This window comes from Thunnus maccoyii, chromosome 3 (genome assembly GCF_910596095.1).
Source record: "Thunnus maccoyii chromosome 3, fThuMac1.1, whole genome shotgun sequence".
NCBI classification, from domain to species: domain Eukaryota; kingdom Metazoa; phylum Chordata; class Actinopteri; order Scombriformes; family Scombridae; genus Thunnus; species Thunnus maccoyii.
In genome coordinates, this window is record NC_056535.1 from 15,941,945 (window position 1) to 16,062,876 (window position 120,932).

At 39.1% G+C, this 120,932-nt stretch overlaps 9 protein-coding genes across 24 annotated transcripts; 4 read left to right on the forward strand and 5 right to left on the reverse strand.

The window, feature by feature from the left end:
* Positions 1 to 11,031: 11,031 nt before the first annotated feature.
* c1galt1b (core 1 synthase, glycoprotein-N-acetylgalactosamine 3-beta-galactosyltransferase, 1b) lies at positions 11,032 to 18,427 on the reverse strand. The gene is made up of 4 exons (XM_042406918.1): positions 17,560 to 18,427; positions 17,119 to 17,392; positions 14,574 to 15,238; positions 11,032 to 14,180 (listed from the first exon to the last, which is right to left on the reverse strand). The coding sequence occupies exons 2-4, from the start codon at positions 17,342 to 17,344 to the stop codon at positions 13,869 to 13,871; spliced, it is 1,203 nt and encodes a 400-aa protein (XP_042262852.1). The 5' UTR covers positions 17,345 to 17,392; positions 17,560 to 18,427; the 3' UTR covers positions 11,032 to 13,868.
* A 649-nt stretch (positions 18,428 to 19,076) lies between these two features.
* Positions 19,077 to 33,899, reverse strand: os9 (OS9 endoplasmic reticulum lectin). The gene is made up of 15 exons (XM_042407340.1): positions 33,706 to 33,899; positions 32,903 to 33,085; positions 29,479 to 29,542; positions 29,313 to 29,389; positions 25,262 to 25,360; positions 24,896 to 25,097; positions 24,528 to 24,683; positions 24,258 to 24,373; positions 23,756 to 23,813; positions 23,428 to 23,480; positions 23,113 to 23,316; positions 22,811 to 23,012; positions 22,210 to 22,377; positions 21,410 to 21,519; positions 19,077 to 21,141 (listed from the first exon to the last, which is right to left on the reverse strand). The coding sequence occupies exons 1-15, from the start codon at positions 33,853 to 33,855 to the stop codon at positions 21,004 to 21,006; spliced, it is 1,980 nt and encodes a 659-aa protein (XP_042263274.1). The 5' UTR covers positions 33,856 to 33,899; the 3' UTR covers positions 19,077 to 21,003.
* Positions 33,900 to 37,998: 4,099 nt separating this feature from the next.
* On the forward strand, positions 37,999 to 47,784 carry b4galnt1b (beta-1,4-N-acetyl-galactosaminyl transferase 1b). The gene is made up of 11 exons (XM_042402188.1): positions 37,999 to 38,189; positions 38,887 to 39,109; positions 39,232 to 39,408; positions 39,940 to 40,046; positions 40,559 to 40,596; positions 40,695 to 40,875; positions 41,415 to 41,507; positions 41,631 to 41,818; positions 41,904 to 42,044; positions 42,154 to 42,391; positions 44,529 to 47,784. The coding sequence occupies exons 1-11, from the start codon at positions 38,165 to 38,167 to the stop codon at positions 44,744 to 44,746; spliced, it is 1,629 nt and encodes a 542-aa protein (XP_042258122.1). The 5' UTR covers positions 37,999 to 38,164; the 3' UTR covers positions 44,747 to 47,784.
* Positions 47,785 to 49,879: 2,095 nt separating this feature from the next.
* Positions 49,880 to 80,065, reverse strand: arhgef25b (Rho guanine nucleotide exchange factor (GEF) 25b). Of its 10 annotated transcripts, none has more exons than XM_042401555.1 (18): positions 79,975 to 80,065; positions 79,598 to 79,811; positions 76,013 to 76,118; positions 61,447 to 61,775; positions 61,243 to 61,344; positions 57,957 to 58,084; positions 57,629 to 57,695; positions 57,352 to 57,455; positions 57,027 to 57,096; positions 56,127 to 56,216; positions 55,924 to 56,016; positions 55,173 to 55,223; positions 54,967 to 55,044; positions 54,532 to 54,723; positions 54,264 to 54,444; positions 53,975 to 54,168; positions 53,682 to 53,874; positions 49,880 to 50,795 (listed from the first exon to the last, which is right to left on the reverse strand). In XM_042401555.1, exons 2-17 carry the CDS (start codon positions 79,694 to 79,696, stop codon positions 53,704 to 53,706), a joined length of 2,055 nt encoding a protein of 684 aa, XP_042257489.1. In that variant the 5' UTR covers positions 79,697 to 79,811; positions 79,975 to 80,065; the 3' UTR covers positions 49,880 to 50,795; positions 53,682 to 53,703. The 10 variants fall into 10 exon arrangements, with proteins under 10 accessions (XP_042257489.1, XP_042257524.1, XP_042257500.1 ...); XM_042401590.1 differs by having other exon boundaries at positions 53,794 to 53,874; positions 61,441 to 61,775; XM_042401566.1 differs by having other exon boundaries at positions 53,734 to 53,874; positions 61,441 to 61,775.
* Positions 79,842 to 83,063, forward strand: ankrd33ab (ankyrin repeat domain 33Ab). Its single transcript, XM_042404090.1, has 4 exons — positions 79,842 to 79,865; positions 79,994 to 80,123; positions 80,496 to 80,636; positions 82,219 to 83,063. The coding sequence occupies exons 1-4, from the start codon at positions 79,842 to 79,844 to the stop codon at positions 83,061 to 83,063; spliced, it is 1,140 nt and encodes a 379-aa protein (XP_042260024.1).
* A 2,216-nt stretch (positions 83,064 to 85,279) lies between these two features.
* Positions 85,280 to 94,716, forward strand: LOC121889574 (activin receptor type-1B-like). The gene is made up of 9 exons (XM_042401624.1): positions 85,280 to 85,493; positions 88,576 to 88,821; positions 90,161 to 90,427; positions 90,542 to 90,772; positions 90,939 to 91,106; positions 92,133 to 92,289; positions 92,412 to 92,536; positions 92,651 to 92,781; positions 93,666 to 94,716. The coding sequence occupies exons 1-9, from the start codon at positions 85,385 to 85,387 to the stop codon at positions 93,789 to 93,791; spliced, it is 1,560 nt and encodes a 519-aa protein (XP_042257558.1). The 5' UTR covers positions 85,280 to 85,384; the 3' UTR covers positions 93,792 to 94,716.
* Positions 94,717 to 96,364: 1,648 nt separating this feature from the next.
* On the reverse strand, positions 96,365 to 103,289 carry prkag1 (protein kinase, AMP-activated, gamma 1 non-catalytic subunit). 2 transcript variants are annotated; one of them, XM_042401636.1, is made up of 13 exons: positions 103,150 to 103,289; positions 102,044 to 102,095; positions 101,845 to 101,945; positions 101,675 to 101,756; positions 101,525 to 101,583; positions 101,277 to 101,322; positions 101,129 to 101,183; positions 100,453 to 100,579; positions 100,087 to 100,252; positions 99,932 to 99,969; positions 98,689 to 98,835; positions 98,191 to 98,290; positions 96,365 to 98,044 (listed from the first exon to the last, which is right to left on the reverse strand). In XM_042401636.1, exons 1-13 carry the CDS (start codon positions 103,156 to 103,158, stop codon positions 98,034 to 98,036), a joined length of 993 nt encoding a protein of 330 aa, XP_042257570.1. In that variant the 5' UTR covers positions 103,159 to 103,289; the 3' UTR covers positions 96,365 to 98,033. The 2 variants fall into 2 exon arrangements, with proteins under 2 accessions (XP_042257570.1, XP_042257579.1); XM_042401645.1 differs by lacking the exon at positions 103,150 to 103,289 and adding an exon at positions 102,817 to 102,947.
* A 947-nt stretch (positions 103,290 to 104,236) lies between these two features.
* On the reverse strand, positions 104,237 to 110,134 carry rhebl1 (Ras homolog, mTORC1 binding like 1). Its single transcript, XM_042407543.1, has 8 exons — positions 109,588 to 110,134; positions 108,360 to 108,431; positions 108,180 to 108,247; positions 107,927 to 108,009; positions 107,020 to 107,076; positions 106,871 to 106,918; positions 106,080 to 106,161; positions 104,237 to 105,977 (listed from the first exon to the last, which is right to left on the reverse strand). The coding sequence occupies exons 1-8, from the start codon at positions 109,637 to 109,639 to the stop codon at positions 105,885 to 105,887; spliced, it is 555 nt and encodes a 184-aa protein (XP_042263477.1). The 5' UTR covers positions 109,640 to 110,134; the 3' UTR covers positions 104,237 to 105,884.
* A 1,987-nt stretch (positions 110,135 to 112,121) lies between these two features.
* Positions 112,122 to 119,758, forward strand: LOC121893781 (zinc finger protein Eos-like). 6 transcript variants are annotated; one of them, XM_042405839.1, is made up of 9 exons: positions 112,122 to 112,237; positions 113,351 to 113,408; positions 113,507 to 113,611; positions 114,435 to 114,689; positions 115,158 to 115,325; positions 115,415 to 115,564; positions 115,850 to 115,981; positions 116,945 to 117,085; positions 117,206 to 119,758. In XM_042405839.1, the coding sequence occupies exons 2-9, from the start codon at positions 113,369 to 113,371 to the stop codon at positions 117,829 to 117,831; spliced, it is 1,617 nt and encodes a 538-aa protein (XP_042261773.1). In that variant the 5' UTR covers positions 112,122 to 112,237; positions 113,351 to 113,368; the 3' UTR covers positions 117,832 to 119,758. The 6 variants fall into 6 exon arrangements, with proteins under 6 accessions (XP_042261773.1, XP_042261774.1, XP_042261768.1 ...); XM_042405834.1 differs by having other exon boundaries at positions 112,123 to 112,237; positions 116,945 to 119,758; XM_042405837.1 differs by lacking the exon at positions 112,122 to 112,237 and adding an exon at positions 112,401 to 112,687 and having other exon boundaries at positions 116,945 to 119,758.
* Positions 119,759 to 120,932: the final 1,174 nt, after the last annotated feature.

The following is a 120,932-nucleotide window of genomic DNA, read 5'->3' on the forward strand; positions in this document are numbered from 1 at the left end:
TTCCTCAGAGAGACTTTGTCCTCCAACTAAAACTCCACCAAAATAAAATAACACTACAGAGGCAGAAGATTGATCATCTATTAGAGATACATGATCTCACATCATAGCATGACACTGGAGGGCAGCCTGAATATGGAAAGTTCCTCGCAAGTAGATGAGGGAAAAAATGTGGAAGTTAGTCTTAATGGCTCTTGACAATGATGATGATGATGATGGTGGTGGTGTGTTACTGGACTCCCTCAGAAAGGGATGTTTAGGGTGATTTCAGTTGTTTATTTTCTACCTTTAATATAAAGAATATGTGCAATTTTTTTACCCACATGAGCACAAACATGTGTGTGTGCGTGTGTGTGGATGGATTCACACAAACACAAATACATGTTTTAAAAGTAAACAGATGTAACTGTAAAGTAATTGTAATGAATTAATGATTTATAAATGAAGTATTCAATGCAGGACAAACATGAGCAGAGAAAATGGAAGGAAAACAGAAACTGAAATCATGCTATTCTATTATTTTACTGAAAATGAAACGAAGAACAGTCTTTTTTGTTCAGAGTGGTGGTTTTGCTGTCTTACACTTAGGGATTGTTGTTGGCTCAGTTACCACCTTTAGGTCTTCTGTCCTGCTATTTCAGTGACATTTTTAATGACTTTTTTAATTATAAATTTTTGTGATTCACTATTGGATTAAAGTTGACTTTTATTTGTTTAGTTAACAACTTCTCCAGTTCTGTTCACTTCTGTCTCCTTCTCGTCTTGTCGCTTTCCTCTTTTACTTTACTGGTTCCTCCAAGTTGAATGAGAAAGGAAAGAAAAGGAGGAAAAGTACCACTTTCACTGACTGTTTGTCTTTTGTTTGTTTTGACGTGGGGGAGATGATGATGATGAGATGATCTCCTCCTCAGTCCTCTGCTGAGGATGGAGGAGTTGACCTATAGCGGGGAAAGGAGGCCTGATCAGCAGCTGGCCTCAGATACAAACAGCACGTGTCAAACTATAGAAAGTAGCATAAAACTGTTTAGCTTCAAAGTTCAAATCATTAACAGATTAAAGCGAAGGTGACATACTGTCTAAATGTGAGTTAAAAGGTGATACAGCCCTCAACCCACTCTGTGTTCTCACCTGATGCATTCAGGGAGTCCGGATATGAGGAAGCAGTCCGCTGGGTTTCACCAAGTTAACAATCTAAGAAACCCAACAACTGGCTGGTGGTGTGATTCATGAAACGTGACGGGTAATTGTACAGCTGCTTACACTGTCATTTCTGCTGGGAATTCAGTAGAATTGACACCAGTTAATGCACCGGAAAACAAAAATCATCACAACGTGCCAATGCAAGCTGACTGCTCCACACACACACAGCTGTGATTTGATTGGCCATTAGAATCTGTCTTCAGAGTATTATCACATCTGATGTGAGTCACCACTGATCATCCCAGTGCAATTACCACGTCTGACTATTATATGTATATACAGTATATATACATCATAGAAAGTGTATTTTAAAATTAAAAACATCCATGTAGCTTCAGGTTAGCAAAGTTATTCTGTAATTCTGGTTCAAAATGCAGGGTTTTAAAGTCCATGAGTCTACATTTAATGATGGTGTTACAGTTTTTCTCCATCACTTACACACTATTACTGGGCCTATTAACTAAACATCCCAAACCATGATGCCATCTACCAAAAGTAAGACTCACTATTCCCCTGTTTTCAAACATGACTCAGATTTGTTAAACTTTTTGTGAAAAAACTCTACACACAAGTCCCTTCATATATCACTGGCTGCACCATGTGTTCATTTAGAAAGGCTGGCTGACTTTTCAATATCATTAACACAAGTCATCACAGCTGGAACCCAATTAACACACAATTCTCCAGGTGGAAACACTAAGAGTCACAGTTGTTCACAAACCAATCAGGATAGAAAGACAAAAGGGTCATGGGTCAGTTTGTGACTGGTTCATGAACCACTCAAGATTCAGCAACATCTTTCTACCTGCATATTCTCCCATCCTAAACCTCTGTGTTCACCTCCTCCGGGTGACGGAGGAGACTTGTTTAGGTGTTACAGTTGAGGCTTATCAGTGGTGGATAAGACATACAAGGGTTCCTGGTCTGACCCAGACCAGTGACAGGATGCTGAGGCAGAATAGATGTGATTTCTTTCTTTATGTACTGTATATTTTACTGTATTCTACAGTCTTTATTAGTTGCATATTTTTACAGGACTTTTTTTTTCACTCAATTTCAGTTTATTTTACTACAGTACACTGAGGAAATAAATCATTTGAAAACGTATACACGTGTTGTGTCTTTATATTGTGTTCGTCATGTAAAGAGGTTGTGCTGAGGGAAAACCATAAGCACCATTATTCATTGCAGTAACATTTTTTTTACGGTGGTGTTTTGAATTGATCCCACCAGTGTGTAATGACTGTTTCGTAGCGTTTGTGTATTTGATGGCTTTCGTGTGATGTCTGAAGACAAAGTTTGGTTCAGATGTAAGATTAGATGGCTGTGAGTTTGGTTTTGACGTGGAAGTTTGAAGTTTGTGAAGATGAGTGTGTAGTTATGCATTTGTGTTTAGAGTTTTGGGAAATGGAGCATAATTTCAAGAAATGTGTCTTGGTAATAAAAAAACAAACAAACCCTGTAATAGATCAGATCACTAAACATAATGTGAAATTTGAAGTTAAACTTACTTCAGAGACAGTTTTAGAACTTGGATACATAAAATTAGACGCCTAACTGAATACTCCCTGCCTGAAATCTGCAAGATGTCCAACCTCTAAATGACAGACAGTGAACTATATAGTATATAAGATGTTATTTTTTACTGTCACTTATCTTTAGGAAGCAGAAGGATGATTTTAGACAGGCCTCAGGAGATGCTGAGGTGTACCTTCCCTTTCTATTTTCATCAGAACTTATAGAATTAGGCATTTTTTCCCCTTTTCAAATGACTCTGCATTGCTCATCAGTCAAAGAGAGAAAATAAAAATAAAAACAATGATTTTCTATCCTAATTTGATAAAGTACTCAAGACAGAAAGAGAGTTAGAGACGGTTTTTAACCTGTGTCCTGCAGGCTCAGCGCCTCAGTGGATCGGTTGAGAGGGACAAATCTCTAGTAGGACTGGAGTTGGGCTAACATCTAATGCAATAAATAAATAAATGTTGTGTGTGTTCAGTGTTTTTAACCCCAGGAGACTGTATCAATCTCACTTTATCAACACCTCAAAAGTGCGTTTGGGTTTCTCTTGCTTCTCTTCTCTTTCATCATGTGTCACGATTTCACAATTACAGGAACCATCAGGCTCAAATGCAAACACTGAACTCAAGATATTTCATCATCTAATTTGCTGTGGAATTTGTTGAATGCATTCATGCTCATACAGTAACAGGTGTTTCCACCTGTCACTCCCAGCCACACCTTAAAACCTGGTCAGGCTCTAGTATGTTGTTCGTCCTGTCTAACATGGGTGTAATTAACATCTGAATAATAATAGAGTGAACAATCAAATAAACTATAAAAATAGAAATAACTGTAGCGCAGAAAAATAATCTGCCAGTAATTGCAGCACTTTACATAAATTGTAAGAGTATGAAATGTGGAAAAGAGTAAAGATAAGTCACGTTTTTCAGATTTATTCACAGTTTGATATAAGATGACCATGATACTGCAGCTGACAAAACAATCACCACAAAATCCATCAAGTGGCTTTTCTAAAGCTTTTAATCAAACCACATGATCTTGGATTACTGGATCTAAATACTGTATGAGAAACATTTATATAGTATTATAATCTAAATACAACAACATGTATATTTAGGGGCCTTTCAGCTTCAGAAATCTCTGTCATGAAAGCAGAAGACTACAGCATTTTATTCCATCATCATCAAGTAGCTAATGTTATCAATACTCACTTTATTAAACATCATTCAGTGATTATTTTAAGTGGCTGCAGTTTTGATGTGTTGTGTTGCAGACGTGTCTCAACACAAGTGGTAATCACAGCAGGGAATCTACAGACATTATCACCTCAGTTTATTCAGTAATTTTCACATTAGGATCAGTCAACTCTAAATACAACATCTGAGTGATGTCTGCAGCACTCTGGTCATATGGATTTTTTTAAAAATCATTTATACTATACTACTAAGTAATTAAAATATGCCATGTCCAGCCTTAACCTGTAAGTCTAATGTTATAGCACCAAATGACTAGTTTAAAATTTAACAAAGCATCAAAAGTTACGAGTTCATTACCTGTTTTATTCTGTAACACATAACTGTGTAAACACTTGGTAAACATATTAAAATGTGCTTTACTGTGCTGAGTAATTGTCATCTTACAAGTCTATAAAATTATAAACTAGTTAATAAAAGTAACTAGGATGAACCAGGACAGGACTATAGTGCAATGCAATAAAAAATAATTTTAACTGACTATATAAATCCTGTTTCCACACAGTTGTGTCTGATGGTGAGTTTTCAAGGCTGCTTCTGAAAAACATTTCAGACACATGTAGTTCCCCCAATGAAAACTCATCATCCTTTATATGCATATAAAAAGAAGATTTATGTGATAAATGAACAGCTAAGGTTTAAACATTTACAAACAAAAAACTACTAAATGAGCCATTTAAAATCAAAGAGTTTGGTTCCTAAATAACATCTGATTTTAAAAAAAACACATACATGTTGACTGCTTTCAGGAACACATTATGGGTTCATGCTGAGCAGTCCAAAGTCATTTACTGGTAAAATTGTTTTTTGAGAGAGAGATTATCACATCTGACCATATAAATCCCAGGTGGGTGTAATAAACCCACCCAGCTCTTTGTCCACGGAAGGAAGCGGGAAGCGGTGTCAGAAGGCGTTCAGGAGGAAAGAGACACAATGAACTGCTCATTGATTCAGAGAGTGTGGGAAGTTATTAGGTTCAGTGCTCATTCACACCAGCCAATGAGAGCAAAGACAGGCCTGCAATATCCGCCTGCAGGGCGTACACATTAAAAATCCAATATCTGCTGCGGGCACACACATCTCTCAAGGGAGTCCAAATGATTTTATCTCATATATCATACTGTTTGATTATCTGGGGCCAGGACTTCTAATCATTTAACGAAGGCTATAATGTCATTATTTAAACACGACCAAAGAAATGGCATGATTGTCAGCTTCTACAAATATATAGTTTAAGTTTTGACAGTTTCATAATGTTCTCATTTATTAAAACAATATTTGTGTGCACAAATATATAATTTAAATTTTCAAAATCATATATAACCTGTCAATTAATAAGAAATATAAAAACACAAGAGCCACGACCAGAGGAGCGAGAGGTAACTGCAGAGATCCAAAGACTTGTGATTATGAACATCTGACAGAATTAAAAACACTAACTTAACTTAAAAAATAAACACACACAGACACACACACACACACACAAACTCTCGCATAACTACAGTATTTATCAGTGCATAGACAGTCATACACATATACAGTAGATTCATGCATATTCTTATGTGCACAGTCTGTTGTTTTCATCCTGAATCTGTTTTAACTTGAATGCAAATGAGCATCAATTATAGATTCTCTACCCACATTACATCTGTTGTATTGTTTCTATGTAACAATGTCTATCTGTGTTGTTCCTGTTAAATAAACTAAAAAATGAAATAAACAGTGAACTGTTAGTGAATGTTATTGGCGACTGTGTAAAGTTGGTGATGGTTTCTACTTTTCAGGTTCAAATGCTTCCCTGTTATCTCTAAATGTCAAGGCTCAGGAGATGCAGGAATGGACCCAAACGCAGAGGCCGGAATGCAGATATGAAGAAAAACTCTTTTAATAGTGGATGGTCACGGACAGGTAAACAGGGCTGAACAGAACTAGCAGAAGGCACGGCACAAAACGATCCAACAAAGACTGAACAGAAAACCCGAACTTAAAGAAACTGAACTAACAAGGAGATGAGGTGCAGGTGGGGAGATGGCTGGAGAACTCGAGAGGGGAATGAACATACAGGGAGCTGATAGGCTGAGGACACACAGGGAGCGGGGCAGGGCTGACAAGGCTAACACAGGGCAGGTGTGGGGAAGACAGCAGGGCAGGGCTAACGAGTCCAAATGCAGGGCAGGTGTGGAGGAGCACATGAACACACAAGGGAAACAGAACAAAAACCCAGAAAACAAACTCAACGCCATCTACACCAACCCATCCAAAACCAAACACAAACACAAACCCAAGCACACAACCCAACAAACCAATGATGCAGTGAAGAACCGAGGGACTAAACAAACGTGCAAAACCAGGAGACCCCACAGAACACAACATAAGCCCAAAAAAACACCTTAAGTCCAGGCAAGATGTGACACTAAAGTCATAGCAAGAATGGGCTTTTTAATGATCTCATATATACTAAAAATGTTTCTTTTATTAAATAACCACCACTGAAAAGCCTATTATATTTGCATCCACAAAGCTCATGTTAACAGTTTATTCAGTAAGATGTCTGGTGAGAAAGATGCAACAAACTGTGAGGGAGAAGTGTATGTGTGTGTGTGTGTGTGTGTGTGTGTGGTTTGGGTGGTGGGTGGAGCTCTAATTGGATTGCAAATGAGCCCAAGGACTATAATAATTAAGATCAAGAAGCTGCTGAGTGGAAAGACTTGTTTTGAGTTGGCATAGAGCTGCTTTAATACCAAACAAACTGTTGAACATTTCAGTGGTTTATTCTGAGATCAGATCAAGACTTTTTGCAGCCGTCAACAGGTAAGAATCTAAGAGAGTTATTTCCAGTAGTTTGCAACACTGTGACTTTATGATAAGTTACTTTGGTCAATTTTCTGTTATTTTACCGGTCCATTAACTCCTAATAATAATTTCCTAATAATTTGTTGAAAGTATCCTGTGGGCTATAAAACTTATTTCCAGAGAAATTTCCTTGAAAGAACAGCTTCATTTAAACCCAAGTAAATATTCATCATTAATTTAATTTTGTAACCTTTATTGTTCATATATTTTTAATTTGATGCATGCCTACAGACTAATTGCACATTTTTGCACGTTGAGCTGACCTACTGTGAATTAATTAAATGGAAGGTTACCAGTTACTGTCTCTATTTAACTCATAGCCTGATAAATGTGAAATGACTTTGTTGTTTCCAGGAGTCTTTCTAGAAGATTGTTAGGACATCAGTAAGACTTTATTATACAAGTACAAAACACATAACTGATCAAAGCAGAATGTGCATGAATATGAGGGCATTGAGGACTACTTCATACATTAATTTATATGCCACCAAATTATCTGAAATCCAGTTACACAGAAAAATGCATCTGATAAGCCTCTCTGGAAGCAGAACAGTATCTGAAGCTGTTAGTCAGATGCAAACATGTTGCTGCATGCATTAGTTATGTGTTATTTACTCTTGGGTTTTGTACCCTTACTATAAAGTGTTACCTGAATTTACGGATCAAGCTGTGGTTATTTGTCTTTAGGATTACTTGACACATAGAGTTGAATCCACTGCCCTCTGGGCTTCACATATTTTAAAAGTGATGTGTGACTGTTAGACATCAGGCTGCAGCCAATAGTTGAATACACGGTTTTAATAGTTTGTTGACAAAATACCTGAAACTCTGTCAGTAAATAACCTGATGTTGGGGCTGATTGTGATTATACAGATTATACTGTGTGTCAATGTTACACAACAGTATCCTACAAATTACACAATTACACAAAATGAATAGCTGTATCGCTCCACAGTCAGCGAGAAGATGTGTTTTTATCACTCTATCAATCTCAGGAAGGAGTCACATGTGAAAATAAAGACTGATTTAATTCAAGAGGATAAAATGACAATGAGTGAGTTATTGCTGTAGACTGACTGCATTGATTGTACAGATAACTATCACATCTAATTGCACTTAATAAACTGGCTCAGTTATAGATGTGATACGAGTGAATGGAGGCTTTAAAAAACTTAACATGCATTTAGTCTTTAATGCATTATTTAACTCATAATAGCTTATGTATGGCTTATCAATGTGCAATGTGTTTTCTATCATATCTATTGTACTCGATACAATTGCTAATAGAAAAAATAATGGATGCTGATAAGATCGTTTCCAAAACTGAATAATGAAAAGTCAGATCACCGGAGGCCTGACAACTGTCCTTGTGGGAGGAGGAGATATCTGCAGGGTCCTGGCACCGAAACAACTACATCTAACAAGACAAGAGTCTTGAACTAGAACTAGACAAGATCAGACTTTTCTGAGAAAAAGATGCGTGTGTGTTTGTGTGAGAGACAAAGGCTGCTTGTAAATGCCCAGACTTCAAACCTTTTGTACTTTAAATCCTGGATGAAACCAGGAATACTTAACATTGTCGTGAGGAAGAGAAAGCTGTAAAAGAAGAGGAGGAAGAAGAGAGTGAATATGAAAGAGGAGGAGCGGACTAAACTAACAAGAGACTCATAAAGATGACAAACAAGAGAAAAGGCGTTATCAGCCAAACAGCTGTGTGTGTGTGTGTCTTTTCTCATAGCAGACTTGGTAGCAGCACCCATCAAATGAACGAGCTTGGTTGAAAGAGTTCAACTCGTGAGGGTTTTCACTGATATGTAATATAAACATCAGTTAAAAGAAAGACTTGTGAAACATCCCTTTGCTCTGAAGTTCATTAAGCTCAAAATATTTACAATGCATCAAGTAGATAATTACATTGTGTGAGACAGGAAACATCTGTCAGCTGAGACAGTTTCATTTTCAACCCTGAAGAGCCGACTAATGCAATGCACAACCTTTAAAAAGCCAAAATTACTCCAAAACTTATTTAAAAAATATCAAAAAGAGTGTTATTAGTGTGACTGATGTTGGTCAGGTGCCGCACCAACATATCTAACCCCTCATATGATGTGACATTTGAGGGTCAGCGGTGGAAAGACTCCTGTTTCTGCTATCACAGCTATAAAATGTTTGATTCCTTTTGAAAATGATCACACTTTTTTGCTAAAACATATGAAAATACAGTGTGTGACGGTGAGGATTCTGAGAAATAAAGCGTACATGAAACCTTTATCACAGGGACATTAAACTCTCCACCTGAAACACCGGAGATAAAACATCATCATTTTCACTAATAATGAGAGAATACTGCAGCACTACAGTGTTTATTCTGCATTAAATCTAGTTATTCCCATTTCAGAGTGATGGAGAAAATTCCCAACTGCTGCACCTTTGCTTCACTGGTCGCTTTAGTCATCCTCGTCTCATTTCCTGTGAGGTCTCGGTGTGAGGAGGACGCCTACAAATCGCTGCCAGAGGTCTGACTGACCAGGATTTATCTGATAATTACAAAGTCACGTGAGCTGAATCCACATTTCAGATCCTGCAGGTTTTCAACAGGCTGACAAATAATTCGCTCTTTGTTTTCTACTCCAGGAGAAGCCAGAGTGCTGCGTTAGTAAAGATGCAGAGATGAAGAGACTTGATGACATCGATTATGACAGCTTTGTGAGTCTAATGGGACGGAGGAGCGCTCCTCAACCCGACAGTGAGTTCTCTTTTGCATTGAAGCATCATCCACAGCACTGTAAGCTTGTCTGCTGATCTGACTCGTAACTCTTTTTCACAGGTAACAGAAACAACCGATGGTCAAGAAAAAGTAAGAGTTTAAAGTGGAATTCTGTGTTAAAACAGTGTCCTGTGTTTTTTCTGTAACAAACTTGTCTGTAGCTTTATGTTATGAGTGAAAACTTGCTGTTTATCTTCCATCATCTATCACATCTTCGCTGATTTGTTGGGGGGCGAAAAACGAGTGAGTTACCTCACTGACACTGAAAGCAAGTCATACAAAGCAGTGCAATATTCTCTTGATTCCTTTAAGTCACAGCACATTTAGTCAGGACAAATACTGAAACATTAGTGCACACTGTGATTTATATACAGTCAACGGTTTCAATCAATACCAGAAATAAAAGCTGCCAGTTGTCCCACAGTCCTTCAACGATTCAAGTTACCGTCACATATTTAAGCCATGAAATGTGCAGATGACACATCCAATACATGATTTTTAACATTAAGAATATCTCATTATAATATATCGGTTGGTATTTTCACTTAATATATATAATATATTAATTAATTAATATATGATAAGGATCCTTTAAATTTGGTTAAAGTGGGATATTTTGGTCCAAAAATAAACTCAGGTTGACAAACTGTAATGGACACTTTCTAATCTATTGTACCTCAAATATACTTTTAGCATTTCTGTAATTTCTTGTTATAAAAAATATAAATATACATTTCTAACAGATACAGACATATCTGCAAAAAGATAATATCAGTCTATGCATCAGCTCTGCTGATTTATTGATTGGGCTCTACACTACGTTTATATAAACATGCTGATTGGTCAACATTCAAGTGCTGAAAATCCATTCTGCTTAATGTTAATTTTAAATGTTAAAATAACCTTAATTAAGCTTCGTAAAAGAATGAAAACATGAAGTTTTTAAGTGTAGTGATTGTGATAACTAACTAACTGCTGGCTTCATGAGTGAAGGTTAGTTCAGAGTTGCTCTTCTCTTCATGTGAAACAGGAATGGCTTGTCCGTGTGCACAGACGGAGTATTTACAGACAAGGAGAGGCGGATTCATCACTCACAACAGGCAGAGGTAAGAAACTTTGACCTGCACTCTGTTTGCTAAAACAGAAGAAGAAAAAACAAAAAGGGTCTTTGTTGTGCAATGTGTTGACTGAACCTTGTTGTCTCTGTTCAGGTTCTAGCGCTTTCTGTAGAGGGGATGTCGCAACACGTCTCATCGGCAACACAGACAGCGAAACCTTCAGTTTCTCACAGCTATTGTATCGACAGAGGACATTGTTTCTGTTATTTAACCATGAAGAGGTGAAAAAGCCATATTAACCATGCATGAATGCTTTTCTACCATCACTGGAAAATGTCCTGACACAATGAAATGACATGTAAAGAAAAATAAAACAAGATCTATGTAAAATATGCATTTATTTATAGTGATTAAAGTATCATTCACTGAAAACAATCCTGCACACCGATCACGTGCGCTCACAGATTCATTTACACGCTCAAGTGTATCGACTCAATTTAGACGTCAATACCAACATAAATACATTTCAAATATAAATACAGTACTGTACACCTTTCCCTTTGATAAAATGTGAAAGTTGTATGAAGTAGATTGTCAAGGACTGGATGTGTTGTATCACTAATATGTTTGAGTCCACTGATGGTAACAATCAGCCCTTTCCCACTGAAATGTCCCAAGACTATTAATTCAAGTGAAAGCAATCATTTTAAAAGAAACCATTATTTAAAACATGCTAATTTGGTTTAAACTAGACTTTCCCCATTTTTTAATACAAAAAACAAAACTGAACATGCTCTGTGTTCATGTACAGAGAGAAACTGAGTGTAAACATTTACAAAAGGCATTTTGATAGGCATTAGTTACCTCATACATTTTAGACGAGAATAAAAAGATTTAAGTGGTTAAAATGGCAAAAAAAAAAACAATTTGTAACACTCAAAAGTGCATTCAATAATTCTTTTCACAAATTAAGTAGAACACATTTGTTTTGTTTGAATGATCACTAAATACTGGAGCCGTTTCTGTATTTGGTAATTACTGTATCTCCAACAGAATTAAGCACGAACAATAATCCTTATTTGGTTACAAAGTAGTAACGAAAACATCATGAGTATTTGAATTTGAATATACAAACATGTACTAACTACAAAATAAAAAGGTCCAATTCTATCTGGGCCACCCAGAATTTAAAAATCACACAATGTTGCAGAAACTAAAATTGTATAAAACAAACAAAAAAAAATCTTATTAAAAAACAAACAAACAAAAAAAATGCTGTCATGAACAAGTCATCCGCTGGCTTACCAGAAGGCCATACTCATATATTGGAAGGATTCAATTAAATAATACTCCATCTGAAAGCATCACTCTCATCATGGTAATGTCACAGTGCAAAGTCATGTGTGCAGCTGATGGCTCATACAATCTCAATTTACAAAAAGGCACAAGCTAATGAGTCCGCTGGGGGAGGACAAGGGGAACTGATGTGTGTGTATTCAGTGCCGGTATCAGGATGTAGAGAGACAATGTGCCACAGATGGTTAAATGTACACAAAGTTTCATTACACAGACAAATCACTGAACTAACAACGTCCTCGTCCAGCTGCAGGTGTGTCTAACAACCGAAGACAGGTCAATATCCTTAAAGTTGGCTGTTAACCGAAGATTCGGTCATTATAAAAACTAGCTCCAAGAATAAAAAGTGACAGGAGGACAGCTTTGCTTCAAAGAAGATTTTCTCCAAGCGTTTTGTTAGAAGGACTGCAGACACAGATACGGACTTAAATTTGGTGTCATCTTTTGTGTGGTGTTTGGCTGGAATGTAGATGAATGTCCTTTTTTTAAAGCATTCAGACAGACAAGGTCACGCCACTGCATCTGTTAGCCAGAGAGAAACATGAACAATGTTTCCCTATGAAACTTTATATCTGTATTTTCAGATGTAATGTTTTGGGAAGGTGTATTATATACTGAGCTTTTTCCATTCCATGACACTTGATTAGGGCTGCAAATTTATGGCTGAAATAGTAATCGCAATTATTCTGATGAATGTTGAACGATTATTCTATTCAAAATTATTTCGCTGCATTTCAACCTAGAAAACTGCCTTCACTTTCACATGTTACAATGTCCTTGATAAACCTAAAATTACAGTAAAAACAGGACTCTAATAATAATGCCACCACAACATATAACTGATAAAACGTTCCTAATTCAACACAGAACTACATTTCTGTGTTGTGACGATGTTTTTGCCCGCAGCTCTAGTCAAGTGTGGAGGAAGCAAACACAGAAACAGGTTAAACACAGCATGGTCGACGTAACGAATGCACTAGATCAGGCACTCAGTTTTAATATCAATGAGTAGGTCTTTTGCACAGACGATATTCTGACCTGTCAGAGTAGAAAAAGCACAAGTTTAACTAAATAAAATTAACGATGACTGAATTTGATTTAGCTGTTTAAGTTTCAGAGCCATGGTGTTGCTCATGCCAGCTTACTGTCACACTGTCCAGGCTTACTGGAACATTACATGAAGTCATTTTTATGTTATTAGTAATGTCTGTGCTCCTCCTACTACGACTCTGACCAGCTGCAACACATCTTAGTCGACTTCACACTTGTTGATTAGATCTGATTAGCTCAAGGCGCATACTTGTGTCTCATTGGCCTCCAAGGCACATAGCTACCTATGTGTGAATCAAGTCAAACAAACTCCATCAAGTCAAGTACCACTTCACTGCAGAGAGTGGTAGATCAAGTTTTGGTGGGAATACTTTCTTCATAAAAAGGATTAAAAAAAAAAAAAAAAAAAGGACAAAACCAAATCTAACTGGCTTTGGAAACTACTTTCACTTCAGCACACCTTAAACAGGTGTACGGAAAGCTATTACCGACTTTAAAAGAAAGTGTGTTTAAAAGATTAGGTTAGGTTTAACGTTCGTCTTTAAAGAGTCTGTTGTAATAACCACCTAACCAACCTGAAAAACAAGATCAGTCTTGCAGTCACAGTACGCATTAGTAGCAGTCCTTCAGCTAGAGAATCCTCAAGCAATGCACTTATTTGTGGGGACACTTAAGATCAAAGTGGACCATTTTTCTAGTATTGTAGAAATGTGAGCCAGGATTACCAGAATGACTAAGTAAACACTCAAAACACACATTCTCCCCTCACTAATGATCAGTTCCTCTTAACACACCCATACAGTCCAACTGTTATTTGCCTGCTGGTGCAGCAGGGAGGCCTTCACCAGCTGCAGGAGGGGGATCTGCATCCTGTCTTTTGTCAGTCCTAGGCAGATCGTTCCCCTCTCCTCGCCCTTTTTCCTGAGAAGCCGGCTCTTTTTTTCCTTCAGCGGCGTCCCAGGAACTCAACTCCTCAAGATTGTAGCCGAGTGGAGTGGGAGGCTGGTAACGGTATTTATAGCCAAAGGCACGCAGGTGATAAGTGTAGTACTCCAATAAATACATGCGTGAAGCATCTACATAGTGGAAGGACACCGACACGTCTGAGCAGCAGTTTGGACCCTGAAGGAAAACAGAGAAAGCGGTTAAGCTACAAAGACATCAAAGAATCGAGGTTTCTACGTGTATAAAAACAAGACCTCATTAAGAATGGGTCGGTTGTACAGGTGTGGACACATTTGCATGCCTGCTGCGAGATAACAGATTCAGGAAGTAAAATGTAACAATATATCTATATATATAATCTGATAGATCAGTCACCACTATTCATCTTTCACTGCTACTGTGGCTCTACCAGTTTGACCAAGAAGAGTCTCAGACAAAAGAAACTATCTCTTAACAAATAGAGGTCTGGCCTGTCAACAAAAATGACACATCATCTGCGCAAAGATTAAAAATGCTGAGGTTGTTCATGTCAGGAATATAGAGAGATTCCACAAAGCCTTCGTCACTTGCCTCTGAGATGGGGTAGTAGCAGTAGCTCCAATACCAAAAGCTCTTAGGAAACTTGGCAGTGAGGTGCTGCTCAGGGACAAAGGGGTGAAATGTCTCCCTGTGCGTAGTGTCTCTGGAGTCCCCTGCCAGCACCCCAACTTTCTCCATGCACTGCCCCATCGCCAGGTCCTCTACTGAGGTAGTGTGAGTGCACAATTTGCTTTTAAATCCTTCTACAAATCGCCGCAGAGCCTCTTTACTCAGCACATAGCCTGCACCACCACTCATGTAGCCTTGCTTGGTGTAGGGCTTGAATCTTCGGCCAAAATAAATAGGCTCATCCGGGGTGTGGTTTGCAAGAACCCAACGCAAGTTGTCCACTATTACATAAGTGTCGTCATCTGCCTTGAGGAACCAATCAGCTTCATGACCATGATGCTCGTACGCATAATGGAAGGCCCGGATGGTTTTCCAGTACAGCTGGTCTCGGCCTTCCTTGGTACCCAGGCCCACTGTTGGGAAGTCGGGGTCGTCCACGGAGCTCATGAAGACCACAACATTGCAGTGGCGACTCCACGTGGTCTTCACATGCCGAGCCTTCTTCTCCAGGTTGTTGGGTCCGGTCATCACCCAGCAGAGAATACGCACCTTTTTGTATAGTTCATCAGCCATACGGCTATCCTCACCTGGACACAGGATATGAACATTAAAACCACATTTCACTCCATAGTAAACTGTGCTACGTAAGTATCTAGAGTAACTTGCTTGACATGTTTGTTTCAAAGGCTGTTAAAACATCCCGTCTACATAGACAAACACTAAATATGTAGTATGGATTTTAAAGGATATGGCTGGGGATTTTCTATGTTTTTTTATTGTTAACAAATCTCATGTGCAAAGCTAAACTAACAATGAACTGATCCTACTTACAAGTATTGTGTGTGTTTCCAATGCCTGATATATCTGTGCCGTAGACCTCGGTTGTTGTCCAAAAACTACACATCTATGAGCCACACTGCTACACTGGGTGACATGTCCCTTGTCCCCAAAGAATGTGGTTACCTTAATGTGTTTTCACTTTCAAGTAAGTATTTTCGTGTCAGAAAGAGGCAACTTCTCATGTATGAGGACGCGGGTCTGTTGCCATCGCTCTGCTAGTTTGTTGTGCTACATATCACAAAGTCTTGCCTTTGTACTTAACTTCTTGTTCTCATGAAAAAAAATGGTGATTGTTTACTGTAAAGAGTACAGTGTCTTCGTTTCTAAACAAACTAAAGTAACCATGTTTTTCTGTCACTAATCAACTCACAAATGCATCTATACAGATATCGCTGCAGTGAGCAAATATCAACGGCCTGGAAAATATTTGAAAATTGGACAATCATAGAACTTGTTATAATATTTTGTAAGAAACAAGTTAGTGGGACAGTGAGAATTTCTCAAATAATATCTGTACAAATGCACACAATTCAATTTAAATTGAGTCTAATTGAGATGTTGTCTAATTGTGTCTAACTGTCACTGAAGAAAGACCTCAACAGTGTGTATCTTGTATGCAGGCCTTTTTCTTTCTATTTCCCTGTGTGTCCCTGTTCCCATGTATGTATGTATGTGATGCACAGGATCCCAAAATACATGATCGCAGGATACCACAAGAAACCATATTAATTTAATAAAACGTCATTGATATAATAATGCAATGACTGAATAAGTGTCTTACTAAACAGCACCACACCTCACAGTCTGTAATATATTTGGCCTTACAGATTCCGGGAAGTACTGAAACCTGTCCAACTGAGTAAAGCTTGCAACCACTTAACGCCATTCATTCTAAGAAGCCAAAAAATTTAACTTACACTTTAATTACTGCAGTTGGTGACCTAATGTTTTGGAGCACTTGGGTCTTAAAACTTAAAATAATATGTGATACAATTTGGATATTAAATATTTCCGGTCAAAACTCTTACACCCAACAACTCACAACTTTTGCAATTGCACAGTGCAATATAAACTATCAAATCACATCAAATCGAGCAAAAAATAAATGAAATCTGTCTCAATCAATCACACACTAACTAAATTAGAGCTCCAACAATTAGTCGATTAATCAGTTGCCAACTATTTGGATAATCAATTAATCTTTTTGAGTCATATCCAAAGTCCCTGATACCAGCTTCTTAAAGGTGAATATTTTCTGGTTTCCTTAGTCTTATATGACAGAAAAACTGAATATCTTTGGGTTGTGGACAAAACAAGATATTTGAAGATGGCTCTAGGAAACAGTGATTGACATTTTTTAACCATTTTCTGGACCAAACAACTAATCAATTCATCAAAATTAATCGACAGATTGATCGATCATGACAATAACTGTTAGTTGTAGCTCTAAACTAAAGGTCTTGAAGGATTAACTTGATCCACTGGTTCAACGAGGTTTGGTGAAAAATGGTGGCATTGAATCCTTAAATAATACAACAGCCTGGATAATGACGTGGTGTTGACACACTTCTTCAATAGTGTACGTAGACATCTTTTTGAGGAAGGTGTGATATAAAGACACTCGTACCTGTATGATGAGGGTGTTTCAGGTTAAAAAGAGCAGACCTCTCCTTCTTCCATATCTTCCTCTCATCCTCAAGCTGTTGCTGGTGGTCATGAAGTTTTTCAAAACTGCTGGCTTGTTGCTCTGATAAAGTCCTCTCAAACCACACCTGCCGCAGAAACACGTACAGTGTGAAGGTCCCCACCACAAAGCCCGCATAGAAAGAGAATCTGGATCCCAGGGCCTTCATGCTGGACCAGGTGTCGTTCAACTTGGCAGTCGTTCAACTTGGCAGGTGCTGGATGAGAAGAAAAGAAAGCCAACATGGACACAAGTTTCACCAAACGGGCCCCAGTGTCGAGCTGTAAACTTTTAAGTCATGGCGAGTGTGTATGTGTGAAGAAACGAGTAAAGTGACATCTGTGAAGAAGTGTCACTCCCCGTTTAAGGAGTGGTTTAACTCACCAGCCGTGGCGCAGGCACCATAGCAGCTGTCTTATCCAACAGCTACTTCATCATAACGATACACATCGACAACTTTGAAAAGCGTAAGCTGAGCCAGTTTTGACCGCGACGTAGCGTTATTTTCTCTGAACGGTAACTTAGCTCAGCTAGCCAGACTAAACAGTTAAAAAGGTTGCTAATAGTTATCGTGACAAAATAGCGAAATAGCGAGATAGGTTACAAAAAAGCCAAGTAAATAACCTATCGAATCGGAAAAACAATTAAAATGATAGTGTTTAATCGCTGGCTCCTGGCCTAGGTGCTAACTGGCTCGGCCGTTATTTGGTCGACGCTGCTAACTTCAGTGCTAACGTTAAGTTAGCGATACTTCCTGTCGCGTCAACATAACGGTGGCTAACGGAAACCTTAAAGAGTTAACTAGCTGACCGACCGAGCAAAAACTGAAACGACTGTTAACCGAGACAAGCACGGTAAAGTAACGCTACAGACGTAAAAACACCAAGGAAAAAAATATTCCACAACGCAGCATAAACTACATTTAAGTTCTCTACATGCTGACTGACTTCCGTCCAGAAAAAAAAAAGTTATTCCGGTCAAGAATTTCAAAAGAAATGCCTCATGTGCAGAAACAGAGTAACGTGTCCCTAAGAAATATCAGCTTCTGAGAGGTTTGTCTGAGCACAGATATCTAACTTGTCAATATGTGTCCGACACTTTGGTCTTTTTCATAAATTTAATTACTAAAAAAACCCCAAAACGAACCCTGCGGTCGGACTGCCAGCAAATCACCATGGCGACCATTCACACCAACGTCACATGAAAAATCACGTTTGCCTAAACATCCAAAGGTCGTGTTCCCACTTTATCATGGCGACAGATATTCCAAGCCCGTTGATATGGAAAACACACTGTAGCTGTGTCACCTTCATAAAAGCTGACTCTGTTTGCCGACTCCTGGGCAAATTTGTTAATAAATAGTAGCCTAAACACAGTCACAACCATCACAGGGGCTTTTCACACTACACCCGGCTCAGGGCTAAAATCATTCTTGCACAGCTTTCACACTGGCACAATCCTGGCACAGTCCAAAGTGGGCTTACCCTCTGACTTGCTGGCCCTGCTCTGGAGCATAGTCCCGAGTTTGCGAGGGTATCCCCTGAAAATTAACTAAACACGGGGCTAAAAGTTAAAGTAAACAATGGAGTAGTCACGTGTCATTCTACAATGTAAACAGTCGTGTGTACCTATCGACATTTAACCCAGAGCTGGTAGAAATGCAGTGTGAATCATATAGCCCTGGGCTTAGGTCAACCCTGGCTTAACTCTGTGTGTGTGTGTGAAAAGGGGCTAAATGATCTCAGGGTCAACTCTTACGATATGCAGTATGAAAAGCCCTTCAATGAAGGACTTAGCCTTTATAAAGGCCTGAGGGCATGCAGCATAATGAACACAAGTATGCAATCATATTCATGTCTAACATTTCAACATAAATAAATAGCTGATAAATTATATCCACATGACTTCTATGGTATTTTGTTTTATTTCAAAAGAACAAATGAAGAGTGCTCAAAGACTTTTATTTACAAGGCAGCTCAGATGGACCTAAAATCTTTTCAGACCTTGAAGTCATGAGGTGTTGCTCCTTAAATAGCTCCGTTAAAGGACACAGTAATCAACTCATCTTGTCTTCTCTGCTTCTACATTAAGTTGTCATCATTTACAAATAATGTGTGCAGCTGAGGGGTGATGCTCAGTGTGTGATGCAGAGAAACATGAGTGTTATGGCACACTTTGTAATCATAGGACAGGTTGATGGCACACCTGTGATCATAGGGATTTTTTTCCCCCCATTCAAGCCACATGATGGATCTGGGGCCTGTATCACGGAGCAGATTCAACTTAGTCTGGCTGTATTTGGGTTAACTGAGGCTAACATTGGTGTTAATGGATAACTGGTATCATGAAGCCAGTTATCAGTAGGCTTAACTGACAACTCTTGATTTTCCTATCTAGCCATGAGTCAGCTTCATAATACAGCAAATACTGGGTTCAGCCCAGAGACAGCTGACTAATCCACTGTATCACTTTGTGATACAGGCCCCAGATGAGATAACATTAATCCAGTTGTCCAAGTAAAGAAACACACCCACAACACCTACATCTTTTCTTGACACCAGTTTCTTTAAGAATGCCCCAATCATGTGTCTGAAAAACTTTGTATATGACCCGCAGTCTAAAATTAAGTTTCATATACAAGATTGCACAGTCACAAACGTATTCAGTCAGGTAAGTCAAGCCCCACTAAATTTGTGCTAACATACAACAGTTCACTTCAAAAAACAGATTCACACAGAAATTATGTACATGTTGAGATCCACGGAGCCACAATTATTCACAAACTATACAAATTCAGCCCTTTTAAGTACACCTCTGAAGGATCATTACAAAAACTTTGTGTGGATTCATTATTTTGGTAATCTGATTGACATTGTAGCTTTCTTTGTTTCCCTAAACTTACTAAATTAAGCAAGGTAAATTCTTATTAGAAACAAAAGCAAAGTACACATTTAAAAAGTTTCATCTTCCGACATTCCTTTCAGTGTTTTTCTTTTGAGCAGTACAAATGCCAGCCCAAGGGAAACCCAAAAAGAAATAATGTATAATTCAGCGTTTACAGAACCTTTTTCTAAAAATATAAAGTGCGACAGCATGTGCACAAACACGTCTGTAATCTACAATTGTGTTTACTGGTAATTTAATCACCAAACACAACGTGTCAGAAGGCTTCAAAGACAGGTGGGAAGTCAAATGTGAACCCTTGAGTGTTTGTCCTTTGTTTTTCATATCCAGACACAATCATACCTCGAGGGAAATAGTAAATGAAACCACTGTGTAAACACTCATCCAGTTTGTTGAGGCATGCACATTTCGCCCAGCTGTGTCACACAGAGGTAAGGACTTCTTTGTCAACGTCAACATACGTTTAAGACAAACACAAGAAGTAATTGAACTGTGGACGCACAGTGTACTGCTGATAACTTCAGAACTGGATGCAAATATTCAGTAAAACTCACTGAAATATTTCTAAAAAGGTACATTTTGTACATCACCTGGCTTTTCCAGCCATCTATGAAAACTGAATCCCATCAAAAAGGGGAAAATGCATAACTTCATTCAACTGCACAATTACCGCTGACACTGCGGTTTTATCGTGCAACATAAATGGTGCCCACTAAAGACACGTATTGCCTATTCAAGACACAGAGACACATTTTCTGACTGTGCAAACAGGTGAGTTGATATTATCTGCCAGGTTTAATAGCAATGATTGAATCATATGGTCTCTTTTTCAAATTTGTGGCTGCACTTCAGAGCTCCCCCCTCCCTGCCGGTCTCCACAGGAGTTCACCATCACAAAAGGTGCACTGGATGTACTGAATGAGCTCATATGTCCACGTCGTCAGAGTCAGAGGTGCTGGATGACTGGGACTCCTCCTGGGACTCTCCCCACACAAACCTGTAGTTGTTCTCCAACTCCTGCTGCCTCTTTTGCTCCTTGTAGACTTCTTCTGTGCCTCCAGTCTGGGGGATATAAACAAAAGATTGAAAGATTGTTTTTTTTGTTTGGTTTTTTTTTTAAACAAATTTAATTTAAACTTAATTTGTGCTTAGAAACAGCTTAAGTGACAACTCATATCTTTAAGAACAATAGCTGTCTCTAACCAGTCTTATGCAAGCTATTTTCTAAGCAAACAGCACACAGCTGCAGGCAAACACATATAATGGTGTTTAAACATCCTGGAGGATCAAAATGAACCGTATAAAAATATTTTATCACCACTCTAATTACCAGGAGATTTATCAGGAGCTCCCTGAAGGACTTTGTATCTTCTTCAGTCAGCCATTGATCACCTGCCTCCTCTGCATTCTTTCGTGTCAAGATCTTCACCTCAATTTTACCTAAAAAAACAAACAAAAAACAAACACACACACACACAAGGAAAGGGGGGCTTTCCAATTAAATACATGCACTTCAGAGTGGCTCAAATTAAGAAAACTGTAACATACATCAAAGCAACAAATAATTTGAATGAAGAATGGTACAAACGCAACAGTGGATGAAAAAGACAAGAACACACATGGATGACACACCTTTCATTTCTGTTTGTCTTTGAGATAAGCTTCAGCTAACTGCGGTCAGAGGTTGTTTTTTGTTTTACTATTGTGATCTTTAAAATCATCTACAATAAGGGCTTCCTAGCCTTATGCCCAGCTAGTTAATGGTCAAACACAATGTTTTGGTATTCAGTAGTACTAATTGTCCTGATATTTAATCTGTTTTGAATGACTAGACCTTTGAAAGAAGGAATACTATTGAGTATGGATTTTGATTTTTTTTATTCAATAACTATGTTTATTAAACAATCCTACCTGCTCTGTTTCTGTGTGGGTCTCTAATTTATTTTGCCCAGTTTGCACTATTTGTCCCACCACTGCTTTTCTAAATACTCTCTGCACAATATACCCACGAAAAAATATAAGTTGTATGCTTTTTGACAAAGATGATAAGAGAAGTACAGTACTGTATGCTCAAGATAACAGATGGAAGAGAAAAAAGGCCGTGAGTGTTTCGGGCACTCCCCTTCATACCTTCGGCCTTCAGTCCTGCTTTCTCTAGCTGTTCTTTAACCACGTCCTTTATGTGCTGCCACTGGGGATCTCCTTCGCCCATCTCCTGAACTTTGACCTCCCCATCAGGGCTGCTGCCCGTCTTATACTTAGTAATTTTGATCTTAACATGGTCGTCAGCTGCTTGGTCTGGGGTGACGAGACAAAAGAGGGACAAACAACACAGTTGACCTCAAATCCCATCAGCAGGGCCACAGGATGGAGGAGGTGAGAGCCAAGAATCCAAAACACTATCTGTATGCATTACACGCTGTCATAGAGTTCAATTACTGTGATTGATTTCAATAGCCTAAATTTTGATTTCAATTACTGACAAATGAATTAACCCACAGATACATCAATGGCAGCAGAGGAAAGACCACTAACTAACCACAGAACATATCAAACTAATATCAGCTTTCTGTGGATTCATTTTCTTTCTGCATCAAACCCCATGTGTTCGTCTATACTGGGATGGAAGATGCCACAACAAACATCTACTGTACATATGGATGAAATATGAAGCGGATGGAGGTGGACACAGAAGTGCACATGACTGCAGGGCGGCAGTCTGTCCAGTTACCTGGCTGCTTTGGAGCCAGGCTGGGGCTGCCCCTGGTCGGATCGCTGGCTCTTTGAACTCCTGCTGTTTGCTGCTCCGGATCCTGGACGTCTTTCTCCTCCAAATGGTCAAGTAGTTTATCCAGTGTCGTCTCCAGTGTCTGTGTGGCTTGAGTGCGATCGAACTCCCCTTTTAGCCCCTCTGTCTCCAATTCCTGCTGAGCCTACAGAGCAGAGAAAAGCCAACCTTGTCAAAACATTACTGCACAGACAGGTATAGGTATGAGTTACATTATGAGTTACATGTTGTCTAAAAGCTGTTACCTCATTTATGATGTTGTCAAACTCTTTCTGCATTTCTTCCTTTATCTCCTCAATCTTATCCGACGGCACTGAGAGGTCAGCCATCTCATCCTCAAACTCCTGTAGCAGCTGTTCATCTTCATCTTTCTCTTCCTCGCTGTGCTTCTCTGTTACTCTGTCGCTTGTTTGTTTCTCTGCTCGACTTGTGGCTTGGTTTTGTGCTTTCTAAAGACAAACAAATGCTGCACTGAATTGGAATACACAGCCAATGCAATGAAAAAATATACCGCAACAGGTGCACAGACAAGTACTGTGATGATCTTGGAAAGCGCTTACCTTCCTGTTACTCTCCTTAAGGTGTTGGACAAATTTCATCAGGTCTGCTGGGTCTGTGATGATTTTAAAGTTGAATTTTTCAACTGAAAGATATTCATTTGAGGACAGAAATTGTTTCAAGTTCAACATGGGACAACACTTCACTTTACAAACCAGGCAACAGAACTGCACAGAAACGAAAGACTGTGGTAGTATTAATCTTGTTTGAGGCTCTCTGAAGCAGAAACCAGCAGGCATGTTGACCACAATGATCGTAAATGGCATCGGTCTTCCTAGTGTATGTGTGTGTGTGTGTGTTAGGGAAAATGACAGTGACAAAATACAATACCTTCATCGCCATCATCTCTGACTTCATTGTCTGTAAGTGAGTTATAGCCATCATCTGCCTGAGGGGAAAAAAACAATCAGGTTACAGTCGTGAAAAGGGAAGACAAAGAGTCTTGCTACACCCTCTAGTGGTTGGATTCTAACCAGAGACGAATAATTTCAACTTTACATTGAAAAGAAAACTACAAATTGATACTTGCACAGTTACTGGAACAACAGTTTTGGAGAGTCTAATGATATAGACCAATGAATATTGAAAAATGTATAAATTCAATGTATCAATTTAGTCTGGTCTTTGTCAACTACACAAATATTAAGAAAATACATAGAAATGTACCCTTTTAAATAAGATTAAAACACATTATAGAGTTTCTCCACCAACAATAAGTGTTTTCACATTGGCGACATCTACAGCATCATTTAATTCACTGAAAGGCTGCAACAACTCCAAAGAGGCACCATTCACTAAAAGGGAAAACTGATTCTAAAACATATTTCTGTACCTGACTCTCCTGTTGAGAAGTAGATGTTTTTGAACTCTCTGATTTTGGAACTTCCTCCCAGAAGTGAGAATCTTCTGCCTCTTCTGACGCAGTGTTCTCAGATACATCTGCAGTCTCTGTTTCAAAACAAAGGCACAAACTTATGTCAAACAAGAAATGTTTATCTTGCACCCTGCCTGATGGAAATATACAAAAAAAACCCCAAACTGAATAGATATTTTTACTTGGTGTATTGACAAATACGATGTTCTTTAATGTATAAAAATGCACCTTTTCTGTCTGACGGTTCTGGGTCATCACTGGATGCGGGAGATGTCTCTTCTGCTGTTACTTCTACTGCTCCATCTGCCCCTTCGTTACCAGCCAACATCTCATCAAGGCTCCTAAGCTCCTCTGAGATCTGCTCTACTTTACGCTTTGTGTCCGCTGGGAACAGACAAAGGAAGGAGGAGGGGGAAGGAAAAAAAGAAAGAAAGACAGGAAAAGCACATTTCTAAAATTAGAAATTAAATTTAATAATACTCCTTTCCCTCATTAAGCCGTGCTCTAGTGGCCTGCTTCGACAGGAAATAACTACTATGGAAGCAAGATGCTCTCTAAATGCTGCGTCACTATGACTTTCGTTTTTGTCAACTCACAGACTTGAGCTTTGACGTAGTCCATGTACTGCTGGGCACTGAGTGCTGGCTGGCATACGATACCCTGGGGCTTGGCAGTAGATGGTGGGCGCAGGAATGGATGCTGGCAGGTGCGACTTGTGTGAACTGTGAGCACGTAGCGGCACGACTGGGGTTCATCCACTCGGGCGATGTAGTCACCTGAGCCTTCTTCACATACAAACTGTAAAAATTTGAGTGAAATCATCTAAGTGTGTCTAGGAGAAACATTTGGTACAACATGCAAATTTCCACTGACTTTATGCTTAGAGTAGCAAAACTTAAAACAAGAAAAACAGACAGATCCACACAGGCAGTGTGGAATACTAATTTACTCAAAGGTCTCACCCGGACTTCAGTCTCTCTGGGATTTCCATTCAGGTCACACTTAGAGCCATTTACATAGGTCTGACTGTGGTAGCGCTTCAGTCGGTGCTGTTTGGAGGCCTGTAAGATCAACAGAAAAGATGTTTTAATTCAACTGATTTGTAATATAAGATTCAATTCAACTGATATTGTAATGCAACTCTGCTTTATTCCATTGTGGTGTAATTTTATAAAGACCCATGAGTTGCTAAACGGCAAAGAACCTAATGGCGCAGAATGATTATGACAAGTATCATAAGTAATACGTAGTGGTGTGTTGAATTGTCATTATAATGAATATATAACCTCACAGACCACATATAATCAATGAAAGGGCACAAAAAAATGTTAAAAGAATCTCACTTAATGCACTGGATAAACTGGAGGGTATGTTTGTGTTAAACTTCACTTTAAATGTGTGTTAAACGTCACTTTGAAATGTGTTTGTATCAAACTCAATGTTTCAAAAAAAAAAAAAAAAAGGAAAAAAAGGCTGTGGGAAAGGAGCAAGAAAAAGGGGGGTATAAGGAGGCAAGTATGGCAGTGGAGAGAGAGCTAGGGGAAGCTCTGACAATAATGGTATGATATGATCCTTAGCAGTTACATAAAATAAAAGAGCATAACTGGATGGAAGTGGTCATGCCAGATATGACCAGCTCAGGCCAAAACCTATTTCAGAGATTTTGGGCCAACAACAGGTGATGTAAAAAAAAAAAATATTGGTGTGGTTGGCCAAGTACGAAGAGGATGGACACAAGGCGTGAGTTGCAAAACTCAGAGCAATGGGTTGGTCTATTATGAACACTGTATTGCTCTCCTTTATCGCCTGGCATTTAAGTACATTTTTGCTGCACAGAAACTCTGACTCCTGATTTTTGAACAACAAAGAGAAGTTTGGCCTTGACTTTTTTCAACAGAGACCCAGCGGAACTGATACGATACCATCTGGTGCTTTTAATGTCTCATGTCATCATGACAGCCGCTAAGCAAAGACACACTTTGAAGAGCAAGATTAAGTTGCACCGGCTATTAGTAAGTACATCACTAAACTTTCCTAACTTTCCTAAGTAAGCATAATGTACTGTAATATAAGTCCTTATAATAACAGTTTTAGGAGGCCAAATGATACATTAAAATCACCTGACAATACTGTGTAGATATAGGTACGACTTTGTTTTATATATATATATATATATATATATATATATATATATACACACACAAAAACAGTGTGTATATATGAGAAATATGTGCGTTTCAGATCATTTATGCAGTTAAAAGTGAGAGCGAAATATCCAACTCGGCTAATCGAGCCGTTGTTATTGGGTTAATATTTTGTAATTTGAAGTTTATTGTGTTATTTTTGTAAAATGCAATTCAAAATCACCCTGATCAACATTATCATTAAACAGCACTTCAAGTGTGTAAATCTCCACTGAGTTAACACTTACAGTACGTTATAAGTAGGCCAAGCTTGAACTGGGGAACAGCTGGAGCAACCAGCTCCAGACGCTATATGCAGTAGTCATGTTTTTAGTAAAATCAACAAATGACGATGAGCAAACACTATACTCTCATATTTTATCTTTCAAAACACTCTGTTTAAAATAACAAATCACCTGGGTGTGTTGAAATAAATCAGACACTATCTGAATGGATTTAGACGAAGAAAAGTCGACACAGCAATCACTCAAGATTATTATGCCAAGATGAAATAGTACAATAACACTTAAGACTGACAGATCTCAAATGATTTCAGTGGGCTGCTGGGAATAAAAACTTAATTTGTTAGTGAGTGCTATTCACTCATGTTGGAACACAGAAAGGTCACATCATTTCTGTTCTACATACAAAATGAGAGTGGGATGTATTCATTATTAACAGGAAGAACATCAGAGGCTTTCAGCTGTCAAGTACACACTGCCACTTACAACTCAAGGCTTCAGCTCCTATTATACAATCATGCAGTTCCCTTTTTTTGTTTTTCTTTAATGACTACGGTGGCTGACACATGTCAAATGAAATGCAAATCCAAAACACTTTGCAAATTTGAAAAACACAAGCGCATTAACAGAAAAAACAAATAAAAAAATCACAACACAAATGCAAAAGCCACAACACGACGGCCGACTATTATTGTCTGCACATGTGGAAGAGGAAAGTTCTTGCCTGTTTGAGAAGTGAAACATTGTTCGCTGACTGACGCCAACTGTGATTATTATTGCTATGTGATCGTCACAAATGAGCAATGTTGTTCAATGTCTTTATATTTTCATATTTATGCACTCTGCCATCTTATGTTAGGCTATTATGTAGCTAGCTATGCAGTAATGTTAGCATTACGTCATTTAACTAACGTTTGTCAATCTGGGGTCCATTCCAGAAAGCAGGTTCAATAAACTCTGACTTTTGGTTCCTGAAAAGCGGATCAGAGTCCGCTCAATCAACTCTGAGTATGTTCACTCAATGATGATCGAAAAAAGCCATCAACAGAGCTCCCATACTACAAGTCACCATGGTAACAGGTAAATAAAAGGCAGAGCCTCCATTTTAATGGGTGTATGCGGATGGTGCACATTTAAAAAAGAGAATCTGAGTCGGAGCGGGAAAAGTGTCAATAAGTTAACACAATAAAGTTTTATTCAGTGTTGTCCTTTAATTCATTATTTATTAGACTTACATTTCCTTGATGATGATAAAATGGTATCTGACTGTGTATCAGGCTGCAGCCTTCATTAGATTTAAATATATTAGTTCAGCTTTAATCTGACAGGGACAAAACACAGGAGGAAGCAACTGAAGATGAAAAATATAGTTAAAGACTTAAAACGTGTATAGAGCAAAGACAGAGAAACATGACTGTAAGCTCGCAGTCTGATCAGTAATAATGTGTTCGGTAGATTTTAAAATTTTAGACATCTACTTGTATCTTGGCTCAACATCATTCAGTGATGCTGCTCGATCCTGCTCACTCAGAAACATTAACATATAATCTCCATTATTATAGGAATGATGTAACATCAGTGTGATCAATCACATCATGAGTGATAGAGACAATTATTCATTGATCCTATGCGTCTAAAGCTTCATACCGATTTCTTAGATTTAAATTGAGATTATGTGCAATAAACATTTCGGTGTTGGAGCTGCTCTAACAAACTGATAGCCGTCTTGTGTGCACAGAGTCACAGTGTTGTAACAGAAGGACATGCAGAGGTTTTATTCTGAGCTGAGGCTGAATTCACACTGTGTAATATTTCATTGTGAGAGCAAAACCTGCTGTTTGAAGAAATGACTGATGCGCATAAAAGCAGTGACTTTAGAAAGTCCTTGAGTAACTAAATTAATATCTAATTTAGATTCTGACAGACAGTAAAGCTCCGCTAAGTAATGTGCTTCAATACGGACTGAGTGAATGAGGAAATGAAACAGCTCTGTAAGAGGAAGGAGGTCTGCTGAAGAAAACCTGCCAGCGAGCAGAGTCAGTTACCATGGTAACTGACCCAGTGGTGATGGAATGAGTTTAGGAGTGGGGGGAAATCCCATCTATCCCATGTCTGAACAGGCAGAATATCGAGTTATAAGCTACCAGTCTGATGTGTGTAGAGGTGTGTGTGTGTTGTGCAGAAGCCTTGTGTCGTTTTTAGGTGATTTAATAAAGGTAAATGCAGTGAACGGACGTAACAGCACTTCTCAGAGGCTGCGGATTTACCAACATGTCAGTCCTGCTACATTAAAGCATCTGCCAATACAGATGTATACGTTTCACTTACATCTAAAACAGGCAAGAACTTTCCTCTTCCACATGTGCAGTCAATAATAGTCCGCCAGCACTAATAGTCAGACGGTTTCATTATCAACATCTGTTGTTGCTCACTTCTGTTGTGGCTTTTGCATTTGTGTTTTCTGTTGATACGCTTGTGTTTTTCGAATTTGCAAAGCGTTTTGGATATGCATATGCTTATTTGACACATCTTGGCCACCATAAATGACGGCTGAGACCATCCAAAGAACAAAACTGAGGCAACCTTACCTTTGCTGTTTCATTGCTCCAATCAAATTCAGACTCATAATAACCCAGGAAGAGAATGTCCCCTTTGATTTCTGTGTCTGAGGAGAGAAAAACAACATCTGTCAAAGACAGCTGTCAAAGCAATGTTGATGAGAAACAGATTTAAAACACAGAGGACAGCTCTTACCTTCAAGGTGGTACTGTCTGATATGCTGACCGTGACAGAACTCATATGTCCACCAGTCTTTTGTCTGCAGGAGGAAGAGGGAGCAAACATTTCAATATATGCAGTAATTAACTGACACATTTTCCTTTTTATTTTAAACATTTGCTTAATTTCACCAATCAATCAATTTTATTTAAAGTGCAGAATCACCATGCAGCATGGTCCCAATACACTTTACAGTTAAAAAGAGTACACAGGACAAAACATACAGCAAGCAAATAAGATCATAAAAATTAAAATAAGACAATTAAAAACATCAATGTTAAAGGGATGTTAAAGAGGTGATGGACCTGACTAAGTTCTAGGGGAGGCTGTAATGAAGTTAATAAAGGAAGGTTTTCAGTCTTAATTTAAACATTTCAACTGCACGTGCTTTTTTTTAAACATATAACGGAAGTCTGTTAGATAAAGGGCACAGAAGGCAAATGAAAAAATGGCAAACTGTTAACTGAAGCAATGACCGGGAGACCAACAGGAAGCGAAGACAGCGTGCCAGTGTATGTGGTGTGATTACTATTATTGTTCATCAACAATGTGATAAACTGTCCAATTAAGAGGCCAGTATACTTCATCAGAACTGCTTGTCGGATGGTCAAACAGCTTAGGAAACCTCCTCCCCTTACACCTTTCTGGCGTGAGATTAGGGAGCGCCGTGTACAACCATTTCTGAAACCAACAATCCAGCATTCATACCCACTTCACTGTGACTGGCCAGTTGTGTGGCGTTGAGAAAGGAGTCAGGGTTTGAACTTCTCTATTATCTGTTATTTATATTTCTTTCACTGCAACAGAAATAGTTGTGCAAAACTCTGAATGCCTTAGAGAGACATTGAAAATTATCCCCGTATTTAAACGACATCACACCTCCCCTTCCTCTATGACGAGCGACATTTCACTTATTTGACACAACATGTCGAATTCACTAGTTCTGACTGAGTATAAACCAACCCTTAAAGGACCAGTGTGTAAGCTTTAGTGGCATCTGGTAGTGAGGTTGTAGACTGAGGTTGCACTGTAGAAACATGGTGGTGCAACATGGCGGGCTCCGTGTAAGAGGCCCCGCTCCAGATGTAGATATAAAGAGTGATTATACACTAATTAAAACATATTTATTAATATTATACTCCATTTCTGCCAAGTCCGTTCCACTAGATGCCACTGAATTCTACACACTGCACCTTTAACCAACAGCTGTACACACTCCTAATTATTATTAATTATTATGTTGGGAAATCAGAGAGAAGAAGAGAGAAGCAGGTTAAGGAACACACATATAACGCCAACATCCCCTCTCGCTCTCATAACTTTTCTTTGACTACTCAACAGGGTGAGGACGACACAGAAAAAAGTTGTGGGGGGAAAATGTGAGCATGTTTCAAGACATTTTGGAACAAAGGTCATTTTCCCTTACAGTCTCATTAGAGAAGAGTTTGTGAGCAGAGGATAGACAGATGTTTGAATTCCAAAACAGTGATAAAATGAGGAATGGAATGAGTAACACTCTTTCCAAGTCCTCTGTGATATTACACAATCTTTTTCCCCTTATTGGGGGTTGGGGGGCTCATAAGCTCTTTGTTATAGGAACTTTTAAAAATATAAAAGCAGCAATACCAGAGACATGTGTCTTTTATATCAGTTTTATACTAACAGGAGTTTGGACCAGGTTGGACTTGGCTCTCTACTCTCATGTGTAGATGAAAATTTATGTTGCATTTTTTGAATATATGTTATAATAATCTGTGTGTGGAACGTAACCATTTCCTGCTTCAACATCTATTTGAGTGCAGCTGCTGAGTGTCTTGAGTTACAAGACTGTGGTTCTACTGGAAAGACGACATGTGTGAATGTTAGATAATACCAGATGTTCTTTTCAGATCTCGCCTCTTGTATCCAGATATTTGCAAATTTTGTCTGAATCCAGTTTAAACAGATTGCTGTCCACACGTCATAATACATCTATTTCATCAACTGAATACTTATAACCTGATTTCACTTCTACCTTCAATTATATTGCTGATGAAACTGCGTACTAACCAGGAAAAAATACACATTTCAGACTTCTCATACAGCTAGATCATTTGACTTACTGGAATCTTGCCTCATGTATGGACTTGTCTCAACCCTGTTTCAATTGTATGACATATGCAAATCTTCTATACTTCAAAGATTTATTGTGCTTTATATGTACACTAAAAAGTTGACAGGAGTTGTAAAAATGTGAATTATATAGAGTATACCCTGTGTAGGCCTTTTTTAAAATAAGGTTTTTAGAGTTTGTGTTTTTATGTACATAGTAAATAGCGTGAAGGTGACGTGTGTTTTGGGTTGTTTTTTTTGGATCATGTTAGATGACTCTCTTTATGCGTTTTGGCACAATCACATATGCAGTGTATTACAGTTGTCTACTTGGATCACCCAAAATGCTTTTGCCAAGTGTGATGTTCACAGTGGTGGAAAGTAACTAAGTACATTTATTCAAGTACTGTACTCAAGAAAAACTTTTGAGGTACTTGTACTTGAGTACTTCCATTTTATTCCATTTTATACCTCCTCTCCACTACATTTCAGATGGAAATTGTAGTTTCTACTCCACTACATTTATTTGACAGCTTTAGTTACTTTTCAGATGAGGATTTAACACAATGGATAATATCACAAGCTTTTAAAATACAACACATTGTTAAAGAAGAAACCAGTGGTTTCCAGCCTTTTTGGCTTTTGACGTCTTACAACGGGGTCACATTTCAGACGTCTACGAGTTGTTAACAGCTCCACCAAATAGTGATTTTTCCCTCTAAACTTCTGACATGGTTTCATTTCAGTAGATGTTCAAATGATCCAATATTTCACCAAAAATCAAAGATTGGAGAAAAAGTCCAAAAACTGAAAACAGATTTGTGTATCAGAACTTTATTTTTTCTTCTTTCCTCTCTCATTAATCATCTCATGACCACTCAGATGTATCTGGTGACCCTTCGGAGGGACCCAACCCCTAGGTTGAGAACCACAGGACTAAACTAGTTAACAGTATATAAAGTAGTTGAAACTAGTTCTAGCTCCAGCAGCTACAACAGTAACATGCTGCTCTAACACTGATGCTTCAGTATTAATAATCTAATGCTGTCATGTATAATAATATATCAGTCAGAGGGACCAAACCACTACTTTTACTTTAATATTTTAAGTACATTTTGCTGCTAATATTTGTGAACTATGACTTAAGTAGGATTTTTCATGCAGGATTTTTACTTGTAATGGCTGTTCATATCAAAAACAGTTCTCATTAACATAAATTTGAAATCAGTTTCTGAACATTTTAAGCATCTCAGAAATGGACTCTTAGAGGCTAAATGCACATACAGTAGATATGCAGTAGAGAACCAACCTTCACTAGACACGGGGCAGTGTGCATTGGACTGAGTAGGTCTGGGATGTCAGGCCCAGTGTATCCTTGTGAGTCAGGCTCAGAAGCTGGGTCCTGGTGAAACCGGACAGCCTGAGCTGGAAGTCGACACTCATACAGCTGCTTGTACTTGCTGGACACCATCATAACCTCTTCTGTCTTGGTCTGAAGGAAAAAAACAAATGTTGTCATGAAAACTGCAGTATTCTTAAAGGACAGATTCACAGGTTTTCAAGTCTGTCTTAAAACAACAGTCAGGTCCCCATGTAAACACTAAAATTACATTGCAAGTGCATTATGAAGGGGTCTCATGATGGGCAGTATGAACAGGAGGAATGATTACAGCAAGAAAAGCCTATTTTAATGTTCATTTGTGCACCTGACTTACTACATACTTGAAAATGTGTGGACCCGTCCTTTAAGTGTGACAGTGTACACAGTTTTTAAAGCTTATTAACTACCTGGCTTTACTATTGTACTACTTGTAGTGAATTACAGTCTGAGAAGTGAAGTGGAAGTGAGGAAGCTGAGGTTGTGTTGTGACAGCTGTTGACGGTGGCTGCTACGTAGGTCATTTGGAAATAACTCCGGCATTAACGCTTCTTCTTGAAGCTTTGCACGTAGAAAGTAAACGTCAAAGGAACCGTCTTCTTACCTAGTGAACAGACAGGTTACTCTTCACCTGCGTCAAGTCACGTTAAAGTCAGATATTCAACGCTCGCTAACGGTAGCCTACTTTCTAGTTAGCACGCTAACCGTTAGCTTCCCCAAACACCTTCACTCACCTGCCCCAGGATGACGGGATCGGGAAGAATTTGAATCCCGTATTTCATCTCGTTCAACTCTTCCAAATTCAAGAAGGCCGGGACACATAGGGGACATATCAGCAAGAAAACGCACAGTCTCTTTAGCCATCGTACCAAGGAAGCAGCCATGATCGACTCTCTCCTCGTATTCCCGATTGTCTGATAGCAACAAACACAGAACGCCTGACATGGTGGCAGCGGATTGGTCGATATGAGAAGCGCTCTTCTTTCATTGGCTAATTTATGTGTCTGTCAACGGCTTCCTCATTCTTGGGTGTGTTAGTTTATGACACCGGCATACAGTCAGTGGGCGGCACCTCCGCCGCACATGTCAGCTGTCACCGTTGTTCTCGCCAGAAAATAAACACACTTTGGGACAGAATCCAGACTTCCATTGGCCTAATGAGTTGGGCATGTCACAAGCCAATTTGCAGATCTTATTTGGCAACATAAGGTTTCTGCTTTCTAAGAATTCCAAGGTTCAAATGTTCAGGTACAAATTTAAAACTTCTTCATTTTGTGCCCACCGAGCATACAATAAGGTGTGAACTTCAACCGTGAGGTATTACTTTAATGTTAAAACTGTGAATCATTTAAATAGTGATACAGCTCGCATGGAAAAACATGCATTCACACATGCCATCACATGATACCAGACAGACCACACACACACACACACACACACACACACACACACACACACACACACACACACACACACACACTAAAGACATACGCCCACATCTACCCGTCTACATGCAGGAACACACGGGTACATTATCATTGAGTAAATGTTAATAGTAGTTAATATGATGCATTTATTTTCAAAAAAGAAATAAATGTTGCATATGTTGTTTTCCAGGCCACTATCAGTTGATGAGATGTGTTGCCTCTCCTCCCGCCGTGTTGCGGTGCGGTGAGCTCTCCGCTGTGCCGCTGCCGCTGCTGCCGCTGCTGCTGCTGCTGCAGGGGAGCATCCGTCTACAGCCTGCAGTGCTGCGATGTGTGGCCACTGCTCCTTTCCCCCCACATCTAATCTAATCCCATTTGCAGGACCATTAAGGAATACGTTCATTAAGAAGGGCGACCTCCGTGCGGGAGGAAGGTGAAACAGATAACACTGCGCGTCTTTAGACTGAGGTGAGCTCCCTTTTCTTATGATTTGGCTGTAATAACAGGCCTATAGCTCTGTCTTCAGCGCGTTATTTTTTGACGGTATATCCAACTCTTGCGCGAACATTTGACGATTTGTCTGCTGGACTAATCAGAAATAGAAGAGAGACGTTTAAGATTGCGTAGAAAGAAAATAAATGCCCAAATGCTGTCTATAGAAGAAAATGTGTTTCAGCATGTAAGGGATGTAAAGACACATCAAGCTTTTGTGTGCATGATTTTTCCCCCCACAGTCTTGTTCACGACAAGGTAGGCTAATAGGCCTGTCTGAGGGGATCGTACTGTATCTGCAACCAGGCTTTTATGTTCGCCGGACCGGATTGCAGCACAGACGACTGCATTACCTTGACATTTTCATGCGTTCAAGGATGCCGGACAATAAGGAGGCACTGGTGCACGATAACATTGCGGTGATTTAATATTACATGCTGTGAATGGATTCAATGGAGGCAACAAATCTGTCACGCGCACTTTGGGAGGGACTGAGCTGCATTTATATCTATATCTATAACAGCTCTCCTCACCTCCCCATAAGCCCGATAAAGTATTATTCTGATTCAGACATTTCCACATGACTTGACAGATCGTCTCTCACCTAATCGACCTAATTCCGTCTGAGGATGGTGATATCAAAACAGCTCGTTCAAAATGTAAAATATGTAGAGATGTAAGACTGAGTGATGCCATTAAAATGACTGTGGGGTTGAATTAACGAGCTTAACCTGACTAATATCACACAGTTCAAACATGTGATTGTTATATTTTTCATAGTAATTGTTTGAATTATAATTATACCTGCCATATTTCCTCATATTCCTCATGTTGCTCATATTCTGCCGTTTTGGTTTGTATCATATCATGATGGGCTGGTCAGTATATTAAAGTCTTTCACTGGAAGCTTATCTCTGAAATATGGTCATATCCTGTTTTGCGTCAAGAAAATTGTAGTTTAAAACTACACATTTGAAGAGTTTTAACGCGCAACAGTGGATTTGTGTGATTCTGTCTGTTTTTGCTTTAGTGTTATTTGTTATGTAGTTGGAAACATTATTTCAGTATTTAGAAAAAGCAATTGGTACTACTTTTTTTTAGACTGCTACAATGTTCAGTTTACCTTTTCAACAGGATAAGTGGTGATAGGCTACCTGCATGAGTTTGAACTTGAACAGTAAAGACTTTAAACTGTATCTCGTGGTTCAATTCATCATTTATTGCTGTTAATGTAAGTGAGGAAACATTATTTCATCCCTGTGTGTTGCTCTCGTTTAACATTGTTTATTACAGCCAAGATAATTAGAAATTCACTGACTGACTGTTACAGTAAACACAGTAGAATCCTTTTTTATTGGATACTGTATATCGAAGGAAAGAGAGCACTTAAAATGCATCCTGAACATGCTGTTTTCTTATTTTGTCTTATTTTAGAGACCACATGCGATGAGCTGCCTTAAGAACAAAATATCCACATGTCCCTCTCTTTTGAGTCTGCTACACCTGTGAGAGACGTGACTGTGGTCTTTCTGTGAATCCACCAGTGAGTTTGGTAAATATAACAGACTGTATGTACACTCACTGTAGCCTATCACTAATAGAAGAAGGAAGAAGAAGTGCTTTTAAAGGACCAGTTCCCATTAAAGATTTTATTGATTTTTCTCCAGCTTACCATAATAAGGCTAAATTGCTCCCCTCCCCCAAAGCCTACATGATTTCCCCTGGGGGCTGCAAGACCACGCAAGCAGCTGATGAGGCACCACATGTTTTTATGTGGTGATGTAATGGCTTTGTGCAGTTATATTGTGTGTGTGATGTTATAGTGAGTTTGTTATCCATATTTTGTTTATTTCTTCTTGTCTCCAGATGGGGAAGGCGCTCACTCATTACTGTGACTCTCTACATGGTTTCTGGAGATGCAGGTGCCTACAGAAGATCTCCTTTCACTGACTGGATAGAGGCAGTTGGGTATATTTAAGTCAAATTTTCAACTATTTTGGGTTAATTTTGATCATGAATGGAAAAAAGTGCAATGCAGAATCATTCTGAACAGCTTAAGTCATCTCTTGAAAAACTTCCCTTTCCTTTATTCCCTCCATAACTTTTTTGTGGCTGAAAAAGCATAAGAAAAAAAAAGCTTTCTGATCAAATTCAAAATGCTTGTCAAATGAATTGGCTTGAGTTGGACTATGTTTGATAGATTAACAAACACGAGAAGAATGCAGTTTGTTAATTGTTTTTAAAGTTCAGGGAGTCACAGGCCAAAATATTTAAGAAAGAAAAGGAAGAAATAAATTCTTAGACATTTGGTGCTCAGTCAGATCAGATTACTGTACAATTAGCTGCAGCTTAACAACCAGCTTCTCTGTGTTCCCCCTCTGAAATGTCCTAAGAAATAAATGAATCTATTTCATATTCTTCAGTCTTTTAATGCCATCTAGTGACACAGAGTGAAAATACAGTTTTAGAGTTAAGTTGCACTTTTATTTTTGTCGGAGAAAACGTTATATAAAAAATAAATATTTATTCATCTAAGAATTGTGATTGTGGAGCGTAAATATTGTTCATTTTGTACATTATTATAATTGTTGTTTTCTCAGTTAGCATGAAGCTATCAAGCATGACAGATTTGCTTCAAATCTGTGACTTTAGCTACCAGTCTGTAGCCCAGATGAACAAATAGATGCTGTTTCGCATCTGTATGCATTTATTTACACTGATTCCAGTATTTCTGTGAAGATAATGTTGGTTGTAAGATGACATATATTTTAAGAGCCTGTATTCATGGATATTTTGTATTGATTTTTGTTTCAGTCTCTCAGTTAACTTAAAGACTGCCCCCTCAGTCTAACGGTCTTTCTGGACATATTTGACCCCATTTGATAAGATTTTTGATTTTAGATGTTTTATTACAGAAAGTGTATAAAACCCATGACCAAAATAGTTATACATTCTATCATTGTGTTACTTATGGGTGGAATTATAATGAAAATAAATGATTCCCCTTTTTGCTGGGGACCCCCTGGGACCCCCTCAAGGATCCTTGGGGGACCCCTCTTTGAGAACCACTAGTTAAGCTAGCTGGATAAACAGCTTCAGCCACGGAGAGGGAGGCCAGCATACCAGCAATATCTCATAAGTCTGAGCGGAAATAGGGTTTTTGTTCAGCTGGGAGGAGAAAAGGCTCATTGTGCAGCCGGCAAATTTGCAGAGGGTGAGACATCTGCTTTCGGTAGATGTGGCAGAGACAAAGTGAGCAGGGAACAGATGATTAATGATAACTGAAGGAGAGGAGAGAGGTAAGGAGGGAGAAAACAACTCCCATATGCTAGATTTCTGTGTTTGATAAACTATTGAAATGCTGACTTTAGATTTTACACAACGATACTGAGCTCTCTGATCTGAAACTTCATTCTGCTAATCCAGCAGGTCAGCATTTTATTCCCAGTTGCATGACTTTTACTCTGTCTGGTGTTTTATTTAATGTTTCATACGCTAAGTGGCTCCGCTGTAAATGTAAACACAGGGCATCTGAAGACTGTTTGGAGCCAGGACGATGATTGAAGGATAGGTTTTATACAAGTCTATCTTGAAACACGACGTACATGCCTGTATGTGTGTTGAAGGGTTTACTGGCTGCTTCTTGATGTTTTTAAGAGATTGAGGACAAAATTCAGATGAAGCTGACATGAGGTTTCAAGACTTCCAAAGACGTTTTAGCACACAAATTCCCTCTTTGTATTTTCCTGGACTGTGTGTCTTTGCCAGGCGGCAGCAAAGGGATGATACAGTACCACAGAGAATTTTGAAGATTGTCTCACTCAGGCTGCTGAATCCCCATAATAGCTCTGGCTGAACTTTGTATTTTTGTGGATTTTGTCCCCTGTCTGTTATACTGGAGTTGTATTAGGAATGGATTGACTACTAACTCCTTCAATGTATATATCTGCATGTGATGATTTTGCTGTAAAATCTTATTGGCCTTGTCTGTGTCAGGTTTTAGGATGCGCTCTCTGAGGAAGATGGTGCTGCTCGCCATCCTGGTGTCTGCGGTGCTGGTACTGGCCCTCCTCCATTCGTGGCCCACTCGAGGCTACACCATGGTGGATGTATGGCAGCGACCGGGGCCTATCGTAGAAAGGCATCTGGAAGAGAGGCTCCCAGAACCAGACCACCAATTAGGCAACATCCCCTTTCGCTTGAGGGATAGTGTGGCAAAGTAAGAAGCTTTTTAATTTAGTTCAGTTTAGTTAATTTCTTCCATCTATCAGCCCAGCAGACCTCAGCTGAAACCTGATTTCTTCACACACACACACGTGTCTCTGACAATTTGCTCCCCAGCTTGTTGGCACGTAACGGATGCTTATGTGAGGGTGAGAGCGGAAGAGTGAACCTGCCCTTCGCCCAACTCTTATTCCCGCGGGTGTCAGCTCACCCGCTGCACACTGCCTTTGAGGCCTCTGAACTGGAGGAGATGAAGAGGAGAAGGGCCAAGGAGTACAAGAGTTTCCAGAAGAGGTGAGCGGCACCGTAAAACAGAGATGTTATAATTACAGGAGCACAGAGCTGCATTTCACCTCAAAACAATCCACAAATATTATCATGAAGCATGATATATTGATCTGTTCAGCACATATTTGGACGTTATCAGGTGCTAAATCAGCTTCAGTTATCTCTGGACCATTTTAAAGATTATAACCTCTCTGTCTCTCTCTTTGCACCTCTTTGCCTTTTATTCTGAACTAGTCAAGATTCATTACTGACTGGTCCAACTGATCCAAAACACAACAGCAATACTTTTAAGGAGATCTCTATACTGGCTCATTTAATACCTTTAACTTTTTTTCAGTCAAGAACAAAATCATTAGGTGAAATGATCTTTTATTAGCGGCCATTGAGTCAATTCAGTCCATTTGTGTTTTTAAAAAGCAAAATCCTCTAACTGGATTTTAACTATCTCATTATTCCTGTGTATGTTTGTGGATGTACAGCACTGTATGTTGTGTGAAGGCTATACATCTTCCTGATTTTAAGCTTTTCCCCCCTCAGGTCGCAGACACCTGCAGATGTGCTCATTATTGCAGAGGCTAACAGTCCCTTACAGTATCCAACACAGGGGGTGGAGGTACGACCCCTGAAAACAATCATCATCCCAGGTACGACTTCAGATCGATTGGGCACACACATTTCAACAGGACTTGTTTGTTAAATTTGATTTTTGTCCAACAGTTAAAGCCAGATGTTGTTGTAGTGTAGCATCACTGATTAGATTAATTCATTAACGCACTGGCTACAACAGTTAAAAAATCAACAAAGTTACTTTTTTTAACACCAACCCAGAACTGATTCATGTTTATGTGACTGCTATAAAAAAAGCACATTGTCTTTCGTTTATGCGCGTATATGTACAGCCCAAATAGCAAGCACATATCAAACTAATGTCAAAAATAAGACTCTGCAATGAGGTGAATGCTTTTATTTGTCTAAAACTCTATAGATAAACACATGTTGACATACAGTCTGTACTGAAGAACAATTAGCAGCCTGCTCACCCCTTAGAGAGCACAATTTATTCAATTTCTGCTCACAGGAAGTGGACACCAGAGTGGATTAAATAAAGTCCCATGGCTGTTGCAGTTAATCCTTTAAATTGTAATCATATTTTCAGGCCTGGCCTTACACGACCTTCCCAGAGACCATTACTCAGTAAGTATTTCAGTATGGCCATCTTAACTTTACCATATATTTATATATCTGCTGTCCTTCCACCATCCCACCTACTTTCTTTTCATCTCTCGCTGCAGATAAACATCACTGCCACGCTGGGAGCGCTGAACGTGGCGGCAGAGGTAGACGGAGTGAAAATCAAAGGTGACGGCGAGATGCACATGTCACTGTCTAGCAGCCTCCTGCCGAACCTGAACCGACAGCTGCAGTTTGTCACCTACACAAACACGCTGTTCCACCCCAGCACAGCGGACACAGGTGAGGCCTCAAAAGATGGACTTTGTTATTCTTAATTCTAAAAAAAAAAAATTGAATAACTTGGAGAAAAAAAATTGTATGTAATTAAGGTAACTGAGGCATCATACACATTTTCAAGGTGCTGTGTTCAGTTTAATATCAGACAGATATTTTGTTGTCCTGTCCAGGTCGGTTGGAGGATATATTTGCAGACGTTTAGATGCCATCTCTTTGTGGAGAGTCAGGCAGCCAATCAGGAAGCAGCCTGAGTGTTTAAAACAGAAAGTTTGTTTTGCTTCGATAGTTCATGGACAACGCAAGAATTAACAAGAGGAGGAACAAAGTCTGAAACCAAAGATCAGATTTACTTTTCTGAATTGACTGCCAACCTTTTACCTGCATATGGACAGTGTTCATTTCAGAGTGATCACAGCTCAACAGAAACGACGATAACCATTGATAATAAATATGTCTGTACTCCAAACAACAGTGGGACAAGACAGGTTTGATCCTATTACGCTAATCAAGTTTATTAAGTCCTTTTTTGTTGTGTCTTTCAGTGCAGTTTGAGACAGAGGGGCATCAAGCCACCTTCAGTATCAAGATCCGTCACGGTGTAACACCAAAACTGTACAACACAGGATCTAAAGGAGGTACAGCACATCACTGGCATTTCAACAGTAACCACAACTACAGTCAAATATTCCATTAAACTGAACTGAAGTATTTGCAAGTGAATTTTCCTGAAACTGCTGTCTGATCCTTCTTCTCTGCAGACTACAATGTCAGCGCTCTCGTTACCATAGCTACCAAGACTTTCCTGCGTTATGAGAAGCTTCAAGATCTTATTGACAGTGTGAGAAAATACTATCCCACTGTCACCATAGTAATCGCTGATGACAGTGAAAATCCCAAAACCATCTCCGGGCCTTACATCGAACATTACATCATGCCTTTTGGAAAGGTAGGAGAAGTGTGGGTGACACATTCCTGTTGTTGCTGTTGATGATGTCTGGATCTCAAGCTCAGTGTCACGTGTCGTACCATAGGGCTGGTTTGCCGGACGAAACCTGGCCGTTTCCCAGGTGACCACAAAGTACGTGCTGTGGGTGGATGATGACTTCATCTTCACAGCCAACACCAAGCTGGAGAAGCTTGTGGATGTTTTAGAGAGGACCACTCTGGATCTGGTGAGTGACAGACAAATAAACTGGTGTTTTTTGCTGAGATGCCAGGTACTGATGTCTGTGTGTGTGTGCGTGTGTTTGTGTGTGTGTGTGTGTGTGTGTGTGTATCCAGGTGGGTGGTGCAGTGCGGGAGGCCACAGGTTATACTGCCACCTACAGACAGACTATATCCATTGAGCCCGGGGAGGAGGATGGTGACTGTTTACACATGAGGAGAGGATTTCATCATGTCATCCAAGGATTCCCCAACTGTGTTGTGACTGACGGGGTCATTAACTTCTTCCTGGCTCGGACGGACAAAGTCCAGCAGGTCGGCTTTGACCCACGCCTCACCAGAGTCGCTCACCTGGGTGAGTACAGTACAAACACCTCAGCAAGAAGATGGGACAACTGATATTACTGTAGAGCTCAGTATTCTTTCTTTGGATCTTCATTAGCTTCCACAAAGGGGTTGGTTGTCTTACTGGGGTACACACAACATGAACAACAATAAAACAAACAGCAATTTAAAATCACATTGATCAATAAAACAAGAAAAAGCTAAACAAGCCAAATATAGATATCAGAAAATAAGTTAAATAACTCTGAAAAGGTAATAGTTAAGATAGAAACAAAAAGAAAATAAAAAATATCAAAGGTTTGAAAACTACAATAAGTAAAAGTAACATCTTTGTAGGATCCATCAGATTTTGTTTCTATAGAATATACAAATCTTTACTTTATATCATTATTACAATATTGTCAACACTCAACAAACACTAAAGGTAGCTTTTTATATATGTCACATACCTGGAGAGTATATAAAGAAAGCTATATCTGTGTCCCTATTCCAAACTACATGCTCATTTTATACATTATAATACAATATGTACTATAATAATCTGCAACTTACACTTTTTAGTACCATTTAGTTGTTAGTATATAAGACTTTTTATACCAACAGGAAAATGTAGAAAATGTGTGAAACAAAGTTTCTGCTTGTTGAACTTAACAAGCAAAATTATTTTTTATTTTCTGTGACGCTCCTGAAGCCGTCTGACCACAGCAGAATTTGTTGGAGGTTTTTGTCGAGTTGTGAGCACCTCCTGCATTTGCTCTGTGTATTGCAATATACTGCATGCATTGCACATTAAATTACAAGTCAACTCAATATGCTTTACATTAAAATGCCTACACAACACACACACACACACACACACACACACACACACACACACACACACACATACACACACACACCCAAAGACAGTAAGAAACCCACATCCATCCCACAGACATAAACCCACAGACACACACAAACAGTCCCAAGTCATAAGTCTGAGAAAAAAGCAAAGTTTGCAGCTTGTGTTTTTGTCACGGTGGTGTGGAAACATCTCATGGGATAAACATCTCATTCAAGTTGAATTTGGTATGCATAATTGCTTTTCTTGCTGTTCTTTTCCCAGTATGACCACTACTTATTCCAAACCTGGCTAGAATCAGTGTGTAGTTTGCAGCTGGGACACAGCGACGAGCGCAAAATGAGACAAAGAGACACAGAAACTTTTTCCATTATCGTGGAGTAAGCTGAAGAAAACTAATGCTAACATGCTAACATGGTATACTGGTAAAATGTTCACCATGTTCACCATCTTATCTGGCATGTTCGCATACTGACATTTGCTGATTAGCACTAAACACAAACAGCTGAGGACATTGGGAATGTCATTAGTTTTGCAGGTATTTGGTCATAAATCAACGTATTGGACACATTACAATTTTGACTTGATGATGGCGATAATGGAAAAGTTCGAGGATCACCAAAATTATTACCATTCATCCTGAAGGGGGGCACTAATGTCTGCACCAATTTCCATCTAATCCATCTAATAGCTTTCGAGATATTTCACAAAAAACCCCAAAAATGTGAACCTCAACCCTGGCATGGCTAAAAAGGTAGCAGACTCACAAACACATCTGTTTGACCACCAGATTGCGCTGTTTAGTTAAATATTTTTACTAAATTATGGTTAAACTCCAAAGGTTTTCATCTAATTTCAGCATTAATTGAGATAGTATCAGATTATGTACCAAAATAGTGTTGGCGTAGAGAATTGTACTATTAAATTGTACATTAGATTTAATTAAAGTCAATTTAATCCCATAATGTCCAAAGGCTGATAAAATTGAATTATTGCACACTGTCTTCATTGAGGCTAAATGATGTTTACACCGAGTGAAATATTTAACCCAAGACTCCATGTTTTTTTTTGGCTGCACCTCTCCATTAAGGAAATATTCAAGATGTTTTGTGCATCATTATATATTTTATATGTTACTTTATTTCCTCCAATAACCCACCTGACATATTTGGTATCTTTGGAAACTTTGGGTTCTCCAACAGAATTTAAAATAAAGTTCTGTGAGTTTGAACCAGGTTCTGACTAAGACTTTAACCAGGTTTTGCATGTATATGGTTGAAATACTTTGTTTTCGTCTGTTTTTCAGAGTTCTTCATTGACGGCCTGGGATCTCTCCACGTGGGCTCTTGCGACGATGTCATTGTCAATCATGCGACCAAAATCAAACTCCCCTGGGTCAGCCAATCAGAGAGCGACAAGATTTACGCCAAGTTTCGTTACCCGCCGGCCTCCTCCGATGCCACACACACGAAAAATGGCCTCCTGTTCTTCAAGAACCGATTTCAGTGTTTGACTCGTAATTAACCCCCCAACCACCACCACCTCTTTATCCTGAAGGTTCCTCTGCTCTTCTTGAGTTGCCAAAGAAGTTCTCCTCCACTACATCTCGTCAGATAAGATTTCAGACAAACACTTTTGTTTGCCTTTCCCTTGAACACCTTGACAGCGGTTTTCAGGCTTCACTGTAGTAAAAAAAAAAAAAAGAGTAATTGTGCCATTAGGGCAGTTTTAGCATGTTTCTTCTGTCAGTGCACAGCTCCACACTGAGCTAAAAAGTCAATATCCAGGAGCCTGATATGAAGGTTCAGGTTCTCTTCTGGAGCGGAACCAGTGCAGCAGTGGAAAAATATAGAAAATAAGCTGTAGTAATAAAACATGTCGTCTTGTTTACAGAGACCCAGTTAACTGCAAATCACAGCATCATCATGATTGATTCAAGGTTATGAAGGGGTTACGCTTTTGTGTTTGTCAAATCTTATCTCGCTTTACATCCTCGAGAGACCAGGCTTTGGGAGAAGTTAAAAACCAACAGGTAGCAACTAGATTCATCGTCATTCTATTTTAATGTGAGTAGAGGTGTGTGTGTGTGTCCTCCTTCAATTTGCACTATCCGAAAAGACTGAGCCTAGAAAAGCAATAGAGAGCGTGATGAGGACTTACCACGAGCGAGAAAGGGACAAAGGGACACTTCTCAGAGAGTGACAATCCTGTAGACACAGAGCATAGGTGTCCCTCTTACCAATGCCACATGAAGAACACATCCAAAACTTTTCACCTGTGGTACCTATGCTGCGTGACTGGTCAAGCCAAGGGTTGTCTGCTGGCTTTGGAGTGTTTTTATCATTTTGTGTTATGGTTTTGCTTACCCCCGTCACACAGAATTCTTTGTGTCATTTGTAAGTCAGGAGGAGGAACTTTTGGTCCAAACCACCTGGAGTCAGAACTGGTTTTACCTGATCTGGGAGCAGCCTTGTTTTGTTTCTTTTTGTCTTCTGCTGCCTGTCACTCTGGTTTCTTCAACAAGCATCAAAAGAGGAGGAGAGCACGCTGGTGTATGAGAATGAAAGTGATTGCATCTTTAAATGCTGCCTAAAAATTAATTGGATTAACCAAAGTGCATGTTTATTTTTCCTCATTGTAAATGAAGAAAAGAGAGGGAAAAAAAACAAGCAGGTTGAGACAGAATGGGTGAGATTAGTTGACAGTTTGGAACAGTGTGAGTAGAGCAGTAGTAGAGCATGAGAGGGAAACTCTGAGTCACGCCTAGAGAGACAAAGTCCATGAAGTGTAAGGGTGAAGCACCAAGGCTAGAAAATCCTCTTTTTATACCGACGGCTCCTTTTTTGAGAGTTTCTGTATGTCATAGACTGTGATACACACTGCCCGAAGTGATGAAGTTGTTCTTTTATACCATGGCCTTTAGATGGCGCCTTGTGTCACTCCATTCTTTCTTAAAAACTCAAATTACTACTTAGCTGTCATTTGTTGTTAGCAAAGGAGTGCCAGAAATTTACCAGCAGTTTTTTTTTTTTTTCATTTCCAGAGCAACATTTAAAACTATTTTGTGTAAAGGCTGAATTGGAAAAGGAGGTTGTGCTTCAATGATATGATTTTCAGTGAAGAGCTAAACCGAAAATGCATGTTCTGAAAAATGTGAAGAGGTAGCACATCTCAAATTTCCAAGTCAAGAAGAGAAAATACTAATATTTCACTTGTTTATTTGGCTCACAGCACAACTTAAGCGTTTCAGGACAGAGCCTTCTTGAGAGTGTTTTCTTTTTCTACTTTGTGATGGCTGAAAGGAGGTTTTGCTTCGACAATGGGATTCTCAGTGAAGTTCAAAACCCAAAATCCTGTGAGCATGCTCCGAAAATGTGAAAAGGTAGCACATCTCAAATTTCCAAGTCAGGGAGGACAGAGTACTAACATTTCACTTGTTTATTTGGCTCACGGCACAACTTAAGCGTTTCAGGACAGAGCCTTCTTGAGAGTGTTTTCTATTTCTACTTTGTAATGGCTGAAAGGAGGTTGTGCTTCGACAATGGGATTCTCAGTGAAGTTCAAAACCCAAAATCCTGTGAGCATGCTCCGAAAATGTGAAAAGGTAGCACATCTCAAATTTCCAAGTCAAGGAGGACAGAGTACTAACATTTCACTTGTTTATTTGGCTCACGGTACAATGGAAAAACGCTCACACGCTTCAGGACAGAGCCTTCTTGAGAGTGTTTTCTGTTTAGTGTGATGTTTCTGCCTGCTTTTTCTTTTTCTTTACCAAATGTGGACAGGGGTCAGAATCTATAACTACATCAGTGAAACTATCATAAAGTGGCTGTTGTGTAGTTGTGTGTTCAAAAACTCGTCTCACGTTAAGATTTGTAACTGTCGACAGATTTATCGCTGAGCTGAAAACATATTTATTGTGTTAGCACAGATCTTATCTTGCCTGCTTCACTCAAAAACCACTTGTGTTAGTCTTCTGATCACAGCAGATTTGATTTAACTTGATGCATAATGAGGATTTTTTTAAATTTATAATGTTGACATATTAAAATGTCTGTGGAAACAACGCTTTCATTACCAAAACTTTTGAATTACTTTGAGTTCCGAACAAATAAAAGGAGGGGATTTACATCGCAGAAACAGGAAGTCACAGGTTCAGTCTACATTATCATCAAGTGTCCTTTAAGGCATCCCTGTTCAGACACTCATTATAAAACTAAATGTATTTAAAGGTCATTGTTATTATGTAATCAAACACTTTTTTGCCTTGGTGTTGCTGTGTCCCTCAGCAGTTTCCATCAATGCTCCACTAAATGTTGGACTGTAACATTTTCACCCACAGGACTCATGTTTCATACTCATGTTTCACATTTATTGTGTGATGTGAATATAATTTAATGTCTGTTTTTGTTTGTGTGTTTGTTTGTTTGTTTTTGTCTTTAAAAGAGTCAAACAATAGTTGGCACCTGTGTCATGAAGTCTTCATGTGATTTTTTTTTTCATGTCAGTACACTTCATTACAGTCATTATTTTGTGAATAATAACAAACACTTACCAAATACATTCCAAGAGTAAATGTTTTTCAAGGGACGAGGACGACAAAGAAGCAAATTAAAGCAAGAAAAACCTTTAGATGTGAAATGGTTAAAAAAAAAAAAAAGAAAAGAAAAAAAAAAAGGCTGAGGTATATTGTTCATTTTTGATAAAAAGTTTGCTATGGAAAACAAAAGTTTGTCTTCACATGAGAAACATCTACTAACTAGAAATGAATGAATACTGCGAGGAGTCGACTGGAAACCTCTCACCTCGTCAGGGAGGTGAAGGATGATACATACTGCCACAGAATACCACGATCAAAATAAGATACACACCTTAAATCGGTCCTCAGTCAGTCAGGGAGACACATTCACATCTACGGGAAATTTAGAGTCTCCATATTGACAGAGTTGCATGTCTTTGGATTTTGGGAGGAAACTCGCGCAAACAAAGGACCATGGCCAAGGAGCGTCCAGCTGTCCCGGTGGTTTAAAATGCATACTTTATAATCGTGATGTCTTGAGTTTTATTCCAAAAGAGAACTTCTGTTGCATGTCATTCCCTGCCCTGAAGTTCTGTCTGCATTTTAGTTGCAAACTAAATATATAACTATATATAAAATGCAAAAAAAACAACACCAAGTAAAAGTCCTTCTCCAGTCAAAAATGTGTTTTTCTTCTTGTCCCTTCAGTTGGACATCTGAGCTTCACTGAGCAGAATGATGTAGATGCAGAGTTTGACACTAGAAGGCTGTTTTCACATTCATCTGCTGAAAGTGGAAAGTTTCTCTGTGCTCACAACTAGTTTGGAGCCAATTGTGGTCCAGTGTTTAACTTCCAGAGAAGAAGCATGAGACATCTTGCAACCAGCAGTAGGTTAAAACTAAAACTAGAAGAAGGAGTAGATGTGATTTTAAAGATTTTTAACAAGGTAATTGAACATTTTTGTGGAAAAAAAAACAGCCAAACACACAAACATTTATTATTCCAAGCAGAGGATTTTACATGTCTTAAAACATGACTGGAGGGGATCTTTAAAAATAAATAAAAACCAGGTTCAAAGTTCAAACACAGCATATTTACAAGATCTGTAAAGGTTTGCATGGTATCCATGTTGAGCACAGCACAGAGGGAAGTACATATTAAGTGTTTAGAGAGTTGTCAATAGTGGCAGTGTGAAAACATCGTGTGAGTCTCCAATCTCACTTGTATTACAGGAACGGTGCAAATGAATAATGGGCCTTTGGGACTTGATGTGTCATAGATACAGATCGCTCCTGGCCAAAACAAGCAGCTAAGATGCTTGCTGTGTTAAGGGGAATTTGAATGGGATCCAGGAAATCTTTCAGCTGGAGTGTTGAGGTGCTGCAGGCCTTTTAAAAATCCACGTGGGAGCACAGTGGCACATGAGGATACTGACAAGAGTTTTCTGTTTTTGTTTCCTGTGATGTGAGCAGCAAACCAGACTTTAATATAAGTTAGTCTGGTTTGAGGATACTTCATACTTCCTATTTAAAAAGGTTTTGTGCCCCTATTATTTCCACAGCTTGGAATAACAACTCATCTGTAATTTCATTAAATTTGTCTACAAATATAAATACTCACAATATAAAAATGTTGATATTGTTAAATTACAGAATTTCAAACTGACAATGTGATCCACTAATTCATAATTATGTGAGTGATCTTCTTTAACGTCTCCACTAGACACCAACAGCTTATCTGCTCTGACATACAGTAGATTTAGTACAAAGATTTGGTGCCATTTTCTGTTCATTTTTGAGAAGCCACTCAGACTTGACTTCTGCAAATAATTATAAACTTTTCAGTGTAGAAAGCTTCTACTTAATTAAGACAGTGGAGGCAAAGAAAGCCGTGAGTACACACTGCATATTATAACACACACAGACATTTTCATGGTTTCCTGTAAACAGGGGGCTGTGAAATTGTTTCACGCTCAAAAACCTGTGATTGCATGATCAGTTATTCATTTCCTTCAGAGTTGTCACGGGTCTATTTCAATTTACGATACACAAGCATGTAAAGAAAAAGGCCATGAAGTTTTATGCTGCATAGTGTAGTTAAGAAATGTGTTAGTTTCTGAGAAAAATGATAACCAGCATTTGAACAGCATTTCTCTTTAATTCTGTGTGTGTGTCAGCACATCACAATACCACAGAGTTACACTGATATGATCCCACATGAGATTATTTACATTCAAGATGACAGTTACAGATGAGCACCTCTGATTTATCTTTGTTCCCTTTTTCTTCTTTCTGCTTGATAATGATGTGTGCTTTGTGTGGGTTTGCTAATGTGTTTCATTCAGATAACAGTCTAACAATGGCAGGGTTAAAATAGCCCACCAAAGGGAAAACACAGCTATTTGCAAATCTGCAGGGTATGCACAGATGTACACAACTCATATAGATTCAGATCCCACTGTGAGGCTGGACTCTGCAGTCACCCGGTGGACTCAAGAATACATTTAAGTCATTTAAGGACACAGAGTATGGGATTTGAGCTCCCAGTTCTCTGGGGGAATAAAGTGGAATTGGTCCCTTATGAAAATATTATGCATTACAAAAATATCCATCAAGGAGTTTTCAGTGGAAAAAGTAAGAAATCTATACATATACAATATGAAGTACAGTCTCTGTAGTGCTTAAAATCCTTATTTTCACACATTTAATCTCCTCTCTGTTATGAATATCTGTAGGCATGTGTATATGTGGCGTCTGCACACACACACACACACACACAAATGAACACAATCAAACCAATATGATTATACAAGATCAAATCCAGATTAGCCTGCACCATAGTGGTATTTGAAGGAAATTCAAAAGGAAATCTAGGACAATATATTGAAGACAGAGACACTGAGGCCTTGATGACTTCTGTACAGGAGTGAAACAAACGATGCTGACAGAGCTCGCAGACTCGGCCGAGGCACTCTCACTCCAGAAGGGGAAAGTGAGTTCATGTGTCATCGGAGGTCATTACTGCTCGCTCTACTGGACACTGCCAGTCACACCCTAAGAGGACAGAAATGTATAAATTAAATAGTCACTCAAAATAGTATAAAGAACCAGTATTTAAAGGACCATTGTGTAGGATTTAGTGGCATCTAGCGGTGAGGTTGCAGATTGCAACCAACTGAATACGCCTCCCTTTCCAAGTGTGTAGGAGAACCTACGGTGGCTGTGAAACTCGTTTGTCCATTCTGGGCTACTGTGGAAACATGGCGAGCTCCGTGGAAGGGGACCCGCTCCCTATATAGATATAAAGGGCTCATTTTAAGGTAACGAAAACACAATGAGTGTTATTTTCAGGTGATTATACACTAATTAAAACATACTTTTGAATATGATATCCCATTTCTGCCAAATCTGTTCCACTAGATGCCGCTAAATTCTACACACTGCACCTTTAACATTTCTACTGTTGCACAAAAATTCAGTTTGTTCAAACAATTACAGAAGGAGCTTTTGGTGATAACGCACAACACCTCATGACTCTCAAAAGAAATCTCATTGTTGAGATTACTGATTGAAATTCTCAACATTCTGGATGACACTAAATGTAAATTAAATGTTCTATGTTACTTTTTGTTAATTACCAACACACAAAGCAAAGAAAAAAAACCCACCCTGTCATACAAAGTGTTCATCATTTCTAAGTCATCACAGGACAAAGCAATGTGATAAGAATAAAATAATATTTGTGGTGTGAACCAACAAATAAATTCACATTACATTACTAAAAGCATTATATATTGTAAATGATGAATTTTGTACAAACTTAGTCAAAATATGTTTAAAGCTGCATTAATTGATTTTTTTGGCCGCTTAGGGGCAGCATAACAAGCTGTAAATACAACACTGACATATTATCACCTTATAAAGTTTATATATCTGGATTGTTAGCAAACAAAAGTTGTTTACTCACACATCCAAAAGACACAGAGCAACATTAGCATTCATTTGAGGTTAAGTTGTGCTTCTGGTCACCTGACAAATGTAAGTTCAACATTTTCCCAACTTTTAGCTCTCCTTTGATCTTCACCAACTCCTAAAGTGAGTTTTAGCTGCTAAATGCTTCATTATGTTCACTAGCTACTTGCTAACTTTGTCCCTCTAGCATTTGGTGCTGGGCAGGTGGTGTTCAGTCGATTTATCATAACTTTTTCACTGAAAACAGCTACCTGACAGGTTGGCTACAGCTGTGATAGTGACCAACACAGTAAGACTCTAAAATGCTGCACAGAGCTGATGGGAACTGTTGGATGATAATTCTCTGTGGGTTTGTCCCTACGAGTGACCCCTGACATATTATGGATAGTCATTTGAGTGACTGTTAAATATCGATTAGTCCAGCTTTATAAAATGATGGTATCATGTGAAAAAAACTACAATCTCAAGTGTGTGCTTTAACCTGATCCATATTGGGTTTTACTTCCACAGAAATATGATTATGCAGTTGTTGCACAAGTGTCATATTGCTCAGAAACAGACATTAAGTGAGAAAATGCTGCTCCCTGAGAGATTAAACACCAGAGACAGAAAGATTATGGATGCATAGGAAACCTGCATGTACTATTGGGCATGTGGAGCAGGATGGAAACAGTGCGGATCCAAAAACACAAAGAGGGGGAACAAGAGGACAAGAACCGCTGTGGAATCAGGCCAGATATGCACGTCTAATAAGAGCACTGTGATCAAGCCACTTCCTCCTCTCAGTGGAAGTCTGGGCGCATAAGATAAAACAGCAGGTCAGCAGCAGGTTTTCCATAAACTGGATGACAGAATGACTCTGGCAACAGATGAGGTCAACCAGGTTTGTAAATCCATGCAGAAACAACAACAGGATATTTGACAAAGGCAACCAGAGAGTCATTTCCCCTCATCACCAGTGATCATGACAACATCAGGCTGCTGCCAAAGAGATAACAGCTCCACCGATCTCATCTACACTATTTAAAATCCAGTGAATTTATTTGTACTCACAATAAATGCTGAATGGGGTAATTACCTATAACGATAGACCATAGACCACCTAACCTGATAAATCTCACAGCTATATTACTTTATTAATTTTACAATCAGAAGTGGAGAGTAACAACCTATATCTACTCAACTACTGTCCAGTTTCCAGGTCCTGGGGGTTTATACTGGAGGTTAGGGTAAGGGTTTAGTTAGTATATTCATTCAGTAACACTTATAATGTATTTCATATGGAAATGTTCTTTTCATCATGTATCTGATGGTTGTAGTAAGTTGTGACTTTGCAGATAAAGTTATTACACACAAAACATAGAAATATGCTCAAAACGATGCATTTCATTGTTTACCTAACAGAGTATAAAGAAGTTAGATTCAACATTAAATTGCTCATTAAATGTTAATGCATCTACTTTCCCTCAGAATGAGTATTTTTACTTTTGATACTTGAGTATAATTTGTGACTAAGAGTGCTTTACTTTAAGTAAAAATGAATCCATGTCTTTTAATTTTTTTGGATAATTGCATCTCGCCTTTATTGGATAGCTGCAGTTGAGATACGGCGTGCGACAAAGATCCACTAAAAGACACAACTTTTACTTTTAACAGAGCATGTTTAAAGAGTAATTTAGTACCAGACTGAAAAACAGTATTTCACCGCCCGATCTGGGTGAAAGTTTAAATCAGTCGCAGCGTCGACCATACCCAGAAGTGATGTCACAGTGTACTGACACACCCTGGAGTAAAACTTTCACATCACTGCAGCCAGGTGAGAATTTAATCACTGGAGTCAGTTCAGTTTCAAATAAAATAAAAACTGTCTGCATGGTTAGATACCACTTTAGGTATGCGAGGGTTTTTTTTTTTTTTGTAGTAATTTGAACCAACCCTTTACAATATGATGTTGCTTCTTCTACTTACAGGAAGAATAAGAGTACTCGTTTTACTGCTGTGTAAGGCCAGACTGATGCACCTGCGTGCTTTGCTGGCTGCAGGGAGGCAGGCCATTGGACGTCCCGCGGCCGTGTCTCACCTCAGGGCACAAACTGGGCTGCTTTTTGGAGGAAAGTGGAAGGTGAGGCTCTTGATGCGCCCCAGCACAAGGGCTAGAAACCTTAAGATATAAAATAGAAATCAAAGACAGAGTGAATGTTTACGATGTCGGAGAAAAGTATGGATGACGTAAGTGGAAGGGAGCGTTGATACAAACTCACCACTTTTGAGGCCGGGCTGTGTTGGGGCGGATGCAGTGAGGGCAGGGAGGTGTTGTAAGACAGCAGACAGGGCTGCTGACGTCGGTCCATGGATGCCGAGGAGTGAGGTCGCAGGCCAGTTGGAGACTTCATGTTCCTGCCCAGGCTGTTTGACTTGCTTTCCCTGCGTTGGTACTCTATTGGAGACTGAAGGGCTACAGTGCCAAAGCCGAAAGGTCAAATTACTCAGATGCACCACACCAAACTCTTAAATCTTTAGTTTTATTGAGGAAACATTAGTCTCTGGTACCATTTAGGAAGTTCCTCTGAGTTTCTAAGATTTGGACCACGTCATCGAGCCAAGCCTGCTGTATTTCCGGAGATGATGCCTGCATGATGAAGCGTGTCACGCTGCTGTCAGTCCCGCGGGAGGTCAGGACTAGGCAGCATGGATCTTCCTCAGCGTGCTCCTCCACGCCCAAGCAGCTGACCTGCAGAGCACACAGCAGATGTGTTGGACATTGAGAAGAAGCACAAAACAAACATGAAGAATGATTCAAACACAGTGATATTCTTACCTTTATGCTGTTTTTAAAGGTGTACCCTGGCAAAGAGAAGCCTTTTTTCTTATCAATTGGCTCGCTGAAGATGACCAGCTGCTCAAACAGGAAGACCCGCCTCTCCTTGGCTCTGGACAGGAAGCCGCCTTCCTGTTCGCTGACAGAGAAGGTATCCTGCTGGAGCAGCTTCCCCTGAGCTGTGATTTTCCCCTGAAACATTATGTTCGTCACAGACATTGTGATAGCCTGTAAGTGTTTTTAATGCATTTTGTTGTTGTTGTTTTATTTTCCTGTTTGCATTTTCTTTTTTGTTTTATTTTCCTGTTTTCTATCTTGTTATTGTTTTTTGTGAAGCACCTTGTAACTCTGGTTTTGAAAGGCACCACAGAAATAAAGTTTATTATTATTGTAAGTCACATGGCACACATGATTACAGATAAAAAAGAATCTCACCTCAAAACCTTGGAGCCTGCCCACATTCATCATATCATTGCAGCGTTTAGGCACAAAACACATCACTTCCACTGCCCTCTGATGTAGGAAAGTAAACGGATGAAGCTCAATGAGTCAAAACAAGTTGCACAAACAAAGTTTACAGATTCAGACAGATTTAAAATGCCATTTTATATGTGTTTGTACATTCTGTAATGAGCTCGTACCTGCAGCTCCTCAACATCCCTTCCTGCTTTGTTGTAGTACTTCAAGAAGTCCTGAAGGTGCCAAACACAAGTTTATTTAGAGTTGTAGTGATTTTTAATAATAAAGAAGCATTACCCTTTTTTATGCTGTAATTCTAAGAAAACTCGATGCAGTTCTGAAGCTGGTGGGAAGATCGGAAGGGAAATAACTTTTTATTTCAGAGCAAAAAGCTCCATAAATTTGATGTATGATCAGAGTTTCTTGTTTTCTTTTACATCTTTTTTGTTATGAAGTTTTTTGGTTGCATGACAAATAAAATGTGTAATAAATAATGTTGAATTCTGTTACATCTACCCACTATCTTTGGATTTGAGACATTTCCTACTTTGTTAAACTGGAAGAAAATTAAATCTCAACTATGAGGGTCATTTTCAGTTTTAAGGAAACATGGGAATCCAATTTCCACATAAATAAACTATTTCTTTTGTCTTTTATCATTGTGTACTCCACTACACACTTACTGTAAGTATATGTGTACATGTGTACACATATATAGATGTTTACTTTTATATTTGCCATGTAGCTCCACAACTTTTTATTTCTCATAGGTGACCAAATTTCCTCTTCCTCTAATTGTTCTGTTTTATAAGAACTTAAAATCCGTTCTGAAGCTCGACATGCTACTTGTTATCTGTTATTTGTTTGGAAACTTTTTTGGGGGAAAAACAACTAATGTATAATGGGTAGCAACATGTAACAATGACAGCAAACCTTCAGCAGCAGCTGATACTTCATGATCCGCTGAACAGGTTTGATGAGCAGGTCATTGAGCTGCAGCCTGTGACCCAACTGCTGCCTGAGATCCTGTCGGGTGACAGAAAGGAGAGAAAGGTTTTAAATGCAAATTCAAAGCAACACATGTGATGGGAGAAGATGAATGTAGCAATAAAGTTGTGATAGATTTAAGCCCTCACCTCAAAGTAGGTCTCAATGTACTCAGAGACGATGTGCTCTGACTTGGGTTTGTTCTGACAGTAAACAACATACATGTGAAGTCGTCGCTCCTGGAAATTTAAGACAGGAAGAGAGAGAGAAATCGTGTGACTGTCACTGTAAATGATGCACGTGTGTGTGTGTGTGTGTGTGTGTGAGAGAGAGACGGACAGAGAAGGAATTCAACTTGTGAGCTGTTCCAGATCAAGTTTTGTTGTGATCCCATTCCCCTCAAAAGTTTTTGTTAAGTTTTGTTAAATCAGTACAGAAACTTTCCCTCATTAAATAGTTCCAGTGGCTGACAAAGAATGATTTAATTTGCAGTGTCTTAATTAGGTTTGCTGCACCACGCTGACTCAAGTTGGATAGAGGAGCTGAGCAGAAAAAAAGTTGCAACCAATCAAAACAGCAATAGTTTATCCTCCTGCTAATTCATCTATTACTGTGTTTTATGTTTGTACTTTGTTTAGTTATAGAGATCTGGTTTCACTTTGACATTACATAATCTGTTTTTTCAATGTGCAGTGTAAAACGATAAAAAATGGGGGTGAATACTTTTAATAGAGCTCTTAGATCTCTAATTCCAGCTCATTTTCACACACAGCGAGGTCTCTGCGGAGCATCTTGAACACTGAATGTCGGCTTTGAGAGTTCTTTAGTGGAACCAGAGTGATTACGAGACCTTTTATTCTGCAGCTGCACCTGCAAACAACTGATCTGCAAGATGGAGAAACATCTGGATGGCAGGGGACCAAAGGCTTTGCACAAAGCCAGAACTCTCTGTGAGACGGCTGCAACCTTCAGACAAACTCAAAACACGCAGAGGGACTAAAAAAGAAACTTCTCATTAGCACTTGTTACTCACTGATCAATAGACTCACATGTTTGATGAAGAGCTGAGCCAAGCTGTCTGGATCACCCACACATTTCTCCAGCTCGCCCAGGAAATAGCTGTTTGACACGAAGCAGAAAAGGTCAGGCAAGAACAGTCATCCAGCCAAATAAACACACATGCACACACTCCCCCCCCTCCCCCTCCCCCCCCACACACACACACTCAGAGGCAGGAAACAAACAGCCACAGGGGGCATGACACACTCTGGACCGTCATGAAACATGAGAAGCTCAGAAACAATAAGTGTAAACTGTTACAAAATTGTTCGAATTCAGCGGAACTGAGAGGTGAAAAAAACATTTCGGACTCACTCCTTATGCCAGTCATAGATCTGGTGGATGTTTCCAAACACAATCCTGTCCTTCCCCTTCATATCCTCTGGAACTCCCTGATTGGTCATAGACGCCATGTAGCCCTGTGCGCGCGCACACACACACACACACACACACACACACACACACACACACACACACACACGAAAAAAGACAACTTCTCTTTCAGTTTAAGACATGAATGTTGGAGAATGAATTATTTCTTGTATAAATGCAGTGAGTGGATTTTTTTGAAGCTTTGAAGCGAGACACACACCTGCACTATGAGTCCAAGATCTTCCACATACAACCTTTCAGTCTCTATTAGCTCTGTCAGCACATATCTGAGAGAGAGAGAGAGAGATTAAAACAGCAAATAAAGCATAATCAGAAAGAGGAATTATCACTTACATTCTGGCAAAATGAATTCAGAAATGTACACGTCTGGCAAAGATATAGTTTGACATGTTGGGAAAGAGTTAGATGAACATTAATACCACATAAGAGATGTAGCAATCCTCTCATCTAACTCACAGTAAGAAAGCAAACAAACTTATTTCCCAAAATGTAGAACTAACCCTTTAAATACAGAGGTCAACACCTACATGCTCTTCTCTAAGGCCATGTTTCTCTCCTCCTCGCTGTCCACTATAGCAGACCACTGACTCCCTGAATCATCAGTCACAGTACAGCTGTCGTCACCTTGGAGAGTGTTGATGCTGGATTTGTGGCTCTAAAATTAAAAAAAAAAAAAAAGAAAGTACAGCTTTTGGTAAGCAACATCATAACATATTACGTAAGAGGAGAAAGTCAGTGAGTTGTCCAAGTACATTTACTCAAGTTGTACTTTACTCGAATATTTCCATTTTCTGCTACTTTCAACTCCACTACAGTTCAGACAGAAATATAGTACTTTTTACTCCTTTACATTTATTTTACACCCAGACTGTAGTTACCTTTTGGCTTTTACAAACTTTTTGGCTTATGACTTCTTATAATGAGCAGTGTATTGTCTAGACTTCTCATTTAAAGAGGTAACAATATCCAGTATTTCACAAAAAAAATCCAATATCGGACAAAAGTCCAAAAAATGAATAGAAATGTTTGTGGCGAAACTTTGTTCTTTCTTCTTTTTGTGACCCAAATGCTACTTAAGCATCGATGTACCAATATTAACAATCTAATGAAGTAAAATGTAGTGATACCTCAGTCACAGGAGCCATTTTACTGCAAAATGAGTTCTTTTACTTTTGATACATTTTGCTGAAAACACTTTTGCACGTTTACTTGAGTAGTGTTTTAAATGCAGGACTTTTACTTGTAATGGAGTGTTTTATATACATACATTATTTTACTGGTAGTTTTGCTTAAGTAAGGGATCTGAGTACTTCTTCCACCACTGCTGAAACACTTTGGTGTCGTGAAGTCTGACCACTGGCGCATCAGCCAGACACATTTAAATCATTAAACGTCTTCTGCAGCATCCTCTGACCTGCCAGCACACATCTGTGGAAAAATAAGGAGACGAGCTGGGCTACGGACTTGTGTCTTATCCTGGGGAACTCATCAGTTGGGCAATTTCGTTGATCCTCTTGTTGGAAAGTCATGCCACCCTAAATCCCTGAGTAGTAACCTGAGAGTAATAAGTACTTTTTAATGTCTCTCCTTGCTGCTGCTGAGGAGATTTGTGGAGCAAATATATTAGAAAAGTAGAATTGAGCCTCATGGATGAAGGCGAATAAAGAGCAACATTTGTACAATTTAGGTCATATAACAAGTTGGGGTTAAATAAATGGAGAGCTGTTATATAACAAATATCACTCCTCACCTAAAAGCAGTATAATCTAATGTGAATTTGACTGTAATCCTCTTGACATACTGTAGTCTCACCACATTTTGTTCCCTACCTCAGTGCTCTGGATGATAATCCTTCTGTGTGAGTCAGTTTGTAGGTCAGATATGCACTTTCTGTTGATTTTAACTCTTCTTTTACCATTTTTTTTCTGGGGACAGTCTTTTCTCTCTCTCTCTCTCTCTCTCTCTCTCTCTCTCTCTCTCTCTCTCTCTCAGTGTCAACTGTTCACATCCTCACCCAGCAGACATCCCGACTATGAAAGCCATCTGAGGTTGATTCAAACTCCATCTCCACTCTGGCTCTGATCCGCAAGACAGGAGCAATTAAAACTGCAGAGCTTAGCTTGGTCACTGCTCTAAATGTTCCCCTCTCAACAGATAAAAGTACATTAGCTCCTCTGAAAACCATTAGGAAGTTAAAGGAATATAGTAGTTTGGCATTTTGGGAAATTTGCTTATTTGCTTTCGAGAAAATTGATGCCATGCTCACGTCTTTCTGGCAAATATGCAGCTGGAGCCTGCAGCCAATTAGCTTAGCTTAGCACAAAGCCTGTAAACAGGGGTAAACAGCTAGATAGTCTCTTTCAACGGTAAGAAAATCTGTCTACCAGCACCTCTAAAGCTCACCAATTAACACGTATCTCATTTGTTTGATTTTTGTGCAGATTGAACAAGAAGAATATTCAACATATTTAGGGAACTTTAGAGGTGCTGGTACACAGATTTAGACAGAGCCAGGCTAGCTGTTTCCTCTTGTTTCCAGTCTTTCTACTGAGCTAACCTAACTGGCTGCTTCATATTTAGCATACAGATAAGAGAGCGAGTAAGTGTGCTTTCAAAAATGTCAAATGATTCTTTCAAAAGAGACAATGAGGCCTTCTATTTACCCTGACCCGGGAAGGACAAGAATAAAGAGTTAAGAGCCAAAGTAAATATAAAGCTGCAGGTGTCTTTGGAATAATATTGTCCCAAAAGACCCTTAGATTTGGGCTGAAAGTGAGAACATTCATATATCTTGCAGAACAATGTACTTGACAGGTAAAAGACTTGTTTCAACCCTCTAAAAGATTCTTCTTATGTAAAGCTTATGAAACCCGACCCTGTCATCCTTGGAGGAGCACTGTCCATCACATCCACACATCTACAGGCCTGCTTCGCACCTTGCCTTTAGGCCTCTTCTTCTAATTTTGGCTCAACCCCAACCCTGACCCCATTTCAGCCTGTTATAGGCTGCTCGGCTAGTTGATTACTTCCAGATGCCGTCTAGAAAAGCCCACAGGATTGATTCCACTCTACAGGACCTTTCAGTGGATACTCAGTACAGTGTAGGGTTACCAGAAAGAAGCGGTGTGTGCCTGTGCTCCCCAAACATGTAGCAAAATGTGAAAATATTCTCTATTTATTTGGCATGTGCATATATGAGGCCTTCCACATGCTAATACAACTGAACAGGAGGTCGAGGAACGTATGCATGTTTGTAATTCATAGTTTGAGTGTGAGTTCTCTTTTGTGTTTCAATCATTTAGACATCATTAGCTCATGAGAGCTGTGTTACAAAAAAAGGGTTTGTTGATAAGAGAGGCTTCACTGAAAGACTTAAAATAACTGTGAGGGGAGTGAAGAATTTAGTGTTGAGAGCACATTTGACTTTGCATAATTCAAACAATTCACTTGTGTTTTTCTCTGGTCGTCTAATTTAATCATATGTTCTCATCAGTAAAAAGTACAATTTCAAACGATGCATAATTTCATATTGTTGCAACAATAACTTGAATGTATTACGAGTCGTTCCCCAACTGTTTTTGCACCATTGATTATTTTTATATTGAAAATGTTCTTGTAAAGGTTAAAAATTTGAATTTTATAACACACAATGGGCCTTTTATCTCCCCTACAACATCCAAAGAAATACTCTTGGTTTTGTTTTCAGCTTAGCTAACTACCAACAGTGACTGCAATCACTTTAAAATCAGTATCCTGTTTAAGTATTTACTGCACAAGAGTAGAAAAGGATATAATACAGAATTGAGACATTACTAGACTCTGTGTGTCTCTGCCTTGCAGGACATCAGATAAGTGGCTCTGACCGGAGGGCTGTGCAGGAGGAGATGCTGGGCTCAACACACTGTCTTTACACACCTGTATAATAAAAAAAAAACAATGGGCATCACAAACAAGCATAAAAAGTGTTTCCTCAGAATGAATAAATGTATACATTAAGTTGAAATCTCTCACGCTCACTGTGTCTCGGTCTTCAGAGGGGAGGATGGTGTAGTTGTCGTGCTGTTCCAGGGACCTTGGTTGAGCTTCGCCATGGGAAAGGAGCGATGGCGGCTGCCTCCCATCTGACCTGCACATCTGCTTCTCTGCTTTCCCCGCTCCTCCTCTGGCATCAGAGCTGAGCTTGCGGACAGGATTGGTGAGCCATTTCTTCAGGGCACTGACCGGGTGCCGTGATCCTCCAGACGAGGTGTGTGAGCAGGGGCTGGAGTTGCCTGAGGCCTGATGGGGCACAGAGCCCACTGATGGGGTAATACTGCCGTCACTGCCCGCCGCTGAGTACGACTCTGCTGCAGAGAGAGAGAGAGAGAGAGAGAGAGGGAAAAGGATTGGGTTAAAGTACAGCAGCTAATTGTGAGGTTGATCCTCTCAGGTCAGATGCTGCAGACAGATTTCTGCACAAAAATGTTCAATTTCCTGCGTTAAGCCCAAACTGTAATTTTAGTAGCTGCAGCTACTGTACCCACCGGTCCTAAATTATTATAAACACAAAAACAGATCAGCTCTCACAAAGAAGGTCTCAAAAATATAGGTGGAAATAACTTAATTTTGACTGCATACATCTGTCACACTGAAAAAAGAAAATTACAGGTCACACAATCTACATAACTGCCCGGCTCAAAATATATGCGCAGCATTTTTTAGGCCTTTTTAATGCAGTTAAAATAAAGCATAACAGGGTATAGAAAATCTGCTTTGGAGGAACTATATAGGTAAACTGAGTGCACAGACATAGCAGAGTAGGACAGTAGTGCTCAGGTATTTTAACTGTTTAAAAAACAAAACCTTGAATCTAAATAGGAGGCGAAGTTCAAATCACCAATCTCTCAACTACAAGACATGTAAAACAAGACATATTTAAAATAACAAAAATCAAAATGCCCAGATTAAAATCCTGGTATTTAAAAAAAGAGACTATATGGAAGATTTAAAGTGTAACAACAATAAAAGCACAAACTCATTCGACATACTTAAACATGTTTGACTATTTGACGCAGCGCACAATGCTGAATCTATTGTGCACACAGTTCTGTTCCCAAAACAAAGTACTTGTTAAGAAGGAAGTTATTGTGCTGCTGACCAGAGCGTCACACTGACAGACTATTTATTCAATCATTTAATTTTACTTTGTTATGGTGGAAGAAGTACTTCAGTAAAAGCAGCAATACAGCAATGTAAAAATATTCCACAGCAAGTAAAAGACCTGCATTCAGAATTTTACTTATGTTTTTTTTTTTTTAAGATTATTTTTTTAGCGCTTTTTGCCTTCATTGGACAGCTATTGGAATAGAGGTCGATAGGAAACAAGGGGAGAGAAAGAAGGGTATGACATGAAACAAACATCTCTTGCTGGACTTGAGCCGTTGTGGATATGTGGCAGGTGCAGTAACAGTTCAGCTACCGGGGAACTCACAGAGTTTTACTTATGTAAAAGTATTTAAGTAAAATGTGCTTAAAATAAATGAAGTACAATATTTCCCTCTAAAATGTGGTCTAACATACCGAATTGAAATACTCAGGTAAAGTGCAACTACCTCAAAATTGTACTTAAAGTAAGGACAATACTTGAGTAAATTTACTTTTCCCCATTGTGTGTTTATTTGTTTCTTTCTCCATTACACCCCATTAAAACGTGCATTGGGCTATAATGTCACATGATTAAGACACAGTTAATTTTGTAAGCATTGAATTTTCACATATTACTTAATTATTGAATGAAGTATTTAACGGATAAAAACTGGAGTGATTTTTCCAGTCCTCTGTGTGACCTAAGGTCAGTGATGACGCCTGAGCTCATCATTTCTGTAGTGAACTGCCCTCATTCTCAGGCTGAACCAACACTGGAGCTGATACCCTTTTATGCCACAGCTGGATTTTGTTTCCAGCTTGAAGTCTCTTGACTATGGAAACTGGTACCTAATCCTCAACCACACTGTTTTAATCAAGCACCCTAACATTAACATTTCACTCTGTTCTGCTGATCGTAGCAAAGTGGAATCTTTTAGGAGCCCCATTTTGTCGTTTTGGACTCTTCCCAGAAGCCACTATTCCCTGTCAGCACATTTATGTAAGCTGTAATCATAATAACAAGCTTTCAAGAAGCCAGTGAGAATCTGGGTCAGACATTTGCCAAAACTGTCTGATACAGCCATTAAAAAAGACACCATATGGACAGTAAAATACTAAATAATGTATTTTTCTTCTTGCTCCATTCCAGACCTTTTATTTCATCTTATGGTGCAAAAGTGGTGTCCAGCAAAAATCCCTAAAAGCAGTATAATACACATATATCCAGTTCACCGTTCACAGCATTATCTTGTTTTTAATGATTTTATTTAAATATATGCATACTCATCATGTTACTGTGTTGATAGCTTGAGTTGACTGTGAAGCAAATAGTTGTTCTCCTGCAAAGCAATGAAATAAGACTGTAATAAAAACTAATTCATTGCCTTGTGCTTCAGTGTCATGCAGTAAACGACTGAAACTCATTTCTGTAATGGGATGATTTAGAGGAAAGTGTGTGTGTGTGTGTGTGTGTGTGTGTGTGTGTGTGTGTGTGTGTGTGTGTTTGAGTGATAGAGAGAAAGAAAGAGAGTGTTTGTGTGTGTCTGGTGGTTCTTGGGCGGGAGGGTTGAACCAGTGGACAGTTCGGACACTTTGCTTATTTTCCAAATGAATCTTATCAAAAGTTATGCTGACCAAGAATAATAAACCAGTTTAGGAAAGAAAAATAAGTTAGAAAATGTGGAATTTAAATGATAAACGAAAAATAATTGGTGGAGAAGGAGACAAAAGGTGAAAGTAACACAGCTGCAAGATGTTGTTTGTTGCCAAACAAGGCTTGAAGTCTACACACGCTAGAGATTAGAGCTAAATACTAAAGTCAGTATGCTAATGTGCTCACAAACACAAAAATTAACATGCTGATGTTTAGCAGTTATAATGGTTACCATGTACACTGTCTTAGTGTGGGTGTTAGCATGCTAACATTTGCTAATTAGCACAAAACACAAAGTACAGGGCTGATAGGAATGTCATTGATTTTACAGGTATTTGGTCACAAACCAAAGTATTGGACAAAATAATATTCAAGTCAAGGAATCATGAATGTTAGACCCAGATTTCTAGGCTATCCATCCGATAAACCACAAACGTCAACCTCATGTGGTGCTAGATGGGGATCACCAAAGTCAGGAGGATTCATTTTCTGCAAGATGTGAAATTTCATGGCAGTACATCCAAAAGGTGTTGAGTCTGGACCAGAGTGATGGACCAACCGACTACTACACATTTTCACCATAGAGCCATGTCGCTAGCATGACTAAGCTACAGCACAAACTGAGGTTTTTGAATCAAATCTGTTTGCAGTTTTTTCTCTCCTGTGATTCCCGTCACTTTTCACAGAAGTTACAACATAAGATAATACTCTAAGAGTAAGATATCAGATTGGCTTCACCAAAAATGTCTTTCTAACCGTATCCTCAATATGGGACCCATATTAGAAAAAAAACAAAAACAAAATCAGTTGGTGCAAATATACATATGCCCCCAACACACACACACACACACACACACACACACACACACACAATGTATGTTATCACCCTGAGCACGGACAGCCATCTGGACTCCTTGTTTTTTATCTGTGATGCTGCTTTCAAGGTCAGGTCACACAGGACCTCTCACATCTCACCATCTGTTGAAACAATAAGTACACCTTACTGCAGCTGAGATGCAGGTTTTTCTACAAACTCATCAACGTTTCCTCTAAACTGACCCTTAATGGTGTGTGATGGTCACTGTGACGTCCAAATCACCGCCGAACTGAGCGACTCAGCTTGTCATGTTTGTTTGAGGCGCTTATGTAATGAGTCACTTTCCCACAGAGCAACAGCTGGACCACCATCCGGACTGCAGGGAGTGTCAGCAGAGCGTGCAAGCATGCTTGCTGTGACTGCATCTTTGCATGCAGGCGTTACAGAAAACGATATTAAATAATTTCACACAAAATTGAAAATTGTCTGATGATGTTTAAACACGTATTTTAGGAACACATTTTCACTCCCTACTGATGCTGATTTGTGTGAATTGTCAGTTGGGGAGGTGGTTTTATGTGCAACATAAATTCTCTACTGCGTTCAGATTGACAGATGGATTAAGGTTGAATGAGGATGTATTTTTACTGCAACCCCATTGGCTAAGACAACACACCCAGAGAGATGCCAGGGAACGGGACCAAAACATTGGCCAGGGTCAGTCTCTACAACAGTAATCCTGTCTATTGCAGACAGGGCGCTGGCAGCTCAAACATTGGCAGCAATCATATCTCTAATGCTGCGTGCACTTCACTGCTGCTGAATGCAAGGAAATAACTAACTACATTTACTGTAACTGTTACTATAATTGGGTAGATTGTGTAGTTTTTGGAGTATGTTTCAAGTCAGTAATCATCCCCATTTCTTATGTAACTTTTACTGAAGCAGCATTCTTTACTACAGTTAAAATGACTCATCACACTCATTGCTCACAGTCAATAAACAACAGCGATTTGAGTAACTTTTAAAGGCTTGAGGAGATAAAATACAGTAATTCATGATAAATAGAGCAACAATTGGAGGAAAACTTAAAAAATGTGTGTCAAAAATCTTTTTTTTCTGTTTTCCTATCCTGTCCTATGATCTCACATCCTCAGATTAATCCAGCTGCCGCTTGTGAGTGTCCCGACGCCCAGGTTGGGGTGGCATTTTCTTTGGTCATGTTCCTCACACTGACTTTACTTGTGCAGTTAATCTACTGACCAGTAAAAAGGCTGTGAGTTTACAGTGAGTTTACTTCTCCCAAGTGGTTATCTATTCTCTTTTGACTCACTTGTCCAATAAATGCAGGTGTACACAGATGTAATTTAACCTTTTCTGTTAAAACGATCAAATTTAAGCTCTGTCCTCACAACCTTTTGAAGTCGTCAAAACCAAATCCAACAAAATGTATCTTAGTAAGTTCTTCTCTGTTTGGGTAGGTAATTTTAACTTTCATTGTGGTTTTTCATTACATTTTTAGTCTCTGGAGAGTAGTCCTGTGTACGGCAGGTGTGGGAACACAGTCTACAGAGCTTTGCTTGCTTGTTGTGCAACGTATCACAACATCCTGACTTTGTACTACATTATAAATTTCTCAAAGAACTTCAGTACAAAGTCAAGAGGTTGCAAAACAAGCCAATGAAGCTCTGTAAACGGACCTCTCTCCAGAGACTGAAAACATGATCACTGTTATTAGTCTTTGGAGCCGTTTCTAAACAAACTAACATGCCCATAAACTTTGTGGTGAAGGAACATGTCACTCAGAGCCACAGTGTGGTTCAATGACGTGTTTACAATAGTTTTTGGACAACAACGGAGGTCTACAGCACAGAGGAATACAATATATTAGACTTTGGATACACACACACTTATACAGTAAGTAGGATGAGTTCATTGTTAGTTTGGCTCTGCACATGAGATTTGCTGACTATGAGAAAAATATAGAGAATCAGAGAACCAGCCTTATCCTTCCTCACCAGTTTGCATATTTGGGTAAGATTTTGTAGTAGTCTATCATTGCCAATATGATGTGCTATGATTTAATTGGTAATTAGTAGCCATCTTGGAATCACAATGGGCAGATGTAACGAATCAACATCACTTGAATGCTACCTTTTAAATGAAAACCAAAATGTCTCAGTCTTATGAAAAGCAAGGTGATTTAATTAAAAATAGAGTTACAGTTAAATTATAAAGGCCTTCCATAAAACTAAACCGATTTTATAATTTCAGGTGTAAAAATGATTCTTATGGTAATGATTGATTCATATGACTGTGAGAAGAGTTTTTTGTGCTCATCTGGTTGTGATTGCAGAGAGATAAGTTTATCTGCTCCCGTGACCCACTATACATAATGGAAGTGTCGATGATCTCTCTCTTAAAGCAGATGGTTGGGAGACAGTTAACTATGTTGGGCATGTTTTCCCCCACTCAACCCCATAAATGGTCATGGTCAGCAGGAATCATTGAAATTCTGCAGAAGTGCTGCTTCAAACAGCAGGACACTGCATTAAGTCTAAGCATGACTAAAGCCTTGCACATGTTACGTGCCATTCCTTCATTTGTGTGTCACGTGTGTGGCAGCTGATTACTGCTCTTGCTGCTTCATATTTTGTGCATGCTGATGGATGCAATCATCATTATTGCAATCAAATCCAGTCATTTTGGGCTCAGACGTCCTGCTTCCCTTCCTGTTGAAACACTGCCGAAGCAAAATACCTCCCAGTCATCACTGCTGTCATCACCAAAACTAGAAATTTGTGACTCTCGTTATCTGCATCCACTCGCTCCTGAGCAGGGCTGATGTGTAGTTTATCAATTAGGTAGAGTGAGAGATTCACAGAATTAAAAACACACACACACATAAACGCGTCATCTTCCTTGCTCGCCATTAAATTGCTGAGCGGTTTCAGTCCTGCAGTGAAGAGAGGACTTTTAACATGTAGCTGTGAAATGTTAAGTGAGTAGATGCTATATTACATTACAGTTGCTGTTACTTTTAATAGCCTCAGTGCAGAATGGAGCTTAAGGTAAAACCAAGACTAGCTGATCTCGCTGTGCACCAACTACACACTATCTGTCCTAAATATAAACGGTGCTGCTACTAACACCTTTTACTTGACTTTGACTTGCCATAAAACAAGTCTTACTCACTTTAAGACATTGCTGCTCCTCACTGATATCGCTAACTGCTGATGCTAATGCTACGTGTTATCCACTGGTCAGCGGACACTGCTACATTACAAGTGGATTGATTAAGTAATTTAAAAAATGAAAAACTATGCATTCATCCATGGGTAGGGTGTGGCAGTTACAGGCACTAATTCAGTAAGTATTAACAGGCATGTGAATGTACATTTCACCGTTTACTGTATGTACTCAAATGTGCACAGATACAGTACCAGTCAAAAGTTTGAACACACCCTCCCATTCCCTTCATGAGAAAGTATGTCCAAACTTGTGACTGGTACTGTAAAACTATCAGTTTTATCCCTGTGGTGGTTGTTTCTTTTTACAGTGGCTCAGTTGTATTTTCTATAAACTATGACAAGAATGATTCTGATTAATATCCCGTCATCATCACATGCTATTACATCCTGTGTGCTGACAACTGACCCAGTTACAATTTTTTTCTACAGTGTAGCTGGCCATCTCTACAATTCCTCACGCCACCATTTCCTTTTTCCCACGGCGCTGCAAGCTGCTGATCTAGCCTCTCACTTGTACATTGTGGTCACTTCTCATAGTAGTCTGCTGCCTGAAAACCTTCTCAAAGTACAACATGTCCTCTCAGTGAAGATAGAGTAAGAGCTCTCTGCACTGGCTTCCACTGTGTCATAGAATATAGTTTAAATTACCGCCTGTCTTAAATCTCTCAGTGGTTTAGGACCAAAATCTCTCTCTCTCATCAGGTAGTCTGCTAACTCTTTACAGAGTCCAAGTTAAACATAAGGAAGCACCATTTAGTAACTCCGCACCACAGAGCTGGATCAGACTTCCAGAAGATAAGACTTGCCACAACTTTGACTGAACCTTATTTCCACCTTGTATTTGCACTTATCTTGTACTTATTTCTCTGTTTTAATTGTCTTAATTTATTTTAAAATGGATTCCATCCTTTTAATTTATGTAACATTTAATATGTATTTACTGTTTGATGTTTTGATGTATTATGTGAAGTACTTTGAATTGGCTTTGCTCTGCAAATAGGAGGCTGAGTTTTCTGTGTCTGCTGGACCCTGCTCATGTAGGGACACAGGACCATGTCTGATTAGCTGCAGGAAGTTTCCCAAACAGGAAAGAACCTGTCGAGGAACTTAGTTCCTTTACCTGTGTTTCCACTGGAGGAACCAGGGTCTAAATGAAGTTCCAGGGAGAACTGTTTTACCCCCCAAAAGTCCTGCTTGGGGGTAGTACTTTCCGAAAGTACAGGAACTTTACGGACAGGGTTTGTATGACTGACCGTCGCTGATTGGTCAAACACAGAAAGGCTGCTAGAACTTGTTTACCGCTTCATTCAGAAAACAAGTACTGTAGTATCAATTTTAGGACGAGGAGTGGACATTTCTCATCGTAAACAGGAGGAGAAAAACAGGAGAAATTTGTGTTGTTTTCCCTCCTGTGTGAATACTTTTCAAACGCTGTCATTTTTTAGTTCATCATGGGTCCAATTTGCATGATCAGATGCAGTGGAAACACAAACAGGGTTGCACAACAGGGACTTTTAGTTCCAAGTTTAGTTCCTGAGATTAGTTCCTCTGGTTCCAAAGAACCTGGAACTTTTTGTGGAAAAGGCGTTATTGTAAGTGCAAGTTAAAATGAAGACCAGCCAGTCACACAACCACCAAATACAAAAGTGCAAAAATGGCAGAGTTTATATGTAGGCTGCTGCACATGTAGGAGCACTGTGGAACAAAACAGTTTTGTGCTTGTTAGTCATCATGTTTACTTCTTCACATACTGGCAGCGATGACCTCACATACACTGGTTGGCTAATGGACTATTAGTCAAAGCAGTTTCTAAGCCAGAGTGACGTATGTGTAATGAGACAGTGAGATGTTGGCAGGACTTTTAAGTAGATTTCCAAGCAAGTTTCCCAAACATACTTTATCTGGAGGTGTTTCTCTGTCCTTATAAATAGCTGTTGGACATTGTGCCAAATGAAAAGAAACACTCAATGAGACATGCAGAGTGAAGGATAAGAAGGAAGTCTTCAGGGGAGATAGAGAGAGAGATCAGAAAGCTACACGAACAGAAGAGAAAGCCTCAAGGGGACAACCTTTGAAAATGAAGAAAAGTATGTTCGCGACCACAGAAAACAAAAGGTATGAAAGAAGAAACAAACAGATTAGACTGAAAAAATAGAGCTGATGTTGTCTTGACTGTGACTGCTATAAATACACAGACACAAAAAAAAGGTATTTTTAGAGTCAAAGGGGGAAAAAAACACCTTGTATAACAGCAATACTGACATCACATCACACCATGTGTGAAGTGTATCCCAAAGAAAAGTGTCAAAGATGTTCTATTAAGCTTTGCGAACAAAGGTGAGAAAGCAAGGCATCTCAACATGAAGCTGTTTTTAATTTTCACATCTCACACGTCTATTTACAGCGTCCATCAGTGCGATGCAGCTCAGAGAAGAGCTGTTCTGTAATCACTCCCCGAGCAACTGGAGCAACAGAGGATTTAAGGGTCGGGGCCGTAATGGGACGTATTTGTCTGTCTATGTGTGTGTGTGTGTGTGTGTGTGTGTGTGTGTGTGTGTGTCTGCATACAGCTGCCTTTGCTCTAAAGCAGTGTCACAATATTGCGGGGGTACAGATTAAGAAATTCTGTTTTTGTCCACTGCCACACACACAGTGTATACTGTGTCTACACAGAACAGCAGTTAAAAAGCAGTCAAAAATGCATCAATGGTAAGAAAAAAGGTAATGCTTTCATCTCATAGCCTCTAAAGTTTGTGGTATACAAAGCCACAAACTGTCGCTGCCACACACATAGTACATATATTTACAAAACAGCCAAGTACTCAAAAATACATCTAAACCTACAGCATAAAAACGGCAAAAGTATCTGCACTAATGCTTTCATCATTTATAGTATTTCTGTCAGTGATGCAGAGATCATATGGTATGATGACATTTCTATTTTGTGTCTCATAAATCTTGTTATGCTGAGCTTTTTGGGGAAAGGAATTTTGGGACAGTGACTCATTGACTCTTGTGCTTCTGTGATTCAGTGATCTGCGGCCACACTGACACTGCACAGATCCAGATGTGTCTCTATCACTGACTTTTTTGTTAGTCTGGAACATGAATCACTGGTTGTACTTGCTGATCTGTATCATTTCCAAACACAGACTGCAAATTTACTGTTAATGAACCCCGAAGTGTGGAATTTTCCTTGGTAAAGGCGTACAAATCCAAAAATAAAACTGTCATTGTGTCATCCCAGAGCAGCTATAAGTCTCTCTTGGAGTTTCTTTTATATTTAAAGGAATATTGCACTGTTTTCAGTCCTATCTCTATCTCTTAAATAGAAGGAGAAATGATCAATACACAGTGCAAAAATCATTAACACTTTCTCTTTCTCCAATCTGGGGGCAATTGTCACCTCACACGTAACTCCAAGGAATTAACATTAATATTATGACTAATATTCTAGCATGCTAACATTTTTCAAGCCTTTTTGTGCTTAGCTGACATGTTATATAGATCATAGAATGAACACCACATTCGCTCTTCCAACATAAACTGAAGCTAACGGGAATAAGAGCTGTTGACCACATACAGAGTTTTTGTAAACTAAAACTATGGTCAGCAGTGTAAAGCTAGCTGTTGTTTAGTTGCTAAATGTGATTGAGGAGGCTACTAACAGTCGCTAGTTAGCAAAATTAATACGGGGAGGTTAACAATTTTAGCTAATCATATAGTTTCAAAGAAGTAGCTTTTGTGCATCATAACCTTACAAGCAATATTATAGTTGCACTATACTATGACCAATGAACAGACACTAACATAACATGGCTTGCATTAGAACACTAATATTAGCCTCGACCCGAGGACAACTAGCAACCACTTTAAAAGCGTAATAGACATAGATAAGGGGTGTGTAGATGGCATGAGAGAGGTGCTGTCAAGTAAAAAAAAAAAAAAAAAAAACGTTGATGCAAATATGAGCTGGACTTTAAGCAGAAATAATGTTTTTTGTTTCAGCCATTAACAAGTGTATTTCCATATTTTTCTTGCATCTATAAATGCAGGTAATATTCAAAATCCCCACAAAATAATTCTGTTTTCAGTGTGTCTTTAAATAGTCTGATCTCCATCTTTGTACTATTTTGTGTAGATTTTTATGAATCCTGTAAAAGTAAAATGAAGGAAGAGAAACATATTTTAATCTTTTATTTATTTTATTCTCAGTTTCTCGTTTTTTTTGAGTTCTGCAATGAACAGGAAGGACGCACACAGTAGGAAGCCTAACAACTTGTCTAGACAGCCCCATCATTTGTTTTTGGGCCATCTAATGCTGCTGCCCTTCAGTATTGCGGGACGCGCAATAAGACTGAGAAGTGAATGGACGAAAAATATATTAAAAATAATAGAAAAAATTGTTAAAAACATATTTGTAAACAAAGGTTAAGTGGATTTTACAAAAGCCTCAATGAGAAAGTGGCACCCGAGTGCATTGAACATTGCAAATCATTGTGTACAAGCAACAAAATGAATGTATTGCAACAACTTCGGGAAGTTAGAGAAACAACCTAATAGAGGTATGTCATAAATAAAGAGAAAGTTCTTTAAACTTGGTGTGCAGAGTTCACTCCGCAGTCAGAAAACAGCGACAGTAAACATCCTCCTGATGAGCAGAGCATCCACGTACCTCTGACTTGGACAAAGCAGCAGCCACATTTGCTGAGCAGTTTTCTGAACAGGTGCTGACACCCACACCCTCGCTGGTGGTGACCCCCTCTCATGATGATCCACTCGCGCTGCTAGACTCAAGAATATCAGATGCAGTCATAGCGCTGGACAGACACAGATACACACATACACACATACACACATACACGCACGCTATTCCTGTGGTAATCCCCAGAAGAGGTGGGAGAAAAAGTGTACAGCGAGCTCCACAGTCATCTTCCAAATCTGAGTAGAAACCCCTGAGAAGAAAGCACAAACGCTGCTACTATCCCATGATTTGCAGACAAACAGGGAGACAGTAGGCTACTCTCCTCCCCTCACTAGGCTCTCTGTGTGGCCAGATAGTGTGCAAAGATTATGAGAGGGACCAAAAGTAAGTGAGGGAGCAACAGAGAGGCAGGGAAGGGGAGGGGCTGTGGTGAGGGAGGGGATGGTAGCTAACATGTTGTACAGCCGTGCCAGCATCTGCTTCCCAGTCCCACCTCCTCTCGTTCTCTCCCCTCCCTTTCTGTTCCACTCCTCCCTCCCTCATCACACCTACCTCCTCCCCTCAGCTTCCCCTCTCAGTTTTTGTCCTGTGGCTGTGGCACCTTTGGCACTTCATGAAAAATTTCCATTAAAAAATGTAAAGAATTTCAACAACCCCACAACAACATTTGAGGAAACATAACAACAAAACAGAAATCACAACATTTCAGAAAACACGATGGAGCTCATTCACTAATATGTGTGTAGAGATGTTCTTACTTTGCGCAAAATCAGCACGCACATAAAATTACCGTCGGATTCATTACACATGCGCACTGGCCAATTTTGTTCTTACCACCATTTGTATGTTAGTGAATCAGGATCATCTAAATTGACAGGTGTGTGCTCGCTATTGGTAATTAGCATATTACCACGCACCCATTTCTCTATAGAGGGAAAGCTCTATTGGAGCAGTGCGGCAGTGGAGAGAGCTGCTGCTCATTGTCAAGAGCGCGGTGATGGTAAAAATGTAGAAAAGCTTTGCTGTTAGTGAAATGCAAACAATAGTTTCAGAGGTAGAAGCCAGAAAAGGCAGATTTGGCTGGTAAACATGTCATTGGCACAACTGTTTGGAGCCTGATTGTGAATCCTGTATCTAGCCTGCATACCTGCTGTACAACTACCACGCAGTACGTCCAAAACAAAATAAAAAGTTGGTAAATGTGTAGATCTGTGGAACTGATCTAAATAAATCTCGACTGCTGTGCCAGGTGTGCATCGTGTATCGTCTCTGTCCACAACAGGCCGTGATGTACTGAAAGCAGAGTGCCCCTCCCTGTACCACTACTGAACTGAGCTTATTATATTATTGTCATCTAAAAGTAGGAAGAGGACCATTTTAATATGTTAATAATTTCATTACATTTGTGATGATGATTTATGGATTACAACATCTTAGCTATTCATTAATAATTAGTAAATGAATTATGTATTATTAGCAATTTCACACTTTTAAATGTTGTATATTTAGGCCTAATCATTTTTTTTTTAAATAATTGTGGTTCTAATACATTGTTAACATTGAATAAATATTTACTATTTCATTTTTTAAGACCATGGGATGTTTGATGTCATGATTTGTGGTCTAAGACAATTCTAAATTTATTCGTAGAGTAAGAAGAAATTCAGGTACGAACATATTGATGAATCTCAGATTTGTGCTTAAAACATTCATACGCACAGTTTAAGCACAGATTTGTGCTTATGCACAGTTTGTAAATGAGGCCAGTGACATTTCACAAAACATGTTTTGTGAAATTTTGTTGTGTTTTGCACCTCAGGGCCACCGTACAAATGTTGACGGTTGTCCAACCATTTTCCTTTTAACCATAAAGCAAAGTAAATCAATAAAATATATCAGTCTTGAATTACATGTAATTGCATGGATTTATGCACTGTGCATAAATCAAGGAGAGACTCGGTATCACAACCAGCTGCAGATGTGCAAACACAGAACACACACCAAAGTTCATGTATTTCCAGTGGTGAGGAAATGTTTTAAAAATCTGGAAACTTTACTTGACCTGTTGGTTTTATAGTCACCAAAAATCTGGAATTTAAAAAAAAAAAACATCGCACTGTGGTCTCTGAATGTGTCAAACTTTCACTAAAGCTCCAGTTTCCCAGACGTACTTGCGCCTGCAGATTAAATGTAAATCAAAACTAATCCGACAAACATGATCATATGTGTTTCCCTTCTCTAATCAATAAGGCAGCTGCCTGCTCTTCTTTGTCACCACAGGTACCAAAACATTTCCTCTGTGGTGGAAAAACCAGCAAGTGGAAATATCCCACACACAGCAAACTGAGCTGGCAGGTCGGAGGCAGGCAGATTTAATCTCAAAACCAAGATTAAGTATTCATGACTGGATGATCATCCGAGCACAGCTGTCCAAGCTCACAGCAGCCGGCAGTGTGATTCAAAAAGATTTATGCATAAACTCATTGGAACCCAAACATGGACAAAGTCAATGAAGATGAAGAAGAGAAAAAAAACAGATAGAGAAGAATTTGTCTCTGATACAGCTGTTGTTTCTATGTATCACACATGTATTACGCACACACACACACGCTGGAATCTCAATCCACCAGGGAGAGATTACAGCTATAAAAATATCTAAATACTCTTGCTCTCTTTGCCATTGAGTTAAGCTTTTAAAAACTCTGCTGAAATGATGATCCCAGTGAGCTGAAAAGCACTGATCTTTCCCCACTGTAGGATTACTGTATGACAGTGCGTGTGTGTGTGTGTGTGTGTGTGTACAAACCTAATAGGACAATGTTTAATCATATTTGCCTTTTGCATTCAATGTTGCTTTTCCACAGAGTGCAAAGTATAAAAGTGAGCAGTTTTATACAAAAATCTCTGATGTGAATGCTGCCTTTCTGTCTGCAGCGCTTTCTTTCTGTCAGACGGCTCCCCATTATGGGTGACGCAAGAAGTGCACGCAGCAGTAAACCACAGTATTCCTCTGAATTCACTAAAGCAATTACCTTTGTATCCTGTGGCCACACTGGACTTCCTGGCCCAGTTTAACTCCATCCTGATGTCCTGATTGTTCTCATCCGCCAACAGTTTATCCTTGCTGGTGTCTGAAATCTTACACACAGGACAGACATGTGAGTGAGAGGGTGTCCAGGAGAAAATAAAATTTAAAAAAGACCTTTTCCAGAAATGAAAAAGTGATTGACAGATTGAGCTAATTATACCACTTTTCCACTCTGTTCCACCTCTATCTCCACCCTTCTCTCTTTCCTATTTTTGCTTCAGCTTAAGTGGTTTCTTATCTGTGGAATTTCTCTGAGAGGACTAAACTGATCAGCAAAGTACATTAAATCCTAGAAGTCTGATGCTAAAGGATAAGTCTGGTTCATTTCATTCTAAAGGTGACTTCTTATCTATAAAACGCTGAAAAACAGAAAACAGGGCTATAAAAGTTGATCTAGATGAAGGCAAGATAGTTCATGAAGTTTGAATGAAGCATTGTGTATTGGAGAAGAGTTACACAGTCTCACACTTGCCCACTTCATTGTGTGTCTGTTACTAAATTAGAAAGTAATACTACATGGACAGAAGATAAATTATTGAGCACATAGGCTAAATGAATGTAAATCATGTTTTTTTCTTAATATGTGAAAAAATGAACTTAAAACCAACCCAGGTTAAGAACAAAGGAGTTTGATAAGCAGCATCAATATTTTTGGTGTTTATATGCATATTAACAAGGATGAAAATCCTTCATTCTTGTTTCACATGGATCTCTCAGTGAGATCCATGTCAAGTGTTGTGTTCATTTTGAATAAAAAACTTTTTTAAACTTCATGGGGGGAAAGTTTTGACTAAAAAAAGGTAAAGATAATCCAACATAACAAAATGCAAACAAACGTTTGAGCTTGCATACAATATTCTTACTTACAGGTGTGGTCTTCTTGTTTTTTGTTAGTAAATATGTGTCCTATACTCTATTACATTTCACAGTTTTAGTACATATGTGTAAGTTTTACTGCATTGAATATCATTATTTTCATCACCTGACTTGTGCAGTTTTGGTCACGTGGACCAAAGAGACTCACTTTATCAACCCTGTATCCTAGAAGTTGTCCAGTCCTCTCTTGCACTTTTGCCAAAGTCTTCATCTTCCGTTGCTCTTGAAATGATCCCAATGTGGCTCCTTTTTCTTCACCTTAAATTCTGTCTCACTCTTTTCTCCCTATTTAAGAATCTGTTCCTGATCCTTTTGTTGTTGTTTTTTTATTCAATTAACAGAGAGAGAAAAAGTTAAAAGGCGTCAGATAAAGTTTTCTACCATCCTGCCTGAGAGTCTATGCTTTGCACCCGATCCTTTTCTTCTCTGGGCAGATGAGGACAGCTGTTCAATTGCAGTGGGATCTCTCCTCAGGCTCCTCTGGTCAAGAGGGGGTCAATCTGTCAAGACAGGTCCAGCCACGTCCCACAGGCTAATTTCAGCCCAGTGACCATTCCTAAAGCTGGAGTTTCAACTAAATCAGAATAGATTCAGAAAAACTTAATGTGCTTTATTATCATCATAGTTTTATTATCACAACGTTAACCAGATTGTACTACATATATGACACTGATGATACTTACAACTTTTATACCAGTTTCTACATCCTGCAGTGGAACAAAAATATATTTAAATCCTCTGAGACTTCACTTAATTTCAGAGCACAGAGGCATTTCAGATTTTATCATGTTAATACAGTTTGTACATTTCTGATATTTACAACACAGATATAAGTTTTCATCAGTTTCTCTCTATTATGACCAAATTTAAAGGCTGCAGTCTGAGATTAGTGCTGGTCAGCTGCGTGAGAGATCACCATCCTGTGGTAAATGTGAGAAACACCATCATTCAGCCTCAGCTGCCGCTGCTGTTCAATGAAACAAGTTTTGTTTTAACCACTGAGTTTGGACTCTGTCCCTGCTGTTCAGAACACGCTGGTCACCTCTGATGGGATTAGATGGCCTGCTAGTCAGTCTTAACAATTAATAAGATTCCTCTGGTTTAAGCAGCTTACAATTAACATTTTATACATTTACAATTGGATTCATGTTGTATTTGTGGACAGAGTACAACATTACTGTACATGGTTTCTGTGAGATTTTTAAATAAATATACATGTATTCATATTTGACACAAGACGGTGTAGATGAAGTGTGATTGTTGCTCTTCCCCAAGATTTTTCTTGCATGTTCGTTTGGTTATAATCTCTTTTTTTCCTTTTTTGCCTTTCCTTTTTTTTTTTTAAACCTTTTTTTTTTTCAAATAAAGTTTCCTATTAGGTATGTGACATAATCTTGAGCGTGAAATGCACCCATGAGAGTTTATCACATAGTTTAAACATGAAGAATACATTCCAAAAAAATAAAGACATGACAGGAAAAAAAATGGCATTGAACTTAAACTCCATTTAGTTTAGTAAAAACCAGGTATAATTAACGACCAGGTGGTGTATAAAACACTGGTCTTGTGTTGACAGATGAAAATGGCCAAAGCAGTAAGTAATCCTCTCCATAAAGCTGTTGTAAGTGGGATGAGCTAAGCACAAGAGCTGAACACAGAAGACTCTGTGAAGACTCCGCCTCTCAGTTTTATGTCATCACGACAACATGTGGGATGGAAATGGGTAAAGTACCTCTATTTACGGGCCTCGGAGGAAACTGTGACCTCTCTGCTACTCTGAACACACAGTAGTAGTACTGGAGGAAGTCATAAGGCATCCACAAGAAGAAGCCATACAAGTGTGACAGACACTGACCGACACCTGGATACATCTGTTGGCTTACATTTGCTATTGATTACCCTTTATGGTAAGTGTATTTCCTTTATCTTCATGTGTCAGTTAGTTTGAATGAATATAAGTGGAGAAACACAGCCAATTATGCTTTTTACAAACATGGAATATCCCTTTAATTTCACAATATTAGGAACACTTGAGTAAAAGTGTAAAAATCTGCATGTGATTATACATATTATGTTGCAGGTTGGACACAAAAACCAAGTAGTCATTGGTTTCGATAGCAATGTTGGCTTCAGAAAGCAGTGATTGAGCCAAAACATTAGTTGGCGAGGGCCACATGTGACTGAGGTTATTCTGAGGTGGGTAGTTCCTCTTTTAGCTGTCGTTTACGTTCAGCAGGGCTTTTAGATGATCCAGTTACTCAACAGTAAAGGCACACTGAGCTCACGCGGCCACACCCACCCCATGACACACCGTTAATACACTCATAATCCCTGACTGATGGTCTCACGTTACACTTTGTCACTCTGTCAAGAACCAAACTTTCTATCTGTTGTCTTGCCAAGCATCTGTTCTCGGAGGCCTTTCATACAGCATGTTGTGATTCACCAACAACTTTGTGCCTACAAGGAGGAGATAATTTTAACTTGGCATTATGTGCAATCCAGGGAAGAAAAATTCATCCTCTCCGAGTTTCCATCTCTCGAGCGCACCTGATTGCACCTTTGTTGCTATAGACAACATCCAGTAGTTTCCGACCACTTTCTATTTTTGATTTTCTTGTAGATGTAGCCAAAGGATACAGTATCATCTCACCTGGAGGATGGCAACTGCAGCGGAGGACCCCCACTTGGGTTCAGGCCCTGATGATGAAGATGAGTCTCTGTCAGGGAGTGAGTCTGATTCGGACAGCATCCTGTCTGATGACTCGGTGCTTCCGGACTACACAACAGAGACAGCAACCGGGCGTCCAGCATCAACACTGTATCAAGCGTGTGCCCGTAACGAACCCGTCTCTCTGCAGAAGGTTCTGGAGAGAGGGGTCACAAAAGAAGAGGTCATGGAGGTGGACATCAATGGCTGGGTGAGAGTCTTGTTCATAATGGCAGTAATTCACAACCTGTAAATCATAGCTTTGGCCTGCTGAGATGTCTCAAACACTTCTAATGTTCAACAATGTCATTGATCCTTACCGTTGACTATTTCCAACAGAATGGCTTGATGGTGGCTTGCTGCAAAGGTTTCGTTGACATTGTATATGGGCTTCACAGCTGTCCTTTTATAGACATAAACCACCAGGACAATGAAGGCAACACCGCACTGATGATCGCATCCCAAGCAGGTAAGTCGCACCTACACACCAAACATTAACAGAAAGGTTTGTTAACACCGACAAAGACAAATTTCATGATTGATTTGAACCTGCATGCATACGTCAAAGATCAAGTTCAGTAGATAAACCAGTAAAGTACAACACCAACAATCAAGCTACTTCAATGAGGGTGTAATTCCACAGCAGCAAATATAATGTATTGCATGTATGACTTCTATAAACCGGAAACCAATGTCTTCAATGGAAACCAATGCCCAACCACCATCATCTTCATCTGAGGCAATTGAATTCATTGAGTTTTGTTAGCAACAAAAATCAGCTTTCAAATGTTTTGTGACAAACTGATGATCTGATCTCTGAATTGTGTGTATTTCTCCGCAGGTCATATCAACACAGTCATGTATCTCCTAAACTACTATCCTGGTGTAGACACTGAAGTAAAGGACTGTCGTGGTTTCACAGCCCTCATCAAAGCTGCTATGACCGGTCGCAGTGATGTGATGGCTGCCCTTCTTATGGCTGGTACGTACAAGCACACAGCTATGAACTTTTGGGCACAAATGATTTCAATGTCTTTTTATTGGACGCATTGCTTGTTAAATTAAGGCACAATATATCATCTCTCATTTATGGTCTCTAGAGTCTTTAATGTGAGAGTCCCTAACCTTTTCATGAGTAACAAAATGCACATATAAAGTAATGTTTGTCTCTAAATCTAAACTAGTGTACATTTGTATTGCTCAGATGTTAGTCCAGTTTTTATGACAGGACTGGAGGCATTCAAAGATCTGACTTTTACAAACATTATTCTGGCTTATTCATCCACTAGTGGCAATGCTGAACTCATACAGGAGTTGCTGATATTAATAGATTAACATTATCTCATAATCCAGGACTCTTACAGCTCTAAATGAACCCTTAGAGCACTGGTGGTGAGAATAGATGACCCCACGGTTTATCTGTCTATATTTGAAGCCTGCTAACTCTGTTCGTGAGTCAATGTGCCACTGATGCCAGACCGGTTTAAGGGATCATTCTGAGGACATTATCACACCTAAACACACCCTCCAGTAATCTGTGATTTACTAGTCTTGCAGGCTAGTTGTAGATTAGCCAATTGTACTGCTATTTTTAGGCGGCACGTTTCCTAAAATCTCCACTGGTCAAAATTTACTATTTAACATTGCAGCTAGGTCTCAACAATTTGATCCATATTACAGTAAGTTGTCATGTTAACCTTGATGATGATGATACGTGCGTCAGTGCCAGTTTTTTTATATATTGTAAATATCAGTGATGTCTTTTTTAGCTTTTTAGTTCACCTTTGATATGTTCGTCCTGAAAGTAATTAAAGTAAGACATGTGCCAGTGTATATTCTTAGTTATATGAAATTCATACAACTTATGTATTGAAATTTTATATCAGTAAATTTAAGTTGATAAGAAAGGTAACAATTTACATTAACCTCCTGAGGAATCATGTTAGTATTGCACTCAAAAAACTAAACTAAACTTTATTACATTTCATGGAGGGCAAGATTTGACTAAAACAAGGTTAAGATCATCTGAAATAACAAAATGCATAAAGAGGTTGCAGTACTCTTACCTTAGGGTGAGGTCTTCTTGTTTTATGTTATTAAATATATGGCCTACACTTTATAATATAATATAAATTTGGTCTATTGTATAACTGTAATTGCTGCAATCTCTCCAAACTGACTAAATTGCATTATATATTGTCATTATTTATGTCATTGTTTATGTCATTAACCTGTGTTTTTAACGGCAGAGATGTTGACATTATAGCAGAAAATGCACAGGTGCCATAAATCATTAATGATAGTCACATTAAATTTAGTTCTTCCTGTTTCTGTGTCCTGGGTTTGTGCGTGCTTTACTAACTAGTGTGGCTTAGTGGGACATTTACTTGTTAACTGGAGCCATCGTTAGTGTTATTAATGGCACCTGTGCTATGACAAGTCTAAATGTCAGTCGTGAAAAAAAGGCCTGAGCTCTTTGTTGATAAAAAACATTAAAATTAATTTCATAATAAAAATTAACTCTTGCTCTCCTCATTCCTCTGCTCTACCATTTCTCTTTCCAGGGGCTGACCTCAATGCAGTAGATTCCACAAAAGGAAAAGGTGCTCAGGACTGGGCTCTGAAAACAGGTCGTTATGAGACCCTGCAACGTCTCCGCCGCCTTAAAATGCGGCCAAAAGCTGAGCAGTTCTGTGAAAGTTACATCCCTGAGTGGCCTGAGCTCAAGGAGCTGGTAGCCAAGGCCATGGCTGAGAAAAGTCCCAGGGAAAAAATTACCCAGCGGATCAAAACCACATTCGCATTCAGATTTCCTCGTGACCCCCAGGACAATGGGGTCTTGGACCACATGGTGCGCATCACCACCAGCGTCCACAGTCCCCTCATTACAACTGGATGCCGTCCACTCTGCCCTACGAGCCCTCCAGAGGTGGGGAAGAGGCGCCTGGCTGTGCCAGAGCTGGTGAAGAAACACCCAGAGAAGGAATTAGAAGAATATTCGGTGTGCCACAGCAACGGCTCGATATCACACATCGTCCCCTCAATCCACTCTGCAGAGTCCATCGCTACGACGTGCTGTGCTGAAACTGAGCGGAGAGGAAGCATCCTGTCATTGGCCTCTACCAAAGTTGCTGCTAAATTTATTCCCCGCAGTATGGCGAGAAGGAACAGTGTGTTCCCTTCTGGCTGCATCCCCAAGATCAGCATCAACAGGCCTTCAGAGGCGACGCCAAAGAAAGAAAAGAAGAAGAAGAAGAAGGATAAGGGCTTCCTGGAACCACCCAAGTGGAAGTACAAGGAGATCAGGGAGGAGAAGAAGAAGGAGAAGGAGAGAGTGGAGAAGGACAAGTCAGAGAAAGAGAAAAAGGAGAAGAGAAAAGAAAAAGAGAACAAGAAGACCAAAAAATAAGAGACTCAAAAAAGGGCTGCTCTTCTGTAACTTCTACTCTGTGTTTTGTAACCTCTTAACATCCACCGTTTTTTTTTTGTTTTTTTTTTAAATTTTCGCCTATTTGGCATAGCCAAATGGAAAAGCTTATGACAGAAGAACTGTGGGGCCAAAATGCATGTATTAGACTTGATTTGAAAAGTAACATCTTCTAGTTTCTGGAAAGGTGCTTGTTTAGCATGTGGCTACCACACAACCAAAACTACATCAGTTCAAATATGGCTCAAAAAAGTGTTTTTGGCCCTCATCTATAATGAGTCATATTTGAATAACAATAACTGCCAGAACTACACAAATCACCACGTACCTTCTACATCTTGTCAGCCACATCTGTATAAAAGTCCAGACCTCTAGGCCTAACCTCATTGGTGCTAGGAAGCTTTTAGTTTGTGGTGTCACTGGTGTCCACAAACCTCTCCAAAATGTCTCTGAGTGGCCAAATTGTGCCAGTTACTTTTACTCATAACTGCATGGTGCTAAGCTATTTACAACTGGCTTAAGTTGGTCACCAGAGACCCGGTGGATGTTTAGAGGTTAAAATGTGTTCAACTCAGGGCTTGAAACTATCAAATATCTTGGAAATATTCAGCAACCTAAAACCCACAGGGATCTTTTTTCCTTTCCAAAACTGAATGACAGAAAACCTCAAACAGGTGCTGCAAAGACTCTTCAGGAGTTTGAATCATACAGCTTCTAATGCCTAAAACAGAGAGAAATATATATATTTTGAGTTAGTCTGAGAAAAAGTTTATTTTCTATGAACTTATTTGACATTTAGAGAATCCAAAGAAGACAAAAATGAGCTTTTTCTTTGTAAATAGCTAGCTTAAAAAAAAAAAAATCAAAATTATGTATTGAATGTAACCAGATGTAAATATTGTACAATATGTAGCTAACATGTATCAAAATGGAGGATCTGTGTAATCCTCTCATTCAACTTTTACTGTAAATTTGATTGCCATTTTCTGATATTGCCAATAACATATCCATATGACATATCCTGCTTTTATTAACTCTATGAGTGCATGGATTTAATTTGCTTGAAATGACAAATAAATATAAGGCAGTAAAGGAGTATCAGTTCATTCATTGGTGTTCAAAGCTGCACTAGTCAAGGATCAAATGACTATGTGTGATGTGAAAGATGATTTTTGTTTGTTTGTAGTGATGAACCCACAAGGAGTTACCATCAAATGGCAGTACATGGACTCTACATGTTTAAGAGGAGAGTGTTTCAGCTCATTGTGTTGCTTTTCCTGCCCACAACTCCACTCTCATCAGTCTTTATTCGAGGAGGAAGCTGTTTTCAGCAGAAAAGCTCTGATAAACCAACTACAGACCGACAAATTTAATGACTTGCTGGTGAACATTTTGTGGAGCATTTAGTTTCTAAAGAGCCGGATATTTCCCTCAGGAGTTGAAGGAGATAAAAGGAGTGAATAATGGACTTCTCCAATGAATGATAATGTTCCTCCGTTTCTGCAGGATTCGAAAATAGGCTGCAACTTTATAAGGTGGCAATACCTGTATGTCAATGTATTTTCAGCTTGTTCTGATGCCCTCAAGTTACAAATAAAAATAGATAAAAGATCAGTCAATGTGACCTTAATGTCAACGATAGCTACAGAGGCAGCCTTTGCTCCATTTCTCTAATAAATTTGGTAATAATCTCACAGCAATTAGATGCTAATTCTGCCTCTGAGAAGGGAATGTAGCTCTGTACAAGGGACCTGTTGACAAAAGCGCCATCTATGAGTGACCTTGTAGACCAATATTTATGTGATATGTTATGTGTTTGTATCTCTCAAGGTATCAGAATCTGTTTATTAGCCATGCATGCAAGTATACAAAGAAGGTGTCTTTGTGTTTGCTCCCACAAATGCAACATAGAAGAATAAAAATAGGACAAGAATAAGGTAATGGTAATAATGTAATACACAAAGCAGTGCTAAAATTAAATGAAAAATTTAAATTTTAAAATGTATTTATAGCTAGATAGATGGATAGACAGACAGACAGACAGACAGATAGATAGATAGATAGATAGATAGATAGATAGATAGATAGATAGATAGATAGATACTGACCTCTTAAATCTCCACCCTGTGTGTGTGTGTGTGTGTGTGTGTGTGTGTGTGTGTGTGTGTGTGTGTATGTGTGTGTGTGTGCTGCTGCCTGCTGGTGGAGCATGTTACTGTCACTGAGCTGCAGTCTGAGCACTGACAGGTTAGCTGTCATCATCACGCCTCGCCACATCTAACGGCAGCTAACTAGTTAGCTAAATGTGCGATGATGCGGTGCGATCATGCACCGGGAATTCATTGATCATGGCTAGTTTACGAGTGTCGTTAGTGGTGGTTGTTCAGGCTGTCCTGTACGGAACCAGCGAGGGTGAGTAACTTGTTTTGTTTTGTTTCGTTCATAAGCTCAGGACCGCTGTCATCATCATCATCATCACGGCGAACGAATGTGGAATTAGCTGCCAGCTAATGTTAGCTAAGCTAGCTCGCCGAGCCAGACAACAAACTGTATTGACCCATAGAAAGGAAAACAGCTCAGTCGTCTTTAATTTAACTTACTACACGGGTGTTACATGAATGGCTTTCATGTAAATGCAGCTAACACTGATCTCATCGTCTTTCTTCCGCTTTCGAGCTACTTAAGCTAGCCTGAAGCATTTATATATGAGCTCTGCTGTAAAACAGAGACAGTCTTTGGTCAGATTTGGAGCCAGACAGCTTATTTTTGTAGTAATGATAAATACGTGACTGAGGATGTGTATTCACCCTAAAACCTTTTCTTTTCTAAGCCTCTCTGCAACACAGTAATATTATTCTGGCGTGCAATGAACTAATGATGGCATGAGGATGTTACTGTGTGTGTCAGTAATGTTTTCATATGACTGGTGGTCAGACAATAATAATCTCAGGTGTGCAGCATCCAGGCTCAAACTCATGTAAAACTCTTCTTTCTGTGCAGCTACAGAGACAGATGATAGAGACAGCTGTTTAATGCTGTATTGCTGAGACAAGTTTCTGTATATATATCTCACCTGGTAAAAGTCTGGTTATTATTATTGCACAGTTTATCATGATTTGGAGCGTCTTCACTAGTTTTCAGCAGTATTTTGTTCTTGCTTTTATGTAAAAGTATGTTTAGCAGCAGGTTTATTATACAACCTGACTTATATCAGATTTTGGAGGCCGATACTGATATTGATATTTGAGAGCTTATCAAATAGATATTAATTTTCTTTACACAACCCATAACATAAATCAGTGTTTTTGATGAGGCACCTTTAAATTTGTTTGTTTTTGTTTTTAAATTGCGACCAAGAAACACACTGAGCAGGACATTTTGCAGCTGAAAAATAAACCACTCTCTGTTGTACCAACTACAAAAAAGGTGGCACTGTTTCAAAACATATCTTTGCCATTTCTTTATTTTAATTTCATGTCATTTATCAGCGGACATATATACATATATACAGATACCAATATATCTGCAATGAGCTAATATTGGCCGATGTACCAGCCCGGCTGAGATATCGGTCTGGCTCTAGTTAATGTGATGCGTGACTTGTTATCTGATAAGGCAGAGTAATATCCTCTGTTATGGTAAATGCAAGTGTAAGTTGTAATAATGTGATACTGTCAATTTCCTAGAAATTCAACTGAGAAAACATTTAGATAAAATAATCAGATTGGAAATTGTGGGGATGTCTATCTTGGGTTTATCTGGTGAATTTCAACATCCGAAAAATATAGATAATTCTTCAAACTGATGCAGAACTCCTGTAAATCCAACATTGCCATAAGGCAGTCCTAGCCCTTGGTTTGCCCAAATGTTGCATCCTCTTCCGTGCTGTTTTGTCCGTTACCTATACTCAGCTTCTTTGCACAGTGATTTGCAATATTGTCCACAATGACCAAATACAACCAGAGATGTTACAGGAATAGTTGCCACAGTATAAACCATTAACAGATTTCTCTAATTTTAAGGTACATATCATCTAATCACCCACCCAGAGTGGACAGAGTGATGTTACGAGACGTGGAAACTGTTCCTTCTCCGTCCCTCTGTCATTGCTATGTGTTAAACGATGTGATTATATCGCACATTTCTTCAAATCCCCACTCTGTGTTCTGTATTTTGCACACTGAGATGTCTTATTTCTGTTTTCGTTGTTGTATTTAATAGCAGGGAACAGGCTGTAATACGTGATGTTGTAAAGTATAGCATCTCAATCCTGCTCTGTTCAGGTTGAAATCTGAAAAGACTCAGCAGAGTTGCAGTGGTGATATTAACTGTTATGATATTTCACAAGGAAACATTATATACATTGTGATTTGTTTTGATCACTTGAAATATTTTTGCTTTTGCCTGTTTCCTTTTTACCACAGTGGTCTTGGCTGTATGTCATGTTTTGAAATACTTGATTATTTCTTCTCTGAGTTCTTCTTTGTGGCTTAAAACAATCAGCCTAATAAAGACTGAAGTTGTGACATTTATAGCTGTGGAAAGTCTGAAATGTTAGTCTCATTTCATGTTTAGTCAGCATTAATCTTCCTTATTTCTTCTCTAGTCACTTTGTTTCTCGTTTCTTGACCCACCAGCATCCGCTACGTAGGTGTTGTCTTTGTGTGAGTCAAAAGATGTTGAAACACATTAACAGTATATTCCTCCCGTTTGACGTAGACGTGGGTGTTGGTTTTTCTAACAAACACATCCAAGACGGGCTCTAGTCAGGCGATTTTCTGCTGAGAATCCACTCGGGGTTTTTTTTTTTTCAGAATTACTGGAATGTCACATCATGTCTGCGTCTTAATAACATTACTCCTACTTTCACAGAGGAAGTCTCGTTCTCTTGTTAGTCTAATGACAGTCACAGCTGGTCATTTACTCCCTGCTCCTACATGCCCTCACATAAACCCTCCACCCATTCTCCTAAAGCCCATGTCACCCGACAACACACCCCACCTCCAACACTTCCTCTGCTTCCTGGACATGCCAGCACCATCCTCCCTCTCTGTCATCTTTGCAAGATATTAGTCATCTGAAAGCCTTCCCTTTTAACCCTTATATATTAAAAGGGTTGTACTGCTTTACTCTTCAACCTCACTGGTGCCTTTTACAAAGCTAATTGATCCTGTTGCCATTATCTTTGATGACTAAAACCTAAAGTGTTACAAGCTAAAGAAACCAGAATAGAAGTAACCTTAATGGTGTTTTGCAAATTGTCACAACTGGCTGTTACTGCCCTCATAAGTATGATGTACAATCCTGTACAGCTTCGAAGAAAATACTTTGCTAATAGTTTTGACTGACTGCTGATGTTTTTCAACGGTTAATTCGCAGCCTGTACACACAGTATGAATTTGCAGCGCTTGCAGACCAAACTCCAAAACTCTGAATCATGCAAATGATCATATTTCCCACTGTGTTGCTTCTTTTTTGCCCTCTGTCTATGAAGCTCTTTGGTGTAACTGCACCACCGCCCAGTGTGACAAGACTGGCTCCCAGTGCGAGACCGACGGGGCCTGCATGGCCTCCACTTCCTTCATTGATGGCCAAGAACAGCACATTCGGATTTGCATCACGCGGGATAAACTCGTGCCCCCTGGACAACCATTCTACTGCCTCGGCGCAGAGGGCTTACTCAACATCCACTGCTGCTACACTGACTACTGCAACAGCATTGACCTCAAAGTGCCCTCTGGTAAGAACTGTGAAGTGTTGCACAAGACAGATGATCAGTTTTTACATTTATCACTCCTGCTCCTAACATGCAGCGAGTCAACCCCCAGTCTTCAACTTTACCCCTGAAACTGACTCTGTGGCCTAGTTACAGCCCGCATTCATACACAGCTAACATTGTCTGTGATGTTATCTAAAGCATCTCAGTTCCTGTGAGTTTGTAAACACGCTTTTTGTGTGAATATGAGCATTTCCCATTGTGCAGTGTGGTTAGATATTTTGCATAGTGTATAAGATAAGAGTGTCGGTGTGAAATATTGTGACAGGAAGGTTTGGCAGTATGAACATAAAACACAAGTTTAGATGAGGTTTTTAACCAAAAAGCAGCACCTGGTGTAAACAAAGTGACTGATATTTGAACCCAAAACGGCTCTACTTGGTTCGCAGGCTCTCGTACTCATTGAGTGCGGTGTAGCGTAGGGTACCAAAATAGTTACTTAAAATGCAAATTGTCGGGCGCCAGACAGGAGAATAACGAACCCTGTCGCCTGTTAAGGAACAAGAAAATATAAAAGTATACACAAGTAACTTGGCACGATAATCCCAGTTAGCCTACAACCCTTGCTACAAAAGAATTACCAAATGGGAAAAAACACCATTGACCCAAAGCATCTTCATTAACAAATGTTATTGAAACCAACTCATAAGCAGGATAAACCAAGCATTCAAATACAATAAGTAACTCAAACTCTGTCACACAACTCCACACAGGGTCATATATTAAACCAAACTATAAACTATATATAAGAAACAGAAATTACATTCCCTTCACATTTTTCACCTTCACAATCACCTTTAAATTCAGTTCCTTTATGATACAGAGAGTATGGTGAATGGGTGTGTTAATCAGGGTGAAGGGCTTAAGTTCAGTTCAGTTTAGTTGTATTCAGTTCGATTCAGTTCAGTTGCATTGGGGAATGTATGTGTGTGTGTGTGGGGGGGGGGGGGGTCTAAGAGGCAGGGACCAGGTGGAAGGCAGTTGAGTATGTTCAGTTTGGTTGGGGGATGGGGGGGGGGGTTTGAGCAGACCTTTTACAGTATTAGTACACTTCTTGTAGCTGCTTTTCCTTTGAGTATACATATTTGAGTATTTCTTTGTAAAATAACTGGAAATAATCAATGTCAGTGAATGCAACCGTCAATTAATATAGACTCAGTTTTCTAATTGTCTGCCCAGCCAAAAGCTTTTCACTGTCATCCTTCAAGGACATGAAGCAGTTCATATCAGGGAAAGCAGTCAGTTTCATATTTGTATTGGGTTGCAGTCACCACATATTAATTCACTTGTGGTCTCTTTTCAGTGACAACCCAGTCGGGACTCGGGGGAGGCTACGGCCCAGGTGGGACATGGGGTCTGGTGGAACTAGTCGCTGTGATTGCGGGGCCGCTGTTCCTGCTGTGTCTGCTGCTGCTGGTGGGCGTGTTCGTGTATCAGTACCACCAGAGAGCCTACAGCCACAGGCAGAGGCTGGAGGTTGAGGACCCCTCCTGTGACCACCTCTACCTAGCCAAAGACAGGACCCTGCAGGACCTCATTTACGACCTGTCCACATCTGGTTCAGGCTCAGGTCAGTGCACACTATTATAATGTAGCTGCGGGTCGACACTCATGTTGTAGTTCACACTGGTTTTGTTATGTTCAAATCATGTGACTGGTCTCTATTCTCTTCTGCTCTGAACAGGTCTGCCTCTGTTTGTCCAGCGGACTGTGGCCAGGACAATCGTCCTCCAGGAGATCATTGGTAAGGGGCGTTTCGGCGAGGTGTGGCGCGGACGTTGGAGGGGTGGTGACGTAGCGGTGAAGATCTTCTCGTCCAGAGAAGAGCGCTCTTGGTTCCGTGAGGCTGAAATCTATCAGACCATCATGCTCCGCCATGAGAACATCCTGGGCTTTATAGCTGCTGACAACAAAGGTGCAAACCTGTAACATCTTGCATTCTTAGTCAAAGAATAAATTAATAACATACAATTTAGGGTTGTTGTGTTTTACTTGTTTTGTATAGCTCATCTAAACTAATTAATCACTTCAAGTAAACGTATCATTTCTTCTTTGTCTCTATACTTCTATATCTTGCTCAGACAATGGCACATGGACCCAGCTGTGGTTGGTGTCAGACTACCATGAATACGGCTCTCTGTTTGACTACCTGAACCGTTACCCTGTCACTGCTGAAGGAATGATCAAACTGGCCTTGTCAGCTGCCAGTGGCCTGGCACATCTGCACATGGAGATTCTTGGAACACAAGGTAGTGTTTCTGTTTTTGTGCTGTATAATTGTGCATTTGTATTGAACCATACTTTACATTTTTCATGACTTCCGATTCTAATAAAATGTGTTCTTAGAAATTGTCACACATAAACGTCAAACCAGCCAGGTCTTTTCATTGTTCAACCACAGTCTATTTTAATGACTCCTCAAATACCTCCAGACCTGAGCAAGTCAAGTCTGCTCTTTAGTTCATAAATACATTTATTCACATACTGTAGGTTAGTTACAGCCGAAGCTCCACACCCCACATTACTTTCTCATCTGTTTCTGCAGCAGCTACCAGTACTTAAATTATTTTTATGATTTCTCTGAATTTTCATACAAATTTAAGTGCTACCATTGAATTGGTTCTTCCAGGCAGTTCCACACTTCTGATCTTACTGGTTAATTTTGGCAATAACACAAGCAAAAAAAGCGTGTTTACCATCTGAAAAAAAACGTTTAAATTGAGAGATGTCTCTATCAGCAAAGCTTTTTTCTACCATTTTTAGTGCTGGTTGTATAGATTTACCATTTAAAAACACATTTCTCAGACACCACAGACTGGCACAAGGACATTCATGTTGACCACTGATCTGTGCCATCTAACGCAAGACTTGCAAGATGTAATTGGATTGAGTCATCCTATGAATATGTCACAACAGTATATAGAAACTTAAAAAAACTTTATAAATTAGTTCTTGGAGATGTCCTTCTATTATTGAAGGGATGTCTCAATATGTCTGTTGCAAGATGGCAACTTGTGCAATTAAAAAGGAGAAATAAATGGTAAATGTCTCAAAAAGTGTGTAGAATTTGCACTGAATTTCTACAACTATATACTGTATACCTTTAGTATGGCTCAGGAAAATTATTTTGCTCTCATGTAATGCTCAAAAAGTGAAAATTGTATAACATGTTCTAGTCTCTAGTTTTCCAAAGTCGATTGACATGTTGAAAAACAAATTGAAAACAGAATATAAGAATCCACAAGTGATTGTCATGTTAATTTATGTCTTGATAGGAAAGCCAGGCATTGCCCACCGAGACCTGAAGTCCAAGAACATCCTTGTGAAGAAGAACTGCACCTGTGCGATCGCTGACCTGGGTTTGGCTGTCCGTCACGACTCTGCCACAGACACCATCGACATCGCCCCTAATCAAAGGGTGGGCACCAAGAGGTCTGTGTCAACACACCCACCTACATTTCCTGACCTAACACTGACCGTCCTTTCTCACAGATATCTTTCCCATTTAATTCTGTACATGATTACAAACTGGGATTGTTTTGTACGTCTCACAGGTACATGGCTCCAGAGGTGCTGGATGAGACTATCAACATGAGACACTTTGACTCATTCAAATGTGCAGATATCTACGCTCTGGGGCTGGTCTACTGGGAGATTGCACGCCGTTGTAACAGTGGAGGTCAGACTCTTATGTTTTTACTCTGGTTACTCAACCTGTGTTTGTTTTTTTTGCTCAATGTAACAGCTGAGATTGCAGCACTGATCTGACCTCAGTGTTGTCTTGTGCTATCAGGTATCCATGAAGAGTACCAGCTGCCCTACTATGACCTGGTACCTTCTGACCCTTCCATAGAGGAGATGAGAAAGGTGGTATGTGACCAAAAGCTACGACCCAACATCCCAAATTGGTGGCAGAGCTACGAGGTGATGAAAACTGTTTGAAACCGAATTTTTGTAATTTTTCAAGATCTGCACTGTTTTATGGTGCAAGTCCAGTTTATTACAACTAGGGTCTTGATTTAGTATTTTTGCCATCATTCATATCTGTCATAATAACATTGTACTCACCGGATTAAGAGGAAGTCTAGGAACACTGAGGCATCTGCACCATGAGCGATGCACATTTCAGGTGTGCTCACTCTTGGTTTTACCTCCAAAAAGTGGTTTAGATGTAGTAAAGTTGATCTGGTATTATCTTATTGCAGAGATATGGTATCAGTGTATATGTCGGCCAACATGTAAGTATAAATGGCTACATGGTACAGAAATGGCAAAAGTATGTTTGAGGTCATTTGGAAACAGTGTTTCTCTTAGAGTTTGTCCACCTGAGAGCACTCACAAGTTAATTTCTTAACTTTAAAATGTCTTGTTCAGTACGTATCTATCAAAATTTTAAGGTATTTCTTGTTTTTTTGTTCGGTCAGGCTATATTTGAGCTGATCGTTCCTGATTGTGTTTCTTTACCACATTGGATTTTATTGTCGTGATGCTGATTTGTTCCCAAATCTCATCATTTACATTGGTGAGAACAATGTGATCACGACTGCTAAAAAAACTGGCCACAGCCATTGAAATAAGACCAAAGATGTCCTTTAAAGCTCCTTCTATCTTCTTTTTTGTTTGCAACTTTCTCTTTATTGATATTTCCGAGATAAATGAGCAACACTTGTACAGGATCAAGGTCTTTCTGCAAAAGCCCTCTGATGCAATATATCAAGTTACCTGAACTATATTTATATCATCGACTTAATTTATATTGTATTATAAGCTCTTGATCCTCACTAGCTTTTGTCTTCCTGTCGTTCCAGGCCTTGCGGGTTATGGGCAAGATTATGAGGGAGTGTTGGTATACTAATGGAGCTGCCCGCTTGACGGCCCTACGCATCAAAAAGACCCTGTCCCAGCTCAGCATCCAGGAGGACATTAAAGTCTGAGCCAAGTCAGCAGAGCACTGAGAAACAGCACCTCGGAGGACCCGGCTCAGGACCGTAGCACACAGAGAGGAAGGCGCCGGGCCTTCTTCCAAGAACGCACAAAGAAAGAGAATATGATGGAGAGTGGCACTTTGTAAAATATTATTCCATAAACACTCCTGCCAGTTTTTGAAGCCACTTGATTTCTGACAAACCCTACCTCGCTTACCCAGCCAAACTACCAAGAACACCTTTCCTGTCTTGTCCTCAGCTATTGCTGCCCTACCTGAACCGTTTTCTCCTCTCTACACTCCGTACTAACAAGGATCCTTGGACTTTCTGTACTTGTATGCAATCAATAGCAGGACATGTAATTAACCAGTTGATATTTTAAAACTTCAGTTGCTGATATTTCCTCAAAGTCTCTTGGATCAGAGTCCTTTAATAGTTAACAAGCAGCATTCGCTCTCAATGTATTTGTAATGGGGCAAGCTGGGAGGGTTAGGAGTGTATTTTACTTATTTTTACTTATTCTGAAATGACCAGATCTTGTTAATAGTTTGTGTTTTTGTGAGGTTATTGTGTAGGTTTCTCTGTGCCACACCGACACCACACAGGCACATCTCAAACCGCTTAGAAATCCTTGAAGGCAAGTAACCCATCTGGTTCTGCTACAACAGTGTCGCTTAGCCGTCTGCTGATTACCATGTAAGCATGTAGTAGTTGAGACAGCTGGCGTAAAAGCAACCCATTGACTTTGAACATGGTGTATTGTGACTTCAAAGTCACTGGAGCTTCAGGGCACGTTGCCAAATATGATGTAACCTTTGGACCACTTGCCTGGAGCACTTCCCATAAGCTGTTGTAAACCTCAGGTCCGCAGTGTGCTTACCAATCAACAAGCTTTTTTTTTTTTTTGAGGGTCTGTTAAAACAAGTTTTAGCAACAAAAAAAAGAACAGTTTGGAATAATTTAACATAAATGTATTTCATTAGGATGGAGTGTTAGATGTAGAGTGTTGCAGCTGCCAGTGACACAGATAGGAACATGATTCTCACAAAATACTACATGCAGCATGTAACACTGTGGTACATGTAGTATATTTATATAGTAGTGTCCTGTTCTTAATGCAGCTGCTGTCTATTGATTAGTTCATCGAGTGTAATCTGCCATGAGAGTGAACGTTGCTCCAGTCCCTCAAAACATTCAGATATACCTTTGTCCTTTGCAGCAGCCGCCACTATTTACACTTTACCTGAAATACGGGACAAAAAGGTTCTATTTTTAATCCCTTTTAAATACACTAACTCCAGGAATCTGAATGATAGTTTGTTTTTATGTTCATTTTGTGTCAATATGGAGGTTTCTTGTGATTTTACATTGATTTTTAGGTCATGCTCTTTTATATCTGATTTTTTTCTGGTGGAAAAAAAAATCAAGGACTTTTGTCTTGCTGTTGGTAAACAGAATCATCTTCTTACTTCTGAAGTAACATTACTGTATGTGTCAGGCTTTTTCCTGTTGCCCTCTATTACTGCTGAGCAGTATTTGATTTATAGTGTTTCCCCTCTCAGTTCCCTTTGTTCATCATACAATACCTCCTCAATGTGCAAATGTATGTGGATTGTTCCCTCGAAGCTAACATTGTCACAAATCACTGTCTGCATTTTTATGTTTCAGGAAATCGGTGCACTTTCGTCTTTTGTTGTATGCAAATTCAACAGGTACTGTTTGTGTTTAATCTCTCCCATGTTATTTATATATGTTTGCTGCGAGTCCCTATATGAAAGCCTGAAAGGCCACGTGTGCACTACTACTGACCTCACAGCACTACAACCAAATTGTACTCAGAATCATCTCCGCCCACGGCCTCCGGTGTTTATTTAAGATCACGCCACTGGAAACAAGTGTTTATATAAATCATGCCAATTCATTCCAGTACACTCTGTCTGACTGGAAACTGTAAAGACGTTTCTCTGGAGGAAGAATTGTTGACACTAAATACTACTGAAATGTCTACATGCTGTCTTTGACCAATACTTTTTGTTTTAGAATCACTTGCTCACTTGCGCTGTATTATGATGTGTTTGTAAGAAGAGCTCGACTGCACTTGTTGCTTTTGGCTGGAAAGACGACAACGGTTTCATAGGTGGTTGGATGTCAACCATGTTTGTACACTAAAGGGGGATGTTTGTCAAGTAGTATTTGCCTTACAATGTAAAAGATGTATAGCATATTTAAGGTGTTAAATACCCTGCTTCAAGTATCTCTTGGCGTTAAAGAAATGAGGTATTATACATCAGGTTGTGATAACTCGCAGGTCTCTGTCCAGTCGTGGCAAAGACAGAACTGTACCCATGTAAAAACCCCTTCAGGACTTCAATTATGTAACTTCTAATATACATAGATTAAGAAATACAGTTGTTTTCCTATGTGGTGTCTATTTGTTTTACTTTCATCTTTTTAAATACACATTTGTTGCTGACAACATGTAAATGAGTTACAGGTTGCAGCTTTAATAACTTTACATGTTTAGACAAAGTTTCATATGATATACAAGATGCATGCATTTAAACAATGAACTCCACTTAAAACAAACTCTCAAAGAACCTTTATTGCTCATCCTTTAAATTATAATCTTGATGCAGATTAGTACAAAAACTGTGCATTTACATACAGTTGTCCATTTCATGTATACCAAAACAGGAAGTGTGACATGTTCCTTTGCTTATCCCCTGAAGAAAATGGAAGGGAAATGCTGGTGTTTAGTGATTTTTGATAAAGACGTAAACTGATGAACACACAAACATGTCGTTACTGACGTCAACATAACACACCAATAATCAGAAACCAGTTTTGTTGCAAATGAGTAATATCAAAGACTGGTAATGTGTATTCAAATGAAGTTCTACTTTTCCAAAAGAAAAATATGAGATTTCGCAGCACTGAAGCAATAAGCAAATCCCTTTAACGCTAATAATGCCAAAACCTCAAAGTGTGGGTAACAAAACAAGCAGAAAAATGTCGCTCTAAAGTGAGATGTACAATCCTTTATACATTGTTATATATAAACAAACAAAACGGCAAAACAGAAAACCCATAAATATGTAGAGGTTATGCATTCAAACAGCACAACTGAACGGTCATCTGGACTTTACCAGTGAGGTTGTTTTAGGAGCCTAAAGTGCTCTTCCAAGTTTGGTGCTTTACTGTCTGGCTACACAACAGATTATAACCTGAGCCTTTGAATTCTTTCCACATTGGTAACTATGATAATTGAACATAAAATACCATTTTTTGGATTAATCTGAGCTGGCCTTAAATTGATCCAGAGCTATTGTTGGAGGAGGATTTGAAACCAACAAAAGTCCGGACTTCGACAAAATTAGTTAAATCATGACCTGATGTTTACTGACGACTGTTTGTTTTACGTCAATGAAATCATTTTCAAAAACCGCGGTGCAGTCTATTGACAGTCTCCAAGGTCTGCCTAGTGTTTGAATGATAAATTAAACTAAATAATTTGTACAATCTTCACACAAAGATTGTGCAAATTGAAGTTGTTCAAAGTCTGAGCTGGAAAACATTGTTCTTCTTGTATGATGTTAGAAAAGAACAGGGCTGAGGCGAATGTCTTAACATGCCAGAACAACAACAAACTCAAAATGTTGATCTGAGAAAGTTACACAGTGTTTAAAATTACACTTAGATAAACTGATTTGCATCCAGAACCAGATCTACCTCGATGCAAATGGAAGAAATGTTGCCAACAAAAGGCAATACAGGTTTTACAATCAGTTTTCTTTCAGCTGCTAACTGATTACTTGTTTTATCTAACAATTCATTTATTTTATCTGGAATACCTTGGTGATCAAAGTCATAATGGATGGTCCTCTACATTGATCAGCACGGCAGCCACAGATGTGGAATGATGCTGGTCATCCTGAGTGACTGCAGCTCCTCTTCGGAGGTTTCTTGTGCTTTTGCAACTTTCTCGGCTCTCTCAGGAAGCGTGGAATTTGGCTCGATTTACAGGAGTTCCGATATGTCCTGTACTACTACAATTTTATATTGCTGAGTTGCTGAAATGTGGTGAACTTCATATTTTTGCAGAGAGGGAGAAGTGTGAATATAGGTTTGCAATGTTTACATGGAGATGGGTGATGATACTTCAGTATTATGTCATAATTTCCCTCTCACATGCCTGTTCTTTCTCTGCTCTGCTCTAGACACTCTGTGGCCTTTCCTTGTTTGAATACTTCCTCAAGCAGTGCCTGTGGAAAAAAAACATCACTTAGTTTACTATGAATATTTAGGAAAATATGTGACTTGCACTACTTGTAATACTACTTGCGCAATTCCTGTATTCCTACTATGCTGCCATTTCTCCAAATACCATGTGTTCAGACACTTTACTTACCCTCATCTCCATCTGTAAGCACTAGTGCCTGGAGGATATCTGAAAGGGAGACGATTCCCTTCACCACTTCCTGCTCATCCACCACCACCAGCCTGTGCACCTGAAGAACACAAAGGAAGACCGTCAATGTTATTCCCATGTGTGCAGAAATTGATGCATCCCAATGTAAGCGTACGCTCATATCAGCAGTGATAACAAGAGATAAGCAGTATGAATGGTTTATTTCAAGAGATGAGGAGCGACATATAACAGGATGAACGTCATGAGAGATCTTGGCATCGTCTGAAGTATAGTGATGTCAAACTGAAGGACAGATATGTGCACATTAAGTTATTCTGCTGTAAAACATTTTTGACTTGATCAATTTATTAAATTATTATTCAAGAAAAGGTGTTTGTAGCTGTAGCTGCTTTTCAGGTAGTACCTGATGCGCCCCTCCATTTCATGACAGGATGACAGGACATAATGACAGGAATCGCTAGTTGATCAGACTCTCACCTCTGCCTCCACCAGTCTGTTGATGATGGCCTCCAGGGTCTCGTGCCTATTGCAGGTCAACACTCCTTCAAAGTACTGGGAGCGGTGCTGCAGGGCTTTTGTCACAGTCACGTCCAGGTTGTTGTACGTCTTCTCTGCTGCCAGGTTCTACATAAACACAGAACCTCAGGTTAAAAAGGTTTCATCTTCACTTGCACTACACTGTTCAAAGAAAACTAAGTTAAAGTTATATTCAAGAGATTCATGCAGGAAATCATCAAAGAAATAATTTTATAATTTCAATGTCCGGAAATTAATAGATATAGATTAAAATAACAACACTGGAATGTCTTTTCTTTACTGTATTAAATATTTAACAAGTTGAAGTGATTCATTACATTGAAGCGAAAGTCCTGCTCATGATTTGCAACGCTTTCCACAATTACCCCATACAATCAGATATAAAAGGGACACCATAAATTCTCATATAAAAATGGTATTCAAATGACAGCCAAGTCTGAAATAATAGAGGAGCATGACCAACATGAGCAAATACAGGCTGGGTGAAAAAACGTTGGGAGTGGAATTACTTGTAGCCCACTACAACAGCTCACACGTTAAATTTAGTATAGTGTCTATTTCCACAACACTAATTCCATCAGTACAACAATTACAGAGCCATGTCATACTCATCACTCTGCTGCTCTGAGTGGCTTTTTTTAAAACAGAAATAATGTTTTCTTCTTTGCGTCTTCCAAAGCCTATAAAAGGGAAAGCTGCACAACTTTTAATGTGACATTCCTGAGAAAGTGTTGAGTTTCAGTCATGGTAGCTTAAAAGTGTTTGGGGGGGGGGGGCAAAGTGGAATATCTGACATGATAGTTGCACTGATGGAGTTAGTGCTGTGGAAATTATATTGAATTTATTAAGACAACAGTTCAACATGGAGGAAGTTTTGAGTTTGCATTAAAACAGTGGAAATTAGAAATAAATGGCTGTCTCTAATATAAACCCTTTTCTATCTGCCTCTGAGTTAAATAAAGGCACCGGCCACTATTTTAGAATTTATGGCAGTTACCAGTTAGAACCAGTATATCAAAATTTCTACCATTTGATATTATGTATATAAAGACAACCATACTCTCAACTTAGAATACAGGTAAAGTGTCTACTTTCTCGACTATACTATTTAGTTTACGAGCAAAAAGGGTTTAAAAAACAAACAAAAAAAAAAAACAGTACACACAGAATGCTTGCAACTTACTATGACATCAAATTTTGAGTAAATGTCCACCACTCGACCTGCACGAGAGGGAGAGAGAGAGAGAGCACATCAGTACATAAGCACACAAAATTCAAGAAGTGTTCTGGTCATCCATGCAAAATCAACAAGGATGACATTTCAACCAGCCCACCCACCTTTGTCGTCCACAACAGGGAGCGCTGACACTCGCTGCTCAACAAAAATACCCAGCGCCGTGTACAGAGGTGTGTCTGTGCGCACCACCGCTATGTTCTGGAATGTTCCTATGTTCAGTTCCTCTAAGGTTTGACGCAAGAACGAGGGTTTTGGCATCTCTGATATCTGAAAACAATAACAAGAGATTGTACACACTTAGTTGAACTTGCAGGAGACTGGATGTACTTGAAAACCAATAATAGTTAACACTGTTTCATTAACTGTAGCTAAAAGTTTTACTATCGGAATTTAACAGACAAACCAAGAAGTGGCTGATAATATATTTGATAAGTATTTAATGTGGAAGAGAAGCCAAAGAGACTTACAAAAAGCTTCAGGAACTTGAGGATCCTCTTGTGCGTGAGGATATAGAGTGTGTTTCCTGTCAGGGGGTCGATTACAGGCAGTCTGTGGATCTTGTTCTTCAGCAGAGATGATACTGCATCATACAAACTAACAGAGAAGTTAAAGAGGATCAAATCAATCATGTTACTTGGATGTAGCATACTCTGACACAAGGCAGTTAAATTAAAAGAAAACTAGCTTAGTACGAATGCTAGTTTGTTAACTGTTAGTGTCTGTAGTATGTAATAACTTGAAGCGTTTTGGTTTTTAGACATTTTACTTTTAACTACACAACAAAAGGTGTGGGACTGAAATATTGATAAAATCATTGAGTTAATAATTAGTTTTTATCAGTCACAAAATTAGAGTAAAAGCTGGTTGTAGACACAGTTCATTTTCAGGTAGTGTTTTATGTATGTCCCACTATATTGGCAGAGACTCTGACCACAAAAATAAGGTGTAGAGAACAATATCTGCTAGAAATAGACCAGCTTTAAAAAGTTAGTGCCACAGGTTAAACCATCAGATGCCTCCTTGTTGTATGCTCCAGCACGCAATGACCATGTATTTAGAAAAGTGAAGTTTGACACCAACAATCACAAAATGTAGATGCCTACAAGTACTACTAAGCATTAAAAAAAATAAAAAAAAACTCACCTTGCATTTGGTGATATGCTAACCAAGGGCTTGAAAGAGTCTTGAAGGTACAGCTCTGTTAAAAACAAGAACAAAAACAATGTTTAACCTTCTAAATTACCAGAATAAATGACGAGAAATACATGACTTATTCAGCAAATATTCTCACCTCTCCATGTTTCAATTTTGTGCTCTTCCAACTCATATATCTGCACCTGAAAGATTAAAAGAAGAGAAAAAGGTGACTTCTTTAGGGAGGGACTAAGAAAGAAATCGAGACAAGCTCTTAATGCAAAGGGAAAAGACAGTAATAACACAATTATCATATTAGTTGTAAACCTACAAAACAACCTCGCTGTTCAAGTTTGAGATTAAATAAGTTACACTCTTACAATTCAAAGATTTCCACCATCTTACCAATGGAGATTTGTAGTAGCGATGAAGGATGTTAATAAAGTCTGTGATGGTTAGCATACCTGTGGAGATGAATGAGAAGCATTAAGTCAATCCTTTATTCAATTTTCTTTTACACAGAGTGAAACGGAGCCAACTGAAAACTGCGCTTACCAACAAAGCACTGCTTCTTACTGTCCCACAGCGGCGCTGCTCTCACCCCATTGGAAACAAGTGCAAAAAATGCCTTCTTGACCTGTAAAATTAATTATATCAACTGTGTCAGTCTAAATAAGCTAATGAGAGAGGTTCCATTTTTTTTAGATTCAAAGCTTTTGTTTTACCTGAAGTGATGTATCAAACACAACCAATTTGGAGCTGGTAGGTACGAGGTCATAACAGCGATGGGACTTCATAAACCTGGTGTACACATTGTGCTCTGGGTCTGAGGGAATGAGATAGAGACTATTGAAGACACCTGTTCAGCTTTTAAATGTTAAGGTTTCTCAGTTTGGTCTAATGTGATTCATACTAGTCTCTTACCCTCTACGACTGGCTCCTTTTTGCCTTCAAGATCATCAAGAGTTACTTGAATCTGAAAGATAAAGATCATAATTTGTTTAGGCAACCTTCCAGCAACCTGCAGAACAAATGAAAGGGTTACACCTGTTGCTATGATACAAAAGCCTACCTAACATGGCCAAATAATCTTCACAGTACAGCTACTGTAAATGTTTGACCCCAACAGGGTTGTCCCGCCAAATCAGGCTTTAGGCATGAGGCTGAAAATGTTTATGATAAGATAAAATACTTGAGGTTAAGCTGCGTATAACGTTGTAAATTACAGTCTTTGGTTGTAAACAGTCAAGCCTAGGTTACGATAATGATGGTTTGGATTAGGTAAAGTTAACTGTAAGAAAAAGGTGTGAATTAATGTTGTTTACCGAGTTATTAAGGTGTTATTCATTAAGGTCCCACTAACAACAGGTCCACTGTATTATACCCCAGGACAGGCATGTATAACTCACACAATAAGGTTACGTACTGCTTCATTGTTCGTGACTTTAGTTGGGGGATGCAAGGTAGTTACACAAATACAGCGTTAAAGCTTCTTCAACCTGAACACAAACCTTGTTACAATTAACCAACGTTAGCTAGTTAATTACCGGTTAGAGTAGTTGAGATGCTAGTCAAGTGCTGTTAATGTTACTATGGTTTCAGCCCCGTTACCAGAGTGAAATAACTTCTAAAACAAGGCAGTAAATTAAGCCACATAATGTCTGATGAAAAAGTTGAAGCTGAAATTAAAGAGTCACCTCGACTGGCTCGTTAATGTCAACACTGTGACGTTGGCTAATGCTAACGCCTCGCTGACGGTATTGTTATGGTTTTATGTAAAGTAACTTAGCGTTTTTCGGATTGCACATCAACAGTAGCGATGACAGTGTGTCCGTTTTATTCCAACTGGACACAGTTACATTCTCAACTCAATATTTTATAACAGCGGATACACATATACTGTTAGCGTAGCTGCTAAACTTAGCGGGCTTCGGAAAGTCACGGCAGGTAACTGTAGGTGCAAATGTCTTCTTTAGATAGAAAGCTACTGGGCTATAAAAAAATAATGTCAATGTAGTTAGATAACTTACACACTCCATATTCCATTCGCCGTGTCCTCTTCCTGTAACCGGGTTCGTTTACAACGGGCAGGATCTTGCAAAACCACAGTACTTCCGCTACAACTAGAGCCTGATCAGCGTAAAGTCGTTACCGTAATACCGCCAATTTTATTTTCATAGGATGGCGAAGTCATGACCCGCCCTACTCTGCCTCTGATTGTCTAGTACTTGTTGTTGCCTTCGTTGGTTGGGTTGGTTAGGTTTACGCATAAGGAGTGTTATTGGTTAGTGTTGGGTAAGAATATCAGGGTAAGCCAATCAGAGGCAGAGTAGGGCGGGTCAAGACTTCGCCGTCCTAAAGGGGGGAAAACAATATCGCTTACCGTAATGCATGAAGTGTCACCGCAGTACACTCTCTGGTCTCCACACTGCTGCTGCTTCTCTTAGATTGGCAGCAGAGTGGATGACATTTGGTACATTGCTTATCTGTATACCTACATACAATTTAATATGCATGTTAAGTTATAAAAATGAACAGCTGTTGCAGTACACCAACCTATGCACAGCCACTGTGAGCTATGCAGTAACACACAGTATATGCGACGTTGTCTTTTTTTTTTTTTTTTTAAAGGTTCCCTCCATAATCTAACAGGTTTATTGCCAAGTAGGTTTGCACATACAAGACAATTTACCTTGGTGTTGTAACTATCAAAAATAATAATAGAAGGCAAGAGGAAAATACAGGTTTCAACAAGATGTCTCCTACTAAACTGTAAAGTCCATTCTTAGTGTTTGTGCACCGGAGGCTTCAAGTTTCCACATCACACTTGTTTAAGCTGCATATTGGACCACGACTGGTTTCAAACTAGATGTGATGTCACAAATCATGCTCGCTTTAAACTCAGATTTTCGGTGAGCACAGAGAAACTTTCACTCCCTTGGCAGATGAATGTGGAAACAGTCTTCTAGTGTTGAACTATGCACATAGTATACATCATCCTGCACAGTGAAGCTCAGACGTCCATCTGAAGTAACATTAAACAAAATAAATTTTTGAGTGGAGGGGGACTTTTTAACTTTTAGCTACCTAAATAATAATGCAGCCAAAATCAACACATCAAATGAGTAACAGATTTATTTATATACAAAACTGTTTACAGCAAGATTTCTGAATTAACATTGACCGACATGGGAATATTGGTGTTCAGGTGCACACCATCTGCACCCATGGGATCAAGTCAACAGAAGGAAAAAAAAACCCCTTTAAGAGCACCTTTAGTCATGACGGGAAGCAGATGAGGGAGTTTGAATATCTGTAAGGCACAAGACACAGCATCACCAGCTTCTGTTCAACCGTCATAAATCATCCATCAATCAACTACTTACTCAGCAAAGCACTAAAAATGTTACAATTACCTACTAGAGGAATAATATGAGAATTATGGTGAAATAATCCACAGTCTATCATGTCTTTTTTTTAAGGCTACAAGAGCTAAGAAGAACAAGTCATTAAGGATCTCAAGTGTCTGACAGTGATCATAGGTCCACAATATGAATTAAATGCAGTGCATGACATCCTGGCTTGTTTTTTCTCAAGCCTGCATGAACCATCACATCAAAACCATGAGTTCAAAAATTACAAAGCTAACTCAGTGGCCCTCTGCCATTTTCTTACACACAGTTAAAATGCAATTTTAAAAAATTGCAACTCAACTATGTTCATTATCATAATGCACTTTTGAGCATATACTCTGTATTGAAGGGGAGCGCAAACCTGCATCACTCAAAATATAACCAATAGTACCAAACCCATTTCTAAGACTATTTATATTGTATAAAAGGGCCATAACATAATATCAAAGATCCTTTCTAATCTATACTAAATTTCTCTGAGGGTTCCATAACATAACGGCTTTATTACAGGCAATACAGAGAAATTAAAACTGTAGAAGCAATGGAAGTAGACTAATCTGCTTAGCAGAAGAGCCTAAATTGTGAGTCATTGAATGTACAAATAGATTCATCCATCATGAAGACACAGCTCAAGAGTTCATTGGTGAGAGGTACCTGAAGATGAGTTGATAAAAATTACAGTGAAAAGAACTGAGAAACTACAGTGAAATTTCTTGCGTGAAATCTCATTCCAGGGTGTTTGAGGAAATCCACCATCTGTGAGAAATAGTGACATATTAACACCACATTTAAAGCAATGTGAACTGTGACTCTCCATCACTGTCAAAAACAACCTGCTGAAATAATACACCAGTCTTTAAAAAAGGTTATTAACCAGGCCCCACTGTATATTAACTACTCAAAGTTATGAGACATATGCCAATAATGTCTCAACATTAGATTTACATCTAGTTATTATATGTTCATGAAAGTTTTGATACAATTAACTAGGACCAACGTGTTTTGGCAATCTTATTTTGTTTTCTGAGCATTTGGTTGAACTCAAAATCAAGACTATGCCCAGTCAGAAATTACATCTCAATATTTAAAGAAAGTGTTCAATAAATGTGCTTCTCTGTCTAAAACAAAGATTAATCCTTTCTCTTTCAAACCTCTCCATACGGTTACAATTAGTGGAATAGTTTATCACTTGTCTGGGCAGGTGCCATGCTGTGTAAATCAATCTGTTATCACAATGGAGCAGCAGATTTCCACTGCAGTGTCTTGGTGTCTGTGAGGTCACGATTGGCAAGCTGGTGAAGTTGTGCCTCCTGTCTTCAGCAAACGAGCTTACTGATGTCCTGGGTACACGTCTACATCACAGCACACTTCTTCTCCTCTGAGGGTGCATTCCCATCAGCTTTCTCCATCTCCAATATGATTCGCTTGAAAACCTCCACAGCAGTCTGTATTGCAAGAATATTGTCAGCAGTGTGTGAGTGTGCGTCAAGAAATAATCATGTCGACTGCACTGATGAGCAGCTAGGCAGAGAGATACATATTGTTACCTCATTCTCCTTGGCTGAGGACTCCATGAAAGCAGCACCCCAGGAATCAGCAAGTTTCTTTCCCTCCTCTGGCTTGATAACCCTGAGAAAAATGAAATGGAAACGTCACTTAATCAAAACAGAAAACTATTTTTATGTGACACTCACTGAATGACTTGGATCATTCTTTTTGTTCAAGTGGGTGGTGACAGAAAGGTTGGCAAAGAGGGACAAGTATGGTGTTTTTCTTTTAAAGCATAATTCTGGTGTTATTCTATATTTTTGTTACTGTTGTTTTGGTCCATGAAAAGACCAAGACCTACAAGGTGTTTATCCATAACATCTTGTAAAAAAGGGTAATTAGTTTATTTTTTTAAAGGCTAAATATTTCCTAAAACACCTGGGCACTGTAGTTTTTACCAAACATTAATCAAAAAAAAAATATCGTGTATTTTTTGGGGTCTTTTGAATATTTATGGCAGCAGAACAGTGTATGAGGGATTAACTCAAAAAAAAAAAAAGTTGATGTGTTTGAAGCTCTGTGGCACAGAGGAATAAGACGTATCAGCCTTTGGCTATACAGGCAGTACTTCTTGATAAGATCAATACATTGTTGGTTTTGGTCTTTTCATGGGATTTGTTGACACTACAGAAAATAGAGAATATTACCAGACTTATCCTTTAACTGCCAAAACAACGAAAGGCTTAACTTACCATAAAAATATTTTCAATGTTGAGTGATATTAAGTGTTAATGTATATTTTAAAAATAAAAAGTCTGACAGTATTATCAGTGTTTGTTTTATTTATTACCTTTCCATGTGGAGATCTTTTTTGTTCCCAACGAGAACAGTTGGAACCCTAAAAAGAAAATATTATGGTTGAAACAAAAAAACTAACCTGGAAAAACAAATAATACAATTGTGGACATATGGAGCTTTAAAAGATCAAAATAAACTTACTGAATCTTTCCAACCATGTCTAGCAGCTTGTCGTGTAGAACCTGAACAACTTCAAAACTAAACAGAGACAGACATCAAAGTACTTTTAAATATTTAAGAGTAGGCAGTACATCTAGTTTGTATGTTGGCAACTTATATATATACACACACACACACACATACATACATATATAGATAGATGATAATATTTGGCATTATCACTTGAAAAATAACTTAAAAGATTAATATATCAAAATGATCTATTTTTCTGTCAACTAACTAATTGATCAACTAATCATTCTACTACTATAAATGTATCCTATTGGAAATTACCAAATTAATTGAAATTGATTTTAAATGAACTCTGATTCATGAATACAGAATACATATCTTTTTCATTCTGCAAGAATCCAGTTCATATGTTCCTCCTTGACCCAAACAAGTCTTTTAACCCTGTTTTGATGCCTTAATAAAAGGTTTCCCTGCTTCTTTACATCCTCTCTGTATCATTGAGGTTGGTACTTAATGACTCATACAGCTGTGGCTGTGGAAGTAACCCTTCTGTTACTATTAGGCTGCACACACTCGTGAACTTGTCCTTAGATACGATGCATTATAATACAGCTAAAAACATCAAAACTACAACCTTAAAATGATCAGAGTTGATTTAATCCCTCTTTGACACAACAAAAATGGAATATAATAAACTAGTGCTAGTTATAGAACAACTATATGGGATTAAAATAGACTGTAGGTACACATGATACTCTGTTCAAACTTTGGTTGTGTTTGTAATTTTAATTTATTTAGCATCAACATCCCTGAATAATTGAGTGTGTATGCTACAACACACTGTGCTACCTAATAGCAGACTTTTGACTGTGTATCCAACATTAATACAAGTGTGAAAACACAATTATCCACTCACCTTTTCATGGAAGTCACTGAATAGACAAGGACATAGCCATGAATGTCCATTGAGTGGGATTGTGGAAAAATTGAGTACTCATCCTACAGACAGAGGAGATGTATTATAATTTCATTGGGTATGACTGTTACCAAAACATGACACATTATCGAACAGAGTCAGACATGGAAGAGCATAGCTTCTAGGAAAAGTGATACTTTCACTGGGCAATTTGTCATTCTGACATCAGATTACTGTTAGATAAATAACTTACTTGTCCAGCTGTATCAACCAGCTGAAGATTGAAGTCTTGGCCATTAACGCTGACCATTTTATTAAAGGCTGGGGAGGGGAATGAACAAGTTTTAAAAACCATTTCTTAACACATAGCAAAATCCTGTCAGATTTCTTTTTGACCTGCAATGTTTTACAAACATCTTATAATGACACTTACTGTTTTCAATGGTGGGGTCATAGGAGTCAACAAACTGTCCTTCCACAAACTGTATTGTAAGAGATGACTTTCCTGTGCAGGGCAAATGTACATAACATGACATGACTACCATTTTAATGCAACATTAAACATTTTTATGACAGCAGGCATCTTCATTACAATACATAGGTACAACACAAACAAATGCTGTATCACCATGGTGACAGTTTTATGCAGTCACATGAAAACCTACACAGGACAAAACATTTTAACACATTATATTATCAGTTAAAAGAGTTACACCAAAGTCTGTGACCCCTTCAGACCTGGTCAGAAATCATACTTTATTAAATACTTTATTTAGATAGCTGTTATTGTGCTATGGACCCCTCATAAGTTGTGTCCTTAACAAAGTCTGAATTGAACTGAACTGAATAGCTGTGATTTTGGTGTACCAAAACCTGCTGCTAGCTAGATTTTGTGATGCTAGAGCATCAACTAAGACCAAGGGATGAAGACAGGCTGACAGGTGAGGCGTTAGTGCTCTACACACAGACCTATACACTACTGTTTCTGCTACCACATTTATCAAATGTTTGACCCCGTTTGTATCTATGTCTATCAAAATTTGTGACTCTATCTTAATACTATAGTGTCCCCATTTTATAGCAACAGCTGCTAACTAAATACAGTATGTGATGGTAAAGTATGATCAAAACGTTTAAAAACGACAACTATATTACCATGATATTACCTAAATCCTATTGGGTCACATCGGCCATACAAAGAGGTTTTAGACTATTAAAGACTGGTGTTAATGTTGGTAAATGTCGTTAAAGGCTAATTCTCTTTCCTTTTGGACATTACATACTATATATTACATACTACAACATACACATACTATACTTAAATACTAGCTATGTTTGTCACGCTAGACTAAAAGACTGAAAGACACAACACTTGACACCATGTCAGGATCTCACCGGCTGGGGAAACTTTGTTGTCGCACACCAGGTTGCAACAACTAACATATGGCTACAGCTATACAACAAGATAAGGCTGATTTTTGTTCCGTGTTGCTGAATAACCAATTTCTCAGCAACCACGTGTAACACAAATCAACATTTACAGCGGCAAGCTATCGTTACTAGAGTCAGCCTGATACACGGAAAACAAAGCCAGGACGTTAGCATGTTAGCCGGTTAGCACACCAACATTAGCTGTGCACGAGCTCGGCTGCTTTACTCACCTACAGACCTGTAACCTATCACAGCAATCTTTCGGTATTTTGGTTGAGGCATTGTGGTGAAGCGGTGTTGGACAGGTTTTATTAATGTAGTACGCCACCTAGTTTTACTATCTAAACAAACTTTTATCGCCACATTCGTCTCACGTCACGTGACAACAACAAACTTTTCGGAGCTGCCGCTCGAGCTCTCCGCTGGGCCTCGAGCTGGAACTTCAGAGTTCAACTACAGCAAGTACAGCGTGTACTTATCACAAAAAACTGGTCTATTCTCTGTATCTGCTATATTAATCGATATCGATCGATAGTTTGAAATGACGAAATTGTCGTCGCAAGTGAAATTGGCAACGGAAAAACGCTCGTTCAACGCGGTTACGATTCGCAAGTCAAACTGACGGAAACTGTCATTGTGTAAGCACACCGTCGTAAAACCAGCTAATACGTCAGAACTGACATGGACGTTTTTTTTTCTGGCCAATTTGTACAGCAGAGGTCACTCTTTGTGCGTCCCAGCATGTTTCTGACAGCCATCCTGTGGACTTTTCCAGACTGACTTTCAGGCGACAATCACCGCTGAAAGTTTAACCCCAACCCGACAACATGACTGTGGTCTTCAGACCTATTACATTTAAAGAGCATGTACAGAGGAGGTTTAGTAACTCAATGTATCCCTATCTGACTGTCTATAAAATAATGAAACAGAAAGTTGTATGCTTATTTATGCACGCAAGCCAGTTTCTTCATCAGACTCAATATGTTTGGGACACAACAATGCCACAGCTTACTACCTTTACAGTTTTCTATATTTTCTTGTCTGTCCTTTAGTTCTCTTTCTTAATCCTTTCTGTCGCTCTCTCTCTCACTGTCTGTCTTGTCTCACTGGATACTCAAATATGTTTACCCAAATAAAATGACTTGTAAATATGTGGAATGGGGTTTCTTTTGCTATCACTTTATAAGACAAAGAGAAGGGAAATGTGTCACTGAATGGAAAATGTCGAATAAATCCAACGAGACTGTCTGGGCCTTTTTCTTACAAATCTAGGGGGTTTCCATCTTAATGACTATAGCAAAAATGTTCAGATGGTAAGGACGTTAGGCCCATATACGGTGACTTGAGCGTTTGCTGGTTAAGCTGAGAGTACACATGCAAACAGTAAATACATTCACTTACTTCTTGTGCGTGAAAAATAGTGTAATACTTAAAATACTAAATGCTTTGATGCCCACACCTACATTACACTTGCTTTTTTAGCATTTGTATTGTCCTGAGATTTGTGAGGGTAAGCCTGTGTTTGAGGTAACATCAGTATGTTTGGTCATTCACTCCAATGCCAGCAACTACGCTGCCAGCACTTGATGATATTTGCTTACTTATACTTTGATCAGGTATTACCTGACTGACTTATCATTTTGCAAGTTTTTAAGCAAAGTTCTTATACAGCTGACATTTGTTAAGACAAACTGATGCATTTCAAAAGTTTGGCTTATTTATAACTGAAAAAGGGTTGTGTAGAAAATACTTTTATATTCCTCAGTTTGTGGTGTCAAAAATTATATATAATTTTGGCATGCATCATTTGGTACCGAAATTCGGGTGGCTGTATTGGCACAAACAACAAAAAAAATACCCTGGCATATGTTTACAGTACAGTTATTCTCAAGAAAAGTTACAGAAAGTTATTCATACTCTCATTTGGGACTTTTGTATTGTTTCACTTTTTGTTTTGTTTGTGTTTCTTTTCTTTTCCCACTTGCCTCTGTATATGCTTTATATATGTATTACTGGAAGATGCATGTTTTGTAAAATAGAGCTGCCTTGTAATCCCATGTGGGATGGCCCAAATGTTTGGCATGACACAGAAACAAAACTAAAAATCTAAAACTATACTCTGAATGGGACAAGTAGGTAAGGAAGGCTGTTGAGTTTCTTGTGATGCTCTGTTAGAGACTCTTGGCACGTCCTGGATCCCAGCCTACTGTTAACAGTCCAAGAAGCATCACAATGGCACAACACAAACCACAATGGTGTGGTTAATGTTCACATATAAATGAGCCAAGACAAAGGAAGTTGGATGTGATCAGATCTTTGAAACTGCTATTTGGACCCACTAGAATGAAAGCATTTCTATTAGAACTTTAAACTACTGAGACCTTACAAAGGTATGTATTTTAAAACAGGCTTTAAAAAATCTTTTTGTTCAGGAAGGCTTTTTCATCTTAACTCTTATTTTCTTTATGCTGTATGTTTTTAACACTGTAGCATTTTTAGGTTCACTGCAAATGAAAAGTACAGTAAAAATTTAATGCATTATTATTATTATTATTATTATTATTATTATTATTATTATTATTATTATGTCCATGGAGATAACCTACACCGTCTTAACTGTAGTAAGCTGAAGAAATATACAAAAAAATAAATACAAAATTTTAAAAATCTATTAATGTTGTTGATGTTGATTTGTGAATAAATGAACACATTGTGATAAGTTGAATATTACTCATTGTTGCTGGCTAATAGACAGCTACAGTTGGGCTCTAACCGGAAGTTGTTTGGAGCTTTAGGTGAACGCTGCCGGAGATGCTGCCGTCATAAACAGGCAGATGCAAGAACAGAATAACCTCACTGAAACGGCCCTGACAGGGACAGGTAATGCACGAGTTACTGAGGGGACTGGACATCTTTTAAAAAGTACTTGAAAAGTCGTCTGTCTCCGTTAAGCTTCAAGGCTTTCAGGCCACGGAGAGCGAGGTGGAGCTAACCAGCTGCTAGCCGTAGCATTCAGGGAGGCGGTGGCTGCCATAGCAACCGTTTAGGAAACATTGGCTGTGGTTGCTAGCTAGCTCAGATAGTTCAGGCTAACGTTGGTTTGTTATGCTAGCGTTAAACAAAGAGTCGTAGAGACTTGTATATCCAATATAGCGACAGTCAATCGATTAGTAGCACCAGTCAACGTTATCTACATTGCGCTATCGCCCATATGACATAGCTGTTAGTTTGTTTCATGTTATTTCGGAAGCTGTCGAGGATGGCAAACTGTTGTAACGTTGTAGTGTTGACTTTAGCTAACTCGGCTAACGGTAATTTCCATCACATGCAGTAAGCTAACGTTATGTTAGCCACCGAGGCCGACTCGTAAACTTGCCTTTATGTAAACGTTGGCAGCGTTAACGTTATCTTTATCTTTTACAATCTGGACTTCAGACTTATCTGTCTCTTTAATTTGATATTAGTTTTGATATTGAGTTACTTTATCACTGTTGTCATGAGTCAACCAAATTATAACTGAGTCAATCAGCTGATCTGTGGCCGCTAAGGTTAAAGTTGGCGCTAAGTTAGCTGCTTGTAAACTATTTTCTGTAACGATTACTTAACATAGCTACACCAGCTAGCGTTAATCTTCATCATATTTATTGTTAGGAGCTAATGTTACCAATAAATGATGCAGTCTAAATGAAGCTATGCCTTACTTAGTTGGACCGACAAGTTAATGGCAGATAGCTAATATTTATGCTAGCTTTCACTATTTTCTTATTTTTTGGTCATTGAAAGTTTTTGATGTCATCTAACTGTTCTTGCAATACCAATTTAACTTAATGTTCATTTCATAATGTAATGTCAAATTTGACCTCTAGTCATAACTACTGTCTATTTTCCTGTGTATTAATGGGGATTGCAGAGGTTTTCTAATGTATGAGTGAAGCTGCATGACTGAATGTGTGTGAGAAAGATAATTTACCTCTGACATAACTGTCATTTCAGTATTCAGCTTGAACTAGTATGGATGTTGATGACTGCAATGGCCGGTCTTACATATCAGGTATGGCTCCTTATTTGATCACGCATACTGTATTATTAACTTCAATTCTCGCCATGTTTAAATGACAAGTTTTCCTTTTGTTTTATTTTTGGGTGCAGCTAGTGGAGACTCTTCAATGGAGAGAGAGTTTTCTGGGGCCCTTGGAGGTCCAACAGTGAGCACTCCCAACAGCAAGGAGACCTCTCCAAGTCGCTCCCTCAGTGGTCAGTAAGAAAATAAGTGTGAATCCCACAGTTTTAGTTGTCTGGAAAAGACCACATTGCAAAAGTATCATGTCTGGTGCAGAAATTATGGAGGTTGTATTATGTCAAATCATTGTTATCTGTCAGTCCTTGTTCAATTACATGACAACATTCCTCAAACTACAGCTGTCATGGCTTGGTTTTCCACCACCAATATCTGTGCAGTTATTCTGCAGCTTTAGTGACAATGTCAAAAAATATGTCTATGACTGAATGAAAATGAGACTAACAGCCAATATCTATTTATTTTGTAAAGAATATAAGAGATATAAGACAGAAACCAGAATAGCTTCAAATACCCAGAATAAAGACTGAAATTGCTTTGTCCACATGTACTTCTCAGCGCAACTTGTCAAGGCAAATGGCCACTTTCCTAGAACCACTAGAACTAGAACATCTGTTGTGATTTGGTGCTATCTAAATAAAATTGAATTGAATTTAAATTAAATATCGTAAAACATAGTTTGATAAATGTATGGGAACTTCTAAAAGGTCTACTGGTTCATGACGAAACACAAGGGTACAAAAAGTTTTAGAATTAATGTACTATTTAGATTACACGTAACACAAGCGATGATATCTTAAAGCATAATTGCATCAACTTGAAAATTAATGAAAATGAATTGCCGTTACTGAGGCAGCCCTACTCTAATCACATAAGTAATGTCATGTAAACTTGTTCTTACTCTTCTGTGCCTCTTCCTCATTTGTCTGTCAACATATTGGTCAACAGATTATCTCACTGAAGACCTTTTTTTTTGTTTTTGCTCTTGTGCCTCTGTAGCCAACTCCATTAAAGTGGAGTTGTACAGTGATGAAGACCCAGGTCGCAGTACTGAGGATGAAAGAGGGGAGCGGGTAGAGGAAGGAGGTGCAGAACAGGGAAGCGAGGCTGTTGGTGGCTACAGGGAGCTCACTAATCCTGAAACCATGCCAACTGGAGCCACCAGACTGCCAAATGGGAAGCTCAAGTGTGACATCTGTGGAATGATCTGCATTGGGCCTAATGTTCTCATGGTGCACAAACGCAGCCATACAGGTGACTGATCCATGGAGTTGAGATAAGCCTTCTCTGCGAGAAAACATAAAATGAATTTGCTTTTTGTTAAATAGATTAAGTTAGATATAGAAAAGATTTTGAGTTTTAGTGTGTAATTGGGGTGGAATATTTGTTGAAAATACTTAGTATTGATTTACTGAATAAGAAATATAAATATTCATATGAATGAAGACCCGGACAGATAACTTTATTCATAAGCTTTTTTTGAAAAAATGTTAAATGTGGGCAGCAGACACTTTATTTAAACCTATCTGAAAAAGGTCATTAATAAAGACTTAATGGTGGGGGGAAAAAAACTAATCTGATCGTGGATGATATTTCAAATGCCCTTGTGGATGATATTTCAAATGCCCTCATGTACTTGTAATTTAACAGATAGATCTGTGTGTGCCAGACACTATAGATGTAGTCAGAGAAGTTGGGTTGACAGGTTTGATCTTTCCACAGGTGAGCGACCATTCCAGTGTAATCAGTGTGGTGCCTCCTTCACTCAAAAGGGTAACTTGCTCCGTCACATCAAGCTGCACTCAGGGGAGAAACCCTTTAAATGTCCCTTCTGCAGCTATGCCTGTCGAAGACGAGATGCGCTCACTGGCCACCTTCGCACTCATGCAGGTAGGAAAGATTGAACCTTGATAAGTGACCATTTTTGTGTAATAGTGGACAAAGACAATAATAATGCTATCTTCCCACCTTGTCCCCAGTGTCCTCTCCAACTGTAGGAAAGCCCTATAAGTGCAGTTATTGTGGCCGTAGTTACAAGCAGCAGAGCACCTTGGAGGAGCACCGTGAGCGTTGCCACAGCTACTTGCAGAGCCTGGAGTCAAAGCAGCCAACCAGCGCTCAGAATCCAGGTATGTGTTTTATAACATTCATGGAGATACTATGTCAGAGGGGTAAAACATTTGCTCAGGTAAGACAGTCATCTAAATCACAATATGTTGTGTTTCCAAAGGGATTGTAGTAGCATCTAATGCAGAAATGTAATCTATCTCCATAACAATGTAATGCACACAATCCATCACTTACAGTCACCTTTATATCCAAATGTTGGTTTAGAGTCTAATGAAAACCAGCTTACAACGTTTAGGATTGCTGAGAACCTAAAAAATACAACAATATGTTTGTATCTTGTGCAGGAGAGGAGATGAGAGAGCTAGAGTTTATACCAGACTCTCTACTGCAACCCTCCTCAGACAAGATGGCATTTATCGATCGGCTCGCCAACAGCATCACCAAACGCAAGAGATCCACACCACAAAAATTTGTAGGTGAGCATTTGGTCTCAGTGCGGACAGGTTGAGGAAACTGAGAAAGCAGCAATCATTGCTTGAATTGGACAACATGTGCATTAGGATTGATCTTAGTGATATGACATCCAGCTTTCAGGAGTTGATGTAGCTCTGTCACAAACTGTATGATTTACTATTACTTCAAACCAAATGTCAAAGTGAATCAGAAACTGTTTATTCTGTGCTTTGTTTGGACATTTATTGTTGCACATAGCTGTTCCGGGGAGTTGTGGTCAACACAATAGTGAATGCAGGCTCAGGACAGACATTTCATTTCACCTAAACAGTTAAAGTGAATAGTGACAGTTCATAAACTTTATTACACACTATAATTTGATTGCCTTTTAAATTTTTACTTGGTTGGTCTGTCTGTTGGTCCACCACTTAGAATGGGTTGCCATGAAATTTTGTGTAGACATTCCCGCCCCTCTCAGGATCAATTGTAATGACTTTGTGATCCTCTGATAAGACACTTTGGTGTCTTATTATCTAGCATCATCATCAGGCCAAAATTATTATTGTCCAATATTTGAGTTAATAACCAAGTACCTGCAAAACTACATTCTTACATTCCCATGAGCATCAGCACTGCAGTACCTAGTACAGCCTCTCAGAGTCTCTAGCATGACTGTAGACTCTTAGTCTTGTTTGTCCTGCACTGTGCAACCCTGTCTGGGAGAACAGGTTAGATCACCCTAACTAGACTCTGTATAACAGAATCCATGCCAGCCATCTTAACTAAAATGCTTTTGGCATTTCAGGAGGGAAATTAAATAAAAATTTGATTTTGAATTAAAACTACCAGATCCACAATGAATCCAAAAACCTTGGACTGCAGGCTGCTGATTTACTTGGCCAAGCCCAAATAATAATTTTTGGGAAAATGCTTTTGTGAGAGGCTTCCATAGTACAATATCAAAAAACTGTGTTTCTCTATTGCAGGACAGAAGCACATACGTCTCAACCTTGGAGATGCACCTTATGAGCTCAGTGCTGGTCTGGATAAAGACGGGGAGATGCACCCAGGGGATCTTGAAGCCCCGCACTTTACTGGTCTGGGAGGAGAGTATGCAGGTCTAGCAGGTAACGGAGGAGGAGGGGTATCAGACACACTGAGGCCTCTACACCATGCCACCACTCACCCTTCATGTTTATCAGAACTCGGGCCGATCCACAGCTCGGCTCACACTCCTGTCGCTCTAGGCCCGCGGCTGGATTGTACAGGGACGGGAGCTGGGCTGGGATCTGCAGGTGTAGGGGGAAGAGAGGCAGCAGAAGGTCATGAAGACCTTCCTGTGGGTCGAAGTCATGCGTCCTCGCCGAGCAACGGTTGCCAGGACTCTACGGACACAGAGAGCATGCCAGATGAGCCGTGCAACAGTACTGCTCTGACTCCGACCCTGCACAGTAACAACGGCCATCATCTCCTCCACTCTCACAACCATAACCCAGCGCCTCCTCTGATTGTACACCACAGGAGTAGGGACAGACACGGCCCCAGCCACGCCAAAGACAGGGAGGTGGAAAGAGAGGACGGAGGTCACTCAGCACCCCCGCCTCCTGCCCTCGCTCCAACTCCCAGCTCACCTACAGCACCCTCCTCCACCTGCAGGGAAGCTTTCCGGGTCGTAGACGGGGAGGGTCGAGCCGTGCGCTCTTTTCGATGCGAGCACTGTCGTGTGCTTTTCCTGGACCACGTCATGTTTACTATCCACATGGGCTGCCACGGTTTTCGCCAGCCTTTTGAGTGTAACATCTGTGGCCACCGGAGCCAGGACCGCTATGAATTTTCTTCACACATCGTCCGCGGAGAGCACATCCTCGACTGAGGATAAAGGGTGGACAACCTGCTTCACCTAGAGCTATTTTTACACTGAGACAAGGACCTGGCTGGGTTTGGTCTGCACAGGAGCTGAAAGGGGCAGTGATGGCGTGGAAGTATCCCAAACAGGCACTGATAGCGTTAGTATGTACTATGAATGGAAAGCTCACATATGTGTTTCAGACAAAATTTTAATGCACTTTGAACAATGAATCAATTTAAAATGCACTTTTAATCAAATGTATTCCAACGTATAGATGAAGAGCCAATGCACTTTTTCATCCGCAGATGTGCCTTGCTCCAAAATTCAGGATTCAATCCTGAAGCACAAATTGTGGTAGACAAATCTGACTTCAGTCCATAACCTGAAAAGGTTCCCCTCTTGTGCTCTTTAACAGATATAACATTAAAAAGTCAAATGTGAAGTTGATGGAATCTGTTTAGATTTTAATGCCTTGTTCTAAAAGCACTTTTTCAATGAATTGATTCCCTGAAGAACCGTACGTTCAAGTTTTTTTTCCAAGTAGGCGCTGATTATTCACAGTGTGGTTTTTATAATGCGATGTGAAGTGCAGACCAAACTCAAGAACCAGGTCTTAGTCAAATAGATGTGTTTGAGGGGTTGTCCGTGAATTAGAGACGCACTTTTTGTTTGTAAGTGAGGGGGGGGGTCTGATGCGAGTGTATGTGTGTGTGTGTGAGAGAGAACGTGAGAGACCCTGTGTTTTTTGGAAGTAAAGTGAAAAATGAAGGCCTTTATTTGTGTGAATGCCGTGTGGCGCTGAGTATGATCTGTTTGTTTTTTCTTTTCTATGACTGCTTTTGTTGCACTGATACCTGCCAGAATACTATGATTATATTAAACTATTTTATAGAATACATTAATGACCTGCACATTTCTCTCAATGTGAGAAAACATCACGTTTCTCTCACTAGTAACGGAGTATCACTGCCACAATTTTAGAGATTAGTGAAGAGTTTAGGATCTCTGAGATTCCTCTTCATAACTACATCAAACTGCAAACAAACATTCTTTTAATTTAAGCTATACTTTAAAATGATTTTGGTGTTATTATCTCGTTGTATTGTGCCTTTCTTCACCCTGATCAAACCTTGTTGACCAGACTTAAGGACATCAACTACCAGATGTCGTGTCTTCAAACAGCAGATCTTTGTGAGTGATTTTAATCATCTTGGAGATCAATAATTTAAGTATTCAAGTTGTATCCAAGACACTGGCTTAAAGGTTTGCACAATAGTTATTTCATCCTGCTCAACAAAAATGTAGGGTTGATTTTCATTGAATTGTTGGCAAAGAACCAATTCTGCTAATGTATCAAAGACTAAATATGCGTTGCATTTGACACATGCTGCTATGACATGAATGAGTGCAGTGTTGAGTGGCAGTAATCTACCGTCCTCACGGGTTAAATCCAAAAAATATGTTTTATCAGAGGTTTTCCTGGAAAACACATTTAGAAAGTCTCCAGTCATGGGGCGTGTTGTTTTTCCAAAATCAGTTGTTATTTACAATAAACTGTCCTGTCTTGGTAATACAGTGCAGAAGCATCTGAAATGTATGTCAAGAGAAATGTGTGAGTTGAAAGAACACAGTCAGCGCTTGGTTACCATGTTAAAACAATAAATCGTAGTTTCAGTCACTGCAGGCTACAGTTAGATTTTGCACTCATTAAGCACAATAGGGAGAATTTTGTGAACCATCAGATTTACTATACGCTTGATAGCACTGCTGAAAAATACTCTTCAATGGATTGATGACAACCAATTAGTTGTTATCATATTTTACATGTATAAAGAATGATGGATGTTCTAAACCTAAATCTGTTTTTCATGTTTGTACTGTCCAGGAAGCTAACCTGTTTAATCTAGACAACAGAATTGGGCACAAAAATAAACAGAATTTGTGTTGATAATCAGACCACTTCTAGATCAGATATATATCTCCATGTTCTTCATATTAACAGCCTCAAAAGTAAGTTTGGGACAGATAGGCAGACTGACGTAGATCCCCTAACTTGACTTGAGCCCATAAACTTTTGTGTGGTGTAGAAAAATGACTAGATGAGTAAGATCTTCCCTGTATGTTTATCAGAACTGATATTTTGATTTCATTTCATGAAGGTTTTAAAGTTTAGATCCTTTTGGCTTCAAGAAATGCTGCTTTTCAGGGGTCCTTTGCAGGCTACACGGAAAGACTCTAAATGATCATTTAGTGATTGAACACAATGTTTTTATGAAGAGGAATTTAGAAAGTACTTTGTTTTCAGATTAGTTTTAGGTCATCATGAGTGTGGTTCTGTATAGCACCAGATACGGTTCCTCCGTGACTGAGCCAAAGAACCGCCACCTCCTGCTGTTAAACACTTTTCACTATTAGTTGTAAAATGGAAACATATGACTAGATTTGTTTATGCAGTGTGAATTAGGAAGAAACTGCAAGGTAAAATTCCTCTTTTCATTGTTCTGTCAGTTGATGATAAAAACAGTCTTGGTTTTCCAGGAGTTTCTCCGTTTAGTTTTGCAGGAGACATTTAGAAAATATAATTTGGGGTTTCACTTTAAAAATAAATGTAAATGTTTACCTAAGTTTACTTATGTTTTAATAATTGTTCTCAAAAGTGAAGCCACACTTATTTGATGATTAGAAAGTTGGCTTTAGTGCATATTGTTGTATGAGACTTAAAAGAAAGGCACAATGCACTGTGGTGATCTGTTCACTAGTACACAAACACAAACCTAAGTAGGCAATGCTAAAAGTTTCTCTCCCCAAGTTATTGTTTCATTTAGTCTAATTATCTTGCCTTAATACCAACAATTAATACTATTATCTTGTTGAGACTCCTAAAATCCAGTTTCCTGCTCTTTACAATGTGACGTAAATGATAAACAATAACTTGACACCAAAGTTGTCATTGCAAATCAATGAAATTGTCATGTCAGTTTGCATGGGCAAAAAAAGCTTTGATTACTTCTTGCTCTCCAATCCACTGTGTATATTCTTGATTTAGGCAACAATTAGCATCTATAAAGAGGCCCTGGTGTGGTACTTCCTCAGCTGGTTTGATTTCTGTGTAGTACTTTGCTATT

Coding starts and splice junctions, on each gene's coding strand:
- b4galnt1b (XM_042402188.1), top strand. CDS start 38,165: ATGATAACTGAAGGAGAGGAGAGAG. Junction 41,508..41,630: donor CAACACAGGATCTAAAGGAG/GTACAGCACATC, acceptor TCTTCTCTGCAG/ACTACAATGTCAGCGCTCTC. Junction 42,045..42,153: donor AGAGGACCACTCTGGATCTG/GTGAGTGACAGA, acceptor GTGTGTATCCAG/GTGGGTGGTGCAGTGCGGGA.
- ankrd33ab (XM_042404090.1), top strand. CDS start 79,842: ATGGAGGTGGACATCAATGGCTGG. Junction 79,866..79,993: donor AGGTGGACATCAATGGCTGG/GTGAGAGTCTTG, acceptor TATTTCCAACAG/AATGGCTTGATGGTGGCTTG. Junction 80,637..82,218: donor GGCTGCCCTTCTTATGGCTG/GTACGTACAAGC, acceptor TTCTCTTTCCAG/GGGCTGACCTCAATGCAGTA.
- LOC121893781 (XM_042405834.1), top strand. CDS start 113,369: ATGGATGTTGATGACTGCAATGGCCGGTCTTACATATCAG. Junction 113,612..114,434: donor TCCAAGTCGCTCCCTCAGTG/GTCAGTAAGAAA, acceptor GTGCCTCTGTAG/CCAACTCCATTAAAGTGGAG. Junction 115,565..115,849: donor AACCAGCGCTCAGAATCCAG/GTATGTGTTTTA, acceptor TATCTTGTGCAG/GAGAGGAGATGAGAGAGCTA.
- rhebl1 (XM_042407543.1), bottom strand. CDS start 109,639: ATGCCTCAACCAAAATACCGAAAGATTGCTGTGATAGGTTACAGGTCT. Junction 108,432..109,587: donor GATAGGTTACAGGTCTGTAG/GTGAGTAAAGCA, acceptor TGCCCTGCACAG/GAAAGTCATCTCTTACAATA. Junction 106,162..106,870: donor AAAGATCTCCACATGGAAAG/GTAATAAATAAA, acceptor CATTTTTCTCAG/GGTTATCAAGCCAGAGGAGG.
- arhgef25b (XM_042401546.1), bottom strand. CDS start 79,696: ATGCTGTCCGAATCAGACTCACTCCCTGACAGAGACTCATCTTCATCA. Junction 61,345..61,440: donor AAGACCGAGACACAGTGAGC/GTGAGAGATTTC, acceptor TTTATTATACAG/GTGTGTAAAGACAGTGTGTT. Junction 54,445..54,531: donor CCTTTAAAAACAGCATAAAG/GTAAGAATATCA, acceptor TGTGCTCTGCAG/GTCAGCTGCTTGGGCGTGGA.
- LOC121889574 (XM_042401624.1), top strand. CDS start 85,385: ATGTGCGATGATGCGGTGCGATCATGCACCGGGAATTCATTGATCATG. Junction 90,428..90,541: donor CACATCTGGTTCAGGCTCAG/GTCAGTGCACAC, acceptor TGCTCTGAACAG/GTCTGCCTCTGTTTGTCCAG. Junction 91,107..92,132: donor GGAGATTCTTGGAACACAAG/GTAGTGTTTCTG, acceptor ATGTCTTGATAG/GAAAGCCAGGCATTGCCCAC.
- os9 (XM_042407340.1), bottom strand. CDS start 33,855: ATGGCTGCTTCCTTGGTACGATGGCTAAAGAGACTGTGCGTTTTCTTG. Junction 29,543..32,902: donor CTGCCCCGTGTCTAGTGAAG/GTTGGTTCTCTA, acceptor TTCCTCCTGCAG/ACAAAAGACTGGTGGACATA. Junction 22,378..22,810: donor CCTGGCTCCAAAGCAGCCAG/GTAACTGGACAG, acceptor TCGTCACCCCAG/ACCAAGCAGCTGACGACCAT.
- prkag1 (XM_042401636.1), bottom strand. Junction 101,757..101,844: donor TGTTTGATACATCACTTCAG/GTAAAACAAAAG, acceptor TTAATTTTACAG/GTCAAGAAGGCATTTTTTGC. Junction 101,184..101,276: donor CAAAATTGAAACATGGAGAG/GTGAGAATATTT, acceptor TGTTTTTAACAG/AGCTGTACCTTCAAGACTCT.
- c1galt1b (XM_042406918.1), bottom strand. CDS start 17,344: ATGAAGGCCCTGGGATCCAGATTCTCTTTCTATGCGGGCTTTGTGGTG. Junction 15,239..17,118: donor GAAACACCCTCATCATACAG/GTACGAGTGTCT, acceptor TCCTGTGTCCAG/GTGAGGATAGCCGTATGGCT. Junction 14,181..14,573: donor GCTACTACCCCATCTCAGAG/GCAAGTGACGAA, acceptor GTTTTCCTTCAG/GGTCCAAACTGCTGCTCAGA.